The sequence below is a fragment of the Tinamus guttatus genome, unplaced genomic scaffold (assembly GCF_059628265.1).
Source record: "Tinamus guttatus ecotype Peru unplaced genomic scaffold, ASM5962826v1 Tinamus_guttatus_pri_ptg000213l, whole genome shotgun sequence".
Lineage (NCBI taxonomy): Eukaryota > Metazoa > Chordata > Aves > Tinamiformes > Tinamidae > Tinamus > Tinamus guttatus.
Genome location: NW_028288747.1, coordinates 6,083,538 through 6,190,196, shown reverse-complemented (window position 1 = coordinate 6,190,196; position 106,659 = coordinate 6,083,538). Strand labels below are relative to the sequence as shown.

Sequence of the window (106,659 nt, the reverse complement as noted above, 5' to 3'; positions counted from 1 at the left end):
TGTAAAAGTTTCATTCCCTTCAACTAATAAAAATAAACATCCCACCAAAATAGTCCTCCTTTAGGATGTCCTCTTCCAGGATTAGCCTTTAATTCCAGTCTTTGAAGTTACCAGGTCATTGCACTGTTGAACAAGATTTTTTTGGCTACCCAGGGAACTGTTTGATTCTCAGCATTAAGCACATGCTGTCCCGCTTAAGAGGCAATATGCCAAATCCGTTTAAGTATTTAAACATTAACCTCAAAGTTACTAGTTTATAGAAAAGCAGCCATTCGGAGAGATTAAAGTTGTTTCCTGGTCAGTATCTTGAATACAAAGGCCATTTTCTAAAAGTGATTTCTGGAAGAATCGAAGAGCACAGAAAATTGGCTGGAACATTCTTGAGCATTTCAGTGACTAAGTATGGATACCAGCATGTTACATGGCATTTTTTTTCTGGCGCCTGAGCATTTTAAGCATCTTAGATTACTAATGCTTCATATCAATAAAGTAAAAAGGTTTTGAGTCATTTCACAGGCACATTTTCTTTTTGTCACCCTACATCAAAAAACAGATACCAAACAGTAATAACCAGCATTTTCCATGAATACCTACAAGTAAAAATAAAGCAAATATTACATATTTTCCTGTGATAATAAGAAACTCTATCTAAGAGCTTGGAGGGGTGGGGGAGCACTGACCTCACACTATGTTTAAGAAACAAATTCCAAGCAGCTAGAAATGGAATGAACCAGCACTGTGTTGCTGCTTCCCCCTTCTTCATAGGTTACATGATTACTCAATTACCTAATAATATTTCAAAGCAAAAAAAAAAAAAAAAAAAAAAAAAAAAAAAGCTGGAATTTTCCATTTAAAATTTGTCTACAACGGTGATTCCCTAAACAAACAAAAGGTCCAAACCAAACAGACAAGCAACGGCCTCCGGGTGCACCCAAAGGCCATGAACATAGAAGATGTGATAACCTGCACCTTTGTACAGAGCTGCACTGTTTCATTCAAAAAAGAAAAAAAAAAGTGTCCCTTTACACTGAAGTGCTTACCCAGACTATATATCCATTTAACTGGGGAGAGAGGGGAATAAGGGAGAAGATGAGGCAAGGAGCTAGAAGGTCACTTTTTAAGGGGGTTTGTAAATCACTTTTTGCTGTATGCAGACAACAGTTAGTCCAACAGACTGACACCCCTCCTGCTCTCCAGGACCTGGCTATATTTAAGTCTGAAAAGCGTTAAGAGATTCATATGAAGCTCCTGGTTGGCTATCAATAAGAGATGGCAACTGATTTTTCCTTAAACCCTTTCCTCCCCCACCTTTTTTGAAGAACAAAGTTCTGGCTGCCCCCACACAGGAAGCTGGCGTTCACCGCGCTGTTTATAACGACGCAAGCAGCATGTAACAGTAGCTTTACTTTGACACGAATCTGTTATAAACAAGCTCTAAATATAACTTACGTGAATACTATGGAATGACCTCTACAGAACCAGGCTCCTTTTATCAGTGACACGCACCCATCATAGTTAACACATCAAAAACTCCGATCGCCAAGTCCACCACAGCTCAGGTATCATCTCAGGGAGAAAGCTGAACACCTGGAAGCATGAAGGCCTGTGACCGTGTGCTCTTGAGACAAAGCTTTCCCCACCCCTTATTTAGGGCCAAAAATAGCCCATTAGAAAAAATGCCCACCAAGGAGCTATATTTAGAAGACAACGCTCAGGCAGGGCACGCTGGAGGTACAAGCACGGGCCGCCCGCTCCAGTGCCCGCAGACCCTTGGCCACACTCTTCGCCAGCAGGTCTGGAGCATGTTGAAGTCGGCCCTCTTCAGAGGGCACAGCAAGGCTAAAGCTGCTGTACATTTCTCACTAGTGGCAGCTTCTAGCAAGACTTTCAGAATGTCCAGCAATCCTAGATGATTCCTCATCCAGGGAGCTGAGCACAACTGCTAGTCAGTTCTCACTTTGCAATTAAGCTGTTAAATGAAACACCAGTTCCAGCCAGCTGAAATTTGGAATCGGATTTAGTAACATCTTTAGTGTTGAGATACAGCAGTATTAAAACAGGAAGGCATGGCCAAATGTGACTTAGGCACAATACAACCACTGTTAGGCCTACAGGAAACTCAGGACAAGAGGCTTGCTGTATGGCATCTGACTTTGGATTAGACTTTATGAGGAGCAAGACAGCTTCACATCGAATCCATGGCACACAAAACATCAAGTAAGCTCAGGATAAGCAGATAAAGGAAAGAACATGTCAATCTATCAAAAGCAACTGGGATAGCTTGTGGCTTAAAAAAGCAAATCAAGGTTAACTCCTACCACTTGCAGCATACATTGGTAAAGTGCAGGACCAAAAGCCTTTACAGATATACTGAGAAAACATTCTAGTCCACAAAGTTTGTGCCATACAGTGTTAGAATAAGAAGGAGCTACAAAGGATGAAGAAACTGTGGGGACACCAACACTCTGCAAAGCGCTCAGTGAGCACCCCAAGCCATTGGCCAAGTTCATGCAGTTCATGCCACGAGCGTGTGCACTGAAAGCAGCAATCCTGCAGCTCTCGATGCCAGCACTGAGGCACTGAGAGGCTCCCTACGAGCTCCACAAATCTCTGCTGTGCTCGGAGGCAGGTCCTGCCAGTGCCAATGCCCCAAGGCAGCCAGCAGCCTCGGGCCACCAACCCCCGCCAGCTGCAGAACTGGCTATTAGCCCCTGGCATCAGATCAGCCCATTACATTAGTACAGTTCAAGACAACACCCAGACACAGTTCAATTTCATAATATTCACCTGCAATAATTCCTGAACACATGCACTACATAGGAGGCCTGTGGTTTGAGACACTTTTACACTGTGAAGCAGTGACATTAAGGATGTATCCATACCACAAGACTTGAAAGGAATTCCTTCCATTTAGGAAAAGCTTGCAAGGCAAGAACAGCAGCAATCCACTAGTAAATACCCACCTTCACCTTGCTGAGGGCAATTGCTCCTTAACTATAGGGACCTGAAAAGGATAAGGTTTCATGAAGAGTAAAGATGGTCCATGTTCCCTACACAGCTTGAGAGGAAAAAAAAAAAGCATTGAAAGTTTTCCTAGATGAAAATAAAGCAAGTGCACAAAATAACACATTTTAGACAAAACTTGTAATAGCATCTAGCTCCAGTGTTGCAAGCTTACACACATAGGAAGAGCACCTGTGATATGGACAACACATACATTGGTCAACTACAGATATGCAGTACAGAACATACCTGAAGTGGTGAGATGCCTAGATGTACTAAATACCAAATTTTTCCAGGTATCACCTCCAAAATATCAGCAAACCAATAAAAAAATCAAGACAGCATTAAAGATTGCCAAGAGATGATTTGCAGAGGTGAAGTTGGCAGACAAGCTGTGCTTAGGTAGTATTACAACAGCAGAACATGATTATAGGCTTTCCCAGATTAGATAGTCAAGCAGAGTAATGGTTTTAAGATCCTAGGCATGGAGGAAGGCAATATGCAGGAATCAGATGAGACTGACAGAGAGGCCACCAAGCCTATACACCCAGCAGCAGCCTGCATACGGCCATAAAGAAGCCATATCAAAGGTGAGGGTTATGCCCTACACAACACAGACTAGGTAGATTCAGCAGGGACAGCACTAGGGGGAAACTCTTCCCATGCACAGTCAAGGCCAACAAATCCACAATGCATCCAGAGCCTCAGCTGCAAGTCAGGAATAAGAACTTGTACATGCGACTGCTGTCAAAAAGTGGAAACGAGCAGAATGTCAGAGACAAGAATCTCTGTTCTTTCTTCCCTAAACAGCAGTGGCAACAAGACACTGCTTGGAACACAAGCGTGTTTGCAAGACCGGAGGCCAAGCCAAGCCTCTTGGAGGGAATCATGAAGCCCACCTTCAAAGATGGAGCAAGCAGACCCTGGGTTCAGCTCTGGAGCTCTGCAGGACAGGAAGACCTGTGGCAAGTGGCTCAGAACCAACCAGAGAAACACGCCTGGCATGACAGAACACAGGGAGGCTTTAACAGGCAGGCCCAGCGCATCAGCACTGCCTCCACAGAAGCTTCTCAGCAGCTTCAGAGAGTTTAGATCTCCGTGCTGAACAACGGTTTGCAAACGATAATCTAAGTGCTGATTTCTTAAACCAGCCAAGATCACTTTTTAAAATCTATTAATGTGCTTAACCCACAATCCCAGTAACTAAGATAAGATCTTGAACACAAGTTTGTAGCTTGGCCTTCCCTAACAAATAAATCCTAATATTACATGTCATTGCAAAAACTGTTTATTACAACAATCACTCCTTTCCATCTAGTTGTTTCCAGACTTTTTGAACTTTTTTTTTGTCGTTAATCACCAACTTCACCACCAATACAAGTCACTTTGCAGACAGAGCTGGGTGACATAAGAACACAGACCCCTTCATTTTTTCATGACTGAAGATTAATGGCCTATTTAATTCCAGTGTCTGGGATAATTATAGAGTGATTTAACTTACCAAAGAGCACTTACTATAAACAGCATTTTCTGAAAAGCAAGGCTTTGCAGATATTAACCCTGAACAGCAAAGTGTTCAAATATGAGCAAAGAAGTACAAATCAGCAGGACTTTATGTAAATATAGTCCTAGTAACGAAGAGGCAGAAGTAGCCAACGCTTTGTGACAAGTCAAACTGCAGCAAAGAAGGGCTGAATCCTCAAGTAACATCAAATTGCACATGACACGACACTCCCAACAGCCCTGCCTGGGGCAGCAGTGATTGTCAAATCTTTTAAGCCTAATTTCAACTTATCCTGAGATTCTTCTTGAAAGATGATGACAGAAATTCAGGAACAGGACAGTGTTCTGACTTGGCTGAAGAAGATTTTATGCTGACTGAAGATGCAAACATGGGCTACAAAGAATCCCAAGGGATAAATTAATACAAGCATATTGCTTTTAATAGATTAGCATCTCACAAAAGCAATATCCTACTTCCTGCTTCCAAAAGTGACACCGTTAATGAGTTGGCCAAAATCATTAAACCACTTAACTCCAAGGCAGCCTTTTTAGAGAAGGCGACCAGTAATACTGCAGCTACAGACAAGTGACACCATAACCACATGGAATTGAAAACTTTGGAAGCAACTGACTGAACAAGATAAACCCCATGATAATTAAGTCCAATTTAACAGATTCCAGTCAAACAAGCCTTCTCAGTTTTCCAAAACAGGACTCGCAGTAACAACCTGTGGTGCCTGCAGCTACTGCTCCGCAAACTGGACGCATTACAGAGCAAAGGCTAACCTGGGTTACCAAAATTCCAGAGGTTTTGGATAAAGCTAGTACAGAAACAATTCCAAAATGGAAAATATTTATATGCCACTTTTCTGCAAGATAATTATTAATGAAGCTATCTGTGCCTCGTGGGGGTGGGAGGGGAAGAATAAGGGAGGCAGGAGGAAAAGGCAACCTTTCCTCTCGGTTTTTCCCCAGGAGGAAAAAGGGGGATCTCTTCCCTAAGCTAAAAGCTATTCTAAGGACATTTAATACATCACTCAGCTGGATCAAAGGAAAGTCAGGTGGAAGGGCAGGCAACTAAAGCCACAGTGAGGGTATCAAAAACTCTGCCAGCAAGTACTGGCGTTCAGGGAACTGCACAGTACCTATAGACAGAGCTCGCCTGCGTGCAGCCTGGAGCCACACTGAAGAGCTATCACCCTGTACACCTGTGTAAATTGATTTATCAGTTCGATATACTTTTAGAAGCAAGGAGCACCAAGAGCTTTAAGTTCGCTCCGCTTGAATCTCTCATTTTCTATCCAAATATTCTTCCAAAAACTGAAATTTGGTATGAGTACCTACTCTGCAATAACCTTGCCTACAGGCTCCTCCATTCCAACTTGAGCTAGTTCCTTCCTAGGAAGCAAAGTGATCTGCAATTCTGTAAATTCAAGTCTTTGTGTGAATGTGCATACTGCTGTAACAAAGTATTCTGCAGTCACGTCTTGGCCCTTCTTTGAATTGCCAGCAACACGCCTGTAAAGTATCTCTAGTAACCACAGTTTGCATGGGAAGCACTTCACTACCACTACAAGATTCGAATCAGATATTAAGAATAACACTCAAGCTCCATCCAAGAAGTGCTCACTACTGCAGACTAAGTGTTGCTGAGCATAGTTCACCATCAGGGACATCTCCCATCTTACCTCTACTTCCAAGCCGTCCTCACTTAATATCCTGAAAGACTACATCTATCTTACCTTTAGATTTCTCAACTGGTAGCAGCATCTGGTTCACTAGGAACATAAGGATAAAATACCAAGTAAAATTTAATGAGCACATCAGACTTCTTGCAAGAACAGGCATGTAAACGACCAAGTTGTCAAAAAAAAAAAAAAATCCTCACTATTGCTTCACGATTGTTTATTCATATACCCACACTCTTCGGCAACTCTATCAGATTATAATTTCACACACAAGCTAGAAAGCAGAGACAGCCAGGAACCCGTACTTCAGTGTCACCTAGCTGGAGCTCTCATTCTTCTAGAAGGACATTCCAGGACAATCCTCTTATTTTTCAAATTATTCAGACCACACAGAGAGCTGCAAAACAACGCACAGGGGACAGGACCAACCAGCACCTCTCCCCACCAGCCTCAGCTACAACTCAAACAGGCAACGAGGTCTAGTACTCCCATACCCAACACTCACCCTCATTCACGAGTATTACCATCCTTGGCCTTAAGCCATCACCACAGCATTTTTTTTTGTCCATGTTGTTAATTTACTATTGCAGCTGAACGCACAAGGGGAAAAGGGAAATCATTTCACAGCTTGATCCCTGCAGGGCCTCACAACCCGTGGGTGCAATCTAACAAATCCAGAACATACAGTATGGATGTGGATGCCATACATTGACAGAGGTCCTGGCACAGCAACAAAACACTGCCTCAAACAGTCAGATGCAAGGAACTTGGCTTGAAAAATACCACAGTAAAATTATTAAGGACTGATACAGTTCATCAGCAGGTGAGGGGAAGGGAAGAAGGGACAGAGGGAGAAAACTAGAGCTAATATAGGTGCTAGGAGTGGAAGCCCTCCTACAGTTTGGTGGGAAGTCAAAACCGCGTATAATTTTAGTACATGGACAGAAAAAAAGGAAATACAAAACTAGTGTATGAAATTGAAGATTTACAATTAATATTATGTCACTTATTATTTGAAAAAAGCGAGTTTTATCTCATAAGTACAACGACACATAGGGTATGTATTCTGCTCAGTAATCTCAATGATAATGGGGAAAAGAGGGAAATGATAAACAGCTGAACTACTCCCTTGCCCATATAAAAGGGCTGATCAGTCTGAAACATTTTCATAAATGAACCAGGAAAAGGAAACAATTCCACAGTGCAAGTATCCCCTTGAAAAGAACTTATTGTTCTCACTTTTACAGCTGTTCAAAAGGAACTGTAAAACAAACAACCATTTACACTTCACAAACACCGAAGCAGCACCGATTCTCGTTTCATTTCTCACAAGGAGCCAAGCCAGGCAGCATGACAAGCATTAACCTTGCACTGCTTGAACTCCCAGCTCCGCACGGAGCCTGAGCAGTCCAGGAACGCGTCAGATAATATCCTATGGGATAAAGGCAACTTCCAAAGCCTTCCCCCCGACCCCCCAACTCTTCTTCTTATTTAATAGTGAATCAGGGCATATCATACACCAATTTAAGCAACCAAAATTACCTAAACAATACAGTGGACTTCCAGATCCAGCTCATCATGGGGCACACAGCACCTGTGCCTATAGAGGCACCTCAAAAACTATAAGGTGTCCTGATCATAATGCACTTGAGTGTACATACTTGATACAAGTATAGTATGTTATAAATTTATATAATTACTACCATCCAGTACTCCATTACCAGATGGCTAAATTGCATTCCAGTTTCCATTGCAACTCAAGTTTTTTTTAGACTGCCAAGATCAATAGCTATCTGACATGCTAGATCCCAGCACACTGCTAGGTCCTGCAATCTGAAAACAAGCCTTGTGATTTTTTTTTTTTTTAAATAACCCAGCTCTGTGGTAGAACCTTTGTTATTCCTAAAAAAAGAAAACTACCTCCTTCATAAATGATTGCAGACAAAAGTTTGAAACCACAAAATGCAGGAGTTAAAAGTGGAAGCCCCAAGCGCATTTAAAGTATCATTACTTTGCCAGCTCTGTACTTTGTCAAGGTCTTTACATCCCATTATTGCAGGTCTAGTCTTAGAAGTGAAATCTACACCTCACAAGTGCCCAAGTACAAAGGGCTGGAAAACCAAGCTAGGAGTCTAACAGTAAGGCTCACAATTTACATAATCTAAATTGCTCAAAAAGACAGTATAAAGCAAGTTTTAAGATGACATCTGTTATAACTTTAATATTTTCTTCAAATATTTTCATACCTCAGAATCTTTGTGTACAGAGTTCTCTCCACTGGGCAGAAAATGCTAAGCAAGGTTAAATCATCAGAACTACCTGATTATTATAATTATTCTAGCCACAGCCTCAAGGCAGCCTGATCTCAGCAAGAAGCCCAAATTTGGCATTATTTTTAAAAGTGACTACATGAATTTTAAATACAGCTTTGCCAGCAGACACACTATTAAGCCCCATTAGAAAAGAAAACTTAAAAAGCAGCCTATTATTGCTTGCCTACAATAATTAGCCTTAAGCGAGCTAAGTTGGCCCAATGGGCTGGTGCAGAGTCATGCCAGGCAGCCACTCCAGCTCACGGCTGCGGTTCCAGCAGGACACAGCCCACGTCACTTGGCATAAACAATCTTTAATACCAATCTTGTTAAGTAACCCAGAGTGTGAGCTGTGCCCATCCCGATCGTACACCTTGCAAATCAGAGCGATACAAACCAAGCAGCTGGAGCTCCCCGGCTCTCACTACACCAGTTTCGTAACACAAAACCTGCCTCTTCTCACACTAGCAGAGGAGTTATTACCATGTACTAAGCTTGCTTAGGAACGGGAGATAACAGACAATTATTAACCATAAACATCTAATCAACACGGGCCAAGTGTTACCCGATTTGTTAGCAAGTGTAGCATCAACGATATCCTAAACTAGGGCACGCTTTAGTTACAGCCTTACAGAGCGTGGCCAATGACCATTTCAGTGCCTCAGGTCACCTGCCAGGCTGTGAGCCCAGCTCTGCCAGGTGAGCCCCTCGGCAGGGGTTAACCTTGCTGCACCACAGGAGTGAAATAAATGGAGTAAAATCAGAGCACAGCCTCAACAGCAGCATCCCAACTGCATCCAGAGCCGGGAGCCCCTCAGCCCTGGTGCTGAGGGGACACTTAGTCCTGGGGACTTAAGGAGCTTGTGATGATGAACTGAAAGTTTACTTTTCGTATTGTTGTTATTAAATCTGTTCTCTCACCACGGCCTTGGAACAACACTGTCAGCCCTGAGCGCGGTGCCCTTTCCACAGGGCCTCCCCGCATGGTATAAATAGCCAAGGACGGAGAGGGGAGCAGGCAGGATACTCCCTTCGGACCCGCGAAGGCTCCAGCTGCACAGCTGCCCCAGGTGCAGCACCGCACGGCGGGTCTGCCTGCAGCACAGGTGTGCACAGCACAGCAGCACCGCAAAGCTGCGGCACTTACCTCCCCAAAACAAGACAAAACACCCCCAAGATGCAGCCCGCTACGGAGGGCTCCAGCAGCAGCTCGCAGCTGGCACAGGGAGGAGGCTGAGCAGCACCTGTGCCCCGTAGCACGGTTAAGGCAGCTGCCTTTGCCTCTCTTTTGGGAAAAAGGAAAAAAGTAGAAAGTTAAAAAAAAAAAAAAAGTTTTTCTCCCCCTTCCTCCCCCCCCCCCCAAAAAAAAAAGCAAAGAGAGAAAAGGAGGAAAAACAATAAAGAAGAGGACAAGGAGAAGGGCCGCGCGCCAGCACGCTGGAGGCGGAGGGCAAAGGGGGTCGGTACTCACCGCTGCTGCCGGAACCCCGGCCCCGCGGAGCCCCCGCGCGCGGCCCCGCTCGGCAGCGCCGGCCCCGCGGCCGCAGGAGGCTCCGCGCGCGCCCCGCGCCGCTCCCCGCCTCCCCGCGCCGCTCCCCGCCCCGGAGCCGCCCCGCGGGCGCAGGGGCGCCCTCCGCGCGCGCACCCGCCGCCCTCACCTGACGCGGGCCCCGCGCGCGCCCGCCCCGGGCGCCGCTTTTGTGCGCGGGAGGCGGGGGCCGCGGCGCGGGGCGGCGCAGGTAGCGCGGGCGCGCAGCGCAGCGCAGCGGGGCGGCCCGTGCGGCTGCCCCTCCTGCCGCCCCGGCCGCGCAGCCCCGGCGGCCGCTGCCGCGCGGGGTCCCGGGTGTCGCTGTTCGTGCACTTCTCCGCGCGCTGCCTTCCCGGCCGGGCCGGCAGCGGCACGAGGGAGGGTGCGGGGGGCCCTTCCTCGGTGCGGGGTGGCCGAGGTGCCCACGGGCTGCCGTCCGTTCGGGGCAGGTGCCGCGAGGCCGCAGGGAGGGGGGTTGGCTCCGTTTTGGCTCCGTTTGGCTGTGCGACATTGGGCTCGCACTGACCTTGCGGTGCTGCGTGGGAGCAAGGCTGCAAACACTGAGTGTGCAACGCGGCGCTGAGTTTAGTGGTGCCTCTTCCAGCTCGGGCCTTGCCTTGTACCGCTCTGCCCGCAGCCTTGTGCTCGCTGAAGCCGAGCGTGGACGTGCAGGCGGCTCCTGCGTGTCCCCGTGAGCCCTTCCCCTCCTAAAACAGCCTTATGGAGCCGAAGCCTCCAAGCACCATCAGCGCTGGGGAAACGCGCGCCGCGTGTCACCCTGGGGCTCACACGGTGCGTGCGTCCCTCGGAGATGCGGTGCTGCCGTGCGAAACGCTTCCCTGGCACTAGTGACATTGATCCCCTGCCCACACCCCGCTCCTAGGTGCAGTTCCCGGCTATTTATATACGTGATGAACATGGTTCGGAATTAAACATGCCAGGAGGACACTGCATCTTTCAACCTAATAATTAAAACAAGGAATATGGCATGATTGCTTGGTTTGGTCGCCACATGAAAGAGAACTGTTTATTTTTACTGTGGTTAACTTAATAGTCACAAACAAAGTATGTTATCCCTCTCCATGAAAAGCAATCTTGCCCATCTTTATGGGCCTCATCCAGCGTGTGCTGGAGTCCATGCTGCTCCGCATGGGCTTTCAATCAGCATCTGACTGCCAATCCAGTGAGCTGGATGCGCACGTGAGCGCGCTCGTGCTACCAGGGCCAACCTTTTGCAAGGCTTGGGCACCTCCGCAGGGAATAACGCCCGTCTGCAGTGCCGGCGGTCAGTGCCGCACATCCTGGGACAAAAATCCTTTGGGATTTGACCTTCCTGCTGTGGCTGGACGTGTGGTTGGATGTGTGGCTGGACGTGTGGCTGGAGGAACACAGTGAGATTTTTGTGGTGTCATTGGATTACTGCTCAGGCGCAACTGAGCAATAGCTTACATAGTCAGCCTCATAGTAAAGTTCACAGGCATGGCTCCAACTGTATATATCAAGGCTAATCTCAATTACAGCTTAAAAATGCCTCCTTCTCTGTCGCTGCAGGGATAGTCTGGAAAATACCGACTGATGGCTGCAGCTGAGAGCTTGTCATGTTAATCTTTATCCCGCTAAAGATCACAGTTCACTCGGGCACCCTGCAGCCATCCTGCTTTGAGGGCTCGCTCGTTTTCCCTACGCCTGTTCGTTTGCCTTTCATGCAGCAGTAATCAAGAGGAAAAAAATCAATTGTAAATGCAAAGATGGCAATTGGATTCTGGCATTCCTTTAAAATCTTCCCACCTTCAGCTTGGCTGGAAATCAGGTTGACAATGACATTTAAAAGCATTATCTGGGGGAAATGATCACTACGTTCCATCAAGGAGGGTTTCAAAGAAATGGCCGAGGACTCCCAAGGCAGGGAGGAGAAGGAGCTAGAGAGGCCGCTGAAGTTTGTATAATCTTCTTCTTTCTTTTTTTTTTTTTTTTTTTCCATCATTTGCTCCTGGATGGCCCTTTCTTGGAATTCTAATCAAAAGCTGGTGGCTAAACAGTTGTTCTGATCAAAACCTCGTGACAGCCCTTTCCTCTGTTGCTAAGTAGACATGAAATGATTCTTGCTTCCCTATTTTGTTTTTTCCTCCTTGGTTCTTCTGGTCAGTGCATTGTGATTTTCATAAATGCTGGAGCAAGAGTGATATGTCCTGTCTCTTAATGTTGAAAAAGGAGAGAAAGAAAGGAGAAAGGGAGAAGAGAGTTGAGGAAGAAAGGTAAAGGATCTTAGAGAAGGAAGAGAAATGGAAGACAGAAGATATGCGGGGGAAGGAACCCAGCAGTGCAAGGAGGAATAACGCAGGGGAGAGAATTAGAGACCGCAGACCAAGGGGTAAGTAAAGGCACAAGTCGAATATTAGGATAAGTGGGAAGGGGAAGGAATGGAGCAGCAGTTTTCTCTACTCTTTAATCTTATTTCTTGTCAATGGATTAGGTTCCAAGCAGTAATGAGGGGGCCTATAAAGAAAAGTTACCTTGAGACAGGTGTGCGGCTGTCTGTAATAATGTATGTGATTGCAGCAGGTGTAAATACATTGAATTAGTCCCAGGTAACTCATTTATTAATAGCAGTAAAAATGCAGCAGCACAGGATGGCCAAGTCTGTGTTTGGTTGGTGTCCCGGGTAATGGGGAGGGAAGTTGCTGGGCTTCTACTCCTCACTCTTAATGACTGCTTGGTCACTTTAATACGACATGGTAATTGGCTAAAAAAGCAGTCCTGTGGCAGGGACTGAAACGCAAGCTTCCCTGCTCCGCTCGCGCCTAGATCCCGTATTTGTTGCATGCCAAGGGGTGCTCACAGTAACAGCCTTCTGGAGGCACAAGGAAAGGGATTCCTCCCGCCTAGCCTTGGCCTGGGCATGGAGGGGCTCTCCTGGGATTTGGTGGGTGCCCTCGGGTGAGCGCCCTGACTGCGGAGCTGCCAAGGGAGCCCCTCTCGCTCCTCCTGCACTGCCTTTGAGAGACACGAGAGCCTAAGGGCAGCCGCTGAGGCCGCGGAAGGCCGCAATTCAGTTAAATCCGCCAAGAAGGCTGGCAACCGGAGAGCCCCCTCGTGCTGTCTGCACGTCCCGTTTTGGCCCAAGCTACCCGATGGTGCTGTTGCAGCAGCGCCTAGTCCCACATGAGAAGCTGGTGCCAAACTGGGGGGGTTGCAGCCCTTGGCACCGCAACATCTCACGCCGTTGTGGCTTTAGGCTCTGAGAACGTTTGTCCTGTAGCTGCAACTGGGGAAACAGCGCCGTGGGCGCGTTCACGTCCACAGGCCCGGCCCGGCTCTCAGCGTCGCGGGGCAGCTTCTGAGCTGCAGCAGGCCGGGGCTCGCCGGGCCCTGCTCTGCTCCGGGTGTCTGTGAGGCGGGCAGAGGGCCGCGCAGACACGCAGCGCACGTCGGCGCTGCCCCGCAAGGCCTCGGTGCCGCGCGCCTTGGCTGGCCTGTGCTGGCCGTGTTTAAAGCAGGGCCTAGCAAAAAGGCAGCCTTTCCGGAGAGCGCCAGTGGTGGTTGGTCTAAAAGCACAGCCGCACGGCTGGAAGTCTTCATTATCTTCTGAGGCTCGATTGCTAATGAATATTCTTTGATTTCGGTTACCACACACTTCACGCGCATGTGACTTCCTTCCTGCCCAAGGCATGTTTGAATAAAATTGCATATATCCTGCTGTGACAACACACCGATGACGTGCATTAGAGACCAGTATGAGTAGCCTTGCTGTAATGTTAAAAATGTTGGATGGTGGCTTGGGCTCCCTCTGATTTTTACCTCTAATGGCTACCTAGTCTTCTCTACTTTGTATTTCTCCTACACCCTTTAGAAAAGAATTAGAAAGACTGTGCATATGCCCATAAAAAAGTAAACATATAAAAAGAGCACATCTTTGGGCTAAATTAATCCCCAAAGTAAACATTTTTTTCATATGTTTTTAGGATCCTCTCTTATAAACAGCATTGGTGGGGAACTAGAAAATAAAGCATTAACCATTAGTCTAATTGTATTTCACTTGATTCCCTGATGTAATAAAACTCTTTCTTTCCTGAGCCATTATCTGTTAGACAAACCCCTATATTGTATGTATCATTAAATATTTATTCCTTCGATTACTTTTAAATGCACATTAAAGAACTTCATCATGGCTTCTAGCACAATTCTTAAAAATAACTCTGTTCAATACTTTTTTTGCAAGCATTTCCTTACAGAAAATAAAGTAATAAAGAAAACAGGAAGTTTCATCTTCTATGGAGTTAACAGTTTAATGAATTTATCACTATTTTGAGAAACCTAGAGTTTTTTTCATTCCTGACGTTAATGATTAAGAATTTATGTATTCTTCTTCTAGCTTCTATCCAGCTTCTATCTATTTTTCTATGATTGCTGTGGAAGGTAGTTAGTAAAATGAGATTTACTGCACCTAGATAGAAAAAAAGGCTATTTGTCTTCCCTTCTTTTTTTCCCCTGCTTCTTTCGGGGTTTAGTCCTGCTGAGCTGGAGCTGATGGATAGGCGAACATACAGCCCTACCTTGATAGAGCAAGTTGTCCACAGAGCTCTGAGAGAAGTGGCTGGAGATGCTGGGTGGACCTCTTTGCAGATGGGTCTATTTGATGTGATAAAGAGAAGAGGGTTGACAACAATTTTCTGTGGCATCCTGTTAAATGAGTTAAGTGAGAATTGGAGGAGCCCTCCAAGCTAAAGGCCAGTGGAGAAACCAGAGAGGTAGGAGAAGGAGTGCGAAGACTGGCTTAACTTAAGGAGACAGTGACAAGGAACAAGGGATTTTTGTCTTGAGTGAAGATGAAAAGCAGTCAGCAGCATGTATCATGGTAGGGTTTTTTGTTGTTGTTATTATTCATTGTATCGTTTTTTTCCTCTTTTGTCTAAAAGCACTCTGTAAAGTTTTTTTGTTCAAAGAACCCGCCTGGATGAAAACGAATGAGACCAGGCTCAAGATAAAACCCCGAGAAGACACTTGCACAGATGCACTTTGGAGCATTTATTGCCAGGAAGCAAGCGAGAGCAGGGGCTGTGCTGCCGCCGGCCCCCCGAGACGTCCTTCCCTTCCTCTCTCTCTTGCAGGTCAGCCATTTCGGTGGTGTTGAGGGAGGGTCGTTGCTGCTGTAACTTTGCTTATGGTTAAGGAGCCAGTAAATCACCCCGCTACTGCGACGTCTCGCCAGTGGGTTACCTGGACGTGTCTCGCAGTTAGCAGGGTGCCAGCAAGCCCCGTTTGCACCGCGGGTCCTCGCCCGCAGCAGGCGTCGCGCGGACGGGACTGGCTGTGGCAGGCGCGAGGGCTGCGCTGCCCCGCACGCCCGTCGCAAACGCAGAAGGAAACCCGCCGACGGGAGCTGCAGCGTGCATGGGCTGCGACCTGCTCACTGCACGGAGCCTCAGGGATGCGGCCACGCGGCGCAGCGGCCTGGGGAGCTGCGGGAGGAGGCCCCTTCCCCTGCCTTTCCTCCCTTCTCCCTCGTAGGGCTGGGGAATTCCAGCATTGATGAAGGGGCAGCAATCACCTCTGGTTTGGTGCGTGGAACTGAGGGCAGTTCTGTAGGCACAAAACGTGACTGAAGACACAGGGAAAGAACAGGGGGAAATGAGTACCGAAAATGCAAAATAAGCCTCTTCTGGAGGATGTCACATTTAAAAAACAGTATACATCCAATGGCAGCAAGAAGAGACATGTGTGTTTAGGATTTTTTCCCTCCCAAGTGGTAATGCAAGCCAAAGGAAAGAAGATGAGAAAACTTGTATGGAATTTGGAGTCAAAATCAATCCAATGGGAGAAAAATCAGATTTTTTTATTAGCATATAATGTCTTAGTCCATGTTTTGCTTTGCAGCATAGGTCTTTTAGAAGCCTTACATGAATTCATGTCTGAACCAATCCTTATTTTCCATAGAATATGTCTGATGAAGTACTGATTCTTACTCCACATTTTTATACTTGTTCTTCATGTATTATCTGTATACAGCACTTTTCCTTTGGGATGCAGTAGGATTTATCTATGACATAATGTGTTGGTGATATTGCACATACTAAATACATTGTAAATAAATGATGCTATTAATAAACTAAAACAAAAAGGTCATATTTTAGCCATATGTTATTTTGGCTATTGTTTTAAGGATTAATTGGAAGTGTAGTGTGCTAGCAAAAATATTAAAACAAGCATATGAAGTTATGAAGTCATCATTAATGTTATTTTAGCAATCTATGTTTGTTTCTTCATTTTCTCTCCAGTTGGTTCTTCAGATATCCCAGTAATCCTGGGGAGTAGGAGGAAAATTTACATTGGAGTAGGGGCAAGCATGTTCGTTTCTTTCTTGCTAATTACTTGAGTGCTAATTACTTGGTGTAGGTTATCCACCAAGATGCAATGCCAGAGCCTGGGGAAGGCAGCAGTCAGTTTGTCTGCACAAGGGGTTATAAAGACACGTATGTTTTCGAGCGTGCCGAGCTGCTGAGCGGGAGCTGGAGCTGGAGCGTGCTTCCGAAGAGCTCTCCCACGCGGCGCCCTTCTTAACCACAGTCTCTTGCTCAGCCTCCCATTTGTGGCATCTTTTTACAATTTTCCACGGACTGAAATGAAAAGCGCAATCCCAAGTAGCATTGTCTAAGCCTGTGAGCATACTTGAATTCTCTGAGGTGTCCTTGCACGCCTGGCTTTTCCCTAGGTCACATGTGCCATGGGAGACCGGCTCTGATTCTGCGCACGTCGGCTTGTGGCTCTTGGTTTCCTTTCCAAACGCCACGGACGGCTCGCAGTGTGTTTCAAACGGCTTTAACAGGCATGCTGTTATTACGAGGTCCCAATCCTGCCTCTCTGCGGGAATAGTGATATGGTGGATCCCAGTGGAGCCCATCGCTTCCTGCACTGCAGAGCTGCTGGTCTTGGTGGAAGCCGCAGCCCTCTGTAATGAACCATGCTGGGCCAGAAACTGAGAAGAGGGGCTAAGGAGCGTGGCGCCTTGTGCTACAGGCAGCACGTCTTTCCCTGGATGTAAACTCGCGGGGCAATGTGTAGGGGAGACTCTGGGCGCTTTAGACACGCTCTGACGTGCCGCTCAGCGCCGCGGAGCACGAGGCTCCCTGCTGCCTCGCCAGGCCCCGGCAGAGCACAGCCCCCTTCATTTCTCTGCCTGCGCCCAAGACAGTCCAGGAGGTGCTGCTGATAAAGCTCTATCCAAACGAAAGCCCAAGGATTCCTGCTTGCATACAGGGATCAGGCAGACCTAGCAGCCTTGCCCAGTAAAGCAATAAAACTCAGTCCGTGATTCTGAGTTTCCTCAGGAGGTTTCAGAGTGCTCTGTCAAACGGCTAAACCATCCTCCTCTCATGTGTGAGGAGAGTGCCGGGGGTTCAGCGCCCCACAGTGTGGCACGGGGTGAGCCGGGCTGGGAGGGGGAACAGCCCTTCCCGCTCCTAGATCCATGTACACCGTCCGCTTGTAACCAGGAAACGAGACCCAGGGATCTCAGTGAGCCCATCTGCCCCCGCCTTTCAAAATGTGTAGGTCTTAGAAAAAAAGGATTTTAGTTTTCATCTCTTTGTTTTCTTCCCACTTTGGTTAGAGTCTTCAATCATAAAATAACGAGTACTGCAGTATTTTTTATCTCAGATAATAATAACGGGTTTGCTTAAAATATGATCTAAGAAGCATATCAGTAGTTGAGGATTTATGCCACAACATTTCCAAGAAGCAGTCTGCTAAAACCTCTATGTTTTAATCATTAAATATAAATACACCCCAATGAAGGCTTCCTCTGCCTTCAGAGTTGCTTGCATTTAAATTAGTGGGTCAGCAAGAAAGGACAGTGGAACCTTTTATTACCAGCTAACTTCTCTCGCGTCTCATTTTACATTTTGGTTCCAGCACTGCTCAACTGAAAGGAGATACTGCAGGTAAAATAAAGGAGGTGAGTAACAGAGACAAGGCAGCTGCCAGGCACTCACTTCCACTGAGTTCTCCAGAAATATCTGTATTCTCACTGATAGGAGAAAAAAATAACATAGTACAGACTGTTTTTTGTTGGTGGTGGTGTGAAACAGGTAGTCTTTTGTATTCCCCAAGAGGAGCTTTTCATGAGCAAAGACTGTGGAAGAGAGGTTTTTTTTTTTTAAAAAAAAAAAGATGTTTGAGATGATGAAACCCGTCAAGTAAGAAACATAGATAAATATCCATATAAATTATATTTCACCTGCTGGAGACATTACAGTAGTGCTGTTTTCTAAGGAAGCTTATATTTTACCTCCAATCACTTTTTTGATGAACATGCTAGTACCAAAAGACCCCTGAAGCGCAGTTGCTCTTTTTTTCTATTTGGCACTCTTCATATGCTGGGCAGCCTGATGCTCATTCATCATCTTCAGCGATGTTTTGCTTTGAAAAGCTGCAGGGTATCTTCATTTTTTCTGGAATGTTGTTTTTGGGGGCTAACGAATATACAGAGAGAATTTATAGCCTGTTGTCACATGCATCCACAGGTAAGTCAGGGATGTCACATGCACTCTCCTTGTTTCTTCCTAGCTCAGCTGAGCACAAGCAAAGATTTTTTCTGGCTCTTGTAACATGGAGAAGGTTGTGGATCATCAATGTTTTACCAGTTCCGGAACACAGCCAGACTTACAGGGCTGTGCTCCCAAGTGCAACCAAGCTGCTCTGACTGAAACCAATTCAGGTCTGAGCATCCGAGCTATAAACTAGAATGCTATATAATGATCGTGACTGACTGATACATTTTTAATGAGAAATTAGAATATTAGAAAGGATTTGTTGTTAAAGCTGTGTTTTCTTTGGGATACCACGTAGACTACCCGCTTGAGGAACAGATGACAGGCCAAATTCACCTGCACTGTAATGTTACTGGACTCAGTTGATTTGTGTCAGAAGTTATCTTTTTCATTCTTCTGAAAAAAAAATCAAGTTGAGGACTATGTAGGGAAGGTGTCCAGTATGTAATGGCTTAATGTATATTTTCTTGTTAGTATCATATATATGAGACTTCTGAGTCAGGTGGAGAGATTCCAGGACTTTCATTGGAGAGTTCAAGAGAAAAATAAAGTAGAATTTGAAACTTATTGTCCTGAACTGCAAATATTAATGACTATTTTTTTTCCAGGCTGTGTAAACATAAAAAGGAAGCCCTTCCCTTCCTTCACTCCAGAACTTTTTGCTTCGGAATCTCAGATTAATAATGATTGTGTTCTTCAAGACTGGTTTGAGTTTTCAATTTATTGACTCTCAGGGGTAGTGAAACCACCTCAGAAGCAGTTAAAGCCCTTACTAGGAAGAGGCACTGGGAGAAATAGCTGAGAACTGTCTGCTGAGGCCTTTACTTAAGCACGATGACTGAGGGTGATAGAGAGAGGGTGACAGGGAGAGAGAGGAAGGGAATGATTTCAGAGAGCATTATTTCAAAAATTCCTACTGGATGCTTAAAATGAGTCATGAGAAGTTATTAGAAACGAGTAAATAAAATGCATTAAATCAATAAAATCCGTTTTATCACAAGACAATGTTTTTATATCTTGTAAGCGTTAATGATGCAGACTTAGACACTCGCCTACTGAGTGAGACTTGGAGGCTTTCTAACTATTATGTGCAGTGGGAATTTTACTTTTGCTGAGTCCCACAGGAATGACTGCCCAGTTTCGGGGAGGGAGCTTTTCCCAGATGGCATTTTGGCAAGAGAAGGATTTCCTCTTCCCTCTGTCGTGAATTCAGACTATAGAATCCACTATGGCACAGGCACTTACTTCTTCATGCCACAAGAGTTCACAAAGACTGAATTCCCTGGCCACGGAGAACACTGAAATGCTTTATTATTGGTATTATGATATAAAGATGTGTCTAACTCCGGTATAGGTCCCTCAAACTTCGGTACAGTTGACATATGAAAAAATAGAAGGAGACCATGTCGGGAAAGAGGAGTGGAGGGACAACAGCAGGAATACAGTAGTGCTAATAGGAGACTACTATATGTCTATATTAGTTCAGGTATTGTGGGAAATTTCACAGTTTTGCTTCTGTTTGCTAAGCAGTAGAAGATAAGAATTCCTTGTGTAACTCATAAGTGCAAGGATTTTTAAATTAAGAGACCGCAACTTAGCTGTCTCCATGTGACATACCTAAAGATAATTAGATGCTATAAATTTCATAGGCTTTAGGTATACTTATGTATTCATGTTCCATTTCAAAAAGTGAATTAAGACACTGAAGCATTTTGGACATTATTTCCCATAATCTTGTAAGTTATATAACTTGATGGTAAGAGATGTTTGTGCTAGTTCACGAATGTGGTATTGCCTAAGAAATTACAACATGTGCAGAGCACCATCTAGTGCAGGGTAGCACTAGCAGGGAAGGCTTTTGCTCCCACACGTGGCCATGTGTGTTTGGCTAATTTCATATGAACTGTCATGTTGTAGCAAGTGCCAGCCCAGGAGCTTGTGTGGCAATACAATTTTACACCATTTGCATGAGACACCATGGATTGAAACCTGGAACCTTGAACTCTGGCCGGCAAAGCTGGAGGCACCGACACTGAGGCAACCAAAGGTGAGACCCACGCGCTTCGAAGGGGAACGGCTCACCCGCCTGCCCGCGTGTCGGCTGATTCACTCAGTGCAATAATTCAGTCCAATCTGGCTATAAGATTGCCTGGACACTGATTCCCACGATGGATTCAGAGACCTAATGGCTATTTTAGGTGTCTTCACTCAACATTTAGCTTCCTAAGGGCTTTGCTCAGCGTCTGCAGAACCTCAGAGCTACCCACGAGGTTCCTAGAGCCTCGAGTTCACCAGCTGCGTGTGCAAACCACAGCCAAGGGCAGGGATTAAAGATCCAACTGCCACTGAGATGGGAAGAAAGCAGGGAAGGAAGGAATCTGAGATTCCATAGGCAGCAGGTAAAAGGAACATAAACATCCATATTTACGAGTTGCTGAGGAAAGTGGGAAAAATAGTAAGCTACAGTTTATTTGTTTATTGCTAGGGCTATACTTCCCTTCTTTCATAAGCAAACAAATAAATGAACCTGGCCCTGGGCTTGTGTAATCAATATTTGGATAACAAGGCTATGGTTTTGATGCAACGTATTTAACATTAGGGTAGGCTCAAGGAGGACTGACTTAGTTAGCTGAAGCTGGATTTCAAACTTAGGTTAAGACAAGCCTCAAGGACAGAGAAAAGATGATTTTGGATGAACACAGTTTTCAGCAAAATGCTAATGAAACATCATGAACTATTACTGTAAAGTATTATGTTTTTATGTAGAAAATGATAACTTCTTTCTCTTTCTCAGCATATAAGCAGATGGATCTGCCTGAATGTTTGAAACCGCTGCTTTCCCACTTCTCAGGCATACTCTGAGGAAACAGCAAACATGCTGATAGTCACTTTCCAAGTACTCCTAGTTTTGAGCAGCTCTGTTTTTTTAAGTCAATCTCTTCATAGTTTAAAAAACAAAACAAGACATTTCTACACTCATGCTTTCAAAAATTTAGTTGCTGGATACTTTCCTGGATACTTTTTTCACTCTTTCTGCTCTTCCACAACTGCCAAAGAGCATTTAAGACTACCTAAAAAAAGAAAAGGGGGTATAAAAAGTTACATCTCTTCATTCTTTTTGCCTTTGAGCTTATCAGGAGTAAATTAAAGGCACACGATAGGAACACTCAAAGACCTGGGAAGCCGTGGTTAGAGTTTCCTTACTGAGAGGAGCAATTCTGCTAACAGTGAGGATAAACAAGTGGCTGTGACAGGACAGAATGTTGTATTTTGAGAAGAGATTCAAGAGCTGGTGTTAGGAGTAACAGTCTGGCGGGGAGAGGTGGTCTCTAACTGGAAATTACCTAGAAAGCTGTAGCCCAGTTTGTGGTACATGATTTCTTTGTCACAACACACTGGACCTTCTGGAGAAGACAAATGCTGTTGCTTCTAAGGCCCTTTCACCAAGAGACATTTTTGTTACACATTACTGGTAGCTATGATTATTCTGTTTATTAACCATGACTAGAAAGTCATGTTCCTAGTCATCTCCTTGATCATTCTTTTGTTAGGTTATGTGATTTATATCAAATGGTGTATATTGATATTCAGCTATTTTGGAGTTATTATGTATTTCTGTCTAATGCTTGAACAAATAAACTTTTGGCCTTTGTTCTGCTATCTTGTAAAAGTAAAGGTTCCTCAAGAACATGTTCATACCTGCTGAGGAAATAAATCAATACTAGCAGACCACGCCAGGCAGAGAAAAGAATCCTTGTGGTTTCTCTTCCAAGCTCTTTTCCAGTAGTTATTTAAACTTGCTCTTTGAAAATAAAATTTTTGTTTATTTAAGAACAATTATATTACCATTTTGAATTACAAGACTTTTCTTATATTTTTCATGTAGCCAAAAAGAATTATTACATAAAGAAAGGCTATAGAAACATGATGAGAATTAATATTATATTTGTATATTGCTAACAGTATGCTAGATGTTTTTCAGACAGGTAGGATGACAAGTCCTTGTTCTGAAGAGCATGCAATCCAAATAAACAAAATATAAATGCACTCTAACATGTACAAAGAAAGATTTGTTCCTCTTTCTTTGTGTGATTTCCAAGAGAGAAAGGGAGTTTGCAAGTCCTTGCAACTTTTACATTAGAGTATGAGAAAAGTGTCCTAATTCAGTTGAAAAGTTTCGTTAGCATTCTCACAAGAAAGAGGATGGATTTATACTGCAGCTAACAAAATAAACATTGCAGATTTTTTCAGCACAATCTGTATAGGTTTAGTAAGAGTCTTTTTCATGTGCTAGAGATCCAATTTTGCTGTACTTAAATCTCCCGTATTTACATTAAGTGCAATATGATCTGTCTTGATACTCTCCAAATATATGAGCTAATCTTTCCATTTTCCTGTGAAAAAACAAGGGTGTTTTTACAATTTCTGCATAATGTCATCTGTGTTTTTGCAGAGAGCTAAATGTTTCACTTCTCAGAGTTGCAAAAGAATTTGAACTTTGCCATGGGAAATACTGAAGCTGAAGGGTTTTCTTGAAGCAGTGAAACACAGGACCATCTACGTATGTGTCATGATAGTCCGTGTTCGAAGTCTAGCTCCCATGAAAAGCAGTTACAACTTTTGGTATCTGGCATTTTTGAAAAATCCAAATATGAACATCTTAAAGTCCAGGATACCTGGCTCATTGCCCCAAAAATGGAAGGCATAATTAGTGACCATCTAAGAATGCTTCAGGAATGTTCAGCAAAGACAGGGGCAATGGACTTTCATGTGTGGAATTCGACTGATTCTCGTGTGGTAGCGTCTCTGCTCCTTCAGTTCCCTGCCTCATGCTTTATACATCATCTGCATGTGATGTACAGGTTGCACGCATCAGATAAATCAGAGGAATTTGTAGGCAATTCATTTCTTCTAAAGCACTGATTCCTCTTTTTTTTAAAAAAAAAAAAAGATATTCCAAGCTCCGAGCAAGGGCACCTTAAGGTTCTTTTCACAGTGATTTTCAGTGTATTCATACAATTCATGGTAATTTTTAAGGCGGGACAGTGACTTCCATTAGTGAGCAAAAGCTTATATAAAAATAATATATTGATGGAAAAAATACAGAGTAGTATGAGCCATTTGGCTGCTTCCATTGCAGATACAGGGAGCTGAAAAGTGAACGATGGGAACAAAAATGAAAAAATAAATAAGGCTTCTTTTGTTAAGAAATAAAAGGTCTTGTAGTTACTGCACAAGCGAAAAATTCTGTATGTCAACAAAGAAGCCCTTACCTCTAGGTGAACTCCTGCCTTTTAAAAAAATCCTGTATGCATTTCAGTACTACTATTCATATCTACATAGCCCTAGGCCAGATTTTCTTCTCATTTACACCTGAAAAACTATCGTTTGTCAGGGAATTATTCCAGATTTATAGAGGTGTAGATGAAAAGCAAAAGTCTGTCCATCTGTTTAAATTTGCATAGATTTGCCGAAAGACCAACTAGATGAACCATCTTAAAACACTTAAAGAACGTTAGGTTCAAAGCCTGCAGGTCTGACCTTCATGGCGACGGACCTGAGGGAATACCACCATCCATGCCACGTGTACCACACGACGCCGTTATCCGTCCGCGCTGTGTAGGGCCCTCTGTAGTACAGGCCGTTCAGGTTGGCGGCGTGACACCTGGCGGGACGAGAAAGGAGGCCGTAAAGAAGAGCAGGTGGAAAGGCACAAACAGCTGCAGTGTCTGTGCGAGGCAGGGGTTGCCACGCTGGTAAGGGCCCATCTGACAGCTGCAGGAATTTGCATTGGTGAACCCCAGTGCCCCGACACAATAACCACTGAATTAGGGCACGACTGCAAGGGAAGCACAAATTCTTCTTGTTCTTTGCACTCTGGCGTATGCAGGTCTCTGCAGCTCGCCTGCTCATCTCTTTCAGCAGAGAATGATTCCTGAGTTGTCTGGGCCACATGTAGCAGCATGGTATGTGAGCAGCAAAATTCTGGGAAAGAAAGTGTCCTGAGAAAAAAGGGGACCATGAGCGGATAGGGGCAGTTATTCTCTCTTGGTGTTTCCCGTGACAAAGTGTGAACACCACCAACAGGTTGCCTGTTAAACTCCTGGCTGCTATTTAGAGATAAATTAAATCTCAGAGCTCCTTAAGCATACATATACCAATTCACTGAATCACCAGAGCTGGCATTTTATTTGACTACCTAAAGCGCAGTCTTTTTTGGCTCTTTAATACAGGGAAACAGAAATACTATTACAGTGAATTAAACACAGCAGTAATTGTAAAAAACAAACACTTTGCAAAACCTAAATTTTGACAAGGTATCAGTAGAGCCTTGATACTCATTTGTTTTTTTCATGAGAAAGAAGGAAGTTTGTATGTGACTATATGGAGAGCAAAACAGCTGTTTCTTTTGCAGCATCTTGTAAAGAATCAGCTTATCTGCCAACTGAGTATTTTGTTTTTATGCTGTTATTACCTAGCTGTCAAGCACCACGATGGATTTCAAACGCAGACTTCAGAAAATATTTAAACAGAAAACAATCCAAATTAAACTTATGGATATTATTACTGGCAAATCCTATTCTCCTTGGCTTTGCTTACACTTGCTACAGAGAATTGAAGACAAGAAACAGAAACAGAGAAACTGACAAAAGCCTCATAGGAAAATCCTTGTATATATTGACTAGTTCGTTGCTTGCAGTTTTTAAGCTGAGTTTTGGTTATGTGTTAGTTAAAAGGTTAAATCTGCAGATATGAAAAGTGATTTTCATTTTGAGAATGATCAGCTTGTGTCAGAGCTGAATCTTTTTAGCCTTTCGAACTTTCTGTTGAGCAGGCATACTGTTCAGTTTGAGTAAAAACAGACTTGCTTAGACAAATTGTAATTGGTAAGAGGTATCTAGATCAACTAAAACCCTTTTTACCTTCTTCTAATGACAACAGGCAAAAGTTGTTTCTGTTAGCAGCAAAATGAACTGGTATCAACTCTTAAATTAGAAACACGAACAGCAAAAATACACTGTATTCTGTAATGGATTGAATGCAGTTTCAAGACATGCAAAAGAAACAACTGGCATGTAATTACAGCACAGTATTTTGAAGCAGCAGCCATTGCTGACAAGGCAATAAACACTCCAAATTAAGCCCAGGTGTTTGGTTTTCCTTTCAATTCGATCAGCTAATTTATGAAGATAAAAGCTGCGCTGCAGCAGTTTCAACAGCACAACAGCTCTCTGCTGTTGATGGGTGGGCAGTTCATGTGAATTGTACATTAACTGCATGATGGGCACGGGGAGATGGAGCTGGCTCTCCAAAAGCCATTTGAATTCTGTCTTGCTAACTGCACAACACCCCACAGCCCTGATGCTCCAAACCTGGGCTATGCCCCCAGCTTGAGGCACCACAAATTGCTCGGAACATCCCTGCTCTCTGTTACTAAAACCTGGGGAAATGTTAAGGTCGTGTCCACCTTCACTCGTTAGCTTGGATCTGAACTGAATGATCTTCACAGTGCCCTGGCCTTAGTGAAGTCTGGGGTTTGCATCCAAGATGAAAATCTCTCACAGAGCTTTCCATACAGCAGAATGCAAAGAGAGGATATTTTTTTCTGCGGAAGTTCAGGCAACCAAGTGCTGAGCTGCAGCAAGTCGGCCTGAGCTGGTTCCATGTGGCTTCCCTTGGTAATCTTATTATCTGCATATTTCATTAGTCCAGATAGCATGGAGCAGCCTATACAAAATCCTTCATAGCTGGGAGCTCCTATACAAACCAGCCAAGAGCACTAACTCCCTTTATGTTTGCTAATCTGTGCATGACAAGCACATGTTCTGAGTGCTTTCTTCTCGCTGCCCCTGCCAGTACTCTTCTTGTAGCATTTCAGAATACTGAATTTTCCTAGAATTTTGCAATGTTCAGTTCTGTAGTAGACTTAACATTAAACGAAAGTCAGTGGAATAACCCCATTAGCAACTTATTTTCGTTATCTAGACAGACTGTCACTTTAAGAGCAACAACTCCCAGCCATAATAGGAAGGAGCTTAGTGGCAGCTGGCTATCTTTAGTAAGGACAGAGCCCAACTACAAGGTATTAATAACTATGAGGTCTCCCATAAATCTACTTTTGCAAAGAGATGGATTCTTTTGTCTTGACCAATCCCCAAAAGCAAATATATATATATACATACATATATATACATATATAAAGAGAGAAAAAATATGTTATTGATTAAAAGTGATTGGTAATTCACTGTTCATGAACTTGCCAGCAAGGTGTCACAGTTTCATACTACTTCAAGTCTGGATATTCCTCTAAATCCATAAAAGCTGTGATTTCATGGGAAAAACAGGCAACACTGTCCCCTTTCCCTTCTGTGCTTTAGCTGTCATGAGGATTGCAAAAACCTTAGTCTAATTGCAATTATTTTTCTGCATATCTCAAAGATCCTGCTGACCCACCATCCCTGACATATATTAAAAATAATAAATTAATTGTAAAACTAACTGAGATACTAGCCACATCACATCAGCTAAGCTGCTCAAAGACTGCTTATGGGAACTGAATTTAGGGAATGGGTTGTTCAAAAGCAGAAAGAAAGCACGACACAATAGAGAAGCAGTGGAGTTGATGCAGCCTGGCAGCTCTTGCCAAGTCAACTGAGATCACGGTGAGAGAGTAACATGAATCTCTGAGTTGCATTTTTTATCTCTATTATGCAGCTATATTGTACAGCTTCTCTTCATGGCTTGTACTTATCTAATCAATAAAGGAGACCAACCTAGCTGCCTGTGGCAATGCTAAGGCTATCAGGCTTAGAAGTAGGAATTTAAAATCCTTTTTGTTGCATCCTATTCAAAGAAATCTCTCCAGCCCAGCCATGGTCACTGACAGAAAGCAAATAGATGCATTCCCATCTTGATATAGAAGGAATAACAAGAATGAAATGCTGTGAACTGAGGTAAAAAAAAAATGTCCGTAGCACTTCAGGCTCATTAACCCAGCACTAGCTTAAATTGTCAGTTCTTCTGCAGTCCTGTCATATCTGGTCTAGTATAATGCAGGAGAAATGCCAGAATGAGGTACAACAGGGATATATCTGCAAACTCTAAATGACCTACTTGTGTAAAGACTGGTTACCTTAGAGAGGCAGAACTATGCCCTCTTCATAAAGAGGGGCTTTAATGAAGCCAAAGCCTGTAGCAAATATCACAAATCAACTTGAAAGGAGTAGTATGTGCTATCTGTTTTAAGGTAAGACTCAGTTATATCGGGAGTGAGATGTCTGGTAGGGGTCAAGGGCAAACTGGCTATACAATAAAGGATGCCAATCCCATTTTCTACATACGTAATTTCTGTATGAATAAAAATGAAATAGAATAGTTACTAAATCTGTTATAAACTCAAAATACCTGTTAAACCACCAGCCAGCCTTTTCCTCTTCAGCACAGTTCCCTTCGTAGTTGTCATTGTCCCTGTCTCGAGTACTGAATTTCATTCCTCGATGATCAGCCCACCATTTTACTTCAGGGTGAAAATCCCCTGTAAGGGAATCCCCAGCTGTGCCCGAATATTCACCACAACTCATCTCATATGAATGCTAATGAGGAAAGTGAAGGAGAACAACAACAAAAAAAAGAGTCAATATATTGCTTTAACCCTTAAAATGTCCGAGTGAAACAACAAGAATGAAACTAAACTCTTCCATTTGTTGCTATTTACACACTCAGAAATGTCATACCCCTTCAATACTGTATACCAGATAATGAAAGGGTGCCAAGATGTTTTCCAGACATAAACTTAATGTACTAGTAACATAAAAACACCCAATATGGCTGATTAGTTTGCAGTATTTGCACATCTAAATGTCATGTACAATTATCAGTGGTAATATCAACAAAAACATCCACTTTGTAAAATCAGAGAATCTGCATGTACACATGTGGACTGTCTACAAAATACACATTTCACTAAAACTTCTAGTCAATATTGAACGGTTTATTACCTCTTCACCTGCAACTCTGAATCTTGTATATTGTGCGTAACGTCGTTCTCCTTCAAAATCAGTCAGATCAATTCTTAAAGTATAGTTCCCTTAAGAAACAACAGCAAAAAATATTTTAGTTAAACTAGCTCATCTCACTAACTTGCAGAAGAGTATTATAATAAAAGATTAAAATGCTAATTATATGTCTTTATCATGAATATTATCTCTATTGTCACTGCATATTTTACATGTTTTCATCTTCTTTCTTTATGCTTATTAAAGTATATCTTTCTATCCTTTGATTTCATGGACGTAATTCATCTTAGCAAATGTTAGTATTATTCCAATACACATTTTCCAATATAGACCAAGAAAAGGCTTTTACCCTCTTTATGTAGAAGCAGTAATAGAGAGGTCATGGCATTGATTTCCACAAAGGTTAGCTGGCTACATTGATTGGTAGATTTTAATACACAGTAATTCACAGTGAAGCAGAAGTTATCGTTAAATGAGTGGCTACTAGAAAGATGAAAGTAGGCTAATCAAGAGGACAGGCCTGGATTTGCCTTCATGTTATAACCTATGTGGTCATGTGAAGTTCTGGCCAAAGAAATGAGGCATCATACTCTCTGAGCTGACTACAAGGGTGCAGACAACTTTTTAAGGTACGCTGCTGTCTGCTAGTGCCCCTTCTGCAGGGGTTTCCTGCAAGCCAACAGCCCAGGGAGGGTTTTGAACCTTTTCTTCAGAAAAAGAAAAAGAAAAAAAAATCTTCTCTTGCAACCTTTGGAAAGGTCCATACAGACAACAACAGAGTTGTTGATAGTTGTTGTTGTTGTGGATTGTTGCTAATGAAACAGAATTTACACTAATGGAAAGGATTAAAATAAAGAGCAAAGAAAAAGAAACAGATTACAGCTTCTAGACCACTGGCCTTCAGGTCTATAGTCTACGTAATCTATGTGATATAGTGCATAGATCCGTAGGACAAAGTAGCTGAGAAGGACTGTAGTTACAATACAAATCTTACCTTGACTGGTCAAATAATGAAGTTTTTTATTTCCAAGCCAAAATTCACCATTTGCTGAAGCAAAATTTCCAAAGCCTTCTTCATAGTCAGCCCAGACTCTGAAAGAGAGTGTAAATTACTGATTTATCCAGAAGGTTAGTTTGCTGGGATGTTTACCCAACCATAGGACCATAGGTCATAGGAGAACCCAGCTTGGAAGGGACCTCAGAAGGTCTAGTCCAACCTCCTGCTCAAGCAGGACCAGCTGTGAGGTCAGATGAGCTTGCTCAGGGCTGTATGCAACTGGGGCCTGAAAATCTCCAAGGATGGGGACTGCAAAACCTCTTGGGCAACCTGCTCCACTGCTTCACTGTTCTTAGGATGAAATGATGAATTACAATGAATTTTTGCAACTGGATATATGATTTGTTAATTGAAATACTAGCAAGCTTTCCCAGCCTTTAATTGACTGAGACTAATATTTTTTGAACACAGACTTGTGAGTAGTTTCAAAATTATGCATATACTGAAAGTCTCAAATGTTTTATGTGTCTGCTGTGGCTTTGAGAGACCTTCTCAGTGGTTTTGGCTTCATGACATGTCCGATTGGGAACAAAAGCATCCTCTGTTTCCTTGGGGAGAATCGACCATGCTTTAACCAATGGGTGAAAGCACTAGGCTGAGGACAAACAGTCATAACAGAAAGCAGCCTCTCTGACTTCTGTAGCTGGCAGCCCTACCAGCGCACGGACCGGGCAGTGATGTGGGAGCAGTTGTAAACTGCTACAGAAGCTTCCCAAGAGCTTGTCTGGTCATCCTCCTAACTTTCTCCATTTATAAAGTCAGATTATCAAAGCCTTTTCTTGGGCAGATCACAGCTGTTCATCATCCTCCCTACGGAGCAATTCTCTCTCTATTTCATAAGGGCATTGTAAATTTAGTTTTAGTAATTACAAACACTGCTAAGATAAAGACTCATAGAAGGATGGAGATACCTAAAAAGCAAAGTGGGAAAAATTGGGGTTCTAAAAACCTCTTTGTTGCATCTGTAAATATTTTTGATTTTTATAGTAAAGTCTCAGAGGACCCAAGTTTCACTTCTGGACATTCCTCCAAATGTCCAGAGTCTTGACAAAGGTGAGTGGTCAGCCAGGCATCTAGGGGGCACAAAAAGCAAGTGCTCCTGGAGCCATCTTACCACAAGCTACAACCCACTCTGTGATGGGGTTCTCAAACTCAGCTGCTGATGGTATTTTATTTGAAGTACATTTCTTACATCCTTACATTTTTACTGTTTGTGAAAGACAATGTGTCATCCAGTCTTTTACAAAGACTGTTAATGCATTTGACATTAAAGTGTTCTCTTGTAAAATGCAGCAGTAACCAAAGACTGGCAGTGATGCTTCCCCACTTGAGGGATATCGTATAGACCCGTCTTTCTGTCCCCAAGCGCACGCACTGGAACAGCTTCAACAAGGTGGATGCTAAAAAGAGTTGAAAATAAGTACCTTAACTTGGCGTAAAGACTGGATTTGGACCATACAAGCAGTCTTTAGTAGAGCCAGAAGCACCACCAGTCTGGACTTTTACTACCTTTTATCTGAGATAATATCTTACTCCTATGATTCTAAAGTTAATATTTAACTTAGCTCCACCTAGTTTCCGTTTTCTCTACTTTGTTTCCAGGTTTCCTGACCAAGTCTAGTACCCACCTATTGAAATTCTGGCTGCCATCCGAACGTCTTTGAAAAACAGTCCAGCCACCCCCTTCAGACATATCACAGAAGGCAAGGAATTCATTAGGACTCTGGACAGGTTTCATCTTATAAAATCCACTTTGCTTGTGTCCATCATTGTAGATTTCTGCACAATCTGTTCACAAAACATCCATTGGACACAGTTCTTTTAGTCCTACACTTACTAGCAATAACAGAAATCACATCATGTCATATAATATTCACATATGAACCAGGCTAATAAAAGGAAATACTTCTGCAAATGTATTTTTATGACTTTTGGCATTCTCTTGTATTTCTATTGCTTTAAAACTTGATTAAACTGCAGTTATTTTGAAATTTCTTTAAAAGAAACTTTTTTTCATCTTTTAAATAATATTATTTCTGTTTTCATTTAGAAAAATAAAATAATTCACCTGCTTTAGATGGAGTCACTTCTAATTTACGATGGTATAAATCACATTAAAATCCTGTTGTGATTAAACAGCTTCTCTACATAGGAAACACCCAGAACCTACGCAAATACACGTGGACTCTCGCGATCACCAGCTCACAGAACTGCCACAAACGAGAGTTTGGAATCGCCAAGTTAGAAAAAGGGAACAATTGATGGATCTGAGACTCTGCTGCCCCTTGTACCAAACAGGTGCAATTATAAATTGAAGGCTACCCCTCCAAAAAGTAAAATCCATGACTAAAATGTTAACATTTTGGTTTGATTCTGTTTTCCAGTCTGTCTGAATTGGTGTTAATGACTAATTATCACTTAGAGCAATGAGAAAATTCAAAGCCTGTGAACAGCAATGCAATTGTATAATCTTTTTCCTCTAGGATTTAACTAAGAAATGAGAGGAGTTCTTTGTTTATATGTAATCTACCATCAAGCAGTCATACAAGAAACACGTATAATTTTCAATGTTTTTGTTTTTCCTGGCAAAGGTAGGACTGATGAACTGTAAGATTTTCCTGAAACCTTTATGAACATTATGTTGGCTGAGCTTCCAGGCCGGTTTGGAACTTCCTGAACTATTTTATTTCTCCTCAGTGAAAGCCTCAGCAAAGATTAGATATAGAAAATAAACAATTTATACTGAAAACAAGTAGCTATGCCAGGATTTGAACGAACCATAGTAGGAAAAAAAAAAAAAAAAAAGATCTAAGTAACACCTAACCAGTCTTCTTGGAGAATGCTTGACTGGCTTATAGGAAATAGCTTGTCTTGTGACCATAGATTGCCTGGGAAGTTAGCAAAATCCTTAAACATGTTCTGATTTTTAGCAGGTGTCCATACTGTGGAATCCCTCCCTCACTATCTAGACCCAAATTATCCAGCTCTGTTGGCATTAAAATGCTACAGCAGTGGAAGATGAAATGAAATAGTGTAATAGTAGCAGAGAAAAACATTTTCAAGGAAATTGATACAAATAATGGAAAAGGGAAAAAAAACAAACCAGAAAACAGAAACAACAACTTAGGTCTGTCATTTAAAACCATGTTTAGAAAAACAACTTCAGGCACAGGCAGTTTGCGAAGAAAGGACAAAGACCTTTCTGCTAAATGTGGTTTTAATAATATTTTCAGTAAGGGATGAATCAGCCATAATACTAAAGAACAGTTTTCCAGAACACTGAATACGTAAATAAACTATAAATAAAACTCAAATTTAACGTTGGACTCGCAACTGCTTTTAATTCTATTTTAATGATGCTTTATTATATGTGATGCCTTGTTATATGTTGTGATTTGTTCCAGAAGCATCAACACCACAAGTAAATTTAAACAATATGATTCAAAGTTATAAAAGCTTAGACTCTAGCACTGGAAAGCTAAAACCTCTAGGCTGTATTTTGAATCCACTAAGAAACTGGAAACTCTCATGTCCCAAGTTGAATCAAACTCAGCCAAAATGGTGAACATTAAGAATATTATTAAAAGGAGAGGCAGGTAATATATGCTTGTTTATATGTGTCAAAATGGGCTCCATGGGAACTTTACAGATAGAAACTTATATTTCTTTTATATTAGAAGAGAGGATTGTGCATGCCAGCTAAATGCAATTTTGGGTTTAGATGTTGAGTATCTTAACTTCCACTGAAGTCACTGGAGGGGCAACCGTGAGTCACATTTGATGCACGTCATTATCCTTCCTATTATGCCGAGACCTCATATTTCACAGTGAGCTACTTGGTGAGCAGAATATGGAGAACTCAGTATGTGTTGGGATTATGCTGTCTCTTGTGCAATAAAGAAAAGTCTCTAACATATTCCTTTTTTAAATCTGTAGCATATTCCTTCATTGTCTTTCAAAGAATTCCTAAAATTCTTTCTTTAAACTATTCTGCAGTGGAATCAAGTTCCAGCTTTCAATCTAGGTTCAAGATTTGACTTTCAGCTTATATTTATAAAGCATTATATTACAGCATTAAAGGTAGAAAATTAATGTTATGACAGGAGGTTATCTTCACTGGTGATAAAAGGGATAACAAAAGATATTTTAATATCCCTTGAGCCATTTGACATAAGACTGTGTCATATGCAGCCAACATATGGCATGTAAGCACATGAAAAGGTTGAACAACTAGTAAGTGTACAGTGTACATATTTCACTCCTACAAATGTTTAACCTTGGCAGTTTTCAGAATGTTTCTGTTTGAAGAGCACAGCAGGTTTATGGTACTTGCACCTAAAATCCTTTACTTCATCTGAGGCCTACACAGTCCATTTGTTCAGCTCCTTTATCATGATTTTCAGTCAAATCTCTCTGAAGGTAATCAAGAGTTATAAAGCTCAATATATTCTCCATCACAACAGCATCTTACGAAATCACTTTTGATAGCTTAAATTTCTTAGATGGAAATACTTCGAAGCCTGAGGATCCCAGTAGGTGTCCTATATCTGATAACTCTTGAGCATTATCTGTCTTTTGCAATAGAAGTCAGTTCTTTCATTGTGCCAAAACACAAAAGCCACATTTTTCCCCACAACCAGTTTAGTCTGCAAGAAGTTTCCTGTTATGATGAAAAGACCACTAGAGCTCTCTACTACTACTCTTTTTGGTATTATTATCTATACAGATAGGTATTATTTTTTATTTATAGTATCCCTGTAAACACTTCTCTTCTTTGATACTGGGAGAAATGTCATCTTAAATATTATTACTGCTTGCAGCTGAGATGATGGCTGGTACTTTCCCCAAATCTTCTGGGGCTTTATCAGCCAAAAATATGACCTTAGAATCTAGCCAGAGACTGATAGACAAGCAATGCAGATCATACAGCTTCTGTGTAATATGTTCCCATTGTGATGTCTTATTTAAAGAGAAAAAAAAAAAGCTAAAAGCAAAGCCTTTTATCACATTCTAATCCATTTGGATTTTCCAGACCACTGTAAAGATAAAGCTCTTTGTAGCCAGCACTGCCTAATTTTCAGATATCTCATGTATTGTGGTTAGTATATTAGATTTGTATGTCTCATCTTCACTGAGGAGAAGTACTCTCTGTATTTTGGCTGAGATAATATCTGCTAGTGTTACAGGAATGTGTGTGTTAATACAGTATCTGAAACTGTCCTTTCTGAGAAAGTGGTTGCCCCTAAGTTGATAGTGCTACAGAGGAATTTAACAGTGATGAAGTTGTGTTAAGGTGGTCACGAGCCAGGTTAAACAGAACCAGGGGATTATCAAGAGGTTTCTGAGTGAAGAAGTCATCTTGAAAAGAAATACAAAATACTCATTTGAATAACTCATGCTTCCTCTGACAGGGGGCACGTGTGAGTGTAACCTTGTGAGTGTTTGGATGGGGCATTAAAAGTTTCTGAGATTAGTTGCAGAAGAGTGTTTAGAGATTTGTAACTGTTTATTAACATTTTGCAAATGTCCAATATTGTGTTTTATTTGTTGTATTGCTGACACTGAATCTGATTCTATTGTTCATCAACATTTAATTATTTGCTATTAATAAATGAATAAACTGCTTTGATCCTGATCTGATTTATACCATGTGAGCTGAACAGTTTTACCCTGTGACAGTGTAACAGCTGAGCACTGTACTTTAAACAAACAATTTTCTATGAGCTTTTAAGACAATGTCAATAGGCCTAATTGTGTTAAAGCTTCTGGGTATCCTTACAATGAATGGAAATGAAAAGAATGGCTTCGCTTCTAACCTGAATACTGTCTTTTTCCTCCCAAGTCAATGACTTTGTTTTCATCTCCTCCATCATTGTACTGAATCTCTTTCTTCTCTAGAAGCTGTATAATTTTCAACTGCTGCTGTTTCACACGATGTTCCAGAAGTCTCACCTGGGCCTGAAGTCGCAACTGCTCTTGAAAACAGTTCTGTAGATCCTGCAGAGGAAAATACACCAGATTGTAGAATCAACTTTTTTTTTTGGTCAAATGTGGAAAAAAAGAATAAAATTTAACAAGCTAAAACATTTCTGTCACAATTTCCTACAAATATTATGTTGATTCCCACCTCAATTGCTATCTCTATTTAAAAATATTTATTAAATTAGAGTGTACAGTCCAGCGTACACCTGCTTTGTGACGGGACCTTCTCTTTAGTGGCTAGACTAAAAGCTCTTGCTGTAAATATCTACTAGGGGCTATGGCACAGACCACATAGATTCCTTATTCTTTGTCACCTCATCTTGGTCAGAGACTTACTATCCAGTGGCAGATAACTAATATTGTGAAGGCTCTAAAATTTTGTGAGTTTTAAAGAAATACAAACCACACTAATATTCAACTCCAGTGTTCATTTTTCAAATGCTTTTAGATTACAGACTTCTTATGATAAGAATCTTAATATCCTCAATATAAACACTCTAAAGCTTAAAAAATAATTTTTTAATATTCTGAAATAAAGACCCTAAAAGATGCAAATGTTCCTGAAAAATAAAGATTAAAAGCGTAAAGACAGTGTTTTGCTTCAACTTGTACACTAATTTTGCCATGCAGAGTAGGTGAAAACGTGTTTATTCTCATATGTTAATACTTTGCACACACTTCACTCTTTTACTAATAATATACAACACAGCAGGCATGGAATAACTGTTCTAAATCCTGACATTATGAAATCCTGGCATGAACACAAAGCAACAAATAATCTTTTTTGTTTAAATGATTATGGCAACCTATCCAAAGTGAACACAACCCAATCTAGCGAACTTAAAGAAAAACAGGCTGTACGTTTTCAAATATGTATTAAACATACCTGATTTCAAGATGGTGGGAAAGCCCTTAGCATTTTAAAACACATCTTCCAAATGTGACATTAGGTTTTGAGTCAGCAACACTTTATCTGCAGCTTTACACAGGCAAGCAAAGTTCAGCAGCTACAGTGCCTGCAGGAGCACACAAGTGGCTCTGTAAAAGCAAGCTCCATGGTGATGCTTTGGAACTCGGACATTTATGACCAAGTATGCAGTAATTCTAGATTAGTTAAAGCTCACCCATAGTGCCACATTATTTACATGACCTAAGGATGGAGACCTGCAACAACTGCTGTCCATACGTAGAAGGGCTGGTAGAACATTGCCCTAGGCCACTGAGGGAATGCTGCAGAGAGCTAAAGCAGCATGTGGATGTGCAGCTTTGTGCAATCAGGGTCCTGCGCTTCTATCAAGAGCAGGACAATCAGGCTTAGACCTCATCCACTTTCCACACAAGCTCCCACAGAAAAGTTCCTTAGCACTTTCTTGCCACAGAGATTATATTTTTCTTCTGCCTGGAAAAGCAGGTTCCGTTCCACACATTTCTATGCAGCAAAAACGTGATTCTTGTTAGACTGACTTCCTTGATTTTGTGAATTCAAGTAACAGTACTAATAAGAATTGGCACTTTCTCAATCTACCACATGTGGGATTTTTTTCCATAATTAGTTTGTGGTTCTCATTGAAAATATATGTTGTTTTTCAACGAGAACCACAAATAAGCAAAAATATATATTTGTACAGTCAAGAAACACCCATATGAACAGCCACAACTGTGTCCTGTTACTTCTGGTAGAACTATTTGCTGCAGGAGTCCAAGCGAGGTAGAGATGAACCAGAGAAGTTTCAAGAGAATATCTGAAAATAAAAGAATGCGTGTGGATGCATTTAAAAGATGTTTTCTATCCATCACATTTCATTTGCCTCAGATATTTAGTCATGTTGAAAACAAATTTGCTGATCAGGCAGGTAGACTTTGCAGAACAATCCTGATTATAGGTCATTGTTTAAAGTATTTCTGCAGTGTATAGACGTTTGCTTTAATTCGGGTAATCTATTACACGTGTTGGAATACAAAAATGGGGAATACACGTGTCTGAATTAGGCAGTCTGTCAGTAACCTGTTCCTGAGGAGGAAGTCCAGCGGTCTCTACGAGGTCAGGCAGTTTGACACCAGACTTATCACACCCAAATTCATCTGCAAACTCCAACTGCTGGGGCCTGGGAAGCCATTAAAGACGTCTGGCCACAAGGAGGAGCAGTAAAATGAGAGGCAGATTGACCAAACCCTATAATTCTTTCGAAGGATACAGAAAACTGTGAATGACCTAATATCCCCAGAGTCCCATCTTATTTAAGAATTCTCCCTTGCAACTCTTTTTCAGTTGATGTTAACTACAGAAGATCCCTGCATAAGCACCTTCTTTGCCAGCAGGAAATGAGGGAAGACCTTAAAGAAAAATATGCACATCCAGAGACTTGTGACAGAGGCATGTTGTCTGCCAGCACCATAAGCACTGCCTCACGAGGGCTATGGTGCACACTATAAAGGAAGGCTGTGGTACTGTGCAGTCTTTCCAGGATGACTATTTCATGTATCCTCACAAGAGCTAGGCTAAAATTTGGAAACACAGAGAGGCTTCTTGTCAGCTCTCTGCAAATTCTGAGGGCTAGCCCAGCACATACAGAAAATGATGGAGAACTGGACCAATGTACAGCTGAGAGGGGAAAATGATTTAAAAAATGAAGTTTTTAGGCTCACCCAGATGGACTAATGCTAACTAAAGAAGTAAATTTGCCAAAAAACTCACCCATGCTAACAGTCAGATCAGATATTTACAAAATCACAGAATGGTTGAGGTTGGAAGGGACCTCTAGAGATCATCTAGTCCAACCCCCTGCTCCAACAGGGACACCCAGAGCATGGGGCAGAGGGCGGCATCCAGGCAGGTTTGGAAGATCTCCAGAGAAGGAGACTCTACAACCTCTCTGGGCAAATTAATTCTAATCTTCTGGGCTTATTAATTCTAATCATAATGAGTTAACAGTGAGAAAAGCACCTATCGTGACACTTTCCGCAGTTTTACACATTTGTTTTACTGAGAATTTTAAATTTTTATCAATCTAAAGTCCAAGTCCAGACTCAGCTCAGGACTCACAAGCTTGTATAATGGGGTGACATTAAACTACAGGAAAGACTTTGGCTGATCCATGGAAATGCTGCCCCTATGGCAAGGCCTCTGTGGCCCTGAAGTCACAGGCTGGACTTGAGTGGGGAGGTCTCTTTGACTTGTGCTGGGGCTTGATGCAAGAAGTGCTACTTTTGCTTTGGGGGAAAAAAAATGAGGATTGGGAGCTCCAGGCAGCTATGTGCCATTTTTTTATATCTAGTGAAAAATCAGGTATAACAGCCTGATTCATACCGATAAGAGCCATTCTCCTATGGATTAAATTAATGATTAAATTATATAGCTTTTAAAAACACTCTGCTCAAAAAATCTTCAAATTTATCTAAGAAAACATTGATATATACGTTCAATATGAGATTACTTCATATACCACCACAAAAGATCCATTCTTTGGAATCAAAACTAAACAATATCCATCCAAAGTACTATTTTTAACTTTGCATTTAAAGTTTATGTTTTCTTTTTTTCACTTATTATCTTCCAAGTTTATATACCTTACAGAGGAAAATTGGTACATCTACATTACACAAAAATTTATATACCAAGTTTATATACCTTATAGAGGGAAATTGGTACATCTACATTACACAAAAATTTCCCGTTAAGGAGCATTTAAGATGACAACACTGGTAAATACCAGGTAATAATCAAGATATTTGTACTGAATAAATATAGCGTATGAAAGAAATGACAGAGCAGAAATAGAGTTTGAAAGTAACTTATACATGAACAGTGCTAATATCTGTTATTTTGCTCTTTTCCCCGCCCCATTCTAGCCTCCTCGTTGACATCTCTTTCTATGAACTTCAGACAAGTCCCATAATGTTTTATTGCTCTCATATATGGAATTCCAAATCTATTTTTTCTATGGGACAGTCACAAGACAGCTGCTTAACTTCAAGGTGGATCAATGTGGCTCAAACATCTGCAGGTTACAGGACTGCTCTTTTAAAATATTACTCCGCTTTTTCACAAGATAACTCCATTAAAAGCACTGGAGTTAAGCAAGTACATAGAGTAATGTAGTAGCAAAAATATATCCTAGAAATATAGTGTAAGAGCTAGGAACTGTAAGATACTGCTATTCCTTTTCTCAGACACTGATCAAAGTGAAACTATGAGGCTAATAATCAAAAAATAAGATTTTGATTGTGACGGTCTCCAGTGGACACTGTAGCCACTGACAGAAACCAGACCGAAAATAACCTGTTGTGCCTGCTTTCCTGCAGCAAGTGCTTGCACACTGAGAAGCAATTATCTAACAACTGCTGACAGCTCTGCTCCTGGATGTGTGGTCCCATATTTAACCCAGCTGCTGCAATTAATGTGCGTACACAAGCAGATTAGGAATGAAGCAGAGCCAAGACAGGCAGTACAGGACTGCTGAGATTAGAAGTATTGTAAGTAGTGGCGTAAGTGTTTTCACAAATGTGGGTTTTTTTGAGAGGTAGGCTATGAGGACGAATGATCTGGGTGCTGAGAGCTAAGAAACTGCGATCAGTGTCTGTGGGTGTGGATTATAAAATAGCAAAATGCCAGCAAGTGAGAACATGAGGCTGGGAGTCTTATAAATGCCATTTATACAAGGTTCCTACCAATGCATGACATCTCTTGGTAAAGATATCCTATTGCTTCCTTTTTGATGTCTGATCCAGGGAGCTTAAGATTACTTTCTTCAGCACTAATGCCCAAAGAGTTATCCTCCATTGTCTATTTATACATTTGTATTCTCCTTCCTTGACAGAAATTAATTTCCACTAGACATCTTTTGATACCTGGTAAATCTCAGTTTTTAATTTATTCTAAACTCTAATCTTCCCCTTCAGAATGTCTGCAACATTGTCAAGCTGTAAGCACTGTGGAGGGCAGGTATTAACATTTTGAAGAAACCCTAAACACAGACTTAACTGGCAGGACTTACAGAGCTGTCAGTGCCGTCCACCAAGCTAGCTGCAAGGATAAAATCAACCAATATCAAAATCTTCATTCTTCAGAAACTGCAAAATAGAATAAAAAATAAAATTAGTTAAACATTAAGTTTTTACATATAACATCTTTAAAGAGGTTTTTTTTTTTTTTTTTTTTTTTTAAATATGTCTGGTCAAGCAGAATTCCAAACCTCTGTGAAACTGAGATCTATTCCTCTAGGCCACTTTGGATAGGAGGGTCTCCATGTATTCTAGGATAGTCATTTGAGGTTAAAAAATCACACAGTCTATTATGAAACAAGGTAACATCAAAATACCCTTCAAAGTGCTCTGAAAAGAAGAATAACATTCCTTGTCAGTCTGCTCTCTGTTACATTGAAGTAATTAAAATCTGAGTTTGGATAATTGTCTTTGAACTGAATATCTTATGACTTCGGTGTGCCAGGAAAGCACGAAGATAATCTTTTTTTCTTTCTTTCCTGTTACAGAGTAATTTTGGAAGAAAAAATGCTTAATTGCAATGGTGACAATGATGACATCTGCCAATTGCTGGCAGTACAGTATAGCTGTACAGTACAATCACTGTACACTACAGCATTTGAAATCCTTTCACTTCAGTAAGCCAGATTTTTACTGATTAGTTAAACTGCTGCAAGCTGTCAAGTGAGGAATGTTTCTTTTTTTTCTAAAAGTATTTTGATCTAGCATACATATGCTAACTTCTGTTGAAACCAAAATATGTGTCTGCTCTGTTTTTACTACTGATTGAACTAAATCATTTCATTGCATGTTAAACCCAAACACATTTCTGGTTAGACAAAGCATAACACGCACATAGATTAATGATTCCATTTCAGAAAGCACTTCAGCATGTGCTTATTGAATCATCACCTCTATGGAAAATTCCATTCCGTCTCTAAAGGAATTAATACAAATCTCCAGTGGAACTTTGGCAGTTCTTCTGCACTTCTTAGTGTTTAAAGATAACCAAGGTGGTGGTGTGAAGTGGGTTTCTTACATTCTTGTAAATTCAGGCAAATCAAACTTCATTTGAATCCTATCTCTGAAAAAAACTGCAAGAATAGAAATTACGGCCCTGCCAAATTTCAGTTTTTCATCAACTTGCTATAAAACACTTAGGATGATTTTTAAAAGTACAGCTACTCTATGTAAGAAAGCATCAATCGCTGTTTTTAGTTCTGAGTTTTGCTGGTTTGAAAGCATTATATTTGTTTTTGGTGAATCTTTCACATATGATTGCTAGAGGGATTTTTGCCAAACACTAAGCAAAACATAAACCTCTGGGGAGGGCTGTGAGGTGAAAATATCCTTTAACTAAATTTCTTTAAGCAGTCTTAAAACCTGTTTTGTTCTATGCTATGCTCTTTAACAGAAATTTCTGAAGTTATCTAAAATATCTGGAAGTGCAATTTGTGTATATTCCGGTCGATACAAAGCATGCAGTTCTCTTGTGGAAGATTTGTAGGTCAGTCATGGCACCAAATGAGGTGCTTGTGAACTCCAACCATCCATGGAAAGAAGCAAAGCTAAAGAGGCAATTGCACACACTTTTGCAGAAACAGAGGGTTCAGTGCAGAAAGTCAGAGGAAGAGGAAAGGACTTGTTGGCAGAACCTGAGTTTAGCAGGGCTGCTCCGAGATCCAGCTGCACTGTAATGCCAGAGGCTGCAATTCCAGGAGAACTTGGGGAGCTCCTGTCAGTTCCCTCCCGTGAGCGGCTCCCAGAATTTTTCCTCTCTCGACTCTGTGAAATATGTGCCTTGTGGTTCCCACATACTTGATTATTTCACTATATGTTTCAAAGGATCAGAAGATTCACTAGGTTTTGCTTAAGGCTTCCCCACACTTGATATATTAAGTAGCTGTGATCAACCCTATTCTATGTCCAGTGCATATGAAATTCTACTGCACAGTAACTGTGAAATAAAATGGAAACTTCCAGGAAGCATCAGGCTTTTCTGCACATTGATATTTTGTGTGCACTAACACAATGTACAGCCCCCCAAAATGCCTTGAGCATGGACAAGTGCCCGGGCAAGCAGTCTTGGTGCTGTTGTTCCAAAATGGGAAGAAAGATGCAGAAATCTAGGAAGATGCATGAAAACCCTGGCTGAGAAAGGAAATGGTTGCCCTAACCACTAGAGAGCAACAACTTGAGTGTTGCCATATGGGAGCATGCTGAGATCAGTGGGCTTAGTGACATCCGGTTAATAATATTAAATCAACAGTCAATAATATTAAGTAATATTAAATTTTAATAGTATGAAATTATAATTGTTGGACTGCCCAAACATAACTTGGGTGAAAAAGAACAAAGTCACTGGTCTTGCATCCCTTGTATAAGGATTCATCCTAGTCTTGCAACTTGTATAATTACCTATAACTCTCAGCCAGTTTCTCAGCAGGTGCAGATTCCTGTAGTTTATTCATCCCATAATTCCAGTCACATCAGATTTGGCAACTGTTTGTTAGCCAAGTAATCAAAACTCACAGGGATTTAAGAAGCGGCATATTTTCATATGATGGGATCAGGCCCACATATGTACAAATTGCTTCACACACACCAACTAAATTCACAGATTCAGTCTTGCAATTAACATTGTAAACTGACGGCTTAGTTTTCCACACTTCTACATAAGGTTTTTAAAGAGTTTGTTTTAGCAATAGTTCTTTGAAAGCGTACATCCATCCTCTCTGGTAATATGTGAAGTTACAGCTGTGTTCAAGCAAAGCTCAAAAAACTCACTCTTGGAGGACTGCTTTGAAAGTCATTTCTCATACTGATTTCTCCACCTGTTAAAGCATTTACCCTGCTTGTTATACAGCTATTTAAATACATTATTCAGAAATGTACTTGTAGGCACAATAATTAAAAGTGAAGGGAGAGACCACAACTGCTGATAATCATTTATACATAATGAAGTAAAAACATTCTGCATTTAAAATCTTACAAATTACAAATCTTAGTCCATGTTACAGATGAAAACAATCACATAATTAGCAAACATTTTTGAGCTGCTGATACTAGCAGATCCAAAGAGATAATATGTCCTGAGATGCTTCCAACACTTTTCTCATAATACCAGCATTACCTAATAAAGCAAGCAAACTCGTGCAGGGATTCCTCTCCCCAGAGAAACCTTAATCTCAAATAATAGACATGTAATTGATTATTGTACCCCATTTTAGAATGATAAAACCACTGGAGCATTTTCAAGTTGAAGGTGCAAGCTCTTAACAGCTGAAAATAAAGGATCACCCTTTATTTTAGTAATATTGAGGTTTATAGGCAGTTCTTGTGAAACTTGGAAACTTTATCCATATGAGGTTACTCATACACTCTTCCAAGATTACATTTGGAATGTGCACTTGTATTGCTGTGCAGAAAAGTCTTCTCCTATAGCTACTTAATGGCAGTTCTAGAGAAGTAGCTTTGAGCATTTTTCTTTTGCACTGTGTCTGTGCCTGGGCTTTCTTTATGGGCTACTCAGGCAATCCAATGTTCAAATTTTTCCTGAATGTCATCTTTTTTGAGTCTTTCAATAACAAACTACTAAACAGACTTCACAATATATTAAAAAAAAAAACTCTATGCTACAAACATACTGAGCTCTTAACATGTTTTCTTGTTCTTGAATTCTGGAGACAGTAAACCAGATAGAATTCAGATATTGATTTCTGCTTGTGCAGTGGCAGCCAAGAATTGCAGTCCTTATACATACAACAATAATAAGAGCGAATCTGTCTGCCAAAAGATCAGCTAATTACTTGAAAAGATGTTTTCTCCTACTCGCTTTCTTAAAATTCGAACAGGTTTTAAAGATCATATTCATGCACAAAGTTTGCCTTGTGGTAATCCGATGATATTACATAAATCAACACCCAGTTTCCTCTTGTGAATAAGCATTTAAGATCTGATCCATTCTTAGGCCTCAAGAATAGTTTTGTTCATATGGCCACACAGTTTTATAGATTTAGAAACTGCAGATTTGAGTTTACGGTTTATTAACAGACTAACACAGTATCATAGCAAAATAGCTAGATCCGTCTGAAGCAACATTCATAGATCTTAGTGTAACTGTGTACCAGTTCTGTGGCCTTCAAATAAACATTGCTTTTAACCCAGTACTTTAGAAATTACCCCAAACTCCTTCTTCCTCCCTCAAAGGTACCTTCAATGTTTACCTTTACCCTCTGGACAGAACTCAAAGTAGTTAAATCTTCTTAAGCTGATGCAAGGAATTCCAGAGCCCTTCCCAGACTGTGATTGTTTTTGCTATTAAATTCTGTAGCGCTGAGGTTACATCTGCTATGAGTCAGTGGGCAGGAATGTTACGAAGGAGCTGCAGTTATCGAGACTCTAAATTGCAACATAAGACGGAGAAGATGGTGATGCCGTGTCCAACCCAGCACTTCTGAAACAAAAAAAAAAAACATAGACCAAAATAATAGAGGATCAGCCATTCTTTTTCGTTGCTGTGATCCAGGAAATTGCCTTCAGCATATCACTCAGCTGTATACTTCAGCACATTCTAGAATCAGAGACTAAATCTCTCAAGCTTCAGACATAAACAGAGAAATTAACTGACTCAATTTAGAAATTAAACACATTCACACAATATACCAAAAGTTATATACTAGAGCTGATAGAATAAAAAGAAACTCACAAAATAACAAATACAAAAGTGCAGACAAAGCCAAAGGGAATATAAAAAAGAGCACAGAATCCTATTTGATGTAAGCCAGTACATTTTAGCCAAATTGGAAGGCAGCCAGAAGCACATATTCCCAGTGATTAGGTTAGAACGAATTTCCTTTATTTGTAAGTTTTTTAGAGTCAGATGAACGCATCAAAGACTTATTTAAAATGTAATGTTTAGATTGCTTGTCTTATTTCTATGCTGGCTCCTCAAACAGTTTAAAAAAATGAGCATGCTTATAGGAATGCTTCTGTGAGGAGTGAACTCTAAGGAAATACCAACCAAAAGCATAAGTGCTGTATATCACAAATATAAATACTGACACGGTCAACACATTTTAAAGACAAACACTTGATGAACATTTCCTTTGATTACTTTTAGGGGTGCTATCTTTTGCATGGCAGTCTTTCTCTACGCTAAATACTGAAGACCAACTAAAAAACTTCAAATGCTGAAATTCAAATATTCAATAAATGTAATAATTTACTCATGAATAGCCTACACCACGAATCATTCAAAGGTGTATTCCAAAAGACATTTTTACAGAGAAATCTGCAATGGCTGATATAGTTCACAAGAAGAGAGATAGCTGTTCATAGTGTGGCTCTTAAAGGATGCAGGTAAAATGTGACCCAGTAGGTGGACTCTGAATCTGGAAAGTGGAAAAAAGAGCCAGCATTTTAAACTCAGATTAATTAAACAATTAATTAAAGGTTACTAGTGGATTTTCTATCATTTAAAAGAAGACTAGATGGCTAATCATATACAGATTACTAACCTCAGAGAAAGAATTACAGAGACCTGTTATGCAGGATGTCTATAGGTTATACATCATTACAGTGATTTTGCAAGAATAAACACATCAAATATAAAATCCTCAAAGAGCATACAAATGAAAGCCATATAAGCACAAAAGGAAAAGAGAAAAGCTTTTTCTCATACCTACTGGATGCAGTAAAAACTGAAAATTGGCAAATGCCATAGACATCAATGTGGCCGCCTAAAGACCTGTCTGTTCACATGCATCTTGCTCATATCTGTTACTCTTTACAGAGTTTTCGCAGAAGTGAAGCAAAATATGGCGAGTATCATGAACTACTCTCATCATTTTTGACAAAACTATGTATAAAGAATAAAACGCTGTTCCTCACTTCTACACTAGACCAAATATCTGTTTACATCTTTCCATAAGCAAGTCCAGATCAGTCAGTAGCATTAAATGCATCTTATATCTCCTGTGGATGTTTAAAGAAAGCATTTAGCAATAAAAAGCAATGGTCTTTGTTCTCATTATTGGTACTTTCATGCAAGTGCCTCCTAGGGTCTTTTTATCTCACAGACATTTAAGAACTTTTAAAATTAGTGAACACAAGTTAATGTTTTTTTAACACCCTTTCAGCATTAAGATGCAAAAGAAGTTGCAAGCACAAAAAAGCTTTAATGGTACACTGAACTATCAAGAGTTTTTCTCTGGTAAGCTGCAATCCAGGTATAAAGCACCATTTATAAAATGTGAAGATTTATATTTTCACATGTGTATGATTCTTGTCCAGGAAAGTTTTAAATCATGTTTTGTTTCTGTGTAGAAATATGGAAGGGTCAAAGATTGTATAACCACAAAATGGTAACTCTGTGCTTGCCAAAATGTATTTTGATTCCATCTGTTATGAATTAATTTGTTTACACTCTTCTCTGCATTGTTTTAATTTGTGGAATGCTAAGGATAAATAGAAAATAAGTAATGGACTCTTTTTCTAGGACTGTCGGAAATAGCATTTTTGAAAATATTCTTTCAGCACAAGGGAACATTAATTAGTCTTTCACATATGCTTAACAAGTAACTATAATAAAAAGACCTTATCTTTAAAAGGAAAATGTTTCTTGGTTTCATAACCTAGTCACCAAGTCTTTTTCCAAGTCTGAAAACTGACAGAACACAGCCGTAATCCAATCTAAGCCAACCTCAGATGTATGCTTTCTTCTCTGTTATGTCCATAGTTTTAGAGGGAGCTTCCTTTCCAAAATGATGTGCAGAATTTTTTACAGACTAACTTAAAAATGACTGGGTATGTTTACAGGAAGCTCTTCTTAAGTAGTTATCATAATTGACAATGTGCCAGGTACCAGAATAATACTGTATCCTTCACGTTGTAAGCATATTCCACAGACAATTGCCTGAGAGGTTCACACACATCTGCTATGGGTGTTTGCATAGCTAATTGACACATTAAAAGGTTTCCAACTTTGCAGGGGAGACTACTGATGAAAGTGAGTGCAGCTCTGTCAGCTTGAGTGGAGATACTTCAACAGTTTGCCACAGTTTGCCTGTATTTGTTAAGAGACAATCCACATTTTCAAGAGAGTAAAGTGATTGAAAAATGACATGAGACTTGGCTAGCGGCTTGTACTGCTACAAAAAAATTTCCCCACAAAGTTTTTGAAATTTAAATATAGGTAATAATTTAGAGTCGCACATAAAAAAACAAAATATGTTGTACTTACTTTTGTATTAATAGGTTCTCAATGCTCTCTCTCTCTCTCTCAAGCCACTTGCCTTTTCAGGATTTATTTGGCATAATCTATACCAACTTAACAGGAGTGCAGTTTAATTAAATGACTACACCTCAGGTAAGATCCTGGACTGTTTCCTTTGTACATGAGCTTGCATCAAAGTATTGAAATAGCTACTGAACAAGATCAAGCTGAAGTGAAACACTCTTGACGGTACAAATTCCAAGAGTTAATGAGATGTTGATAATAGATCTCCTTGATGAAATTCTGGTTGTTCTGGTTATTCACAGGAAAGCACATGAACACCTGTTCTACTGAGCATAAGGAAAATCCACACATGTTAGCAGTACTGTTGTTCACTGCTGCAACTCTCTGCTTACTCAGCAGTCTACCCAAAGCTCACTTAATTTTCTCAGGGTTACTCAGGACAATAAATGCCCTGATGATGCCAAATGACTAGCAGAAAAGGACCTCCTATTTATTCTAGAAGGACAGAATAAAGGACCTTGATCTTTTTAACATATTGCTCTAAGATGTATTGCTCCAAGATATAAAGGTGTAACAATAAAATCCAGGCTTTAAAGAATTCACTTCCATTTTGCATGGTATTCTAAGACCAGATACATAATTAAGATATATGATAGAGAAATCAGTAGAAGCATTAATTAAAATGGATGAAAAGAACAGCAAATTCAACATCCTTAGACTGCTTTATCACATTCCAAATTTCATATTTGGTAATAGCAAATCCTTATCCTTATGTCATCAGCAAAAACAGAATTACCAAAATAATTCTATTAGAAATGTGACGGAAATATTTAGATGATAAAATTATTAAAAACACTTCAAAGGTACTCTAATTTAAATCCTTGTATGGTCCAAGGATGTATCAGGTCGCAATACTTTTACTTAAAATACATATATGACTACTTAAGAAAAGCAAACATCTATTTTGAAATCAGAAGTTGTATTTTCATGTTTTGACTACAGCCACTTACACCTGAAATCTGTCATCCAAAAAATGTCTAACGACTAAAATGTGTAAGATGATAATAATTTTGCAAATACCTGACATTTGGAGTTCTTTGACATATCTGCAAGTAAATGTGAATAAAAGATGGGAATGTTAAGTCAAACAACACGCACAATTTCATTTGACACTTCGTTTTTAAAAAGTGATTTTATTGAACTGTTTGCATAGCACTATTAGACTTCATGTTACATCAGTATAATTACAATGAACTCAGTACAACATGCTTTATTGCCGGAGGATGAAATATAGTATCACATAAAATTAATTAACTGTGTTGCTACAGAACTTGTCATAATGACTTTTGCTACAGAGAGCCAGCATGTACAAGGATGTGACAGTAAGATCATGTAATTTTTAGGAAAGTTCAGTTTTCTGGATCAGATGTTGGCAATCAGAGTCTACAGTGCATATAAAATGATCTACAATTTCATCAGATTGCTTCAATTTTAGAAGTATGAACACAGATGGAAAAATAATGAGGTGGTTTTGAAGACTTCATTGTAGCTTTTATGTGCTAACTATTCCAATGTTTACGTTTTTGAACAAAATCGAAGCCATAAGGTGAAGAGAATGCAGTGTTACAAATGTGCAGAAATGATTGCTATCACGTACTTTTTCATTTTCCAGCCACAGAGGAAAAAAGCACAAAGGACCTACAACTCCTTCCTCTTAGAATGGAATCTCAAATAGTGGCACAATATCTTTCCTTCTTTAGATTCACAACCAAGGGAAAAAAAGATCTACTTATGAAATGGAAAAAAAAGAAAAGGAATTAAAGGCTGATGCTACTCACTTTTCTGAGGAATCTGCAAACATGCTTGTTTAACTCAAATTTGTTATTTCAGAAGAGCCAAACTATTTAATTTCTTCTTGGAAACAAAAGGAATAAACTGAAGATGTTACTGGACTGGAAAAAAAAATAAATAGATGAGAGTAGATCGCTACGAGTACAATGTATCACAAATAATGCTGAACTAAGCAACAAACATCATTCAGGCACCATTTTTCTAGGTTGTTTGTGAAAATGGATCTGATATTAAGAATGAAGTAGTATTTGTGCATTTGCACATTTGTTCATTTGTGCACTAACCTCTTTGCTATAGAGGTCTCCTTTAAAATGGTTTTCAAAGTAACCTCTAGCAGAACCTGACTTAGAAGGGCACAGTGAGAAAATCAGGGCCTAGGGAGACAGAACAATAGTGGACGCTCCAATGTTTTGATTTTGTGAAATGAACATACTTAATAAACCCAAACTGCCTATGCCTTGCAGTTGAAGGGGATTTCATTTTCTGATGAAATTATTTTGAATACTTCATGGAGAATACTTCACTTCCCACAACTACCTCATTTTTTTTACCACTAGATGGTTTGATATGACCCACTACTTTTTTACTAGAATGTGCTTATTGCTTGATTTGGGGTTGTTAAATGCCTGTGCCTCAGCATTACGCATGTAAATTTATTATTAGATGAAAGAGGCCTGGACTGACATTTATCTTGCTGAACAAATCAATTCAAAGCTCTTTGCTATGGCCTTGAGAGGAAGATGTCTTTTCAATTTAGTGTTACAATAAGGAGTAAACACTAGCTTTAACATTGTAGCCTATTAGCCACTGCATGGCCATATTTTGGTAAACCAATCATTTTTAGCCAATTTCTTTCTTTTTCAGAAAAAAAAAAGAGCTTAGATGTGATGAAATCAGAAAAAAAAAGTGAACAATGACTATTTGAACTGAATGTCCTATTCAACAGTGCCTTTGTTTCAGGACCTTTAAAATATTCCTCCCAGGACCTTTAAAATAACTCCTCCTTTAGCCTTTTCATTCTTGGTTAAACTTTTAGTCCTTATTTCTTATTGTTTATAGTCCTCATGCTCCTGTATTTTGTTTGCTTCCTTCCCCTTGCCTTTTATCACTCTCTGGAATAATAAATTAAAATTAACTTCTTGATTAGCAGATGTACAAGGAAAAAAATATGCCATGCCTCTGACATAGCATTCAATCTAATTAAAATTGGCTCCCTCCAAGGTTTCAGTTCAGTTTCTGTGAGTGTGCATTCATCAGCATGTCTGCTGAGGCAGCGTTTATAACAAAGCTCTTTGTAGTAGGAATTATCCAATAAAATATTGACAAACACCAAAGCTTGTTCAATAGTTATGGATAATATAGAGGCTCCTTAGTGTCCATCTAGACCTTCCCCCATAAATATGTGTTTATCTTTTTTAACTGACAAGGCATTCTCTAACCCATATTTGATTTGGCTCACAGAATCCTTCCAAAATCCTGGTTCATGTAATAACAGTGCAGAAACACCTTCAAGAAAATAATGCTTCTTGTGATCTACTCTAAAGCTCTTTCATGCTTATGAAAGTGGAGTTCCCTACCCCACAATGAAAATAAAAACAGCTTTGAGGAGCTATTAGTGATTCTTTTTTTCTGAAGCACTAATTTTAACCTTTTCTTCTTCCTTTTTTTTTTTTCCCAAGACAATTCCAGAAGGGATAGAAACATGAAAACAAGGGGAAAAAATAAGTCACACTGCAAATGTCAAGCAAGAATCAGAATAAGGGTTCTTCAAACTACAAGGAGAGAGCTACATATGGCACCTTGTTGTAAGGATGAGAAAATACACAATTATGACACATAAGAGACTACAGTGAAGAAATAGTTCCTAAGACATACTGGAATCTATTTAACTTATAGCTTTTCCTTAACAGTGTTCCACATTTTTTTTTGCATAAGAAAACTTTTTTTTTCAGTAAGTGATAGAAGTAGCTGTGTTTTAGAAATAAATTACAATAACAACAAAAATTAGCAATTGTATTAAGGCATTAATTTTCTTAAATTCTGCCTCCACCTGCAGGCCAGTTGGCGGTATGGCACTATGATAATACAATCAACTTGCCAACATCGTGAATACACTGCTGGATAGAGCAGGTATCTGAGGCCAAGAGAAAATAATATTAGTTAAAAGCATTTTAAAAAAAAAGTCTAATAAACTAACTATTAGCTCTAGAATCATACCCACTCACTACATATAGAGTGTCCATACAGATTCTTGCAGATTCTTTTCAAAGTGGTTTCAGCTATGGAAATACGCTCATGCAGCCCATGGTAGAAATAGGAGAAAAACATCACTCTCACAGGCAGTCTCCAACTCAGTCCTTTTGCATGCTGAACCCCATCCAGAATGACTTCCTTGTTGTTGGGAGCATCTGCTGGAGAAAACAAAGACAGTTTTACTGAAACCTTCGTATTCCACAGGTTTTTTGAACGTTTTGTCCCTCCCCCTTCTGAAAGAGAGATGGATCAACGCATTGTTGAAAACAACTTGTGTCATTTTTTTTTTCTTGAACAGAAGAAATGGGCATCAACAACAACGCGGGGGGGTTGGACTATATTTTTGTGTAGTATCAGTAGAAGTACCCAAGACAATATGAACATATGTAAATATTTAACGCTTACACCTTAGCTCAGTGTAATTTAAATCTTTAAAACATTAACTTGTTTTTCCTGTTCCTACAATGGGACCTCCTAATGAGTGAAATATAAGCTACATGAGCTTTATGGGAAAAGACATTGAAAATGCTGAGTGTACTGTGTCAGTTTAGCCCTCTGAGGTCTAATAGCAAGATAAGCTACAAGTTTATGGGTCTGAGCAAGGTCTGTAAAGCAAAGTATGACTGCCACCCACAAAGAAGAAACAACTATGAAGGAAGGAAGAAAAGGAGAGAAAGAGGGAGAGAGAGAGAGAAAGAGGGAGAGAAAGGAAAAAGAAAGAGGGAGAGAAAGATCCGGAAAGGACCCAGGCCTGCACCCACTCTCCACTCCTGTATTTTCGGTTGTGACCAGGAGTTAAAATACCGGTAGGCAGAACCGGCCTCTGTAATCGGATACTGCTTTAAATAAAGAAGGGCTCCGATCCCATCCGGTGCTCGTGGCTCTGACCTCATGCTTTTACCAGCACTTCTCTAAAGAGTAAAGTCATTTTTAGGGTTTATCAGGGTAGGGCTGCTTCCGTGTTTATTTTTCGAGCACGACGAGCGCGGCGCCCCGTACCCACGGGTCTCCAAGGGCAGCACGGCTGCTGTCACTCGGGCGTGACTAGAAAACTACATGTTCCAGCATGCACCGCTCTCAGACAGACCTGGAGGCAATCCGCTCCTCGCGCGCTGCAAGCTGGGACATGTAGTTCCAGCCGCCTTCCGACGGCCTGCAGGCTTCCCGCCCCCGCTCGCAGAGAAGCGCGGCAAGCGCCGCGGCCGCCGCGTCACGTGGCGCGGCGCGTAGGGCGCCTGCGCGGTAGGGCACGGCGGGCAGGCGTTACCAGGTAACCGTGCGTGTTCCCCCCTCGGCCCCCTCCTCCCGCGGAGCAGCCCCAAGATGGCGGCGGCGATGGCGGCCGTTGAGGCGCGGTGCTGAGCGCCTAGGCCGCCGCTCTGAGGTGAGGCCCGAGGGGCCGAGAGGGAGGCAGGGCCCGGTGACTCCGCAGCCAGCGGGGGGCGAGCCGAGGGGCCTGCGCGCCCCTGCCGAGGGGGAGGCCCGGTAGCGGCGGCGGGAAGGGGCTCCAGTGCGGCGGCCCTGCGGCGGGGCGGCGCTTCCCCTGGTGTCTTGCGGCGCGGATCCAAAAACACTCTTTTTTTTTTTTTTTTTTAATATATATTGCCTCGTCCGGTCTCTTATAGCTGCTTCGCGGCTTCGTCCTCCCGTGTAGCCTGTCTTTTCAAAAGCGTTCGCATGTGCCATGTGCGACCTGGAGTGCTTTTCCTGAGGTCTTGCTCTTGGGGTGGATGCTAAAGGAAAATGAATGACCAAAGCACAGCTCTGCTATGACAGAGCCATTAAGAAAAGTATATGTGTCTTAGGCTTGTAGATCTGTTTGCTATTTGTATTTCTGAGCGATTAGGATGTTGCTGTTGCGTGCCATGCTCTATGTGACCACAATCATACTTACGATTTTTTTTTTTTTACTATAATCTTATCTATTATACTTGGTTATTGCTACTGCATGAAATATGCTTAAAAGGCTTTTCCTAATTCCTTGTGAGTTTTTTTTTAAGTGCTTGTACAGAAGCACCAAGCTTTCAGGTATGCTAGTGGCATAGAGATTGCTGATGCCCTGGCAGGAGCAAAGCAGTACAGTACGATGATACCAAAGCTTTTGTAAGAGGATTTCTTCTGAAAATTGCTGGTAAAATGAAAAGTAAGGAAAAAAAGCATATTAAGAGGAGGAGAGTGAGAAACTTGATTAAAATTATTGAAGATTGTAATGACTGTTGCTATGTCGGTCACTATGTGAGGAGTTACTTCTGTTAGAATAGTTCCCCAAGATCTTATGAAGGGCTTGCTTTAAATTGAAAAGATTCTTAAGATGAAGTTGCAGGAAGCAATCAGGATACTGGTGTTTGGGGCTATTTTTGATAGGCTACATTGACACATGCCTGGTGTCTTTCTTTGAGAATATTATTGAGAATAATACCTCTCCGGTGGTAAATTTGCCTCAGAGTTAACTAGGGACTGCTAAAGTAAAGATTGTTGAAGGTAATTCCTTGCATGTATTTCATTTAAAACTCACACAAAAGCTGTTGGTATAACAGATATAACAATAAACGTCCCCCCACTTTTTTCAAGGGAAACAGGAAAAAATATTTGCCCGCAATTTTAGTCCAATTATGTAACGCGCTGATGGAGGAAACAGCTTACAGAGTTTGACTGTAAACCCAGATGTCTTTAATCTGGTGAAGAAGAACTTGATGCGCTTAGTGGCACAGGTCAGGGTGTCATGCCAGTGCACATTTGCACAGTGGAGCAATTTATCTGCTCTCAGAAAATGTTTATAGCTTTTAGCTAAAGTAAGCTAAATTGGTGTCTATGCATTTATTCTGAAAGGTTGTGGGATTTGAGTTGTTAGGAAAACTTCTCTGTGAATTTTTCACAGGATTCTTGTATTTGCTCTTAAAAACAGGATGTGAAAAGGTTTAGTGTTACATGGAAGTTGTATTTGTTTTTATTCTCTAAAACAATTACACAGCTCATCCTAGTGAGTATTGCACAAAAGGTGCATTTTTTACAGTTATTCCAAGCAAGTCTGTGTGGGTGTTGCTGCCTCCTCTCATTACAGGACCTTTATTCACCTTCCTTGAACTTGGCAGTAGGGCTTATGCAGTTGGATGGAGCGCCAGATCAATGAGGAGATCCAGTTAAAAACTCACCTGACCTTTTTGTTTTGCTTTTTTATTGGCTCTGCTAGGTTGTGTGGTACCTCTGATCGTGAGGCCTGGTGGAGTTGGTGCTGGGGCAGAGAAGGGGGGAAATGAAGAGGCAAGAGTGGTAGGACGCGGGTCTGCTTGTTCGTTTTGTGTTCCTGTAGTGCAGTTCTGGTTAAGTGCAGAAGCCGAAGTGCTCCATCTCTGTTGACATAAATTAGATCTGTGCTGAATGTAGGCATGGTTATAGCAGAATTGTCATACCTGCTCGCTTCCATTTCCCTAATGTTACTCTGATAGGTTATGTTTGCATTAAAATACTCTTTAGAACGTGTGCCCCTGCTGAATGGGTTGTATTGTGTGACTTGGATGAAACCACGTTCTTAAACAAGGCAGTTAAGTTTCAAGGATGTACTAATTCATTTTTTTTTCCTTCTTTCCTGGAACAGATTGTAAAAATACTTATGATATGAAGGCAAAATCTTAAGTATTAGATCATTTCTTCATCAGCACTGTTTGAAATGTTGAATGAGAGATTAATAGTAGCCAAATGGCTATAAAGTCTTTAGAAATAAATGGTTTTTCATGTCCTTTTATTTTTTATTAAAAGCTAGGTTGGTGTCTTAACACTGCAGCTAAAGTTATTGGGGAAAAGTAATTCTCTGCAAGACTGTGTTTGTCTTTGTACCAGAGCTTTGTAGTTCTTAAAAGGAATGATTTTGTAGCTTTGTACACTGGATCTGTGCTAACAGCAGTTAGACTGCCTAGCTTTTCTTACAATCTAATTGCATATGCAATTATGTATTTGTGTGTGTATGTAAATATATGTGCAGTTATGTGTATTATTAAACGAGCTAAGCTACTTGCACTTCTTGAAAGGAATACTTATTTTGTATTTTTTATCTCTAACAACATTGTTAATGATACTTATGCCAATGCTAGAAATAAAAGTGAACAATCTATACTTAAAGTTTTTTTATTATTATTTTTACAGTGTGTCATTCTGTGGATTATAGAGTAGCAAAATTAAAGACAAAACACTTTTTTTTTTCTAGAAACTATAGTGTGTGGCATGTTATTCTTGCTAAACTATTTTAACTTTTAGTAAAGAAAGTAAAAATACTCTTACTGAGGTCTCTTTTTCTGTATTGTGTCTGCAAGTATCCCCCATTTTCATTATCTTAATACTGAAATAAATGTGAAGTTTTTGGCTTATGGTATGTAGCTTTGGATCTCTAGTATCACAGAGATAAAGGCATGGGCATGCAGTGACTTTAAAAATAAATAAGTCTATGTTCTTACTGTTACATTTGGGGCTTAGTTTCCTAAAACAGACTTGTAGTTTTATTTAATGAGTGTGTCATTCATTATTATTTCAGAGCTTTTGTACACCAACTGATTTTCATGTACCTTTTATTTTTTAACCTGTTTCTTTTAGATTCCCTATACTGACAGTTTGTCATGGCTACAGGAGGTAGCCCCTTTGAGGAAGGCATGAATGATCAGGACTTGCCTAGCTGGAGCAATGAGAGCCTTGATGACCGGCTGAACAACACGGTACAACTCTTAACTTCCAGTTGCCAGGTTATACTGTAGTCTACTGTATGTGCTGTATACTGAATTAACAGGTGGTTTGTGTTAGTGGTGGACAACAGTGTGAAAATCAGGACATTGTCAGTACAGCTTTGCATGAAAGTGTCCAAAAAGACGAAATAATTAAGTAGAGCTAAACAAGAAATGTATATAACTGAGAGGTGTTTGTCTACAGATCTGTTTATGGAGAAGTGTTTTGGGATGAATTAAGGTAGATACAGAGGCACTGTAGGTGTCATAGAATTGAAAACAAATTTATTTAAAATAAACTTTGTATTTTAAAAGTTCTAAACTACTTAGTCTTCCGCAAGGCAGAAAAATACAATTTAAGATTAATTTGAAATTGATGAAATGCTTCATAAGATAAAATAGGTTAAGTATTCCCTAACTAGCTGTTTTTAATGGGTACAGTGGAAAAAATGGTATCCTGTAATGTGACATTTGCTCTCGACAACTTCAGTCATGGTTTTAGCTCATATTTTTGTATCTCTTTACTTAGAAAATAGAAATAAGTTCCCTTTCACTGAATTGAACATCTGGGGTGTTTGTTTTAAATCTCTGTGTGGCTAACAAATGTGACTTCTTTTTTTTTTTTTTTTTTTTTCCTTTTCTCTCCTTCTGCATAAGGATTGGGGAAGTCAACAGAAGAAAGCAAACAGGCCTTCAGAAAAAAATAAGAAAAAACTTGGCTGTGAAGCAGAAACGAGGCTTACTAATGATATATCTCCAGAGTCCTCACTTGGTATGGGTCGACGAAAGACCAGGACTCCGCAAAGTTTTCCTCACACTAGATATATGACCCAGATGTCTGTTCCAGAGCAGGCTGAGCTAGAAAGACTGAAACAAAGAATAAACTTCAGTGATCTTGATCAGGTTTGTGTGCATAGACATTATAAATGTCTATCTCTTAATAATTACACAGTCCACTAAAGAAAGTTTAAGCTAATAAGATAAAAAGCCTAAAAGCATGGTGGGAACATGTAAAGTTCAGGACCCTGAGCTCTAGCACTTCTCTGGAGATAAAGCTTGTTCAGTCTTCCCTTCTCCACATCAGTGGAAAGTATGAGGGACTAATTCTGGTAACAAGCAGTGGACTTGTGTTAACAATTTCAGAATAGAAACTTGTTAATCATTGCCAAAGTTTTATGTTAAAACTGCTTTGGGCCATGAAGCTATTTCAAATGTGACCCGTTGCTTTGACTTACAGGGTAAGGGCTGAACCTTTACTGATACTCATAAAAATCCTTCAGAAATGTGTATTATGGCAAAAATATGGCTACTCAAAGGTTTTTTGAGTAAAAGAAACTTTTGAGGAAGTGAGAGATGTATGACAAAGGTGACCAGTGCTAAGTTTAGCCAGCTTTTGGCTAGTCAGTGAATAGTCAAATAACTTTGTGATCAGTCTAGCAGTACAGCAGAACAGGTAATTCTAGTAGTGAAGCTAATCAGAATTGAGAATATATTGAGTAAAAAATTATAACAATTGTTTTTGGCCTTGTTTGTTTATAGAGAAGCATTGGAAGTGATTCTCAAGGCAGGGCAACGGCTGCTAACAACAAACGTCAACTTAATGAAAACAGAAAGCCCTTTAACTTCCTATCACTGCAAATAAACACGAACAACAGCAAAGATCCCTCCTCAGGTTCCCAAAAAAAGGAGTCCGGGGGATCACTGCAATGTAAAGAGTTATTTGGAGCTGCTCTAAGCAAGGATTTCTTGCAAAATTGTCAGATCTCTAATCAAGAAGATGGAAGAGGGGAGCCAGCTATGGATAGTAGCCAGGTATTAATGTAGCCTATTAGTCTATGGAATGGGACCTTTACTGTTACTTGTCAATGCATCTTTCTATATTTTCAGGAAATGTGACTCTTACAATTCTTATTTGCAAATACATATCTTCCCACTGCTCTAAAAAGCCAACTCTTATTGAGGAAAATACAAAGCTGCAGTTAGGAATGTATTGTTCTTGGTCTAATAATATTGGATGTCTATTTCCTGGTGAAAGAATGAAATACTTTTGTCTTAGAGGTTGGTTTTATTATATAGTTCCAGAAAATATTTTTATATTTTAATATTTTTGTACGTTGATAATGCGAGCTCAGTTCTATTTTAGCATATGTGGACAAGAAGTGCCATGCTTCAGCCTAGCAACTTTATGCATGCACGAATCTAGCCTTATAAAGCTTGTTGATTTTTAACTGCTTCCTGAAGTATGACTGTAGGATGGAAGGTACTAGCATGTCATCCTTTTATGAGTCATTTGCTGTTGCTATTGCCATGTTTTGTGCCTAAGTTAATGCTAGAGCTGAATGCATTTAGTAATTTCGGTGTCTTTACAGATTGTGAGCAGACTAGTTCAGATTCGCGACTATATTGCTAAGGCCAGCTCCATGCGGGATGATCTTGTAGAGAAAAATGAAAGATCGGCCAATGTTGAGCGTTTATCACATCTTATAGATCACCTTAAAGAGCAGGAGAAATCCTATCTGAAATTTTTGCAAAAGATGCTTGTAAGTTTGGGAATATAATACATTTGTTTCTCACTATGAGTTTTCCTTTTTTTAAAGGAGTTGACCATTGATGTGTTGGTGGTGCTACTGGGGGTGTTGGTTTTTGAGATACAGTACCTTCCATGATTCATTTTTGCTGCCCCATTTACATAGCTTTTGATTTATGCCCCTGAAATATTTCAGGCTAGAGAAAATGAGGAGGAGGATGTTCGGACTATAGATTCAGCTGTGGGATCTGGTTCTATAGCTGAGAGCACATCGCTAAACATTGATGTGCGGTCTGAGGCTTCAGATACGGTAAGCTGCCTTTCGGTAATTAAGGTGCTGAAATGAAGACTTGTTTGTTTCTTACCCCCTTCCCAATTGATGTGACAATGATATAATCCACAGTTCAGCTCAAAAATAGTAAATTCCTGTACCTTCTGTCCTTCTATGCTGCGTGTAGGTGCAGTTTTTTGTTGTCGATAGTTATTGCTACAGGAGCTTTTTCTGAAAACAAAACAAAAAACCATTTGTTGATTTTTTTTTTAAAAAATTTTCTTTCTAATTTTTCTTCCAAACAAAATGGAGGTTTGTATGTGTACTTTCCCAGAGGGATGCAGTGGATTGATGTAGAAAGGAATAGTTTACTATATAGTTTTCTGATTTATTGGCTTGTTTCTCTTAGCGGGAAAACTTGCTGGTTCTGCATGAGGAGAGGGTGGGAAATTAGTTGTTGGTGGGCCAGTGATCAAGTACTGATCTAGTAATATGGTGGACGTGTTGCTGGTGGGCTATTGATCAAGTAGTGATCTAGTTTTATGGTGGAAGGATGACCTAACACAGAAGTTGCTCTTCTTTGGAGAATGGATGCCAGTCAGAAGGAAGGTTCTGAATTAGATGCACAGGCTTGTTTCCTCACTGTGAGAGACTTTGCAAAAATGTTGTAAACAATTGTTGTGGAGTATGTAGAAGCATAACATATTCTTTAGAACTTCCAATCCTACTTTTGCACCGAGGAAAAATAATAGCGAGCCAATACTCAGGTTGCCAGTTAGTGCTGTGGATGTTTTACATATAATAAGTACTTTGGTGCTTGGAAATAAAGTAGTATTTAAAATATTAAGCTATTATCATAAATATATTTCCTTTTCTAAGAAGCTGTTCTTCCTGTAAAGAAATAAAACTGTAGACATGGAAGATCTAACTTTTTCAAATTTTTGTAAAGGCTAGTATGGAGTGGTAGCCATATAAACTTGAACTTGCTTTTTTCTTTTTTTATTTAATTTCTCCAAAAATTGTTTTAGTTTTCTATTTGGCTCTTAATTTTACAGCTAATGTCTTGCTTTTTTCAGGCTGCTTTAATGTATTAAATATAGAATGAAAACTACTCTTAAAACATTGATTGCTAGTTGAGCCTTATTGTTACATTGTTACAAAGTTCTAAGAACAAATACCAAAAATAACACCTTTACTCATGTAGGTTTTATTTGATAGAAATTGTACTTTACAGTGTATGATGAGGTGTTAGTGGTTAGGTTTTTAGCTTAAGAATGCACACTAAATTGGAGCACACATTCAAAAGCTCACATACTAAACTATTTAATAAAGGAAGGAGCTTTTATCTTGAGCATGCGGCCTCACATTGAGGACAAACTAGGAACTTCAGCTTCACAAGAACAGGTTACAGAGATTGATGTTACAGCAAGCCCTAAAAAGAAAAGTGACAGAGCTGCTGTGAATGACAGGGAAATCTGACCTAGGAGGACTAATACCAAGAGCATGGGTTGCCTTTAAAGGTACACTTCAAAATATTATTTTGGCCTCAAAAATAGGTTTTATGCCCTCTGATTTTCTCTCTCTCTCTTTTTTTTTTTTTTTTTTTTTTTAGCTTTTCCGATCTAACCTGCTTAACATATTTGTTAAAATGAATGTTTCCTTCTGGCCTGCTTATCTGTATCCAGCTCTTTCTATTGAATGAATCTTCTCTAATTAGAGTTGTTTTGAAGTATGCGGATTATTTCTAAATAAGGTGCAGCTGATGCTTCAGAAGAGACGGGTTGTAATTGACAGAGAAAGTTTTACATCTGACTCTGTACAGCAGTCTGACTTGATGTAGTGGCAGATGACCTTTCTGTTTTTTGCTATTCTCTTTTTGGAAAAATGTCTTTTAAATTGTTTTTCTGGACCGATAACAAGTTCTCACTAATAGTTTGCTAAAGCAAATTTATGCCAGTATGGTATGGAGAAACTAAATTCGGAAACTGATGGGTTGCTTTGACTTGTACTACCTTTTTTTCTTTGTAGAACTGTTTGTATAAAATAAATTTAAAAAATCCCTGTTTAGATGCAGGGAGGCTATGGGGCTGGCGAGTATATAAGTTGTTATCTGCATATAGCTTTTCCATGGCCTTGTTTTTTATTTTGACAAAAAAGTCAAAAAATAATAATAATAATAATCAAATGCTTTGATCTTTTGTTGAGCTTATTAGTCTAAAGTAGAAGTAGACTTGAAAAAATAGGTGTTTGTTTGATGAATTTAAGAAAATCTGTTATGTCAGATAAAGGTGTGATTCTTAAATCTGAGAGAGACTTGGGAATACATCCCTCTCTCTCTTTCCTCCCTTCATTCCTTCCTGTGATTATTTCATTGTGTGTAGTACTTTGCATCTACTCTGCTTTCTATATACAAGATGAAAAATTTAACCAGAATATGCAGTGCCAGTTGCAGTGCATGTTTTAAAGCCCTGTTCCTGAGAAGTTTAAAATTCTGCTGGAAAGCTGAGAGTTCCCTTATATCCAGCTAGGTGATGTCTGCTGCTTTTCTGATGTTCAATGTGGAATGTGGTTTGGCTTGAAAGAATTTTGTACCTCCTGAGCGAATGTACCTTATGGAGGAACGATGATACATTTTCAAGTTAGTGTTCTTTTTGTTAGGAATTGTTAATTATTTAAAAACACATTTTTTCATGTTTTTATCTGTGGAATATTGTAATTCAAACTCGATCAGGTTCCTAAATATTTCTGTGAAATATCTGCAATTAATTTGCTGCCCATACCTGGATAAATTTTTTGAGGCAGCTCTCTAGCCATTAATTGTGAAGGGAAAGTATGTGGAAGATAGCTTTTGACACTGAATTGTTAGTCTATGGAGTTTTAGCATACGTGGCAAAAATGTACATTTGCATCTGCACGCTACATTATAGGTGAGAAAAGAATAGCTGCCCAAAACTTTGTTGAAAAGCTAGAAACTTTAGATTAGTAAGTCATTCTAAAGCTTGTCTAATATGTAGCACCATGATAACCATATGCTATGTTGTTTAGCTATAGCAGTGGTATAGCTTACTGTGCTCTTATGTGAATATGCAATTGGGAGGACAGAGAGATGCATGAGGTTGTCATTTTTATATGATAGGGTAAATGCCTGGAATTCTACCTAATTCCTGGGTGTGGTAAGCATGTGTTAGTGGTAACAGGCCATAACAGAACATATCATTTGTTTTTTACCTTTTCACACTTAACAGCCCGTGCTTTATTAAAGTGCTTTATTTAAATCTTGTTTTTTCACTAATACTTATCAAATAAAATGCCATAATTATGATAATCTTTTTGCATCTCTTTTAGGCCAGAGATCCTCAACAGGAAGCAAAAGAGGAGCTGGAGAACTTGAAGAAGCAACATGATTTATTGAAAAGGATGTTACAACAGCAGGAGCAATTGAAGGCTCTTCAAGGAAGACAGGCAGCTCTTCTTGCTCTCCAGCACAAAGCAGAACAAGCAATTGCTGTCATGGATGATTCTGGTAGGTAGTATGACAATATATTTTGATAGATAGCTTAGCATGCTGATTAAATGATTAAAGCTGGAATTGTCAATTAAAAGAAGTCATTTTACTTTTTTTTTTTTTTTTTTTTTTTTTTACTTACAAGGCTTCTGTTTATGTAAAGAATTGACAACATAACATTGCAGAATGACTTGTGGCAGACTAAAACCATGCAGTTGAATCTCCATTTCAATGTTTAAAAAGATTCTCTCATGTGCCTTGCTCCAGTGATTTCCCTGGCCCGCCCACCCCCCACCGCCCCCCCACCATGTATCAACTCAAGGATGGGAAAGAATATGGAACTAGTTAACAAAATGGTAGAGTTGACTGTGGGAGAAAAAGCAGAGGAGTTGGCAGAGAACCTGTAGGAAACTGCGACAGATGCAAAGGAAGCTGCTGCCTTTGAGAAATGTGCTTCTGTGCTTCCTTCTCAAATGGCTTCCAGTAACTGCTTTTCTCTTGTGTTCTTTGTAGTAGAAGACCTGTGATGGAATCTTCTTCATCCCCTTTCCCCAAATATAGAAAACACATCCCTGTCTTGATAAAGTGGGTAGAAAATGTGCTCATTTATGGTAAACTAGGACTTCATTTACATTTTCTTCAATGTTCTTTTTTGTCACAACTTCATGGGTATCACTCTTGATAGGAGGGTAGGAAATGTACAGAAATTAATTCAGCAAAATTGAATGAATTCAGAGCAAAGTATTTCACTAAATAAGCATTGGATCTGAGCTTAGACCTGAAGCTCAGAAACAAGAAATAAGCTTTTTTGTTTTAATTTTTTTTTGAAATAAAATTACTTTATTTTTTGCTGTTCTTAGGTTGTCTCTAGTCAAGAAGAGTGTATCAGTTTGAGGGTGATTTAGGCTGGTAGTCTAAAGTTGCTTGGAAGGACACAACATTCCAATATAATTGCTGTTGCCTTATATATTGCATATATTGCAATATGTTAATGTTTTTAGGCTTCATTTCATTGCCATAGACAAGTATTTACATTATTTTTCTACTTTTCTCAATTGCCAGTTGTAACAGAGACCACTGGCAGTGTTTCTGGAGTAAGTCTCACATCAGAACTGAATGAAGAATTAAATGACTTAATACAGCGCTTTCACAACCAGCTTCATGATTCTCAGGTCAGTATTAGTACTGTACAAGATGTTTCCACAAGCTTTCACCAGTATTCTTTTTCTTTCCTTTTTTTTTTTTTTCTTTTAATTTTTACTTTTGTTTTTACTCTTGAACACTGCAGTTAAATGTTGATGTCCTCATTTACATGAATTTGTTGTTGGAGTAATTAAGGCTCTTTAAAACCATGAAAGCTTAGCATGTTTGTGTTCTTAGAGGTTACTGTTATAACTGGGATATTCTTAGAATGCTTTCAACACCTGTTCAATTTATAGAAGTTCTGTGTTCTGCTTTTGAGCCTAGCAGGTCTAGAAGAGGGTTTCTTTTTCTTTACATTTCATTTAGTTTCTTAGTTACCTTCTTCTGAAAGTTTTTTACAGTATTCTGAATAAAAATGAAATTATTCTTTTTTAGACACAGTCAGTGCCAGATAATAGAAGGCAAGCAGAAAGTCTTTCACTTACCAGAGAGATTTCACAAAGTAGGAATTCTTCAACATCAGAACGTCTGTCAGATGAGAAGGTACAGCTTTTTAACAAGATGCGGATGTTGCAGGGTAAAAGGCAAGAATTGGACAAATTGTTAGGAGAACTTCATACACTTCGTGACCAGCATCTAAATAACTCCTCTTGTAAGTAAATTTAGGCAGAATTATATATTTTTAAGAATGTAACTTGTAACCAGTTAATGATTTATCACTAACTACTTAGCTGGTGGAAAAAGTTGTGCTAAGGCAATATTATTTAACTGCTCTTAATCAATTATATTTCTTGTCTGCAGTTTTTCCTGCATCAGGTTCTCCTCAGAGAAGCATTGATCAAAGAAGTACAGCGTCAGCTGCTTCTGCTCCTGCAGGCATAGTGACTGTTGTCAACGGTGAATCCAACAGCCTGGCGTCATCAGCTCCCTATCCTCCCGATTGCCTCACTTCTCAGAATGAGAGTGAAGAAGAGGAAAATCTAAACCCAACAGAAAAGCTCCAGTAAAGTGTTTTAATTATCTGATCTTTTTTTTTCTTTTTTAAAGCAAGCTCTTTGTCTTAAGGATGTTCTGTATTTAATCTGCTTAATTTAGTATTATGTTCTGTTAAATTCTTTTAGACAGTAGACATCAAGCATAAGGTTTTAGCATTGAAATGACAGTTTTCAAGGATTATAGGTGATATATATATTTCAACTTAGAGATGCAGTTAATACAGCAAAACATATAGCACGTTCTTTTTTCTTTTCAGGAAACTAAATGAAGTTCGTAAGAGGCTGAACGAGCTGCGTGAGTTAGTTCACTACTATGAACAAACATCTGATATGATGACAGATGCTGTGAATGAAAACACTAAGGAAGAGGAAGAAACAGAAGAATCTGAAAGTGATTCCGAACATGAGGATCCACAGCCTGTTACAAATATTAGGTTATTGTATTGTTTTTGTCATCTTAAATTTTGGTAGCCAAATCGTCACAGGTTTTCTAAAGCAGTTTTAGTCAACCAGTTTTAAATTAATATGATCATTATGTTAACTTTCTGAAATTTTTATTTAAAGTAACTCTTTTATACAGATGATTATTTGTAGTCTTGTTCTTGGTAGCTTGTACACAAATGTAGATTTACTTGAACATGTAGAAGATCGTTACAAAGGTCTTCTAAATCTTTAACTGCTTTATATGTAAACAGTGAACTGTGTATAGAACTCCATTAGAAGAATAACAGGTTTAGGCTATAGAACTGCAATGAAAGAATCTTCAGTTTCAGAGCAGCTTGCTGAGATGTAGTTTTATAATGAGACTGCTCTGTGCATTCATGATCTTCACTGTGCAGAAATGAGTTGTAATTTTGCTGTGACCGATGTACAGCTTGTGTAACAGACATGCCTTTTTTAAACTGAATAATTGTTTGTAGAGCTAGCAGGGAAGTACTCCACAATAGTGAAAAGAATACTGAAGTGATGCATATTGAGAAATTTTGAATGCCTTAACCCATTCTCAAGAGAATTTTATAAGGTGTTTTTTTATAAAAAGCATTGTAAAGACATTTCCGTAGCAGCCAATGAAATATTTTTAAAATAGATTTTAAATTATTTGAAAATAAAGGAAGTCATTAGTATTGGTTCTTAAAAAGTTAACGTCAGTTGTATGCTTTACCCTAGAAACCCTCAGGGAATCAGTAGCTGGAGTGAAATGAATAGCAACTCAAATATACAATGTGGTGCTAATAACAGAGATGGAAGGCATCTTAATACTGACTGCGAAATAAATAACCGATCTGCTGCTAATATAAGGACTCTCAAAGTATCTTCCACTCTAGGTATGTTCTAAAATCTTACAATTTCAAGTATTAATATGTTTGCTTATAATTCTGATAGCCATGCAAAGTCTGGGAGAACCTTCTCTGACAAGCAAAATGTTCAAATATTCAGTAGTCTAAACAGGTCTCTCTCTATCAGAGAATCTGATAATTCTCTGGAGTCTGGTAATTGCAGATGGCATGTTTAATTCAGGGACTTTAGTCAGTTGTGTTGTGTGACATTGGTAATACTTGTTTTCTTGTTTTTTTTTTTTTTTTTTTTCTCCCCATCTTTCTTTTTTCCCTCTCCTCTAGACTGTCATAATAGGGAGGATGACAAAGGTGTTGACCTCCCCCAAGGTGAAGATGATGAAGTTGAGGAAGATAGAGCTAGTGAAGATTCTGTGTCTAGCCACAGAAGCAGCCTGGGGGATGCTGCTGGAGATGCTGAGTTTGAGCAGAAGATTAGTAGACTTATAGCTGCGAAACAGAAACTTAGACAGCTGCAAAACCTGGCTGCCATGGTGCAGGTATTCTGTAAATATAAGTCTGTGCACAAAAATGTTTATTCTTTAGTACATGTATTTTTTTTATATATGTGTAATACTAAATTTACATGAGAAAATGTAAAATTACTTTTTAGTAATTTTAATAGAGAAATTTTAATAAAGAAAAATTTCTGTCTAATCCTCAAAATGCTTATTATGAGTGGGAAGGGAAAATACTGTTTTATTTGTATGAAGTTGAAATTAATTTTTTTGGTACTGAAATCTGGATTCTTTGTAAAGGTTACCAGCTTAAGAGTAATTTTAATACTAAAAGACAACACTGAATTACCAAAACTTTCCCAGTAAGCCTAATATTTTTCAATCAATCTTGATCTGTGTGGTATTGTGTTTTTTTTTTTTAAAGCTTTTAATGAGTACTCCTGTTTCTGTTGGTGAGAAAAAAGTTTTAAAGCTTTCCCTAAGGTACTTGAGGGGCAGCTACGAACTGGCAGTGTTTTCATAATGTCTCACAATAGTTTTCATGGTGTTTCTAAATAACAGTTTTTCTTGAATTTGATGTCCTCACAGAAAGCATCTATGTAGGTTTTTATATATTTTGGGTACGTATGGAATCCGCAGAAGTGACCAGTTTATATCCAAGAACTCTCAAGTCCATTTCAATTAAGATGTTTGCTTGGGTAATGGCTACAGTACAGGCCCTGTATAGTTATATATTGTATATGATTATACTGCGATCAAAAATTTCTTGGCATTTCTGTCGGACTTAGTAGACAGGATCACTGTGAAAATGCTATCTGCACAATAATGAAAAAAAAAAAAAGAAATGATGGAAATGCCTTTTTCTTCCCTTCAATTCATGCTATACCTTCCTTCACGTTTACTAGGTTAGCAGCTTTACATAGTAGCAATAATATGGTGGGTATATATAGCTTTTTATATACATCTTTGCTGGTGATCCTTCCCATTCACTGGGTTCTCTATTAAGAAATGTCATTTGTGAAAACAGCACAAGCAGCAGCTACGGCTTTAGTATTTTCAGATTAAATGGTGAATTAAAAATACAAAACCATCATAACTAAGAAAAAAATACAGAACCATGTTTTAAAAAACTTAAATGCTTGTAAGAGCAGTCTGGTTTCTATTCTGTGTGGGGGGTTTTATTATTATTATTGATTTCCAAGACTGAGGTAACAAAACAGTCTTGTTGCTCACCTTATGTTATCTTTTTTTTCTTCTTTTCTCCCCTTTTCTTTTTTGTTATGCCTGTGTTTCTATCTATTCAGTAAAGTGGTTCATGCTCAGAATGAATGAGAACTTAATTTTATACTAGAGTTTTCAGTAGTTTAAATTTCAAATTATAAATTGAGAAGTCATCGTGAAATTAATCTGAAATAAAGATAAAGGTCTTCAGGCTCAGATAAATCTTCTAAAGTAAATGAAAATTACTTGAGAAATTAAACTGGTGTGGCAACTGGAGAATATTTTGACTGCTCCTCTCTTCAGGATGATGATCTGGAACCTCAAACAGCAGTTGCCAACACAGCTAATAGGGGTGACTTGTTTTCGGATGACACGGAGGAGACAAAGCAACAACCAAACAATGCCCGGGCAGGTGCCAACAAGCTACGAAAAGATGTAGGACTGAATGAAAAAGCAAGGTATGCTTTTCTCCAACAATATGAAAATCATGACTTTATGAAATTTCTTGCTAGGTGATATGCAATTATCTTTTATTTACAGAGAGAAATTTTATGAAGCTAAGCTACAGCAGCAGCAACAGGAGCTTAAACAGTTACAAGAAGAAAGAAAACGACTGATTGAAATTCAGGAAAAAATTCAAACGTTGCAAAAAGCTTGTCCTGACCTTCAAGTAGGTAGAATTTCTTTGCTACCTTAAGCTAATGAGCAGTACAAAGTCAAGTATCTTTAACAGGATTTTTTTTTCCTAATTATGAAAAGTAACTGGTGTTCAGGATACACAATTGGTAGTTCTTATTTTACGTACTGTGAGATGATGGATTTCCAAGGCTGGACAAGAACTCTGATTATTTCGTCTGTCTTGGCCTCCTCAGTCTTTGCTCAGGTTTCTGTACAAGCTCATAGTTCTAGTATAGCATGTCTTCAAAAGTTACATGGTCCTGGTTTAAACTCTTCAAGGATGGAGAACTGTCCATCTTATTTTTTAGCTTAAATATTTTCTGTCCATATCTAGTCATTTCATTGTCATCTGGATTAATCAGTGTCTGGATTTCTTCCCATAAATGTATGCTTGAGGATCATGTTGAGTAACATCCTAGCTTGAAAGGTCCTGGTTATTTGCCTTATAACTATATATACATGTTGCTTAGAATGTGTTCCCATCCAAAGTCTGTTTCTTCAAAATTATACTAATGGATGATTATGGAATATGTCATTATAAAACACAGTTATATATTTATAAAATATATAAATAGTTTAAATTATGTTCACAGATAGTTTTGTGCCGCTCTTCAATAGTCTTTAGCTTTATGGGACAAAAATGCTTTTTGTTCTCAGTGTTACTGGTGAACCTGTGTTATCAGTGGCTTGTCTAAGGAAAATTGTTCAGGGTATGTTCCTTTACAATCATATTGTATTCAAAATGACTGCAGTATTGTTCTTGGCAGTCTTTGCAGACAAACTTATATCATAAGGTGAGCTATAAATGGCCAGTAGTGTGTGTCTGTAGCATTCTGTAATACTAACTTATTTCAGAGCTTCTATTTTTATAAGTATTTGATATTAATTTTAAGATCCTTCTTGCTGAATGCCAGCTCTGCTGTCTCAATAAGTCGTAAATATGTTGGGCATTAACAGTGCTTAGGTTTTAGGAAGTTACTCCGCTTTGCTTTTGGGTTTTCTCTTTCAGTTGTCAGCTGGTTTTGGTAACTGCCCAGCAAATAGACAAATTTCACCAACAACTTCAACTCCAGCCATGAACGAGTGTCATGGGGCTGCCAAGCCCCTACTTGAACTGGATGAATCTGTGCCAGTTGGCAATGAGGTACTTGATACTGTTTCATGCTAGCGATTTTCTGTGGCTTAGAAAAGGCTTATAGAGAAAAGTTCTAGATACCTTAAGCTTATTTTTATTTAGTATTCTGTATTTTTGAAGGGCAGTGGAAGCCATTTTCATGTGATGTGTGTAACTTTTGTTTTACTCTGGGAAGAAATAAATATTGAGTTAAAATGGCAAGATTGCTAGTCCCAAAATTAAATGTGCTGGTACATACTGATGCACATGAAAAAAACCTAAAACCAACTTGGATTATTATGAAAAGATAGCTATTGGATTTTTGTTGGAAAGCTGCTTAGCTGCCTCATAACTGTCTAGTTCACTCAACTTCATGCTTCAGTACATTGTCTCTTTTCTTAACATCTGCATCTTCCCATCTGGCACATTTTCTGTTATATGTCATACTGTTACTTTACACCTTCACGCTTTTGTAAGAAGAGTCTTAGCATTTGTGCTTTCGCTGTGTTTAAAGTAGATAACGAGTCTCCCTGCTTGTCTCTTTCCCTTTAGGTGCTCTGTGCAAACGTATTCTGCACCCTGAAGTTTCTGCCAATTGCAGAAATGCTTGATTATTTTTTCTTGCATCCTAAACGTGTTTATCAATAATTTGCAATATTTCCAGATTTCTCCAGAGGATAATTTTATCATGCTACTAAGAGCTAACTAATTACAAGGTGTTTGTTAAATGTTGCATGAAACATGCATTGCTTTTCATATAAAACTTCTGTTCTATAATTGCTTTCTCATTTTTTTAATTAATTGGAATAAATACCAAAATACTGCATGTATATTATGTTTTGCTGCAATATGTCTTCAGTTACAGTATGATACCAATGCCTGACCAAAAATTTATCTATGTAGTATGAAATGCTGAAAACTTAACTGTGTCTTAGTCCCACTTCTTGGTTAATTCTCTAATACACTCCGTTCTTCTGCATAGTTGTGGTCTGAGATGAGGAGGCATGAAATTTTAAGGGAAGAGCTGCGCCAGAGGCGAAAGCAGCTGGAAGCGCTGATGGCCGAACATCAGAGGAGGAGGGAGCTGGCAGAAACAATATCCACTGTTGCTGCATCTGTCAAAAGTGAGGGCTCAGAAGCTCAGCACACTCCGCAGCAGAGCAGGACAGAGAAGTAAGAACATGAGTCCCTGTGCATGTGGGTGCTTCTGTGTTTTGTAAAATGCAAGTCTTACAGCGTTTTCCTAGGGGTGCTGAAAGAGATGATATGTAAGTGAACAATAAATTAGTTTCTCAGCTTGTAATGTGCTGTACAGCATTTATAACAACCATAGGGTAATAAAGACAAGGTTCACTGTGAATGAACCCTCCTGCTATTAGAAATGTAGATTTGATTTTGCATTGGTGAGAGGATGTGTTAACCTGCTGGATTTAGTGCCACCTGATTAACTGAAGATAGACTTAATATTTTACTTTGAAAAATAAAAACAACTGGCTCACCCTTTTAAACACCTGTTTTCAATATAACTAGGACAGTGGCAACCTGGGGAGGTTCTACCCAATGTGCCCTTGATGAGGAGGATGGAGATGAAGATGGTTATCTCTCCGATGGGCTTGGTCATGCAGAAGAAGAGGAAGAAGATGAAGAATCAAGCTCTAATGACACTTTCTCTGTTTATCCCAATAACAATGTACCAGAAAGTGCCTTTTGTGCTAAAGAAAACAAAGACAGGTTAGTTGCACTACTTACTTGATGCCAGTCAGGGTGGATATGGAGGAGTGTGAGGGGAAAAAGGAGCTCTGTGTTAAGTAGATAAAACTGCTACAGCAAAGTGAGATCTTTCTGCTATTTAGCGAGCTGTGCCCCATGACACTTTGTCAGAGTTTCTGTACCTGTCATGTGTAACTAACCTAGATTATTTCTTCTGTTTTGAACCACATGAAGTATTACTTGCCATTGAACTCTCTGGTTAGGTTACTGCAGCTCCTTTTGTTCCCGTGCTGTTTTAGTCAGCTTAAGAGAAGATGATTTATCAATTTTTTTGCCCTGATGTTGATTAGGGTTTTTATGTTGTTAATCAGTAATTCAATAAATTTAAAACCATGAAATTTTTGCTTTGTATTTGCTGGCTTTGGCAGCATGAAAAAGTACATTTGAGTTAATTTCTGATTAGCATAAATATTTTAACATAACTATTTTACTCTTGCTTACCTGATTGATTTATTTATTGACCTTTTTGTGACATAGCAAGGTGCCATCTTAAAAATAATATATATCATTTCAATATATATCTTTTGAGTATGTGGTCTTCTATTCTGTGGTTGTGTCCATTAATTTTTATTATAGTGTGTGGATGACTTTCACAGAATTGATATGAAAAATCAGTATCAAGCAATCCTGACGGCAAGAGCCAGAAGCATCTTTATCTTTTTTTTTTCTTTCTTTTTTTTTTTTGCCTCTTTATTGAAAATAGGTGCATTTGGGATATGGTAGGGTTGACAAATTCGTGGTGGTTGGCTCAGGCCATTTGAGTGTGCTAGCCAAATGAGTTGTTGGCTTTGAACTGAAATGGCATTTAACTAACTGAAACAACCATAAGAGAAAGTTTAAAATGTTAGCTTTTGTGCTCGTTCTTTTTCTCCACAGGTGGAAGAATTGCCGTCCTCTTTCAGCAGATGGAAATTATCGTCCAGCGTCTAAGAGCAGACAGCAGCAAAACCTTAGTATGCGACGGCAGGAGAACCTTCGGTGGGTGTCTGAACTCTCCTATGTGGAAGAAAAGGAACAATGGCAAGAGCAGATCAACCAGTTGAAGAAACAACTTGAGTTTAGTGTCAGCATTTGTCAAACTTTGATGCAGGATCAACAGGTAGATATATAAAGAATATTTTTTGTTTATGTTTTTTATTCTAAATATTTCCAGCAGTAACTCCTGTGGGTGTTTTTTTTTTTTCCTGTAGCTGGTTCATCAGCGTGTATTTTCTTTTTACAGACCCTGTCTTGTCTACTACAGACTCTGCTTACAGGCCCGTGCAGCATGATTCCCAGTAATCTTGCATCTCCGCAAGTACATCTTATTATGCATCAATTAAACCAATGTTATACTCAGCTGACTTGGCAACAGAATAACGTTCAAAGGTTTGTCTGTTAAAATTAGACTGTGTAATTCCAATAATAGAACATAGTTATGTGAATAATAGATAATGGTTAAATGTTCTACTACACCTATGAGCTGATTTTGAACTTGGAATTCCATTCAACCTTGGGGAACTCCCCTCCCCACTTTTTTTCATCTTCAATCACCATTTTGAAACCTTTCAAAAAGTCTCTCTAAGTTTCTCAGTTTGCCCCTTTAAAAAGAGGCCAGTCTTGGGCTGTCTACCTAAAGACTGTTCGTATAGTTTCAGGTGGCTTTTTTTGGTATAGACTTGCCTTCCTTGAATACTGCTATTGTGCCTTTATTTGCTGGACTGCCTAGGAAGATTCCTGATTGTAATGATGATGGAAAGATGTTGGAGAAGTTATTTGTCCTTTCTCCATCTTGTTAGTAAGAGTTAACATTTACCCATCTGCCATTGGAAATAGCTTCTGAACTACTTATATGTATATATGTAGATTATAGTTTAGAAGGTAGAAAGTACATTATTAAATTATTTTTAATATGATCTTAAAACTGTTCATCATTCAGGATTCCCCAAGAGTTCCTGCTTGCCCTGTAGAGTATATTTGTGGTTTTTGACTAGCTGATTCAAGAAGGAGTTCTTTACATATAGCAACTGAAAATTTAGCTTGTGTGCCTTAACCCATCATGATAGTGTGTGGCAGATGGAATAATACAGTCTCAAATGACTAATTACAGTTTATAAATACAACTTTCCTTTAGTTTATCATAGCCACAGTGAGTACCTTGATTGACTAAGCCTTATGTTAAGTCAAAGAATTTCAGTTTACAAACATTTTGTGTTAATACAGTTAAACTCTTTGTTAATGACTTGGGTTTTTAGCATGCTGTTGTCTTTCCATAGCACCAATATTCTTCTGTTTATCTTATTTCTATCAAGTTGTTTCCTTGTGTCACTGTAAGTTTCTAGGCCACCTTTCCTCCCTTCCTCTCTTCCTCCTCCCTGGGTGCTTATTTCTCTTTATTTTCAAGGTTGAAGCAGATGTTGAATGATCTAATGCGCCAGCAAGAAGAGCAGCAGTGTCAAGAGAAGTCATCCAAGAAGGACAGAGGCAGTAGTGCACCACCACCTCCATCTCCTACTGTGTTTTGTCCCTTTAGTTTTCCCCCACAACCTGTGAACCTTTTCAACATACCTGGGTTCACTAATTTTTCTTCCTTTGCTCCGGGTAAGTGTTACTACAAATAAGGAAGAGTGATACAAATTTCTAAAATTCCTGTTAAGAAGTGATTTAATGTTGATGTGGGACTTGAATTGAATTGAATTCAGCTCTCTTTTGCCTGGAAATACCTACAAATAGCAGTGGATTACTAGCTTGCTTGATAGGCATGTGGAGTAACTATTGACTTGGATACAATATTCCAAACCCGTATTCTGCCAAATCTACTGATGAACTTGAAATGGAAACAAGTTTAGATGCTTCATTGTACCCATTAGATAGTATTTCTTTGTTGAAGTTGTCTTAGTCATTAACGGATGTCACCTTTTTCAGGGAAACTGGGAAATGGATGTAGACTTAGTTTATAGCTTTCAAACTCTAACATCTTCTGCTTGAGAATGTGTTTTAAATAATGCAAAACCTGCACAAAGGAATACTTAAATTCAGTTCCTTGCAACTGTCAAGTTTAAGTATTATGTGTTTGTGTGAATACTTGTTCTGTTGGATTTTTTTTGATAAAATCTTCATGCAGGTAAACTATGCAGGTAAACTTACATGTACATTTTTATCTTTATTGGTAAGAGCTGTTCACTGGAATATATATATTTTTTGGTTCTCTGAATTTTAGTGGCACGTAGAATATCAGTGATTTTCTTTTTTAACCTGAAATGAAATGTTTGAATTTGAAATGTTTCAAATAAATTCTTATTACTGCAGCACTTTAAAGATGTCAGTGTTTTTTGATAATGTTCCCTCCATGTCTTATGGGTTTGTTTTTTTGTCTTTCTCTCCCACTATCTGCAGTGCCACAGTGAGGCAAATAAGGTAACACCTGATTCATTTACTTTGTAGGTATTAACTACAATCCAGTGTTTCCCTCTGGTTTTGGAGATTTTGCACACAATGCTTCTCCACAGGGTGAGCAGCAGCAGCAACATCCTGTAGATTATAATGCTTCTGGGAAAACTGAGTACATGGCATTTCCCAAACCATTTGAAAGCAGTTCCTCTAACAGCGCAGAAAAAACAAGGTATTTAATGTCACACTGCAGCTTTTTCTAGTTGACTCTCTGCTCTTTTTTTTTTCGTGTTTTTGGAGGAGGTTGGGGAATTCATCATTCTTATAAAGATTTGATCTTGAAGGTAAATTTAATTCTAAGATGAGCTTTAATTCTGTTGTTTCTTGGATGTTTTTAATCAGGTGAAGTGTACACTTTTCTGTATGCTAATTTAAATGTCCTCTCAATTTTACATGTTCTCTCTGATCACTGTAAAGCTGGAGTGATTTTATGATAGCAAGAAAGATGTTTTTAGCTTTTGAAAATGAACTGTCATGAAGATAACTTCACAGTGAATATTTTTCTCTGGGTTACAGTAGATTCTGCTGAATTAGGGCAGATAGCTTCATCCATAATGCAGGTTGTTTACTTGCCTGGTAACACTCACTGTTTCTACCCAAGAGACAAGATTATATATTGTATTGTTTCTGTATTTCTAACAGAAGGAATCATAGACAACCTGAAGAGGAAATGGAAAACAGAGCAGTTTGGCTTCATGACGGCCAGGATGCCAAAAAGGATGATCAGTCTTACCTGAAAGCAGGTTTTGCTGTTTCAGTTCAAAACACTCCTCCTAGCCATAACAATCAGTCTGATACGAACAGGAGAAGAGAGTTTGACGAGGAGTCTCTGGAGAGTTTTAGTAGCATGCCTGATCCAGTAGACCCAACTACTGTGACCAAAACATTTAGATCCAGAAAAGCATCAGCACAAGCAAGCTTGGCATCAAGAGATAAAACACCCAAATCAAAGAATAAGAGGAAGAGTTCTTCCCAGCTAAAAGGCAGAATTAAAAGTACTGGTAGGTTCTAAATTAATTTTAGATACCAAGTCAAACTCAACTTTATTTAGAAGTTTTGTTCTATAGAATTTACTCTCCATAAATGGTAGCTTTGACATTAAATTTTACTTGAAGAAGTTTTCACTGAAGCATGAATTCATTTTACATAACACAAGTAAATAAGCTTTGAGTATTCATGTTGTAAAAAATTGTAAGGGATTTGGGCATCATGAGTGAACAAATAGTGGATGCAGATATGTTAAGACATGAAACAAACTGCCAAGGGAGTGTTCCTTTTCATTATGTCTTTATGTTGAAGTTGGATGACGTGCTTCGATAAAATACAGAATCAGAGTAACATAGTGGCTGAGCGGCTAGAAAGGGACAGGACTAGCCAGCATGCATGACACTGTTGCAGGTGCTGAGAATTGAGTGATGCCACATGGCGTCGGTGCCCAGAGGGAGAATTGTGGCTTGGAAACATCTCTGGTGTTTTGGATCTTTGAGGTGGCCCCTGAAGCCTAACCCTTCCCCTCTCCCATAAGGTTATGAAAGTGCAAGTGCCTCTAGTGTGTGCGAGCCCTGCAAAAGCAATAAGAGCAGACACTCTGAAGAGGTGGTTCACGCAAAGGTGTTCAGCAAAAGAAATCGAGAACAGTTGGAAAAAATAATTAAATACAGTAGATCTACAGAAATGTCTTCAGGTATTTTTTTATGAATTTCAGTTTTTTTTTTGTGTGTGTGGATTGCTTTGTGTAAAGGGCCTCCATACTCAGTTGCCAGTGCAGTACTTAAAAGCACTTGTATTGTGACAAGACGGAACACATTACTTTAGCATGCAGGTTTGCTTTAATTCCTAAGCATGCTATAACCATTGAAAACTAAAGATTGGCCGTTGATTGCTTCAGGGTTTACAGTAGATTAGATACTTGATTAAAATAATTTGGAAACGGAAACTGTTACAATATAACAAAGAACAACCTAACCTACCAAAAATCTCACTTTTTCATCCTTTTGTGAAAAAGGGCAATTGTGCAACAAATCAAACTTTGTTTAGTGTTTACCACTGTTAAATTCTAGCATTTAAACTATGTCTTGCTGCATGCATGTTATGTTTCTGTTCGCGCAGAGGGGCTCTGTTACATGACATTCAAGTTAAATCTTAAAACACCATGTAGAAAACTCTTGCGTTTACCATCTGCACTGCTTTTCTTGCATCTGGACCACGAAAATAGTCTCTCTTGTGTCGTTAGGTTTGGCAGTAATTTTTTGTTGGGAAAATGCAGATAATTCAGCCATTGTAGCATGATGAACAGCTTTGTCAGTGTGGTTATGGTCACGCTAAGAGCTGCATTTACTGGCGTACATATCAGTTCTATGGGCAAAGTTCTCCCAGTGAGCAGTCTTGTCGTTTGGATGATTAAGCAGTCTTCCTCCTGCTGTTTTGTATCAACCCTGTCTTGATTTCTGGTGCGCGTTTTTGTGTTTATCACTGTCTATCCCCACTTTCCTACAGCGCATGCTAGGAGAATTCTGCAGCAGTCTAACAGAAATGCATGCATTGAAGCGCCAGGTAATGCAATCACTGCTTAGCTTCAACGGTGTCCTCTTACTTGCTTTCTTTTTCCTCTTAGCTTTGATCCTAGAAGTCAGACTGTTTCTCAGGAGCCCGATGGTTAGCTTTCCACATACTAACTTTGCAGTACCTTCTCTATAAAGAAGGCAAGAAAAGTTATTTGTAATTTGCGTTACATGCAACAGTACAACTGCTTTGAACTGCAATCATAGATAATATATTGATCATGTTCCTTGTTAATTACAAAAGCTAATAGAAGACAGGTGTGAGGCTGAACACCAAGTAAAACTGGTTTCAGAAAGCACATCAGGGATATTTAGAAGTTATTGGTACACTTTAGTCATTGCAGCCTGGGGAGTGAATTTGTGGTAGCTATTTATGGGTTGAAAAGGCTTGCCCCTGCTTAAGAATTTTGGTGATTTAATTGCAGATAATCAAATTGTGAGGTAGTATTTGCTGCACTGCTTACAACTTCAGTACTTTCAATGCTAACAAATACATTTGCATTAAGCTAAACGGAATTTTTCAAATTTAACTTTTTCCATTAATATTTGTCAAAGTGTGCTTTGTGTGCACACTTTCCTTGTGTGGCAAAAATATGAGCTATTTGTAGGATAAACCTTTGGCCGTATTTTGTGAAACACAGAGTGGTTATTAGTGCTGACTACCACTCTGAAAGCAACATTCTCAAGTGGACACTATTCTTTTTAAATAATCCTTTTTAAAAATATCATTGAGAACTGTAAAAAAATGACTCTCATGAATGCTTGAGATTTTGTTTGTTTGTATCAAGAATTACTTAAGTATGTTGAAATTTCTCTTGCCTTCAGGAAGTAAGCAAGCTTTAAAATTGCAGCTGTGTAATAGCTGATTGAGCTGCACTGGTTGAGGGCCAGTTTGCATATGTAGGTGCATGTTCAGCTAGGTGCCTGTTAAGGACTTTACTCACTGGTTTCTTTCCTTTTCCTACAGAAACTGGTAGTGATCTTTCTATGTTTGAAGCTTTGCGGGACACAATTTATTCTGAAGTAGCTACTCTTATTTCTCAAAATGAGTCTCGGCCACATTTTCTCATTGAACTTTTTCATGAGCTTCAGCTGCTAAATACAGATTACTTGAGGCAAAGGGCACTGTATGCTTTACAGGTATGCACAACAATCAGATTCTTGTCTATGAATAAAACAAATCTTAGCTTCTTATTTACACTGTAGCTTTTACTGTCTTTTCCAGGATATAGTGACTAGGCATTTATCTGAGACTCGGGAAAAACGGAAATGTGCAAAATCACTGAATTCTGCCACATGGATGGCATCAAATTCTGAACTCACTCCCAGTGAAAGCCTTGCTTCTACAGACGATGTAAGTTTCTACTTCGAGTTAAGAAACTGGTTTACTGTGTCAGCTTCCGGCTTTTGGCTTGTATCCATGCTTTTGCACTGAACTTGTTGCACGAGTGATGGAATTTTTTGGAAATCCTTATTACTTTATGAAGACTTTTGAAAGCATGTAAAAGCATCTTTGTTCCAAAATAATTAAACATTACAGAATTCCCTACATTGGAAATCTGTGACATGTTAAGAACCGAACATGGAAAACAGTAGGATGGGCATAAATCTGAATCTGTTATTCAGAAACAGCCAGGGTCTTCCTGTGAGTAAGGTCACAGCATGTACTTAACACCAGATTTCCAAGGAGTTCTCTCTCAAATTAGAGAGATCACTGATGCTTCTGCAGAGTTTTGCATATATTTGTTTTTGAAGTATTTGTGAGGAAAAATAGAATCATCTGTCTGGTTTCCATCTTGAAAGTCATGTTGTTCTGCAGTCAGGCAGCATGGGGACAAGACTGGAAATTAGAGTATGTGGCTGAACAGATGTATCTTGTTGACCTATCTGTCTATGAGAGGATGGTGCCTTCTAGCATTGTATGGTTTTGTATGTTTGTTTGGTTTTTTTTTTTTTTAGGAAACTTTTGACAAAAACCTACCTATAGGAGCATGTCAAGACTGTGAACAAAATGATGCAGACAATGGCAGCATGTCAACATCTTCAAATTTTGAACCTTTTGCCACTGATGACCTTGGTAAGGAGACCACATGCTGTTGATATAACACCTGGGGCAATTAGCCTTTTTGGCAACACTTTGACTTGGTCAAAGTGTATAATAAACAGAATTCTAGTTGAGTCGTAATGTTTTAAATTTGAAAACCTGTGGTTATGGTTTCATTGTTGTTATTGTTTTTTTGTCTTACTCATTTTAAATTTTTTATTTAGATTAAAAGATGTTTTTATCCTAAATATAGGCAACACAGTGATTCACTTAGATCAAGCTTTGGCTAGGATGAGGGAATATGAGCGTATGAAAATTGAAGCTGAAAGTACCCTTGACTCTGAGGGCTGCTCTAGTAATTTTCAGGGTGCTTCTGCTGCTAAATTAGAAGGTATGCACATATATACATATTTTGCCTAGTTTTAGAAAATCAGTCTAAATATCAAGAATTGTTTAATTGGCTGACTTGTTATCCACTTCATTTATGCTGAAAACTGCTATTAGCAAAGTTTCTTAGGATCTTTACACAATGAAGTAAATATATTAAAAAAACATATTTTGAAATTGATATTTCTTTAATAGTAGTATTAAATGACTTGGATATTTTTTCCTGCACCTTTCTGTCAGAAGAGGCAAATTCCAATGAAAGTCCCTGTGGGCCGCAGTCAAGTGAAGCTTCTGGTGTTCCGTGTCCTCGTATAGATACTCAGCAGCTTGATCGGCAGATTAAAGCAATTATGAAAGAGGTCATTCCTTTTCTGAAGGTAAAAGCTCTTTTCAATAGCGTAGGACCTAGGAAGAAAAGTGGAGACTACATCCTTGCCTAGAAGACTGTTTATATTGACGTAGAAAAAGGAATAGGTGTTTTTTGTTGTTTTTGAAGATGTAATAGTAGCTCTCAACTTTGTCTAATGCAGGCTAAAGCAAACTGTTTTGCTCTCACCTTTGTGTACCTCGTAGATATGTTTCTGTCCCTGAAAGCTAGGATGAAAATACTGGATTTGATTTTTTTATGTATTTGCAAATGAACAAGTATACATTGTGCAGTCTTCAAATCTTTTTTTCTTAAGTTGTCTGTACAGTCAAATATCTTTCAATTTCTCATTTTATTTAAAACTGGTAATTAAAGCTGCTAAGCCAGCTTAGCTACAGCTGCTACAGCTGTTACCACCCCTGGCAGCTTAGGGACATGGTTTAGCAGGCAGGATGTTGGAGGGCTAATGGTTGGGCTCGATGATCTTGGAAGATCTTTGCCAACCATAATAATTCTATGATTCTATTGCTGAGGATGCAGTAAGGGTTAAATTCTTCAGCAGAATAAGGGTTTAGTAGGAGGAAGTAATAGCAAATCTAGATTGCATCCTGTTAATGAATGTAGATTTCCTGAAGCACAGAGGCATCTTTGTTTAGAACTGGCCAAATCAAATAGGAATGTTTGAAAAAGTTAATGAATGTGCTTCTGAAATATTTGTTTCCTTTTAGCAAGGACAGCTGAGAATTTTAATGAAAACTGTTACATAACATGTAGCTTGAGGTGTTTTTGAAGAATAGCTCAGTAAGTTGTTGATTTTTAGCTCTTTTTTTTTCCCCTCCCCCCCTGCAACGTTTACAAGTCCCTTTATTGCAGAGGTGAGCTTCTGAGCTTCTATGAATGGGTGGGACTTTTTTATAGGAGCAGGAACATTCACACCTCATGTTCTGTGCAGAGTTAAAGAAGAAAAAAAGTCAACTTGTATTGCGTTTAGATCCAGTATATTAGCTTAGGCTAATCAAGCTACATATTTGATTGGCATTTCCAAGTGCTATATATATATTTGTATATAGATGGCACAGTTTTGGTGTCTGAAGATGTGCTGATGGTTTTCTGTTTTGAAAGACCTTTAAAACTAGGTAACAACTTATTTGATAACACTGGAATACATGAAGATTCTTAGTTTGTCCAAATGTTAAAAGGTGTCAGGTACTACCATTGTAGAAAAGTGAGATGAGGCTTTGTGTGCCTTGGAGGGTCAGTAGTTAACTAGTTGCTGTAATCAGGCTCTGCTTAGTCTGTTTTGTGAGGTGGGTTAGAACATGAGCAAGTTGTTCCTGAGGTTTTCCTTCAGTGTCAGGAGGTGAGTTTTTTAACAAATACATTCTGATATATGAGATAATGGTCAATATGACTCTTTAAAGCGGTAACTAATTGAATATATTCTGTAATGTTTGTTTAGGAACACATGGATGAAATATGCTCTTCTCAGTTGCTGACATCAGTAAGACGTATGGTCTTGACTCTCACGCAACAAAATGATGAAAGTAAAGAATTTGTCAAGTTCTTTCATAAACAGCTTGGCAGTATACTGCAGGTTAGTAGGGTTTTTGGTGGTGTTTTGCAATACTATTATAGTTTGGGTTATTAACAACAGGCAAGCTACCTTCCTTCAAGTTGTATTTTACCATATCAGTGCCACAGCTGCTCTTCTGCTTGGCTCCGAGTAATGAGCTGTTTCTAAACAGAGCTTGTTTCCTAACGTCAGAGCTTTGCTATGAACACAGCTCCTCCGTCGCTGCCAGATAATGAGATGTACTTCAAAAACACTGAGGTCCACATACGGTGTGTGTTGTTCATTGCAAGTGGATGTGTTTGCACAGGTTAAATTTTAATAGCTTATCTAGCAGCTTGAAGTCTCCTGTGTTTTCCTTCAAGCAGACTTCTGGGGACGGTCCTTGTGGACATCTTGTGCAAGTTGCTAAAAAGGGTTACATTTGGGGGGTACAAATGTGGAGTTCAAATCATTAGTCTGTAAGCTTTTTATGAATATGGTTTCTATTTAAAATGCCTAAGACACAAAACTGTAATGTATATATTTTTTAAGTAAACAGCTATTTTTATGGACTTCAATCCTTTATTAGGAATATGAATGTTTGGACTTTGAACTTCTAGAGCCTTTTCCAAAAGCTAAAGAATTGTTTCTCTTCACAGGATTCACTGGCAAAATTTGCTGGTAGAAGATTAAAAGATTGTGGGGAGGATCTTCTTGTGGAAATCTCCGAAGTTTTATTTAATGAATTAGCTTTTTTTAAACTGATGCAAGACTTGGACAACAACAGTATTTCTGTAAAGCAGAGGTGTAAAAGAAAAACAGAACCAACTGAAGTGATACAGTCTAATGCTAAAGAGGTTTGCTGAATTACACTTTTTGAAAATATTAGTTTTACTGAGTTTACTGAAAGTCTTATGTCATTTTGTACTTTGCACACATTTTTCATGTTTTTTACCATGTACAATTATCAATTAGTACTAAGTCTGTGTTATTTCAGTGTTTTGATTACGTGAACTGGTTAGTTTTTCTTGGTAGCTGGTGTCCTTTATTTCTAAAGATACCTAATTACTTGTTATTCCAGTACTTCAGAAAAGTGTTTTAATGGTTGTATGGGTGTATAGAAAGGAGTAGTCAGTTGACAAAACAATATATTTGCGTGTGAGGCTATTGTGTAGCCAGAATATTTAAATGGATATATCAAGGGCTTTCTGCTGTCACGGCGAGTGCAGCATCTCTCCAGCTGCTCCTGCATCTCCTTTCCTAGTCACTCATCCTTTTCATAAGACTTCTTTTTAACTGGCTAGTCACTGAGGAGTTGGCTGGCTGGGGTGTGTAGAAAGTATGACTTGCAAGAATTCAAGTGTAATAAGCTCTTAAGTAGTGCTTCAGGCTATTGTACATATTCTGTTCTGAGAACATGTGTGTGGGGTGATTTTTTTTGTTTGTCTTTGGTTTTCCTTGATGATGAAACATCCTTAAAATGGAAAATGCCATCTTTAATTGTAGTACTGCAATATTATAGGACCTCTTAGGAAGTTTTAGGCTTTTTAGTTATTTAAAAAGAAATGCTGATGCTCCTATCCTAAATCATTCACACTCGTAAGTATCTACGTAGATGTTTCTTCTTGTGTAGTGTGTGACTTTAATATTTTATCAGTTTTTTTTTTTTTTTTTTTGAGATAAAAATACCAGAAAAGATCTCAGCTTCATGCTGAACTTCATTCATTTGGCACAGAACGAAAGTCTATGTAGTTTTAAGTCTATTGTCAGCTAAACTTCAGGATGTTTTGACTTAAATACAGCAGTAATAGGAAGAGTATAAGATAACACTCTAGCGTGCCTCGTGGAGAGACCAGAGTAATAGTCTGAGTCTGGAAGGGCCTGAGCTTAACTTCCTTCCTGTTTGAATCCTTGGACCTCAGTTTCATATACGTTACCCTGAGGATGCCTGGCCAACTTGGATCTGGCACTTCATCTCCTTGCCTGAAAGAGAATTGGGCTCAAGGTCAGTGTTTGCCTTGCTGCAGTGCACCCTGCTCAGAGATATGAGCAAGAGCGGGTGGGTTCTGCCTCTTCTGCACAGACTCATACAAACGTGTGTCCTTGATCTTCTCACAGCCTTCTGATCTGTGATCTTGGCGCAGGCACATCTGATCTTGCTGTATTGTGCAGCTGTTTTGAGCCTGGTGAGCTAACTAGTTTTGCGTTCCACACTGAAAAGCACAGCTCTCCTTGTGCTGGACAAAGCTGGCGTTTGTAATTCGATGTGTTGAGCATGGCTCATAGACAGGCAGGAGGAATAGCCTGTGCAGACACGACTTCTTCACACAGAGAACGCTAGCAGTTTTTCTTACTGTTTTGCAACGCTGAAGTTGTGAAAACATCTGTGTAAAGAGTTCTCATTGAATCAAAATTCCTTGTAACTTACTGCAGTTTTGAGATAGCAGTTCTAATTAAAATAGACGTTTCAGGCATGAAGCATCAGTTTAGTGCCATGTCTCAAAGTTATTTCAGTTTAGAATTGAAGACAGTTTGTGTTTCTTCTAGGCAAAAAATGGTCTCCAAGTGGATGTATGTTCATCTGCTGAAGATGTCGATGAGGACAAAGTATGTTTATGCTTCTTAATTGTCTGTTGCTCAAATAATTTCACAGTATTCTTACTGCATTTTTATCATATAAATCTGCTATGTCTAAGCAGCCCATTTCTTAGTGTTTTTATATTTTTTGTTGTTTACTTTGGTTAACACTTGAAAGCTGCTACCAGCAAAAAGACCGAGGTTGCATTTCTGAAAACCTAGGTCATCATCTTCCATGAAGCACATTCAGATCAGCATGGATAGTATTGAATTAAAGACTCTTTTCTACTTATTGTGGATGACCTGAAGGTGAAATGAGTTTTTGTTTGTTTGTTTGTTTTAAAAAAAAGGTGAATTAAAAACCTAAAAAGGACCAAGTTTATGTTTAAAGCTGTGTAACTGGAGTACTTTCTTTTGAATATATTTTTTTTTAATATTGAAGTTGCTCTCATATTCTCTGTATTCCCAGCTCAAAGTACTGAAAATGGAGTGACTCCTTGAGGAGTAAGGACAGGAGGTTCTGTAAACAGAGCTTAAGTACTCTTTGCTGCATTTTTTTTTTTTTTAATATTATCAGTAAGTTATTTCTGTTAAAAAGGAGTTAGATGTTCTGGCTAGGGTAGTTGATGTACAGAGCAATATATGTTTTCTGAATAATACGTTAGGAACTAAAACACCTTCCTTTTCTTTTTATATTCATTTTAAAAATCATGGAGACATCCTTGTCTACAAGGGACAGGGTTGTCCCTTGTTTAAAGTAATAGGTTTTATATGGTTTTGCTGCTCAGCTTTCTCTTACTGAGGGAAGTTAGTAAGCTGGTGTTTTAACTAGCATGTCGAATCCTTTTCTAAATGGACATAGTAGGAGTTGGTGATTTCTTCTTGGGCCTCTGTCCCTCCCTTTGGAAAGAAAGGAAACATGTATCTGTGTATCACTCGCTGTGGTTCCTTTAGTATAGAAGAGCCCTTGATCTGGGGTCGAACTCGGGCCTTCCCTTGGGGTTCATATTGACCGAGCAGATTTTTTTTCATTCGGTGGGTTTAGCAGTTAAGTCGGAGAAACTGCTGAAAACATTACACGAAGCAGTTGGGAATATTCCTGACTTTTATCAGAGGTCATCTAGGAGGGGCAATAAAATCCTAGAAGGTAGTAATACAAGTGCTTCTTAGTTCCTCTTGATAACGACATAGCTGGCTTGAAGTTTGAGAGCTCACATGCTGATGCTGGCTTTGCATAATGAAAACCTTTTCAGATAATGAAATACCTATTTATGATGTACTTGATAGTTGTGACTGGACACTGTGTGATCTCTGGTAGTTGGTCCTGATGCTCTGTTTTGGGAATAGCTTTATAGTTTCTCTAGTGGCCTTATGTCTCCTTCTTAAACACGAGTTGCTTGTGTGTAGATCTCCAGTTCTGAGAATGAAAGGTGACTCTGAGGAAGGAGCTAAACTTAATCTTTAGAGAAACAAACAGGAAATTGTACTGTGTTCTTTTTTCCTCCAGGACAAGGATGAGACTGAAACAATTAAACCAGTACAGGACTCAGACATGCACGATGGTAATGAAGTTCCTGAAAGTATTAGATCTGATGCTTCTGATCAAGAAGAAGATGACGAATGTGAAAGAGGTCCAGTGTCAATAAGTAAGCTTTTTTTCTAGCTTGTTATTTAATACTTTCACTGCAGAGTTGACCAATTAATTTTATAACAGAATTTTTTTTTTTTTAAGTACAACTGGGTAATAGTTTCTTGCAAGTTTTGTAGCTGGTTCTTTTCCAGTGTAAACTTACTACAAGTAATGTATCTACTAGCCTCTCCTTAAGGCTTAAATATTACAGTTAGAGGTGCTTTTGCTCTTTATCTTAATCAGTAAGTCTGTAGGAAGTTGTGTTGGGATCTGAGAGTCCTGGTTTGTTAATAACTTATCTCAGAGCTAAGTTAGGTTTCTTAGGCTTTGAACTGAGTGATGTGGAAGCTGCTCAAATTTGTGCAATTCTTCAGTTAAATGCTGGTCTATGAATATGCTTTTACTTAGTCTTATGTACTTTTAGTAATTTTTATGCTATTTATTCTTTTATTCTGTTTATCTTCTCATAACTACTGTTCCTGGATTAGTTTCTCTTACAACCAGCTTGTTTAATAACTTAGCTATTTCATATCGCCAGACAGTAATACAGTTCATAGGGAGAAAGGGATCCTTAAGTGATCACCATGTTGGTTTCAAAGAAAGCTCTCAAATAAGAGTCATAACTGATCGTTGCAATAACTTTGTAAGTACATCATCTTCCAAAAGGGTTTTGGATCTGCAGTCTGACTCTTATTCTGTGAGGTGCCTCAGGAAGGGTTCTTAGAAAAATCCAACAAATTACGTCAATAGGTAAATCTAATCTGAAGGTTGTTTTTGCATTGATTTGCATCAGGTTTATCAAAAGCAGAAACACAGGCTCTGACTAATTATGGAAGTGGAGAAGATGAGAATGAAGATGAAGAAATAGAATTTGAAGAAGGACCTGTGGATGTGCAGACATCATTACAAGCCAGTAATGAAACTGCAACTGAAAACCAACAGGTATCACCAAGGTTTTAAGAACAGGAAGAAAAGAAAAGCCAGTGCATAACTTGTGTACAAGCATTTTGTAAACCTTCAGTTTTCCTTGTTGCACTGTTCTCAGACTAACAAAAAATACAGGAAGGATGTGAGAAATCATAGAAAAACAATAGCTGCTACAAATAGAACTTCTGTTCATTCCCCACTTGTATTTATTATTGGTGTAGTTAATGCCGAAATGAGTACATAATAAACAAATGTTGCTATTAGACTACAATTAGTTTGTTTTTAGAAACTTTCTGTTTTAACCTTTATTCTCTAAGAAAGAAATGAAGTTAAATAGAGAATGACAGATACTTCACAAAAAATAAATTTAAGGGGTAAGTTGCAGCATTTCTCCCCCTGGCCCCTCCCAAAAAAGCTATATAGAGAGAATTTGCTATCAGAGAGGGAAGTTGCTAAAAAACTGCAGCAGAAAAGATGATAATTTTGAGATGCTGCTCTTTATTGTCACTTCAGGTGTTTTTTTTTGTTGTTTGTTTGTTTTGTTTTGCTTTTTAGAAACTCCTGGAAGTATGTGACAGTCTCTTGGAGACTTAGTAACTAGAGAGCAAAGATTGATTACAGGAAACTCTTGAAATTCTGATTCAAGTTATTAACATTTAGACAAGGATGTAACTGAAATATTTCATGGCTGAAAGGAGAAAGCAATATTTTTTTTTCTTGTGGAATCAGCATATATATCTAGGAATATCTTTTTATATTAGAATGCAAATTAGGTGCTCTAAACACACATATCATTATTAACAATTACTTATCTTAATACTACTCTAATAAGTAAACATTAGAACTTATTAATTTTATTTCAAAGTAATTAAAAAACAAAAGCATTGGACAAGTGCACAGTGTACTTCTGGCTACCGTCTGAAAATAAACTAGACAGTGGGTTGTAAAACTGTTCGGTAGAGTTTGCTCCAACTGCTTTACTTCTTCCCCAATAGACTTTTAACCAAGAACTGAATAAGACAAAAGACACTGAGGTTCTCTCATCAGAACAAGCATCTGTTAAAGGTAAAATCCAGTTAAAAATTGCACAGTAATTGAGAGACTAACCCTTCTTCAGGAATTGACATACTGTGAGAATTTTATTGTACTGACTTTGATATTTTAATATGTCTGTATTGATATGGAGAGAACATCTCTCTTAGGAGAACATAATGGCTATGCTATGCACTTGATCAGGGATAAGAGCATCAAGGTCAGGTGTGACTGTTGCAGCCATTTGCACACAGTTGTAGCTAGATAATTTGTTTCAGGCTATTATGTTTTAATGTTTGGATTGGTCTACTTCCAGCTACCTTATGGCAGTTGGTCTTTTAAAGGCATGTGAGCAATACTCCCTTAAATCATGACTAATGTCTCCTCGGTGGGATAATTTAGCAATTTATTCTGTGAAACTTGGCTTAATTTTTTTATTATTATTTTTATTTATTTATTTTTAATATGAAGATTCATAACTCCTATACAAAAGACTAAGAACTGAGAAGTCATTGCTTGTGTACAGTAAGAAACATTAGCAGGTGGTATAAATATTACTTTGAATATAGCCGTTGTGACCTTCTTTTCCTGTGTGTGTCTTCTGTATTTCACACTAGACCATTAAATTCCAGAATCTGAACTTTTTGTTTGTTTGTTTCTAAGCTATATCAAATCTGACATTTAAACAGATAGTGTCTGGTGATAATTACTGATACTTTACAAGTCTGTGGAACTCTGTGTAAGCAGATGATGGATTTCTCTCAGTTATATTATCTGAATGACTTTTACTGATCTGAATATGCTTTTAATGCTGATTTGTAACTTTCAATTATAATTTAAAATAAAACAAATCTTCTGATTTATGCTCAGAAGCTTTTTCTACCTAATTAAAATGTAATTTTGGCTTTAGGTGAACAAGATGTGTCTTCTGTTTTACCTCATTACCTCAATGTCTTGGAGAATGCGGCACCTTTAAAGGACTCAGGGCTATTGACTGTTATAACCAATATGAAAACAGAAGAATCAAGCTCATCTTTACCAGTAAATGAAGCTCAAACACTAAATCCAGCATGTGTAGGAAGCAAATCATCTACTGGAAGTTCTGAAAGCTCCATGGCTGGCAGCCCTGATACAGAGTCACCGGTGTTAGTGAATGAATATGTGCGTATATATCCGTTCAGGTGCACTCGAGAGAAATGAGGGATTTTTTTTTTTTCTATATCAGTCTTATACCTAGTTTCTAGATAGGCTAAATTTTCATCTATTAAATTCAGCATTATTGGTCCAGGGTACTTAATGGTCAAAAACTCTGGCTTTGGGGTGGAGTATAAACCAAAGTAGTGCTGTTTTCTTATATCACAAAATTTATTAACAGGAAGCTGGTTCTGGAAATATAAGTCAAAAATCTGATGAAGATGACTTTGTGAAAGTTGAAGACTTGCCCCTTAAACTTACGGTGTATTCAGAGGTATTTTGCTTATTGTTTGTGGGGTTGTTGATTGGATGTGCACACTATAAGTATCCTAATTATGTAGACGATGTAAGAATTATCTAGAGTTCTTAGTTTGGCTTTATCTATTTATAAAGGCAGATCTAATGAAGAAAATGGCAACAGAGTCTCACACCAGCAATTTGTGTGATGAATTACTCGATGGTGGTGTAGCTCAAGATCAAGAATTAGTAGGAGATGCCCAGACTCTGAAGGAACCTGGTAAAGACTATTTTGTTTTCTAACTCATGTATACCTATTGGGAAAATAACCTAAGATGGCTTAAAGTTTAAATATTTTGTTACCTCTGGCTGATGGAAGAAATTATAGTGATGCTGCAAGAGTATTCTTTTTCATTACCTTGTATTAGAAAATTGGGTCTTAATGCGAAGGGATTTTGCGTTTTGTGTCCCTTCTAGTTATTTCTGTTAGAAGGTTCTGTGATTAATAAGTTAAAAATTGTAAAAATTAACATATATTAAATGTATGGTGTAACTTACTAGCTATGGAACTTATAATGGAGTAGCATTTTTTTTTTTTTTTTTTACAAGAGCTTGCATGTGTCATAGTATAAACTTCAGTTGCTAGTACCTGACTGGTTTAATAATGTGCCCTGTAGCTTGTTGGCACACTTCTCAATGTTTAACTTGCTAATAATAAAAAAAAAAAGTCAGGGGACTTAAGAATAGTAAGAGAGAAATCTGCCTGGTGAATACTGATGCAGATGCCTGGAGGGACCAGTGTGCCCCAGAATGGCATACTGTGCCAAATCTGAAGTTAATACTTGAATTAAGTGCTCTTTTCTTTGTCCATGGAATGGCTATACCTGTTCACGTGAGCCATGACTCAAAGTACTTGCGAAAGCAAGGTGAGGATGAAATATTTCAACAAGGTATTTTCAGGGATGTTTATGAACAGTTGGAATGTGGCCAAGAGCTATATTTGATGCCTTGTGCTGTTAGACAATAATGCATATATTCTTATTTTACAGACACTGTTGGAGTTCAAAGTGCATGAGAATGGTCTGCAGATACCTGCATATTTATACTCCGTGTATACAATACAAATGCCTATAGAAGATCAGCACTAACTTACCAGAATTCTGAATGTGTATAAACATGTAAATTAGTTTTTGACACTCTGCCTCTTAGGGATAGGTATGTTAACTTCTGCCTGTGGCAGTTTAAACAGCTGGAACTGAGTCTCCTTCTCAGTCTTGCTGTTCTTCTGTCTTGATCTTTTTTATTTTTTATTGTGACTTGTTTAGTAATTTTAAAACTGTTCAAAATTGTAGTTTTAAATAACGTTTAAATAAAGTTTAAATCTGTAAATCCGTCTTCTGAAAAATGTTCCTCCGGCTGACAGTGCAGTACACAAAGCTAATTGTTGGAAGTTCACTCACTCTAGTGCTGTTGTGTTAGCTGATTTTTAATAAGTGTTTAACTGTTTGCTATTCCAGTTCACAGAAATACTATTAATTTTTTTTGAACAAGAAAATCTTAGTAGGAAAAAAGTTTATTCTTTTACAAATACAACCTGTACACCTAGTACCTACTTAAACAGTGCCTGATAGCATAAGTATTACTGGCATGTAAGAAATGTTGCTGTTTTGTTGCCTGGGGAATTTTGCTCAGATAAATGTGCTCATTGGAATGACGTAAATTGACCTTTTTTGTAAATGACTTTAGAAACTGTTCTTGTTTTTCTGTATTTCTTTTATACTGAAAAGGCATAACATTTTGCTATTCTTCTGCATGTAACATTTAAAATATCTGCAAATGAAAAACCCAAATTTACTTTCAAATTATTTGACTTTGTGAAGGATTTTGTGTAAAAAGAAAGAAATGTGGGGAAATATGATAAAAGTTACTGTTTAACAAAGTTAGAGTTGGTTAAAGTCAAAACGTCATTAACTCAAGGCAAAGGCCTAATTAGGGGTGTAGAAAAACAGATTAGGAATCTTGAAATAGAATAAACTTTTTTCTCTTCACTTTTTTGTATTCTTGCTAGGATGAGTTGTAAATGTTAAGTTGTAGAATTGATCTAGATAATAGCTTATTCAGTATATCTGCTACAAGATAGAACCCTTGTTTACCCTCTAAGAAAACAAAACTTTTCTTCCAAAAAGTTTTTAAAGTTAAATTTTTCTTCTTAAAGTTAAGATCTGAGATCTTAAATTCGGACTTGTCTTTTTTGCTAAGTGTGCTAATACAGCTCTAGGGTGTGAGGGGCGTTCTGGTGGCCCCAAGTGTGAATAAAATGATAGTGAGTTTGACTACTGTTGTTTATTCACATGTTCTTGAGGTTGTCTGGTATACTGTCCTTCAGAGAATATAACAATGATTTTTTTAAGGGTTTAGGTTTGTTCATTTTTGGTTTTATGAGTTTATCTAAGTCTAATACATAAACTGTGAAAAGGCAGATGGGAGATGAAAAGTTTGATTGTAAGAGCAAATCTCTACCTAAAGGTGTAGAGGTGAGTTGTCATTCACGGTGTAAGCACCATGGTGATAGTGTCTGCAGGAAAAAAACACTTTGAGGACAGAGAAGATAAAATGGGACAAAGGCAGACTGGTGAAGATGATGATGAGGGGGGGAAAAAATAAAGCTTTTAATCATTAGAGCCCCACATCCACTTTGAAGCAGAACAATAAGCATTCTCGATGACAGGATTTGTGCATCCACCAGGCTGAATCTGAGGAGCTGTAACCAGACCCCTGAGGTGTAACAGGTTTTGCCTTCCTCCCGTGAAGCCCTTTGCTGCTGCCTGGCTGCGCTGCAGCGGGGTGTGAGCGGGCGCTGCACGGACTGTGAACACCTTCTCGGAGCCAAGGGATGGTGCTGCTGAACTGCTGCTTTACAGTGACACGTGATCATATTATGCAGTTGAAGAAACATGCCTAAAATCTATTATAACTTTGAGGAACAAAAAGTCTCTATGATGCTTGTGTTTGGCTGTGCTAGCAGTGGTAGGCAAGTGCTGTAACCTTATTCCCAAGAAACAGTTGATAGCTGGAATAATTTAGATGCCCAAACCATTGTCTGATCTGCCTTTGGAAAATGACTGGTTGTGCAATTAAAGAAGAGTGTTCATCAGGGATGTCTTCCACCACCAGCAGTGAAAACCACGAGGCTGCTCTCAGAGCAATGACTGCTGCTCTTGCCCCGTCAGTGCTGACCGTGCCACTGTCAGCAGGTGTTTGGTGAAGCACAAGCTCTTTCAGAGGCACCACTTGGTCTGCTCAGGATGGCTCTTGCTCTAACTTCTTTGCATGAATAAAGCAGCCTTGTGTAACACAGCACACACAAGTTCAGAACATGCAGCCAAAAATGTTTAGGAAAAGACTGCGTTTTCAAATGCTCTGGAAGGAACTGAAGGACTTCTCTTTGAAGAGGTTGGGAGGAGTGAAAATACTAGAAGTAATTGAAGAGGAAGAGTTACAGCTGTAGCCTAGGAAGAGGGAGGACAACAGTCACCAGAAATCAGGTAGATTCATTTTAGACAAATCATTAAGGAAATGTTTATATCCTTAATTTATACTGATTACAGGGTATATGACCCATCACTCCCACAAGTACAAAAGTTTGTTTTTTCTGGTTTATGTATGTTAGCTGTTATTATTTAAGGAAGTCATAGTTAGAAAAGAGCTGTTTGAAGTCTTAAGCAGTTGTGCAACTCCAAACCATCACAGCAGGACTTTCATTCAGAACTATCCTTCAACTGTCATCTCAGTTTTTATTAATAAACCCTACATTTGGGTGAGGGGGAAAGGGAAAAATTTCTAGTTCTTCACTTCACTTGGGTAATAATGCATGGGCTCTCCTCTAAGCTAGCCTCAACATTTAATAAGCACTGAGGGGCATAGCACTAAATGAACTACCCTTTCACTGTTTCCCCATGGATTTAGTAAACTGGCCTGCTTTGCCCAAAAATTCTTCCCTAGAGGGATGAGTCAGCTGCAGCCAGATAGCTTTTTTTTTTTTTTTTTTTTTTTTTGGTGGTCAGAAAAAAATGTACCTGCCTGAATTGATCTTTCCCTGTTCCTGTCTGCTGTTTCGCTTTCTTTGGCTGTGTTTTGTCTCTACCCACTCTTGTGTTCTATTTCATTATCCCCTGCTGTGCACATAGTAGATCTGTTAAGGACGTTTTGCAGTGTAGCCTAGTCCTACTCCTGTGTACAGTTCTGTTCAAATATCAGTCAGGGTCACTTCAGAGAGAAGGGGTCAGTGGTGCTAGGGTCTTGCTTAAAGCAACTCCAGGAGAGCCTGTGCCTTAACCGCTTTTCAAATATGTGCCAAAATAAGAGAATATCCATCAAGTTAGCTTAATATTTGATATGAGATATAATGTCATGAGGTTGGTTTTGTGTCTGATAAATTGCTTATCCAGTCCCAAATGAGGAGGCTGTCCAATATGAACATACTAATGTTGTGGGAAGCAGCTGGTTGGGTGATTAAGTGTTATATGTACGAGACTTTTGTATGTATCATCCCTATAGAACAGTTATAGGCAGGGTAATAAGTAAAAAGAATTTAGATAATGAATTTTAAGGTGAAAATTAAGCTCAAGTTGGTATTCCTTAGAGTTAATTCATTTGATCAAGAAATCTTCATTTAGAGAGAAATTCATGTACAACACCTCTCTTGTGGAGTTAGTTCCTTACCCTAGAGGAAGTAGCAAAGTAGTAATACCAATACAATGGTACAGAATAAATCCAAATTATATTAGAAGTAAATTCATTTATGCTACCCAAAGAAACTGCTGCTTCACAGGAAAGGTGGAGTTGATTTCTTGAAGAGATTGAGACATTACTTTGGATGCTTGATTGGATTTATTGGGTTGTTGCAGTTCAGTCATGGAATGATTCATGCCTCAAAACTTAAAGCATTCCCATAAATCTAAGCATTAAGACCATAGAAAACCCCTAGTAGCTTTGGGGTGCCTATGCTGCAGTACCAGTGTTTTGAACTGAAGTTACCAGGTAGAGGTAAAACTCAGTTTTGCTCTTTTGCATAACAACAAAGAATACGAACAGAAGTTAATCCCTCACTGGGAATTTTTGAAAAAGAAATTAAATAGTCGTTTTTTTCTTACCTCAAAAGGCAGTGTTGCCCATCCTATACAAGATAGCATTAGTACTTTATTCAAAGACAGACTGGAACATTTCTTGTCCCACTTTTATGTAAGCTTCTCTCTCCTCCTTTGTCATGAGAGACACAAGCTCTGGGTTTTCATTAACTTCGCTGTAAGAGTGAGGCTGCCCCGCTACCATTAAAAGGGGATCCCGGCTTTCCTGCTCCTCCTCCTGCTCCACGTGGCTGCCAGCTGCCTGGGTTTCCTGTGTTCCCGAGTTCTGGGCATCTTCCTCCGCTTCACTAGTGTCGCTTCCTGATGGGGGTAGCTTGCTCTTGACACGGGGCACGTGTTCAGGGCCCGAGGACCACTTGGCCTCATGAATCAGAAGCGTCTGGATGATTTCACTCTCCGTGCCCATTTCTTTAGCACTTTCCTCAGTGTCTTCAGAAGGATGTGCTCCTAATACAGAATGTCAAGCATTAGAGGGAGTAATAGGAGGGAGTAACCACATAATGATGGTAACCACAGACATCCTCTGTGGCACAAGCAAGAGCATTTCGCTGCTCTGCATCTTGCTCACCCCCATGGCAGAATGATCTGCATTTTGAGAACGTTACAATAACAGAGGTGTTGCCTTAAATACACTCTCAGAAGGTGCCTTAACTGTGCCTTTAGGAATACCATCTAGCGTACCTAATACTAAGTATACTGTTACTATTACCATTAGTTACAACTCGCCTTGATGGCTGTTTTTCAGAAGCACTAATGCAGACCTGAAAGGTCCCACTAACCTTTTCAACAGGAAACCTACCCCAAAATGTATCTTACCAGCAGTACTGGTGGTGGCTGCTGTTGCTTCTTCCACAGTACTCTGTGACATCCAAACAGGTTGTTCTTTAGTGACCTTTTCTCTTGTTTTCTTCTTGGGCTCAGAGTCTTGGACATCTATAACTAAGTCTTGGGTGTATATATTGCCAAAGGAGGAGCTTCTGCTGGCCCATTTTTCAGGTCGGCTGCTGGATTCCAGCAGGCTTGAACATACCTTATCATCAAGGCTGAAGGAAATGTGACACATGTGAGAGATTAAACACAAGCCTCAGGCAAAGGAAATCTTTAAAAAGTCTCCCCTCTCCGAGACATGCGATTCTGAACCATTAACTGTTGCCCATTCTCTTCTCTAGAGCATCCCTGGGTGAAGCACACTGATAGAGCAGCACCATTTTCTCACAGTGAACAATATTAGCCAAAGGAGCAGAAGTCTGGAGAACTATACGCTCCTTGAAACAGAACAGGTAGTAAAAATAAAATTCTTGGCACAAACCAGTAATTTAAAATGCCATAATATATTAAGGAGCTCGGAGTCCCATAAACTAGGCAGGACAGAAGAAAACAGAAGAGAAAGTGGGCTGCAAATTAGGTATGTTACAAGGCTTTTAGAACTGGGAAGTTTAGGGGAGTGGGAGTTGTATCCATCAAAAGTTCTAGAGTTGCCTTTGTACCTTTCTGACAATCCTGGGATTTCTGTAGGCTGGGGCTCCAGCAGGTCGTAGGGCAGGACGATGTCCTCGGTGTCGCGCAGGAGCAGGAAGATGGGTTCGATCTGCTCGTTGAACCGGGCCAGCAGCGTGCGAGCGTCCTGCCGGGGCAGGGCTGCCGCGTCCTCCTCCACCTCCGTGCTGCAGTAGGTGCAGCGGAAGGTCTCTGCAGTGGCACCCACAGGGGACATTTTCACACACGGAAATAACTGGCTGAGAAATTCACAGCCTGGACAACAGCAACAAAATCCAACCAGCTTCTCTGGACCCAGCATTAATTTCCTCACATCATTTGGAGGAACTCATATTGAAGGCAAGCATAAGAAAACAAAAGACACTTGTGAGCATACATAGCAGCTGTTAAGGATTCTTTTGAAGTTCAAAAAGCCTCGCTTAGAGGCACCTATAGTAAAGCTTACATTTGTGTTTAAAGGCAAGAGTCTTAAAGCGTGTGCTTTATTGGAAGAAATATTGTCAAATTGTGGAGGGACCGCTTTGCTGCCTGAGAGTTCAGTAGTTTCACCTTGCAATTTCAGAATGACCACACAAAGTATTAGTGATTCATCCTGGCTCTGACATCCTTTCCAGGTACCATGACTGAGTCATTAACATAGGAACTGCACTTGGAATAAGACATTACAGTAATGTGTGATGCCATTTTAACTTTTTTTTTTTTAAAAAAAAAAAAAAAAAAAAAAAACATACTCTGTTTAATTACTTTGGTCTTTTAGAAGAGAAACTCCCAAGCTCTGGTGTCATCTCTGCTGTGGATTTGTTGGAGGCCTTGGGAGATGTCTGGACATTGCTGTTTCCAGATCAGTACAGGAGTGACAGAAACCCCTGCTCTTTTGCTGACTTGCAATGTTTTTATTGCAGTAGGTAGGTACGGGGTTTTGTTGAAGCTTCATCATGTGTTCTATCAGAAGTGTTGAAGATTGATGTGGATGAACTAGCAAATTCGAGCTAGGGGTAAAATGCATGCTCTGTTCTCCTTCCTCTCATGGGGAAGCACAACACAGGCTTGGTAAGTAATTTTACCCCTGGTTAGTGGCTTGTTCATAGTGAAACTGAGGCCAGGAACTGAATCTCAATCCCAGATCTTAAATTCCAGACTATGCCTCTTGCTCAACCTGTTTTACAAACACTGCTTTCTCTCTTAACCTTAATGCCCAGCTTCTTATGGGACGGTCCATGCCCATCAGCAAACAAGAGGTATGTTCCAACAAACATGCTTTCACTGCAAACTTCACACCAATCACATGCACGCCCTCCAAGCTATTCTTCAGTATAGAAAGTGAGCAGTATAACCAAACATACCTGTAAATACATCAAACAGCTGGTTGACTTCCAGGTCTGTGTAAGTGCTGGAGCAAGATGGACACTTAAAAGATGACCTGGTGGTTGAATCCCGCTCGTCTGCTTCTATCTTCCGGCGCATCTGATCCAGTTTGTATTTCACCACATCCACCAGCACCTTGTAGTTGATGTAGTAGTAATTGTGCCTCGTGCTCTTCCCATCAGGCCCCGTTTCAACTCGCATACGCAGCTTGACAAATTTGTCTGCCTTGAGCGTGTTGAGCACAGCGCGCAGCTGCCTGCGTTCGTACTTGAGCAGCTGCAACAAGTCGTCCTCCTTGACGCAGGGGTAGCGGATCAGCAGGTCCAGGGCCAGCGAGTGCTCTGCCCCGTAGAAGCCGCGCACCGTGTACTTGGCCAGGCGCTTCAGGGCCGCCGGCACCTCCGAGAGCGCGCGCTCTGCTTCCATCGGGAGCCGAAACCCTGTCAGAAAGAGAAGCTTTGGTGCCACGCACAAAACAGGCTGTGGTGAGTCTTCCTTAAAGTTCAAAGGTTTGTGTAAAGGTAGCCTTTAAAAAAAAAAAATACTGCTCTTCTGGAATAATCTGCACTGAGCAGATTAGCATAAAATCCTACATCTGCACATGGGAATGGGGTGGTATACGTAGATATCAAAGGTTACCTGATCCTCAGGGATAAAGTTTGCACCCAATATATTGACCCACGTACCCATGTGGGTATCAAGACCCACAAAAGTGACTAAGGAAGATTGGAGTAGGACAAGCCATAACACTGTTCTTCACTGAAAGCTGCATAGTCACCTTTCACGTCAAGGTCTACCTAATTAGCTGTTTTCTTTCACAACCAGCCAAGGAAGGTCTGACACAAACACTACACAAACTAGAAATTATAGCACAGTACATTAATGAAGCACTGAATCCTTAGATTAGTTCAAGCAGTGTGAAGCAGAAGAGACTCTTCCCTGTATTTGATCATCTCTTGGGTTTTTCCTCCCCCGGTTGCTGCAGTCAGACCAAGGTCAAGCTGCTGGAACACCAACAGGGCAGTGTCAGTGCCCTGTCCCCTCAGCACAGCAGAGCTGGGGCCCAGCCTGCTCATGCCACCACACAACCCACCCCAGAAAGCCTATGTAAAGCTCTGCTCTTTGGTTCCCTTCCACCTTGTAGCCTTTGACACTAACCAATTCCCAGACCCGTTAACTGGGATGTAATTATTCCACTCTAATTCAACTGTCATGACCATTCCTCATTAGGAAGGGGTGGAAGGAGAAGAAATAATTCCTCAGGTGAGTTTCAGGGAAGCTGATCCTGCTTTGCTTGCTGGAGCTGCCGTCCCCAGCCAGCTCGCCACCCTGGGGACGGGCAGGCCCAGCGGAGCCACCCGCGGCGGTGGCTGGCGGAGGGCGCTCTGTGGTGGCACCTGCTGCTCAGGGCACCGTGCTCACACCGGCACCGTTGCTGCATGGAGCTTCCCAGAGGCCTTGAAGACAAGCGACGGAAACACAAGTCCCTGTTAAAACAGACCCGGAGCACTTTGCAGCAGCACCATAGCTGATCTGTCAGCACGTTTACACCATTTTGGTTACCTAAACCAAATGTAAGCCTGCTGGCCTGAGGCTAACAAAACCAGCTGGAAACTGAGAAGGCTGTAGGACCACACTGCTTTTTGGGGAGATCTTGGCAGGGCCTAAGAGAAACTGCCCCCTTTGCTGGGAGAGGGACCAGGTGTCCTGCATGCTCCGTAATCCTGGCAGGGCTGGGGTGGAGGGAGAGCAGCAAACACTGAGCAAGGATGCGCCGGAGGCTCCACTGCTCCAGGGGGGCCGTTCCTGACCTGGCTCCCAGGGTAGCCTCGGCTGCAGCAGGAGCAGAGCCCCTGCGCACACAGAGACCCAGTCCCAGCCTTTCCTCAGGACTGCTCCAGGAGGGCTGAAGAGGCTGCCGGCCTGCCTATCCTCTGGATGACTCCTTATCCAGGGCACTTGGCGCTCGCATCTCTGAAGCGAGCACTGCCTCCAAAGCACTGGCACTGAGGTGCTTCCAAACACCTTGTGGCAAAGGCTTTTCTTGGGTCAGTCTAACCATTAAACTGGTTGGGAAAAAGGAAAGGGAGGAAGGGCAACAACACTGCCCGAGTAGCATAAATCTCATAACTATACCCCAAGAGTAGAGCAGAAATATTCATTTTCTTGAAATGAAAAAAAGCTACAAAACTCACTGGCCATTAGATACAGAACACTGATTACTCTGGAAGGAAAGGGCTTTTACTAAAAATGGCTGAACCTACCCTGACTAGAGAGCATGCATGGAAAGCACAAATCCATCAAGTGTTGCTTCAAGTCACACAAGAACACAGCATGGGTATTCTATAGCAAAAAGTATTTCTAATGAAAGTAATGGAAAAAGACATTTCCTTCAGTGCTTCAGTATATCTGAGGTTGCATTTTCCATTCCTTTTTGCTAAGTCTCCCAGTTTTGTAATCACTGAGCCTGAAGAGTGTAATGTGTAGTAAAAGCTGTTGTGCAGCTTTCAGGTCACCGGTGGAAGTTCCCCTTTAGAAGGAACTTTGAGGCCCTCATTATCAAGAGGAGGGAGAAAAGGAAGAAGTAGCAGCAGCTGCTCCCCACAGAGACTAAATGGCTTTCAGTGAGAATCTGCCCCAGGTCTGACTTGCAGTTTCCATTAAGGAGAAAGGTATTTTGCTACTCCTGGGGTGTCAATTAATAGCTTTGACAAGACACTTTAAAAATCATGGATCTGTTCCTGTTTTAAAAGGATTTCTTTTCATTGGGGGAGGAGCAATATTTTTAGTACACTGGCTATCTTCAAGCTTACTCAGTGACTTAGATGCAAGAGAGGCCCTTCGGGTTGTAGGTAAGATGGAAGCTGCCAGAATCTTCATGAGGGAGGGTAGAATCATAGAATGCTTAAGGTCGGAAGGGACCTCTAGAGATCATCTAGTCCAACCCCCCTGCACACGCAGGGTCACCTAGAGCACGTGGCACAGGACTGCGTCCAAGCGGGTTTTGAAGATCTCCAGAGAAGGAGACTCCACAACCTCTCTGGGCAGCCTGTTCCAGTGCTCTGTCACCCTCACTGTTAAGAAATTTTTCCTTAAGTTCCTGTGGAACTTTTGGTGTTTCAGTTTGTGGCCATTTCCTCTAGTTCTGTCGGTGGCCACCACTGAAAAGAGGCCAGCACCATCCTCCTCACTGCCTCCCTTGAGGTACTTATAGACACTGATCAGATCCCCTCTCAGCCTTCTCTTCTCCAGGCTGAACAGGCCCAGCTCCCTCAGCCTCTCCTCATAGGGCAGATGTTCCAGGCCCCTGATCATCCTTGTGGCCCTGCGCTGGACTCTCTCCAGCAGCTCCACATCCCTCTTGTCCTGTGGGGCCCAGAACTGGACACAATACTCCAGATGCGGCCTCACCAGGGCTGAGTAGAGGGGCAGAATGTGCACAGGTCTTTAGTTTCTCCATAGCCAGGAGCCAGAGCTACCTCTGGGCCCACCTCCTTGCTTGGGAAGCCCACGCAGTTCCTCGTCACGCTGCGAGTCAGAATTTCACGTTAACAGGCGGTGGTGGCACCGCACAGAGCAGGTTCTGCAAGGTTCTCTGGAGGCAGCTGCCTCATTAGCATCCTACCCAAGCTGCCCCAAAAGGCAAACTAGGTCCCTCGCTAAACTTTGATCAGCTCTTACACTTTAAAAGCACCAAAATGGAATGATTTGTAAGAGTAGATATTGAAAAAAAAACACAGCACTTGCAGCTAAGTTAAAAACATAATCATTACCTCCCTTGTAGATGCAGAAAATTTCAGTGTGATACTGCAGATGCTCCTTTCCCAAGGGCCTGGGATAACTACATGGAAAACTTAAGTATTTTCCAGCCTTTTTCTAGCCCTATCAGTGATAAGCCCTAATTAACACCCAGCTGCAGCAAACAAGCCCCAGAATGTCATTCATCAGCAGCTGAGTGAATTCAGCTTTATGCAGGTTGCATCAGAGCAAAGCTACAAATCTGATTGCTCAAGAGAATCCACCTAGAGCAGATAAGGACTGAAATTTTAAGTGACTGCAGTCGCTGGTTAGTGTTTTCATTAGCATGACTTTAGAAGGCCTGAAGTACCATCATCGTTAACTTGTCTTTATTAACGTCTTTATTAATTTTACACTTCTGCTTGTTAATCTTTTTTGGTGATTTTTAGGTCTTCCAACATCTGAAATTTGTTCATGCATTTTTCACTATATATTTCTAAAAATTATGAATGCTATTATTTCTTTTTATTTAAAAAAATGAATTTATAAACAATAAGGGTACAAAACACTGTAGTCCTGTATTAAAATGCTTTATTTTATTAGCACTACTGTCATTGTATTACTCCTCAAATCCGTGTGTGTTTTCCATACATTTTCTTGGATGCAAGCAGGGATGGCGAGTCAGGCTTTTCGCTGTGATGCGACTTGGGTGTCGTTGGCAGGTGTTGTGCCTTACCTTGTGCTTTTGCTATTGCTGTTCTTTACTGGAACTCTGATTTCCCAAGTTGCCCAGCATATGGGGTGTCCATAGATTCTCCCCAGAGGTGCAGGGATTTGTCTGCATGGAACAAATTGTGCAAGTAGAGTATGAAAACGTCCCTGCAGGAATGAGAAATTGTCTGGTGGACACATGCAGCTGGGGAGTATTAGGGTATAGATGAATCGCACACCTTCAGCTGCAGATTTTAAATCTCATGGGGATAAAATGAAGTAGATGATAGAGTCTATTCCATAGAGGGGTTCCTGTCCATACTCCTTGGTTACTGCCTTCCACTAGAACACGCAAAGGAACTAGGCCGCTCGCTGGCTTTAGTCCGTGGGAAGTGTAGACACTGGTGGGTTTCCTTGTGTTTGGGATGGGGAAGGTGCCGGTTAGCTCAGAGCCGCTCTTCCCGCGCCAGCCCCGTGCGTGCGTGAGTGGGAAGACACAACGAGGAAGCACAAAATGGCCTCCCGAGTCAGGCGGCGCGACGGCCTGGCTGGGAAGGAGCCACGGAGCGCGTGGGAAAGGCGGCTCTCGCTCCCGGGTCCTGCGCGTTGAGCAACCCCGGCAGCCGGAGCTGGGGAGATGGGGAGTGATTCCCTGGCTCCGTTTCAAGGCCCTTGGGAGGGTGGCGGGGCTGTTTACGTGGAGCAGCGTCGCCGTCGCGCTGCGCTTGCCGGCTGCTGCGTGGGGAGCAGCCCCAGGTGGGAGAAATAAATAAAGGGAGGCAGAGCAGAGGGCGGAGGAGAAAGTAAGAGGGTCACAGCTCAGGAAAGTGACCGTACGATCAAAATCTGCACAGAGCATAAACATGGCATGTTTTACCTGAGCGTTGGCAGAGCAGACGTTGGTGTCAACAGCCTCTGGAGAGGGTGTGATGTGTATCGCGAGAGGATATTGGACTTTAAGTAGTTTTTTTTCCCTCTCTTTTCCCAGCACTTGCAGTCTGGCATCTTCCTGAAAGGCGCACAGCAGCTGTATCCCATATCCTCCGTAACAAGCTATATCCAACCCTCCCTCTCTTTAAACCAACCTAGGCGCTCCAAAACTGAGAAAAGGCCGGGGTTGGGCCTGAGTCTCACATATCCCTTGCTCCTTTGTACGCAAGGCTTCCTAACAATGTGGTCACGTCTGTCTCCTTTCCCTCCAAGCTGTCCCTTTCCCAAGGCCCAGAGCCAAGCTTATTTTGTGAACTGTGCAAACCCTGTGTTGAGGTTCATTTATCTTTTTTTTTTAATGGTGTTTTCACTGTATTACCCAATTCCACGATCCCTGAAGCCATGCTGGCATCTGACTGAATCAACTTGGGTGCTTTTGGACTTAGGTTTTCAAATTAGTTTATCTTGTAGCCTTAACAATATCCAGGAATAGATAGAGCCTATGGAGCTCTGAGGTGCAGAGTTTGAAAGCAATACCGATGAATAATTCTGAGAGGCCAAACTGAGAGAGGCAAAAACTCAGGATGGATCTTAGCATTCCATGTGTTTGAGCACAGCTCCCTTGGTCCTTCGTCATGACTGGTATTCCCAAAATATGACCATGGGATGGCAGGCTAGGTCCTCAAACAGCTCAACCTGTTGGGTTGACTTTGCAGCACCGGCAGGAGGGAGAGCTCAGTTCTCCTGTCTGGTACCTAGCTGCCGGGTCTAGGGCACCCTCCTTTCTCTTGCAAAACCTTATCTCATTCATGCCCTGAAGACTGAAATAAAGGCAAAGTCTGTCTTCTCATCTTTTCCAGCCTCACTCATCTTTCTGTTCTGTTTTACTTCTCTCTACTTGGATATCTCCACCTGGCTCCTCCTTTGGCCTCTTTTTCTGTTCCCCTCTCTCCATCCCAGCTGCTTTTGGTCCCTTCTGCCATCTGGTTCACACAGGTGGCCCACGTGCCTTCTGGAGGTCGCCATGGATGTCCTGACAGAATTAGTTTCCATCTCCCAGCTTCTTGCTGGAATGTAGATACATCAATTTAGTTCTCCAAATGCTGTGAATTAGATAAAACTGCTCAAGGTTTCATAAGCAGAGGCCAAATTCAGGCAGTGGCTGTATGCAGCTATGCCTAATCCTGGCAACTCCAGAACTAAGTTTATAGTTTAAATAAGATGGTATTTCAGCACTTTGCACAGTCTTAATAATCTCTTAATTTGTTTTACTACAGGTTAAAATTTATTTTTCTTTCATCATCAAATAGATGAATCATTTTCAACCAAAATATGAAGAGGAAAAAGCCTTAGGCAAACTTTTCCTCACGTGTTGGGCCTGATGGAGAAAGTTTAGCAGGGTTAAAGGCAACCCAAAGTGTGATGGCGGGAAGCACTGAGCAGGCCCTGCTGACTGGAGCTGCTGTGGACAGGTAACACCCAGCAGGGACGGCCTCACACCGACATGCCGACGTTCCTCAGAAGAATAAACATGGAGCTGGGAGAGCACGCTTTGCAAAACAAATTAGACCAATTTGCCTCATATAGAATTAATGTAATTTGGAGCTGATTCACTGTAGCAGAGAAAATCAGTTTATGTTCTCAGTGAGTAAATTGCTCAACATTAGTATATGTAAGTCTAATCCCTTTATATGTATTGTCTTCTCCTCTAAGACAGAGTGTGGGATAAGACTAAGCGACCAAAGACCTTAAAAATCTTTGATACTTAAAGCTGGGATGCTCTGAAAAGCTGGGAGGCCGACTTGCAGGAAACAACTGCACCACCTACTAGCTTCTTGATCACAGTTTTTGGCCACTTTGCAAGTCTTACTAGACTGTTCAGCAGTCAAAGGCAGCTTCCTATATAATACATAAAAATCTGGAGACTTTTTTCCCAAGGCAAATTGTGTTTCTGTGGTTTTTGTCTCTGCTTTGATTAAGGTTTGTTCCTTCTGGCTCATCCTGTTCTTCTGGAGCTAAGGATGAAAGGCTTAGCTGCTTGGAAGAGCTTTGTTGTTGCTTCTCACCACCGCTTCTGGCCCTCCAAACTAGGCAGGACAGGGACTGATGATGCCTGAATAATCACAGGCAGATTATTTGCCTGCTGTTGCTGCTAAGGTGAAATCCAGACATTTGGATTTGTTTTTTTTCTCCTTCCACCAATAGCCCAGGAAGTTGGCTGCGAGAAGGTGTGCTGGGAACGAGGAGCATTTTGTCATTAATCCCCGTGCCTTCCTCCAGCTTTGTTGCTCCTTCAGAGCAACAGGAAAAAATTACAAGAAGCTGAAACAGAGACTGTCCCTCATAGAACTAGTCTGTGTAGTAACAAAACAAAAGTACATTTGTCCCAGGCGGTGTAAACAACAGCATGTTGCTCTCTGCTGCAAGAAAAGCCCGGTGACGTCTCAGGGCAGAGCTAGGAATGCTTGGTGCATCTTGCACCCTGTGGGCAAAATGCCTGCTTCTCCCTGGATTTAAAGAAAAGTCTTTTTAAAAGGGGAGAGGGCAAATTCAACTAAGGAGTTCAAAGCAGAGCCTTACTTAAAAATAAAATAGTTGTTTGCTGATCTAGAGAAAGGCAGCCTTAAAAAATAAAGTCTGACTGTAAATGAGACCACATCTTCAAAGCTTCTCAGATACCTCAACTGTGTAAGCGTACAGCAAATGGGCATGCAAAACCATCCATTTTCTGTCTTTTCGTATTTCTAAGGAGAGTCTCAGATTATATCCCAAAGCTGCAAGAAGCGTATTTCTTTCTTCCTGGTGGCGTAGCCTTCGCTTACGTTACAAGGCCAAGAGGAGCAGGGGGCACTAAAACAGCAGATTTCTCTATGTGCACCAGTGGGAAACTAATGTTTTTCTCTGTCCCGAGAACACCCTCCGGCCTCGTTCTTTGAGCTTCGAGGGAGAAAGGCTGCAGCAATCCCTGCCTGCTCGCGTTCCTCGCGGCTGCCACGTTTGGGCAGGCCGAGGAAGGCCTGTTTGCCGGGCAGGCCCCGCGCAGCCGCCTCGGCCGCAACGCGCCGCGGGGGCCGTCTTGCACAAGGGACATGCTCAAAGCTCATTAGATACAGACTGCCACCAGCCCGCTCCAATGTAGGACAGGACTAATTAAGCAAGTAAACTTGCTTCTAAGTGATAAAGTAATTTGATTATGCCTTTCTTATGCAACTAGCTCCAGAGAAATCTGAAGAAATCCCTACGCGATTAAAGGGTGAACACAGCAGTAAATAATTTGCCTTTTACAGTGTAGGCAGTAACATTGGCTTTGGTTTGTTTTATATGAATCATCTTCTCTACAAATTGCATTTTACACTATACGTGGGTTTCTCCCAGTCTCAGCTCAGGTAGCGTGCTCATGCTAACCTGCTACGTGCACATTTCACATCAAAATAATGGATTAGGTGCACAGCTAAACCAGCCCTCTTGTCAGTCTGCACAACAAGATATAAATGTCTGTATCTAGTCAAATGTCAGTGCTTTACATCTGCTTGTTCCATATTACTACTACAGCCATTTGTCTAAATATATATACACACACAATATTTATATCAATATCTAAAATATTTGTATATTAAAATACATGTATATTAAAATATGTTAAATATATC

The 106,659-nt window shown here is 39.8% G+C and overlaps 3 protein-coding genes across 8 annotated transcripts; 1 reads left to right on the top strand and 2 right to left on the bottom strand.

Moving 5' to 3' along the window:
- Positions 1-24,085: 24,085 nt before the first annotated feature.
- FGL1 (fibrinogen like 1) lies at positions 24,086-40,724 on the bottom strand. Its single transcript, XM_088524681.1, has 7 exons — positions 40,630-40,724; positions 35,470-35,650; positions 31,282-31,441; positions 29,591-29,688; positions 28,579-28,667; positions 27,986-28,173; positions 24,086-24,245 (listed from the first exon to the last, which is right to left on the bottom strand). The coding sequence occupies exons 1-7, from the start codon at positions 40,693-40,695 to the stop codon at positions 24,086-24,088; spliced, it is 942 nt and encodes a 313-aa protein (XP_088380807.1). The 5' UTR covers positions 40,696-40,724.
- A 15,823-nt stretch (positions 40,725-56,547) lies between these two features.
- On the top strand, positions 56,548-90,924 carry PCM1 (pericentriolar material 1). Of its 6 annotated transcripts, XM_088524661.1 has the most exons (39): positions 56,548-56,662; positions 57,326-57,571; positions 58,208-58,480; positions 59,038-59,208; positions 59,392-59,505; positions 62,812-62,989; positions 64,034-64,143; positions 64,550-64,766; positions 64,916-65,117; positions 65,367-65,543; positions 66,277-66,434; positions 66,729-66,943; positions 68,426-68,580; positions 68,663-68,792; positions 69,810-69,944; positions 70,897-71,087; positions 71,445-71,645; positions 72,561-72,783; positions 72,907-73,052; positions 74,068-74,264; positions 75,108-75,285; positions 75,756-76,114; positions 76,639-76,797; positions 77,610-77,666; positions 78,642-78,814; positions 78,900-79,028; positions 79,634-79,751; positions 79,972-80,109; positions 80,349-80,482; positions 81,932-82,066; positions 82,684-82,881; positions 84,572-84,631; positions 86,109-86,247; positions 87,025-87,173; positions 88,154-88,223; positions 89,101-89,351; positions 89,566-89,658; positions 89,778-89,901; positions 90,671-90,924. In XM_088524661.1, the coding sequence occupies exons 1-39, from the start codon at positions 56,567-56,569 to the stop codon at positions 90,694-90,696; spliced, it is 6,225 nt and encodes a 2,074-aa protein (XP_088380787.1). In that variant the 5' UTR covers positions 56,548-56,566; the 3' UTR covers positions 90,697-90,924. The 6 variants fall into 6 exon arrangements, with proteins under 6 accessions (XP_088380787.1, XP_088380788.1, XP_088380789.1 ...); XM_088524662.1 differs by lacking the exon at positions 59,392-59,505; XM_088524663.1 differs by lacking the exons at positions 59,038-59,208; positions 59,392-59,505.
- Positions 90,925-94,788: 3,864 nt separating this feature from the next.
- LOC104576874 (general transcription factor IIE subunit 1) lies at positions 94,789-98,080 on the bottom strand. The gene is made up of 4 exons (XM_010224281.2): positions 97,609-98,080; positions 96,256-96,457; positions 95,585-95,811; positions 94,789-95,215 (listed from the first exon to the last, which is right to left on the bottom strand). The coding sequence occupies exons 1-4, from the start codon at positions 98,054-98,056 to the stop codon at positions 94,821-94,823; spliced, it is 1,272 nt and encodes a 423-aa protein (XP_010222583.2). The 5' UTR covers positions 98,057-98,080; the 3' UTR covers positions 94,789-94,820.
- Between the last annotated feature and the right edge of the window lie 8,579 nt (positions 98,081-106,659).

Coding starts and splice junctions, on each gene's coding strand:
- FGL1 (XM_088524681.1), bottom strand. CDS start 40,695: ATGAAGATTTTGATATTGGTTGATTTTATCCTTGCAGCTAGCTTGGTG. Junction 31,442..35,469: donor AGGAAAAAGACAGTATTCAG/GTTAGAAGCGAA, acceptor TTTTGTGAACAG/ATTGTGCAGAAATCTACAAT. Junction 29,689..31,281: donor GGCAGCCAGAATTTCAATAG/GTGGGTACTAGA, acceptor ACTCTCTTTCAG/AGTCTGGGCTGACTATGAAG.
- PCM1 (XM_088524661.1), top strand. CDS start 56,567: ATGGCTACAGGAGGTAGCCCCTTTGAGGAAGGCATGAATGATCAGGAC. Junction 69,945..70,896: donor CTGTGCCAGTTGGCAATGAG/GTACTTGATACT, acceptor TCTTCTGCATAG/TTGTGGTCTGAGATGAGGAG. Junction 89,902..90,670: donor CCAGACTCTGAAGGAACCTG/GTAAAGACTATT, acceptor CTTATTTTACAG/ACACTGTTGGAGTTCAAAGT.
- LOC104576874 (XM_010224281.2), bottom strand. CDS start 98,056: ATGGAAGCAGAGCGCGCGCTCTCGGAGGTGCCGGCGGCCCTGAAGCGC. Junction 96,458..97,608: donor GCTGTTTGATGTATTTACAG/GTATGTTTGGTT, acceptor GTGCCACTGCAG/AGACCTTCCGCTGCACCTAC. Junction 95,216..95,584: donor AGCCACCACCAGTACTGCTG/GTAAGATACATT, acceptor ATTCTGTATTAG/GAGCACATCCTTCTGAAGAC.